The following is a 144,179-nucleotide window of genomic DNA, read 5'->3' on the forward strand; positions in this document are numbered from 1 at the left end:
TGCTGCATTGCTTCTATTGTTAATCAGGATATAAATGATAATATCCCTGCTTGAAAAAGTAATCGTGATTCCAAATCCTTTGCAATTAAAGTGAAAGGAGAAATAGTAAACACCTTTTCACAAGCACTTTTAGTAACCCCTTTTCAAAATGATGCATAGCCTCAATATGTACAGTGCCTTCGGAAGTATTCAGACCCCTAGTTTACAGCCTTATTATTAAACTGATTAAATGTTTTTTCCCGCTCTTCAATATACACACAATACCCCATAATGACGAAGCAAAAACAGGTTTTTAGAAATGTTTTGCTAATTTATAAAAAGCACCTTTGGCAGCAATTAGAGCCTCAAACCTTCTTGGGTATGACTCTACAAGCTTGGCACATCTGTATTTGGAGAATTTCTCCCATTGTTCTCTGCAGATCCTCTCAAGCTCTGTCAGGTTGGACAGGGAATGTTGCTGCACAGCTATTTTCAGGTCTCTCCAGAGATGTTCGATCGGGTTCAAGTCCGGGCTCTGGCTGAGCCACTCAAGGACATTGAGACTTGTCCCGAAGCCACTCATGAATTGTCTAGGCTATGTGCTCAGTTGTTGTCCTGTTGGAAGGTGAACCTTCACCCCAGTCTGAGCGCTCTGGAGCAGGTTTTCATCAAGGATATCTCTGTACTTTGTTCCATTCATCTTTGCCTCAATCCTGACTAGTCTCCCACTCCCTGCCGCTGAAAAATACCCCCACAGCATGATGCTGCCGCCACCATGTTTCACCGTAGGGATGGTGCCAGGTTTCCTCCAGACATGACACTTGGCATTCAGGCCAAAGAGTTCAATCTTGGTTTCATCAGACCAGAGAATCTTGTTTCTCATGGTCGGAGAGTCTTTAGGTGCCTTTTGGCAAACTGCAAGCTGGCTGTCATGTGCCTTTTACTGAGGAGTGGCTTCCGTCTGGCCACTCTACCATAAAGGCCTGATTGGTGGAGTGCTGCAGAGAGATGGTTGTCCTTCTGGAAGGTTCTCCCATCTTGGTCACCTCCCAGACCAATGCCCTTCTCCCCCGATTGCTCAGTTTGTCCGGGCGGCCAGCTCTAGGAAGAGTCTTAAGAATGATGGAGGTCAATGTGTTCTTGGGGATTTTCAATGCTGTAGACATTTTTTGGTACCCTTCCCCAGATCTTTGCCTCGACACAATCCTGTCTCGGAGCTCTATGGACAATTTCTTCAACCTCATAAATATTTTTGCTCTAACATACACTGGTCAACTCTGGGACCTTATATAGACAGGTGTGTGCCTTTCCAAATCATGTGCAATCAATTGAACTTAGCACAGGTGGACTCCAATCAAGTTGTAGAAACATCTCAAGGATGATCAATGGAAACAGGATGAACCTGAGGTCAATTTCAAGTCTCACAGCAAAGGGTCTGAATACTTATATAAATAAGGTATCTGTTTTTACATTTTAATACATTTGCAAAACATTTTAAAACCTGTTTTGGCTTTGTCATTATGGGGTAGTGTGTGTAGATTGCTGAAGATAATTTAAAAAAATCTATTTTAGAATTAGGCCGCAACGTAACAAAATGTGTACTTTACAAAGGCACTGTACATTAGGCCTAACAAAGGGTTACAGAGTTTTTGTGGAATCACACGGATGGTAAATTGAAATATAAAAGTATGGCTATCTATATGAATAGTTACAATTTCAAATCAAATCTATTTGAGTAACAGTGAAAATAGTCACCAGTACCCCAAAAATATATTGTTTAAAACGGTTGCATTTTGAACGTAGTGCTGTCTAACACCATTTATCCAAACACACCGTTTACAAAGTGAATCAAGCTTGGCTGAAAGTACCTGTAAAACAACCACTCACAATGTGTATGGCCTTAGTCACTATAAAGGAATTGTTTTAATTCTTAATAATGTTGGATGAATAAAGATGACAAATCTTTATCAGCTAAGCAAACAAGAGAGCAAATACAGTGCAGATAATCAGATTTCTAATTAGTGTCACTCACATCATCCAATATACTTTCTCTGAATTAAAGCGATCATGCAATTATACAGCCAATGCTTTGAGTTTAACAGAGGCTTTAATGGGAACGTAATGCCTGAATAATGACTGGATCTACCAACCAGAGGGCTAAATACTCATCAGCAGACAGATACACTCCTTTCTATGTCTCGATCTAGTAACCCAGGATTGCTCAATCTCTTTTATTCCAGAAACCTGCAAACCAGCTTTACAAAATGGTACCATATTCACATTATAGTGAACTACTAAAAAGGGTTCCAAAAGGTAGAACCCTCTCTTCTACCTGGAACCAAACGTTTTTTCAAAAGGGTTCTCTTATGGGGACAGCCGAAGAATCCTTTTAGGTTCTAGATAGCACCTTTTTTCTTCTTCTAAGTGTGTACTTTTGACTTGGGCTCTGGTCAAAAGTTGTGCTTTTTAAGGGGAATATGGTGACATTTGGGACAGCCCTCATCATTCCTTAATTATATTAACACTAGCAATGCAAGACGGACTAAATCTGTGTCAGCTAACCAACTGAGGGACTGGTCAGCAACATCCCAGGGACCGGTGCCAGCCTGAGGACCGGAGGTTGAAGGACGCTGCATGCAGTAAGGTGCAACAACTAGCCTAGTGGTTAGAGCGTTGGGCCAGTAACCAAAAGGTGGCTGGATCGAACCCCTGAACTGACAAGGTACAAATCTGTCATTCTGCCCCTGAGCAAGACAGTTAACCCACTGTTCCCCGAGCGCCGAAGACATGGATGTCCATTAAGGCAGCCCCGTGCACCTCTCTGATTCAGAAGGGTTGGGTTAAATGCGGAAGACACATTTCAGTTGAAGGAATTCAGTTATACAACTGACTAGGTATTCCCCTAACCAACTCACTCTCTATTCCTCTCCTCCTTATATCAAAACTTACTACGCATTCAAATCAACTGCATACTGTTCTATGCAACATGTTAAATTATTTCAGTTATAAGACAGTTGTTTGTTTAGCATCCTATACAAATGATGAATAATATTGTAATCTTCCAATTATTTTTCCACAGGAGGAGACCAACCTTGGCTCATCCCTAAGTAAATAATAAGTTCAGGCATATTTGGCTACATTAGTTCTTGTTTGGAAAAGAAAATGTCATTTTTCCTTCACATACTGTATTAGACTGCTTGTTTCGCGTAATTGATGAACTGAATAATTAAAATCAATATGGAATCTGACATTATACACTACCGTTCAAAAGTTTGGGGTCACTTAGAAATGTCCTTGTTTTTGAAAGAAAAGCCTTTTTTTTGTCCATTAAAATAACATAAAATTGATCAGAAATACAGTGTAGACATTGTTAATGTTGTAATGTTGTGATTTTTTATGGAATATCTACATAGGCGTACATTGTCCCATTATCAGCAACCATAACTCCTGTGTTCCAATGTCACATTGTGTTAGCTAATCAAAGTTTATCATTTTAAAAAGGCTAATTGAACATTAGAAAACCCTTTTGCAATTATGTTAGCACAGCTGAGAACTGTTGTTCTGATAAAATAAGCAATACAATTGGCCTTCTATAGACTAGTTGAGTACCTGGAGCATCAGCATTTGTGGGTTCGATTACAGGCTCAAAATGGCCAGAAACAAATAACTTTCTTCTGAAACTCAATCTATTCTTGTTCTGAGAAATTAAGGCTATTCAATTCGAGAAATTATCAAGAAACTGAAGATCTCGTACAATGCTGTGTACTACTCCCTTCACAGAACAGCGTAAACTGGCTCTAACCAGAATAGAAAGATGATTGGGAGGCCCCGGTGCACAACTGAGCAAGAGGACAAGTACATTAACAGTTTCTAGTTGGAGAAACAGACGCCTCAAAAGTCCTCAACTGGCTGCGTCATTAAATTGTACAGGCAAAACACCAGTCTCGACGTCAACAGTGAAGAGGCAACTCCGGGATGCTGGCCTTCTAGGCAGAGTTGCCAAGAAAAAGCTCTCTCTCAGACTGGCCAATAAAAAGAAAAGATTAAGATGGGCAAAAGAACACAGACACTGGACAGAGGAACTGCCTAGAAGGCCAGCATCTCGGAGTCGCCTCTTCACTGTTGACGTTGAGACTGGTATTTGATTCTGAGTTCGGAACGCCGATTAAAGGTGTTTACGTGTTCTAATAATTCGAAAGGTTGTTCAGAAAACCAGGTGTTTAATTGGTGTATGCTTACTTCGATTTTGACCTTACGCCTATTAAGATAGTAATTTAAACCCCTTACTCTGCTTATTGCATAATCTGCCTACTGACATGAGTTTAATATCTAATTATTAGTGTGTGTAAACCTACTCAGTAAGTATGTTTACATGCACTGATTTCAGATTTCAGTCCATGTAAACTTGACTATTAGGGAAAATGTTATTGCAAAGCATGTAAAAGTTTTAGTCAAACTATTATATTAATCTGATTATCCACAATAATCACATTATTGTGCGCATGTAACCGTACACAGTCTTCTTTATGTAACCGTTAGGCTACTCAGTAGTGAAGGACAGTCAGCAGCACCCTAATTGAACATCATTTTGGACTATACAAATTTTAGCCTAACTCATCTGCTTTTAGGCCCAGAATCCATTAGGTACTACATTTCAATGTGAGGATTCAATGTGTACACACACGCATGCAATTATTATTTTAGTGTTAAGGAGGACTCTATACTGGGGTGTTGTTTTTTGCTGAGAAAATCCCTCTACTAACATGCTTTTAAACATTAACGTTTGCTATGCGCTAAGACTGAATCCAAAATGAAGCGCTTCGCAAAGGATGAGCGATGCTCTGGCATCGGCCTGTCCTTTAGAACAACCAGCAGGAGACAAGTTGCCCAGCTCTAGAGTCAACACACAGTCTTCATCCCAAACGGCACCCTATTTAGTGCACTACTTTTGACCAGGGACCATAGGGTAGTCCATTATGTAGGGAATAGGGTGCCATTTGGGACGCTCACCTCAAACATTCCAGGCTTCTATCCAAAGGAAAAACGTTTCAGTGACTAAGATGCCTTGCTATAAATTGTAGCTAATAAGTGTGAAGGAGATTTAGGGAGATGGGTTAAGGTTTACGAACATTTTCAAAGTTGTATGGATTTGAAGACATTAAATAACCTGCCTTGCAGAACCATTGTTCTTTGCAGGGCTCCTCTGGGGGGGGGGGGGGGGGTGAACGTGTCTGAGGGCTAGGGCAGTTGTTTCAACCTTTTTCGGTTACCATACCAACTGAATTTTGCTCTGCCAGTAGTACCCCCTTATGTATTTTACCAGTAGGCCTATGGTATCATGAGTGTTCTCAAGTACCCCCTATGGATTGGCCAAGTACCCCCAGGGGTCCCTAGAACCACTGGGGTAGGGGGTGATCACATCTAGCACAACCAACCAATCCCTCCTGGGTTCAAATAATATTGGTTTAACTTCAAATTGCTTGATTGAGCTAGCCTGGCAGAATGGAATAGTCCCAAAATGTGTAAACACATTCATTCTGGTACTCCAGACAAGCTTAATCAACTACAGTAAGTATGTGAAAGAAAACCAATACTATTTGAACCCAGGTCCGACAGCAACAGCATAACCAAGTGGTCCTCATTAGCACTTGATGTTTGAGCATGGGCCACAGCAGTGACCATTTTAATTGCTCCCCTGTTCAAACAGTTCTCAAAGCATCTGTGGTTCAGTGCATGGCCAGCCCTGTTTGTTTTGCTCGATGGTTCATAGGCTGTGATCGGGTGTATCGCCAGAAACACCAACCCAGGGTTGCTGGCGGTTGACTTGCAATGCAGAATTTGCACAATACTGCTGCAATGTTATTGAGAGACCCAGTAGGGACTAAACAATAGGCCACTTGCTTGATGAATTTCTTCCAACTCCCTCACAGGGCATTGGGCTGGCAAGAGAGAGCGAGAGACTGTGTGTTGCGGTCTCTCCCAGATCAGAATAATCACCCCAGTCACCGTTTTAACAGTGCCCACCCTGTGTCTATTCCCTAAACCAACACAGGGAGACAAAGAGGGACAGAGGCTAAGGAATCCCTGTGCCTGTATGCATGCCTACTGCTCAGAGTGAGACCACCCACTTAGGGAGTGGGATGGACTGTTAGGCCACACCACACTCAATTCCAAGGATTTCAGGACTTCAATCAGACCCACATGGAAGCCCAAAAGTGCTGATAGCCTGCCTCTTGTCCCTGTGAAGTGCCCCGGTGGAGCGGGGGAATTAGTGAGAGGCTGGCTGGGTGTTGGAGGGACCTCGCAGAGAGTCAGGAGTGATGGGGGAAGACTAGAACCCATGTTTCTTCTGTTAGTATCACTGACACTACATTTCTTGGGAGACTGATGCTAAGAGGGAGGGAGTAAGGTTTAGGGCAAAGGTCAATCCACCTGCTAAGAACAAAGCTCTCTGGGACTAGCTTTTCTCTCCCTGTTCAATTCAACTCCCTAGGAAACATTACATTGTTTGTTATTTGGCCCGTTCTTGAAGGTACTTTGAATTCTCTGTTGGGGAATGTTTTTTTAAGTCAGCAGACAGATACCCAGGAATTAAACATACCAGACCATACCAGAGTTCTAAAAGCTGTCTTTTGGATACTGTGTGTTAAAGACACAATCTACTACAATTTCAGCCCAATGCAACAGTAACCCTGACACTTTATTTGGAAATGAACCACTCAAATGAATAGACAACGCTATGATTTCATATTGAACATCCACTTTTTAGTGGTCAAGGCAAACAAATATTAAATCAATTTCCATATAATAATAAATAGGTCTAGCCTAAGCAGCATACATATCTTTAAGTCACAATTCTTTTGATCTCTGATAAACCATATGACTTCTATTGCAGTATTTATGCAGCAGATTCTCACCATTTGCAAAACAGAACATGTCAAGTTACACGTTTTACACGTAGGAACCAGTCTTCATTATTTCTGACTGTTGCTTAACTATGGATGGACACAATCATTTGAATAGAACACAGGATAATCCTCAAAGCATATTCATGTCCCAACATTCAGACAAGTTAGACAAATATTTGACACCTATTCTACCACCTGCGTGAGTCAGCCTCATTAAAGCGAGTCAGCCTCATTAAAGTGTGTCAGATAAATGCAGACACCACGCCGCAAAGCACTTCTTGTTTTTTTTAAAGAGAATTGGGGATTTGTTCGTAGGCTTACTGATGACCAACTAGGACCAGTAGGATCTGACTGAGAGCTCATCACGGCTTGCAGACACAGACTCTGTAGAAAAGGTTACTAACTAAAGATGAAATGAACCCAAAGCCAGATTGGACTTGATTGAGACAGTGCGATGTTTCAGAGGTTGAAGAGGCTGGGACCTAGGAGCAAATCTTCCTGTCTGCCGTGTGTGTTCACTCCATGTCCACCAGGGTCTGGGGGGTGTGACTGGATACCCGCAGGGGCTCAGGACTGACTGACAGCTGAAAATATGAGCTATGATGCCTCCATGTGTACTCTAGACAAGGTGCCTGTTACAGACAAGCTGACACCGTCCTCTTTATATGAGCTAATATAAGGATATGTGAGCCGCTACATCCTGCTCCAGTCATTGGGCTCCACCCTCCTACACTAGGATGTGGTAGGACAAGCAGAGTTGGAGCAGGATACATCAGCATGTCGCTAACACAACAAACACGCTGGTAGACTGAGGCAACTCAAATTAACAGAGGGGATACTGTTGGGAATTGCCATATTCTGCTGTAGCCTCGACTGTCACAAGGTAAACGCATACCTGGTCACAGTTCTTGATTGCTGCAATATCTAATACCTGTTTTAGTCACCATCTGCCATGGAAAATATTCAAATCAAGTCAAATAAATGGTAATAAATTCAAGTTTTTGGCAAACCTATTTGTTAAGAAGTTCAAAGTAACTGCCTATGAACCAATGGGCTCCCAGTTTCAATTACATTTATTTTAAAGATTAGCAGCAAATCGAGGACTGTTTGTAGAGGGAGTTTATATAATTGTTGATGAATGCAATAGGCCAGTTCAAAAACCTGTCAGTCACACACTCAGTGATGATAGAAAACATGTTCTATTTATTCTTTTGAAATGGCAAGTGCGCCCTCTTGAGGGGAGCTTTAGGCCTAACATTTCAAATACATGCGTTTCTTCCTCTAACACTGCTTTTTAGTCCTTCCTTCCAACCCCATCACACTCTCTTCTGAATGAATTACACCAAACAAGATACAATTCTTACTCAAATTGGTCTCTAGTGTAAAAAGGAAAGTATGGTATCGTCAGGAGTCTTTGAAACTCAGTGGTGAAATACAAAATGCACATTGGCTGAGTTGAGGTCTTACAACAGCTGTCATTAGGCTACACTTCCGAATGTGTTCTTGACTCCCTTATGGAGTGGACTCACTATAAACACTCTGGTTGTCTTACACCTCATCTTAACAACAATTTAATATGCATAGATCAACATATTGCATAGTTTCTAGCCTGGTTTAACCTACTTGAACATTCTGATACAACTGCTACACATCCACTCTCACAAAAAAATCAACAATAACTACAGCGGAAATATTATCCGATGTGGAACAGCAGCTTAATAACCAGAACACAGAGTAGACTGGTTTTATTTACCTTTGTACATATCAACGAGAGTCTGAATTCCTTGCTGTGTGTCCATGACAGACTGAGTTCCTCTTCACTCTCAGAGCAGCAACTCTCCCTCGGAATTAATTAGAATTAACAAATTACAATGTTAGAATCTCCTCTGGGTTCCATGCATTCTGTTCTAAGAAAAGCACCCCAGACCAGTTCAGCTCAACTGTTTGAGACTTCACTAACTTCCTCTCAAGGGTTTTATGGGACAAATGAAGCTTCCCAGATTACTGTGTTTGACTAATCTCTCTCACAACTTGCCCTGACTAAGCTGGGGTGCCTCGGATTTACACTACATGTCCAAAAGCATGTGGACACCTACTCGAACATCTCATTCCAAAATTATGGCCATTAATATTGAGTTGGTGCCCCCTATGCTGCTATAACAGCCTCCACTCTTCTGGGAAGGCTTTTCACTAGATGTTGGAACATTGCTGCAGGGAATTTCTTCCATTCAGCCACAAGAGCATTAGTGAGGTTGGGCACTGATGTTGGGCGATTTGCCTGGCTCGCAGTCGGCCTTCCAATTAATCCAAAAGGGGTTCGATGGGGTTGAGGTCAGAGCTCTGTGCAGGCCAGTCAAGTTCTTCCATACCAATGTCAACAAACCATTTCTGTATGGACCTCGCTTTGTGCACAAGGGCATTGTCATGCTGAAACAGGAAAGGGCCTTCCCCATACTGTTGCCAAAGTTGGAAGCACAGAATCGTCTAGTATCATTGTATGCTGAAGAGTTAAGACTTCCCTTCACTGGAACTAAGAGGCCTAGCCTGAACCATGAAAACAGCCAGAGACCAGTATTCCTCCTCCACCAAACTTTATAGTTGGCACTATGCATTGGGGCAGGTAACGTTCTCCGGGCATCCGCCAAAAACCCAGATTTGTCTGATGAACTGCCAGATGGTGAAATGTGATTCATAACTCCAGAGGACACGTTTCCACTGCTCCAGACTCCAACGGCAGCGAGCTTTACACCACTCCAGCCGACACAATAAGCATGCCCCTTTCAAAAAAATTTAGAACTAAGAACAGATATAGCCCTTGGTTCACTCCAGACCTGACTGCCCTCGACCAGCACAAAAACATCCTGTGGCGGACTGCATTAGCATCGAATAGTTCCCGTGATATGCAACTTTTCAGGGAAGTCAGGAACCATTACACGCAGTCAGTCAGGAAAGCAAAGGTGAGCTATTTCAAACAGAAATTAGCATCCTGTAACTCCAAAACGTTTGGGACATTGTAAAGTCAATGGAGAATAAGATCACCTCTTCCCATCTGCCCACTGCACTGAGGCTAGGTAACACTGTCACCACCGATAAATCCACGATAATCGTGAATTTCAAAAAGCATTTCTCTACGGCTGGCCATGCTTTCCTCCTGGTTACCCAAACCCCGGCAGCTACTTGCCCAAGCCTCCCCAGCTTCTCCTTCACCCAAATCCAGAGAGCAGATGTTCTGAAAGAGCTGCAAAATCTGGACCGCTACAAATCAGCTGGGCTAGACAACCTGGACACTCTCTAAAATTATCAGCCGCCAATGTTGCAACCCCTATTACGAGTCTGTTCAACCTCTTTCTTATCGTTATACACATATACATACAAGGAAAAAGCCACTGCTCTATAACCACTATAAAAAAAAGCCAGACTACGGTTTGAAACTGCACATGGGGACAAAGATCATACTTTTTGGAGAAATGTCCTCTGGTCTGATAGAACTGTTCGGTCATAATGACCATTGTTATGTTTGGAGGAAAAAGGGGGAGGCTTGCAAGCCGAAGAACACCATCCCAATCGTGAAGCACGGGGGTAGCAGCATCATGTTGCTTTGCTGCAGTGCTTTGCTGCAGGAGGGACTGGTGCACTTCACAAAATAGACAGCATCATGAGGGAGGAAAATTACATGGATATATTGAAGTAACATCTCAAGACATCAGTCAGGAAGTTAAAGCTTGGTCGTAAATGGGTCTACCGAATGGACAATGACCCCAAGCATACTTCCAAAGTTGTGGCAAAATAGCTTAAGGACAACAAAGGTATTGGAGTGGCCATCACAAAGCCCTGACCTCAATCCCATAGAAAATTTGTGGGCAGAATTGAAAAAGCATGCGCGAACAAGGAGGCCGACAAACCTGACTCAGTTACACCAGCTCTGTCAGGAGGAACGGGTCAAAACTCACCCAACTTATTGTGGGAAGCTTGTGGAAGGCAACCTGAAATGTTTGACCCAAGTTAAACAATTTAAAAGGCAATGCCACCAAATACTAATTGAATGTATGTAAACTTCTGACCCACTGGGAATGTGATGAAATAAATAAAAGCTGATAATAAATGACTCTACTATTATTCTGACATTTCACATTCTTAAAACAAAGTTCTGATCCTAACTGACCGAAGACAGGGAATTTCTACTAGGAATAAATGTCAGGAATTGTGAAAAACTGAGTTTAAATGTATGTAAACATCCGACTTCAACTGTATACATATACATTTGAAGTCGGAAGATGACGTACACCTTGCACTCAATTAATGTTTGGTAGCATTGCCTTTAAATTGTTTAACTTGGGTCAAATGTTTTGGGTATCCTTCCAAAAGCTTCCCACGATAAGTTGGGTGAATTTTTGCCCATTCCTCCTGACAGAGCTGGCACGCTTTTTCAGTTCTGCCCACAACTTTTCTATAGGATTGAGGACTCGTTTTACTGTGGACATAGATACTTTTGTACCTGTTTCCTCCAGCATCTTCACACGGTCCTTTGCTGTTGTTCTGGGATTGATTTGCACTTTTCGCACAAAAGTACGTTCATCTCTAGGAGACAGAACGCATCTCCTTCCTGAGCGGTATGACGGCTGCGTGGTCCCATGGTGTTTATACTTGCGTACTATTGTTTGTACAGATGAACGTGGTACCTTCAGGCATTTGGAAATTGCTCCCAAGGATGAACCAGACTTCTGGAGGTCTACAATTTATTTTCTGAGGTTTTGGCTATTTTCTTTTGGATGTCCCCTTGATGTCAAGCACAGAGGCACTGAGTTTGAAGGTAGGTCTTGAAATACATCCACAGGTACACCTCAAATTGACTCAAATTATGTCAATTAGCCTATCAGAAGCTTCTAAAGCCATGACATCATTTTCCGAAATTTCCAAGCTGTTTAAACTTAATGTACATTTCTGACCCACTGGAATTGTGATACAGTGAATTATAAGTGAAATAATCTGTCTGTAAACAATTGTTGGAAAAATGACTTGCGTCATGCACAAAGTAGATGTCCTAACCGACTTGCCAACACTATAGTTTGTTAACAAGAAATTTGTGGAGTGGTTGAAAAACTAGGTTTAATGACTCCAATGTAAGTGTATGTAAACTTCCGACTTCACCTGTGTGTGTGTGTGTGATATGTGTATATATATATATATATATATACACAGTGCCTTGCGAAAGTATTCGGCCCCCTTGAACTTTGCAACCTTTTGCCACGTTTCAGGTTTCAAACATAAAGATATAAAACTGTATTTTTTTTGTGAAGAATCAACAACAAGTGGGACACAATCATGAAGTGGAACGACATTTATTGGATATTTCAAACTTTTTTAACAAATCAAAAACTGAAAAATTGGGCGTGCAAAATTATACCATGTTCAATTCGCTGGCTACAGCTATACCCCTCAACCAATCCAGCTCCTTCAACAAAGGCCAGAAGAGTATGAACAAGGGTAAATGGAGCTCCAGGGTCAAGCTGAGGCCTACCCCTATATCACCACAATTCAAGAGCTAACCACTGCAAAAGCCAACATGTAGAAGGAAATGGAGCAACTAAAACAAACTGTTTATGCAATAGAGATGCACTGGCTGAGCAAGGGTTCTAATACTATCATTCTGAAAGTGGTCTTTTCCACTGCAGTAGCCACCTTTCACTCATTGGTGCAGCAACTAACTCTGGAGCTTCAGCAGTGGCCAACCAGGGAGAGGCTGCTCTCTCTATAGGTCAGGAGCTATGTGATCGTATGGAGGAGTGGAGAAATAGCCAGATTGAAAGTTCACCATTGCCATAACAACCCCAACAGTGTAGACAGGAGTCTCTTCCCCTCCCTACAGGTTCCATGTTACCAACCCCTCAGCCTGAACAATCAGCATCCTCACAAGCGCCATCACTACCAGTTCCTCTCAAGCCATTCATTCAGCAAAACCACAGCCGCAATGTACACATTCTCCACTCTCAATACCACCAAGACAACTGTCTGTGCCTTAAGTCTAAAGCACATTTTCAGACTAAACCTCCTGTCCAGTCTGCTGTGAGTACCCAGTCATGTGCGCATCCAGCCTCCTGTACAGCAGCCTCACATGCACCAGGCTCATGTGCACTCTGAGCCTCCCAACCTGCAAACTCAGCATCAAGGACACAACCAATTTCAGCCTCCTGATGTGTACCGGCTTTCCGTGCCCTATCGACTTCCTATGCACTCTAAATCGCTCATGAACTCAGAACCTGCTGTGCAGTTTCACCAACAACCACAGTCCTACCCAGAGTCTCCCTCAAGTCTATTCCAACCAATACCAGCCTCCTCCACCCAACACCCAGAGGTTTACTCTACCCTGTACTACGCAACTCCTGCACCAAGTCAGCCTCGTTACCCAGAACACCAGACTCTATACGTCACCACCTCTCAAACCCAGAACATTCTGAACCCAGAAAGACCTCCGGTGCACCCACCAGTGTGCTCCCCTCCAGCTTCTACAGCACCCTATCAGGTCCTTCAGAGGTATAGTAGGCACCAACAAGCGCAACCACTTTCACAAAACTTTGACGTGCCTACTGCTCACTACAACCAACTGTCTGACCAATGGCTATTCCCAGTAGTCCCAACTTACAACCCTTAAGTGGCTCCAATGAGACACAGGTATTCATCCCGGATAGATCCTGAAGAGTTTGCGATGTTAAGAATGGCCCTCACAAACCTACCGCCAGAGGAGGAAACAGAAATACAAGTACCACATCCCCCTGGATCACCTACACTTGGTCTCTGCCTGCCGCATGGCCCTGGTTTATGCTAATGGCCCAAAGCTCCAGGCATTCCAGCAGGCGAGGGAGCTGCTGAGCAGGCCTGCGCATCCCATGTTCAGCAGCTCCTCAGTAAGTTACCAGCAGAACAAGTTGCCAGTCATGCCCACAGAAACAGGCCAGGTGTCCAGTACAATCTAAAGGACTTCTTTTTGAGGCTGCAAGATAAAGCAGAGTGTCAGGCAGTCGTTGCCCAGGTTCGTGAGCTCCACCAAGCACCATCATGGCCACAGATGAGAGACAGACAGATAGTCCTCATCCAGTACAGCTACAATTCTGCATGTTTCCGGTTCTACCTCAACCCTCACTCACCAAACAATCTTCCACATCCCCAGCTACCGGTAAGACCCCTGGTGGACCCAGGCTCCTGTGTCTCTACTGTGACTCAAGGGATCATACCCTCACACACTGAGAAGATCAAGGTGCTCAGTGCAGAGAAAGTTGAGTGGTTTAAAGACAAAATGCGATGTTGGAGATGTGCCTAGCCAGAGTGTAACTTGAAGAAACCCTGCCCCAAGTGCCATGGCATCCTGCATACATTCAACAAGAGAAAACCAGATTTGAGTATTCTATGTCAACCCACAAAGTCACTACTACTCTTGAAGGTTGTTAAAGTCATCCTGAGTAACAAAGATCACTATCGTGAGACTTATGCCATTCTTGACAATGGTTCAGAATGCACACTGCTACTGTCAACTGCTACCAAGCACTTAGGGCTTGATGGGGCAGCAAAGACCTATTGCTGTGGACAATCCTACAAGAGACAGACACCTAGATGGGGCCACAGTCCACTTTGAAATCTCTCCCCAATCAGAAATTCACCATCCAGGTTGCATTCACCTCCAACAAGCTGGCCCTAGTAAAACAAAGCTACCCAGTAGATAAACTGCAGAGATGCCACCATTACCTCAGACGCCTCCCTTTGCATACCTTCTCCAAAGTTCAACCTCTCCCCTTCATTGGAGCTGATAACCCCCATCTCATCACTCCAATTGAGCATGTTCGCCAAGGTCCAACAGGGGCACCAGAAGCCTTGAAGACTAGGCTTGGATGGACACTCCAAGGCCCTACCCATCTCTTAGACCAGTCCACTCCACAGCAGTGCCTGCTCCCAACCTCCCCTGCTCCCAAAGCTGACCTACTCTAGAACATATAGAAACTATGGCAAGTTGATTTGCTCCCTTTCCGGGATGATAAGTTGTTCACTCGATCCAAGCAAGATACCGAAGACATGTCCTTACTAGACTTCCAAACCAATCGAGTGACCATTAATGGAGTGGACCACTATTCAACACCCCTCCTTCGCACTAAATGGCACCCCAACTCCATGCCCCCAAGGAAGCAGTCATGCTCATCCTCCAACATACAGAGAGGCAACTAGAGCACAAACCTGAGTTAGCTACCATCTACAACCAAGAGGTAATAAAGTTGGTCAATGATGGCTACATTACCAAACTCAACACAGATCAAGTAGATGAGCCCACCAAAGAATCCTGGTATAGCCCGCATCATCTCCAACACAATGGCAAGCACCGAATGGTGTTCAATTGCTACTTCCTGCATCAAGGAGAATCCCTGAAAGAACACCTACCTGGACCCACCCTGGGACCATCCTTGATCTGTGTGCTCCTCCAATTCCGCCAGAATGGCATCACCATCAGTGGTGACATCAAGTCTGTTTCACCAGATACGACTGCTTCTGCTGAGATTCCTGTGGAGAGGAATGAGAAAGGAAGACCCCTCAGATGTATATGAATGGCAAGTCTTACTTTTTGGCACAACCTGCAGTCCATGTTGTGCCACATATGCATTGCAGAAACATGTGCATGACAACCAAGAGAACAACGAAGACATCCATAACTCAGTGCTGCACTCCTATGTAGATAACCGTCCACAGCGCCTACCCACCATCCAGGAAGCCAAACAACTGCTGGTCAGAATTCGACAACCGCTAGCTTCAGGGAGCTTCGAAATATGGAAGCCACCTGCCATTTATAGTTTAACCGTTTTCTCCAGAAGCACAATCTGAAAGCGCTAAACTGTGGTTGAGTCATGACGGCGCCGACAGAGATGGCCGCCTCGCTTCGCGTTCCTAGGAAACTATGCAGTTTTTTGTTTTTTTACGTGTTATTTCTTACATTGGCACCCCAGGTCATATTACATACAGTCGAGAAGAACTACTGAATATAAGAGCAGCGTCAACTCACCATCAGTACGACCAAGAATATGACTTTCCCGGAGCGGATCCTGTGTTCTGCCTTTCACCCAGGACAACGGAATGGATCCCAGCCTGCGACCCAAAACAACGACGTCGTAAAAGAGGCAAACGAAGGGTTCTTCTGGTCAGGCTCCGGAGACGGGCACATCGCGGCGCCACTCCCTAGCATACTACTCGCCAATGTCCAGTCTGTTGACAACAAGGTTGATGAAATCCGAGCAAGGGTAGCATTCCAGAGGGACATCAGGGACTGTAACGTTCTTTGCTTCACGGAAACATGGCTCACTCGAGAGACGCTATCGGAGTCGGTGCAGCCAGCTGGTTTCTCCACGCATCGCGCCGACAGAAACAAACATCTTTCTGGTAAGAAGAGGGGAGGGGGCGTATGCTTTATGGTTAACGAGACGTGGTGTGGTCACAACAACATACAGGAACTCAAGTCCTTCTGTTCACCTGATTTAGAATTCCTCACAATCAAATGGTCGACCGCATTATCTACCAAGGGACTTCTCTTCGATTATAATCACAGCCGTATATATTCCCCCCCAAGCAGACACATCGATGGCTCTGAACGAACTTTATTTGACTCTTTGCAAACTGGAATCCATATATCCCGAGGCTGCATTCATTGTAGCTGGGTATTTTAACAAGGCTAATCTGAAAACAAGACTCCCTAAATTGTATCAGCATATCGATTGCGCAACCAGGGCTGGTAAAACCTTGGATCATTGCTATTCTAACTTCCGCGATGCATATAAGGCCCTCCCCCGCCCTCCTTTCGGAAAAGCTGACCACGACTCCATTTTGTTGCTCCCTGACGTTCCATAGAACGTGCGTTGAAGATGTCGTTCCCATAGCAACGATTAAAACATTCCCAAACCAGAAACCGTGGATTGATGGCAGCATTCGCGTGAAACTGAAAGCGCGAACCACTGCTTTTAATCAGGGCAAGGTGACCGGAAACATGACCGAATACAAACAGTGTAGCTATTCCCTCCGCAAGGCAATCAAACAAGCTAAGCGTCAGTATAGAGACAAAGTAGAATCGCAATTCAACGGCTCAGACACAAGAAGTATGTGGCAGGGTCTACAGTCAATCACGGATTACAAAAAGAAAACCAGCCCAGTCACGGACCAGGATGCCTTGCTCCCAGGCAGACTAAATAACTTTTTTGCCCGCTTTGAGGACAATACAGTGCCACTGACACGGCCCGCAACCAAAACATGCGGACTCTCCTTCACTGCAGCCGAGGTGAGTAAAACATTTAAATGTGTTAACCCTCGCAAGGCTGCAGGCCCAGACTGCATCCGCAGCCACGCCCTCAGAGAATGCGCAGACCAGCTGGCTGGTGTGTTTACGGACATATTCAATCAATCCTTATCCCAGTCTGCTGTTCCCACATGCTTCAAGGAGGGCCACCATTGTTCTTGTTCCCAAGAAAGCTAAGGTAACTGAGATAAACGACTACCGCCCCGTAGCACTCACTTCCGTCATCATGAAGTGCTTTGAGAGACTAGTCAAGGACCATATCACCTCCACCCTACCTGACACCCTAGACCCACTCCAATTTGCTTACCTCCCAAATAGGTCCACAGACGATGCAATCTAAACCACAAAGCACACTGCCCTAACCCATCTGGACAAGAGGAATACCTATGTGAGAATGCTGTTCATCGACTACAGCTCAGCATTTAACACCATAGTACCCTCCAAACTCATCATCAAGCTCGAGACCCTGGGTCTCGACCCCGCCCTGTGCAACTGGGTACTGGACTTCCTGACGGGCCGCCCCCAGGTGGTGAGGGTAGGTAACATCTCCACCCCGCTGATCCTCAACACTGGGGCCCCACAAGGGTGCGTTCTGAGCCCTTTCCTGTACTCCCTGTTCACCCACGACTGTGTGGCCACGCACGCCTCCAACTCAATCATCAAGTTTGCGGACGACACAACAGTGGTAGGCTTGATTACCAACAACGACGAGACGGCCTACCTTCTAATAACAATTTATAGTTGCGAGTTGAACTTTAATTAAATGAGTTGACTCTTCACTTGGGATGATTTCACTGAACAACAAAAGGGAATATTTGAATGATACCCAACAATCCATCGCACCAAAAACATTTTCAACATACATCTGTAAAATGATAGTCTAGAAATGAAAGCTTTGGTTGTCTTGCGCTCAGGATTCCATGCCTTCTCCCTGGACCTCCTCAATGTCCACCTCTTGAACATCAGACTCTGATGCCCTATCTTCACTGTCACTTTCCAACCTTGTTGAGGATGGCTCGTTGTCAGGCTCAAAAAGCCTCAAATTTGCCTGGATGCCCACCAATTTTTCAACCCTTGTATTGGTCAGCCTGTTGCGTGCTTTGGTGTGTGTGTTCCCAAACAAGGACCAGTTGCGTTCTGAGGTGGCCGATTTTGGTGGGATTTGAAGGATGATGGAGGCAACAGTGGAAAGTCCCTTCCACCAGGTGGCTGATGAGATATGTTGGCACGACTGCCATATTGCATCTCCATCCCAAAGCCCTTGCTTGGAAGTGTACTTCGCCAGACTGCCAAGAACCTTGCCCTCATCCAGGCCAAGGTGGCAAGACACGGTAGTGATGACACCATAGGCCTTGTTGATCTCTGCACCAGACAGGATGCTCTTGCCAGCATACTTGGGGTCCAACATGTACGCTGCGGCGTGTATGGGCTTCAGGCAGAAGTCTTCACACTTTTTGATGTATTTCAGAACTGCAGTTTCATCTGCTTGGAGCAACAAGTGAAGTGGGCAGGGCAGTACGAATGTCTTCTCTAACATCTGCAAGTAGAGTCTGAACATCAGACAGGATGGAATTGTCTCCCTCAATATGTGCAATGGCTACTGATATAGGTTTCAGGAGTTTCAGGCTGCTTACCACTCTCCCAAAATACATCCAGAAGGATCCTCTTGATGGGTCTGTCCATATCGGCAGACTGTGATATGGCCATTTCTTGGAGAGTCCTTCCCCTCCAAGGAGACTGTCAAACATGATGACAACACCACCCCAACAGGTGTTGCTGGGCAGCTTCAATGTGGTGTTCTTATTCTTCTCACTTTGCTAGGTGAGGTAGATTTCTGCTATAACTTGATGACCCTTCACATACCTAACCATTTCCTTGGCTCTCTTGTAGAATGTATCCATTGTTTTCAGTTCCTTGACGTCCTTTAGGAGCAGATTCAATGCATGAGCAGCACAGCCAATGGGTGGGATGTGAGGGTAGGACTACACTTTATACCAAGCAGCCTTCAAGTTCACAGCGTTGTCTGTCACCAGTGCAAATACCTTGTGTGGTCCAAGGTCAATGATGACTGCTTTCAACTCATCTGCAATGTAGAGACGGGTGTGTCTGTTGTCCCTTGTGTCTGTGCTCTTGTAGAATACTGGTTGAGGGGTGGAGATGTAGTTAATTATTCCTTGCCCACGAACATTCGACCACCCATCAGAGATGATTGCAATACAGTCCGCTTTCTCTATGATTTGCTTGACCTTCACTTGAACTCTGCATCCAGCAAATTAGTAGATAAAGCATGTCTGGTTGGAGGGGTGTATGCTGGGCAAAGAACATTCAGAAATCTCTTCCAATACACATTGCCTGTGAGCATCAGAGGTGAACCAGTTACATACACAGCTCGAGCAAGACATTCATCGGCATTTCTCTGAATACGTTCCTCCATTTGAGTCAAAAACAACTTCTGAATCCAGGAGGACCATGAGCTGTTGCTATTGATAAGGTGTCTGATTCATCATTTTCACCTAAAATAGAAGTAGAGGGACTTTTGTCAGAGGTTGTGAGCGCTGAGGGAACTTTATGCACTTGGCCAAATATTATGTATCTTTGTTGCATTCTTCACATATGATTTGGCACAGTATTTGCAAATGTACACAGCTTTTCCTTGTACATTATCTGCAGTGAAATGTCTCCACACATCAGACAGTGTCCGTGGCATTTTCCTGTAAAGATGAGAAAAGATTAAAAAAAGAAATACAATTCAATGTACAGAAATAGTTACAGTTAGATTAAACAAATCCTTTGTAAGGTAAATGTTTTAAAATGAAACATGTATGGAAACAGGTGAATTAACACTCCTCCGTTAGCAGGCTCAAGCAAGCTAAAACCTACATAGTAGCAAAAACTAACTAGCAGAAATTGTTAACAAGTTAGAAATTATTTAAACACTTTGCTGTAGGCTACTATTTACTAGTTAACAAAAAATCATGTCATAAAATATATTCACCCCATCCAGTACTGTAATCAAAACTTACCAGAAAGCATGTAGTCCTTGGCTCAGACAGTATAGTAGTGTGGGCTCAATAGCATCTCATTAGTGTGCAATATCGATGGAAGAGTGCAATGGACGTGACGGAATAATGCACTGTGCATGCAGAGGGTTGTAATTCCATTGAATTGGGGATAGTTTAACCAAAATATGCCACAAGACCTAGAATTGCCTTGTGTGCAATCCACAAAAAATGTTCACCGTTATAAGCTAACTGTTTTTGATGAATTTCAGCAAAATTCCCAGGCTTAATTTACCATGGAAAATGTTCTGAAAAATTCCGGAAATTTACTGGAAAGTTTCTGACCCTTTGCAACCCTAGTCAGCACTGTCCATCGGATACACTGGGCTACAAGCACCGACCAGTTGAGTACAAGAGCCTTAACCTGAGAAACTTGTACAAAGTCTTGGCAAGTCAAGTCAGTATGACCCGCTGGGTTTCATGTCACTCTTCACCACACGAGGTAAAGTCCTGCTACAGCAACTGTGGGTTAATAACAGAGTGTGGGATAACCCAATTCCAACCCCCAGAGAGCACTCTCCATCAGGCCTGGACTGAGAGGGAAGGTGAGCTCCCTGAATTGGTCAAGATCCAGATTCCCAGATGCTATAGCCCCAGTGAACATCCCAGTCACTTTCAAGCCATCGGACTGCTAAACATAGATTAGGAATCACTGGCAACTTTCAGAAATGGATCACTAGCCACTTTAATAATGTTCCATATCTAGGATTACCCATCTCATATGTACAGTTGAAGTCGGAAGTTTACATACACCTTAGCCAAATAGATTTAAACTCTGTTTTTCACAATTCCTGACATTTAATCATATTTAAAATACCCTGTTTTAGGTCAGTTAGGATCACCACTTTATTTTAAGAATGTGAAATGTCAGAATAGTAGAGAACAATTTATTTCAGCTTTTATTTCTTTCATCACATTCCCAGTGGGTCAGAAGTTTACATACACTCAATTAGTATTTGGTAGCATTGCCATTAAATTGTTTAACTTGGGTCAAACATCTTTTCTCTTGTAACCCTTTCCTTTGCGTATTTTGGATGCATTTATGACCAACCTTTTTGAACTGCAAACCAGCATCTCTGTGTTTTAATGCAGGGGTTCCCAAACTTTTTCACTTGGGGCCCCCCTTCCAGCATTGGAACGTCCCATGGTGTCAGCTTCTGCTACCATTACTGTCAAGCCATCTACGCATACAATTTGATGCATATGTTCAATAAATCCAACGTATGCACCAGAGAACGTACTGCGACTGCCTCTGCAACACAATGCTGCAAGGCAATCGCAGCATTCCATAGGAAATTAACGTACTTCTGGTGTACCAAAATGCAATGTCGTTATGATCGAGGCGTCAAGCAGACTAGGCTAGAGCAGGGGTTGTCCTTCTGGAGGGTTCTCCTATCTCCACAAAGGAACTCTGGAGCTCTGTCAGAGTGACCATCAGGTTCTTGGTCACCTCCCTGACCAAGGCCCTACTCCTCCGATGGCTCAGTTTGGCAGGGCGGCCAGCTCGAGAAAGAGTCTTGGTGGTTCCAAATTAATTCCATTTAAGAATGATTGAGGCCACTGTATTCTTGAGGACCATCAATGCTGCAGACATTTTTTGGTACCCTTTCCCAGATCTGTGCCTCGACACAATCCTGTCTCTGAGCTCTACTGACAATTCCTTCAACCTCGTGGCTTGGTTTTTGCTCTGACGTGCACTGTCAACTGTGGGACTTCATATAGACAGGTGTGTGCCTTTCCAAATCATGTCCAATCAATTTACCACAAGTGGACTCCAATCCCTCAAACCGAGATGGCGTAGCAGTGGGATGTCTGTTTTGATTGTCTTGTCCCATCCCTTGTATATATTGTTTTTCTTCATATATATTTTTTACATTTTGCATTTCATTTTCCATCTACAGACTGAACATACTCTCCTGCAACCCGCCTCACCCAATGTGGTATGGATCTGCTATTTTTTTACACTTTAGAACCGGGAACCCCCTTCAGAAGCTAGACAGCTAACTAGCTACTAGTCAGTTAGCCACTGCTAGTGGTCATCACCATTAGCCACTGCTAGTGGTCAAGCACCAGTTAGCTTGAAGCTAGCCTCGAACTAGGCCCATCTCCCGGCAAGCCGAAGAGATCCATCAAGCAAATCCCGGGCTTCAATTACCTCTTCTGCCAATTGGCCTGCCGACACGGAGCCCCGCCGATCCACGACTGGTCTGCTGACGTAACCGTCCGAGGGGGTTTCAACAGGCTCTCCCGTTGCGACGTCCCCCTGAGGCCCATCTGCTAGCCTGCTACTAGTCCCGGCCTGCTAGCTGTCTGAATCGTCATGCCTCCAGCTCGCCTAGCTACTCACTGGACCCTATGATCACTCGGCTACACATGCCTCTCCTTAACGTCAATATGCCTTGTCTATTGCGGTTTTGGTTAGTAATTTTTGTCTTATTGCACTGTAGAGCCTCCAGCCCTGGTCAATATGCCTTAGCTAGCCCTTATGTTCCACCCCCCACACATGCGGTGACCGCACCTGGCTTAAATGGTGCCTCTAGAGATAAAACCTCTCTCAATGCCTAGGCTTACCTCCACTGTACTCACATTCTACCATACCCTTGTCTGTACATTATGCCTTGAATCTAATCTTCCGCGCCCAGAAACCTGCTCCTTTTACTCTCTATTCCGAACGCACTAGATGACCAGTTCCTTTAGCCATACTCTTATCCTACTCATCCTCTGTTCCTCTGGTTATGTAGAGGTTAACCCAGGCCCTGCAGCCCCCAGGATCACTCCCATTCCCCAGGTGCTCTCATTTGTTGACTTCTGAACCGTAAAAACCTTGGTTTCATTTATGTTAACATTAGAAGCCTCCCTCCTAAGTTTGTTTTATTCACTGCTTTAGCACACTCCCCCAACCTGGATGTCCTAGCTGTGTCTGAATCCTGGCTTAGGAAGGCCACCAAAAATCCTGAAATGTCCATGAAATTTCTATAACATATTCCGACAAGATAGAACTGCCAAAGGGGGCGGAGTTGAAATCCACTGCAGAGGGAGCCTGCATAATATTCTATCCAGGTCTGTGCCTAAACAATTGGAGCTTCTACTTTTAAAAATCCACCTTTCCAGAAACAAGTCTCTCACCGTTGCCGCTTGATATAGACCCCCCTCAGGCTCCAGTTGTGCCCTGGACACCATATGTGAATTGACCCCCCCCCCATCTATCTTCAGAGTTCGTACTGTTAGGTGACCTAAACTGGGACATGCTTAACACCCCGGCCATTCTACAAGCTAAACTAGATGCCCTCAATCTCACAGAAATTATCAAGGAACCTACCAGGTATAACCCTAAATCCGTAACCATGGGCACCGTCTTAGATATCATCCTGACCAACTTGCCCTCTAAATATACCTCTGCTGTCTTCAACCAGGATCTCAGTGATCATTGCCTGCGTGCGTAATGTGTAAACGACCACCCCTCATCACTGTCATACGCTCGCTAAAACACTTCAGCGAGCAGACCTTTCTAATCGACCTGGCCCAGGTATCCTGGAAGGATATTGACCTTATCCCGTCAGTAGAGGATGCCTGTTTGCTCTTCAAAAATGCTTTCCTCACCATCTTAAATAAGCATGCCCCATTCAAAAAAAAATGTAGAACTAAGAACAGATATAGCCCTTAGTTCACCCCAGACTTGACTGCTCTTGACCAGCACAAAAACATGCTTTAGCATCGAATAGACCCCGCGATATGCAACTTTTCAGGGAAGTCAGGAACCAATATAGTCAGTCCGTTTGAAAAAGCTAGCCTTAACTTTCCTAACAGAAATGTGCTTCCTGTAGCACCAATTCCAAAAAGTTTTGGGACACTCTAAAGTCCAGCTGCCCACTGCACTGTGGATAGGAAAAACTGTCAACACCGATTAAATCAACGATAATCGATCATTTCAATATGCATTTTTCCACGGCTGTCCATGCTTTCCACCTGGCAACCTCTACCCCGGCTAACATCTCAGCACCCCCTGCAGGAACTTGTCCAACCCCCCGCTTCTCCTTCACCCAAATCTAGACATCTGATGTTCTGAAAGAACTATAAAACCTGCATCCTTACAAATCAGCTGGGCTAGACAATCTGGACCCTCTAAAATTAACAGCTGAAATTGTTTCAACCCCCATTACTAGCCTGTTTAACCTCTCTTTCGTATCGTCTGAGATCCTCAAAGATTAGAAAGCTGCCGCGGTCATCCCCCTCTTCAAAGGGGGAGACACTCTAGACCCAAACTGTAGACCTATATCCATCCTGCCATGCCTTTCTAAAATATTTGAAAGCCAAGTTAATAAACAGATCACCGACCATTTCAAATCCCACCGCACCTTCTCCACTATGCAATCTGGTTTCCGAGCTGGTCATGAGTGCATCTCAGCCATGCTCAAGGTCCTAAACGATATCATAACCGCCATTGATAAAAGACAGTACTGTGCAGTCGTCTTCATCGACCTGGTCAAGGCCTTCGTATATCACCGCATTGTTATTGGCAGACACAATAGTATTGGCTTCTCAAATGACTGCCTCACCTGGTTCACCAACTACTTCTCAGATAGAGTTCAGTGTCTCAAATCGGAGGGCCTGTTGTCCGGACCTCTGGCAGTCTCCATGGGGGTGCCACAGGGTTCAATTCACAGGCCGACTCTCTTCTCTGTATACATCAAGGATGTCGCTCTTGCTGCTGGCGATTCTCTGATCCACCTCTATGCAGACAACACTATTCTGTATACATCTGGCCCTTCTTTGGACACTGTGCTAACAAACCTACAAATGAGCTTCAACGCCATACAACACTCCTTCCCGTGGCCTCCAACTGCTTTTAAATGCTAGTAAAACTAAGTGCATGCTCTTCAACCGATTGCTGCCCGCCCAACTAGCATCACTACTCTGGACGGTTCTGACCTAGAATATGTGGACAACTACAAATACCTAGGTGTCTGGTTAGACTGTAAACTCTCCTTCCAGACTCACATTAAGCATCTCCAATCCAAAATTAAATCTAGAATCGGCTTCCTATTTCACAACAAAGCATCCTTTACTTATGCCGCCAAACATAACCTCGTAAAACTACTATCCTACTGATCCTTGACTTCGGCGATGTAATTTACAAAATAGCCCCCAACACTCTACTCAGCAAATTGGATGTAGTCTATCACAATACCATCCCTTTTGTCACTAAAGCCCCATATACTACCCACCACTGTGACCTGTATGCTCTCGTTTGCTGGCCCTCACTACATATTCGCCACCAAACCCACTGGCTCCAGGTCATCTATAAGTCTTTGCTCGATAAAGCTCCGCCTTATCTCAGCTCACTGGTCACCATAGCAACACCCACCCGTAGCACACGCTCCAGCAGGTATATTGCTCTGGTCATCCCTTAAGCCAACACTTCCTTTAGCCGCCTTTCCTTCTAGTTTTCTGCTGCCAATGGCTGGAACGAATTGCAAAAGTCACCAAAACTGGAGACATATCTCCCTCTCTAACTTTAAGCATCAGCTGTGAGAGCAGCTTACTGATCACTGTACCTGTACACAGCCAATCTGTAAATAGCACACCCGATTACCTCATCCCCATATTATTACTTACCCTCTTACTCTTTTGAAAGTATCTCTACTTGCACATCTATCACTCCAGTATTAATGCTAAATTGTAATTATTTTCACCTCTAGGGCCTATTTATTGCCTACCTCCCTACATTTGCACACACTGTATATATATTTTTCTATTTTTCTTATATTTTGTGTTATTGACTGTACATTTGTTTATGTGTAACTCTGTGGTGTTGTTTTTGTCACACTGCTTTATCTTGGCCAGGTCGCAGTTGTAAATGAGAACTTGTTCTCAACTGGCCTAACTGGTTAAATAAAGGTGAAATAAATTAAATAAATAAAGTTGTAGATACATCTCAAGGATGATCCATGGAAACAGGATGCACCTGAGCTCAATTTCGAGTCTCATACCAAATGGTCTGAATACTTATGTAAATAAGGTATGTTTTTAACTTTTAATACATTTGAAAACATTTCTAAATCTGTTTTTGCTTTGTCATTATGGGGTATTGTGTTTGGATTGATTCAATTTTTTAAAAGTCCATTTTAGAATAAGGCTGTAACGTAACAAAATGTGGAAAAAAGTAAAAGGGGTCTCAATACTTTGCGAATGAACTGTTAATATTGTTATGGCATGTTACTGGCATACCTAAAATACACTATATATACACAAAAGTATGTGGACACCCCTAGTGGATTCAGTTGCAACACTCACTACCAAGTTCCAAACTGCCTCTGGAAGCAACTTCAGCACAATAACTGTTTGTCGGGAACTTCGTGAAATGGGTTTCCATGGCTGAGAAATCGGACACATGCCTAAGATCACCATGCACAATACCAAGCGTCGGCTGGAGTGGTGCAAAACTCGCCGCCATTGGACTCTGGAGCAGTGGAAACGCGTTCTCTGGAGTGATGAATCTTTGGCGAATGGCAGGAGAACACTACCTACCCCAATGCATAGTGCCAAATGTAAAGTTTGGTGGAGGAGGAATAATGGTATGGGCTATTTTCCATGGTTCGGGCTAGGCCCCTTAGTTCCAGTGAAGGGAAATCTTAACGCTACAGCATACACTGGCATTCTAGATGATTATGTGCTTCTAACTTTGTGGCAACAGTTTGGGGAAGGCCCTCTCCTGTTTCATCATGACAATGCCTCTGCACAAAGTGTGGTCCATATAGAAAGGGTTTGTCCAGATCGGTGTGGAAGAACTTGACTGGCCTGCACAAAGCCCTGACCTCAACCCCATCGAACACCTTTGAGCTAAATTTGAATGTCGACTGTGAGCCAGGCCTAATTGCCCAAAATCAGTGCCCGAACTCACTAATGCTTTTGTGACTGGATGGAAGCAAGTCCTTGCAGTAATGTTCCAACATCTAGTGGAAAGCCTTCCCAGAAGAGTGGGGGCTGTTATAGGGGCAAAGGGGGGACCAACTAGATATTAATGCCCCTGGTTGTGGAATGAGATTTGATTAGCAGGTGTCCACATACACTACATTACCAAAAGTATGTCTAACAGTTAACGTGGAAGCTATAGCTAAACCCTAACATGTAGTTAGTGTGGCTTTCGAATCCAAAAACATTTTCCCATGTGCACAAATATCGTAAAATGAATCCGCTGCTTTCTCAGCTGAGTGTCAACCTTGCTAACGTTAGGTATATAATGTTAGCGAGCAAAGCTAAAGTAGCGTAGCCATTTAACCGTATACCGTTTATTTTCACATGACAATATAGCGTTACCTTTTTGAAGCACTTACCACAGAATCATAAATGTAACCAGAGACAGGGTTATCTCGTGAATTCTTCAAGCAACTAATAAGCACACCCCTATAATAACAGTCCTTTCTGTGGAATTGAGGAAGTTCTGATTCCATTTGGAATTATGTTGTTGATCACCTTTTGTCCACCAGGGAGCAGTCGATGATTAGCTAAACTAAATCGTTCACAAACCTCAATCCAGATACTTCTGAGAAAAGAGGACTTTAATAATTAAATACATACATATTTAGGTAAAGTCACAAAAGGTAGGGGGAAACGTTCTAGTGCTGATGTTATTAATTACGGCAATTTGCAGATGTAAATGTAGCCAGGATTGATAGTAAATTGCTGAACTGTTTACCAGCATATTTTTTTTTTATTAGTACGCCTGACATTCTTCCTGTAGATATTAAATACTTAAGATTCAGTTTCTGACGAGTGTGCAGTGCACTTTATTTAAATATTTACCGTTATGATATTACACTCCACCACAGTAGGTGGCGATATTGAAGCATGTTCAATGCGGCTGCTGTTGTGTTGAACATAAAGCCATTTTCTTGTTGGTTGGAGAGTGACTGGGATGTGCTGAAACACATCAGACAGAGTTGTTATAAAGGATTTTTTTGAAGAGTTTTTACCACAATGAGTTCAATTGGAACTGGGGTAAGTTTGATAAGATACTTTTTCTTCATATTTTTTTTTAATGCTAACAAATAAAATGTTTGGTAACTTGTTAGCCCTGGCTCATCTTAGCCAGGCTAGCAACAAAGTTAGCCAACTTGCTAACTAGCTAGCTGTGACTGCCCCGTGCTAGTTGTAGGTTTCAGTAGATAACTAGCTAATAATATATTTAATCACGTCATTCGTGTAAGATCTATAATCGTATATCGTGGTGAAGTATATTTTACACTAGGTACTGTTACCTAGCTGTTCTTGCCTTGCAGTACTACTGTTAGTTTGATACTAAGCCATGTTGTCATGCCTGCTGTGCTGAGTCACTTGCACTACAGGCTAGTTAGCTACAGTAGCAATGCTGGCTAAGCTAAATCGAAATTGAAACCAATTCAACTGATTGGATATCGGTAGCTCTCCTACACCAAATCTATCAACAAATGTTTGATATCACAATATATTTACAAGTTAGACAATGTTGGAATCGTTTAATTAGCTAGATTGACACTCACACCTGCACTTTCAAATGGCTCGGTGATATCCGGTATCTTTGGGACGTCCCTAACCTTAATCTTTTTACATTTCAATGTATGGATGTCCCAAGGAGCCTAGATTGCACGGAGCCTTTCAAAGGGGATTCCTCTATTGTGAATCTAACAATTACTTCCATGATTTTGCTAGTCATTACTATGGAAAGTGGCACCAATGAGTATTGGTGAGATTGATGTAAAAGTTTGAAGACTGACAGTTCCTGTCAATGAAACATGCATGTTATATCAACAGCAGTGGTCATCAAAGTATAACACCCAAATCTCCCTCTCTAGTATGACTTGTCTGCCTCCACCTTTTCCCCTGATGGAAGGGTGTTCCAGGTGGAATATGCCATGAAGGCAGTAGAAAACAGCAGGTATGTGATCTTTCCATCTTTTAATGTGTTTTTGAATGCAGTACTACCCACATGATGGAAAGTGACAAATTATTTTTTGTTGTACTCAAGGGAATCAATTTGTTGGTTTTTGTTCTTTCTCCTTACAGCACAGCAATTGGGATCCGGTGCAAGGATGGGGTTGTGTTCGGTGTCGAGAAATTGGTTCTCTCCAAACTTTACGAACAAGGCTCAAACAAGCGTATCTTCAATGTCGACCGTCACGTAGGGATGGTATGTATTCATCCACAGACCACATGCCCAGTATATACATGTGTTGTGTTTACCAAAAAAAACTGATGTGCACGCAACCACGTGGAGAAAACCCAAATCTTACAATCAAAGGATTAAAATGTAAGCTATTTCGTCTGCAAATGTTTATTAAACATCAAGAGATTTACCCATTGTAATTTATATGCTGTTTATTTCAAATACATAGTTACAGTTGCTGGTTAGCTAGCTAGCTCACTATAGCTTCCAGACTCTATTGGATTGGCTGTTGATACCTAACATGCTGTTGGCTTGCTAGCACCAACATGGCGAGGCACTCTGGACGAAGCTAGCGTGGCTGGGCAAATCATCGCTAGTTAGTGTATCTTGGCCGTAACACTCAGAGTATTTGCAATGTCGCCCCTTCTCTGCTGTTTACTTTGTGCATAGCTGAATCTACCTTTTTTTTACCGATAGGCAGTTGCTGGGCTACTGGCTGATGCTCGATCCCTGTCTGAGGTGGCCAGAGAGGAGGCCTCCAACTTCAGATCCAACTATGGACACAACATCCCACTGAAGGTAAAAATAACTTGGATGCTCTTGATCAGTGTTTTCTCTCAAACTCCTCCTTGTGTACCCTGTCAGTTCCACATATTTGGTATGTTCCGTTACAGTACTACCACTCCTGATTCAACTGGTTGCGTTGCCTTTTCCCTAAGTCCTATGGACAATTGACATATTCCTTGATTTGAGATAAGATGCATACAGGATAAGTCAGAAGTTTACATACACTTAGGTTGGAGTCATTAAAACACGTTTTTCAACCACTCCACAAATTTCTTGTTAACAAACTATAGTTTTGGCAAGTCGGTTAGGACATCTACTTTGTGCGTGACACAAGTCATGTTTTCCAACAATTGTTTACAGACAGATTATTTAACTTATAATTCACTGTATCACAATTCCAGTGGGTCAGAAGTTTACATATACAAGTTGACTGTGCATTTAAACAGCTTGTAAAATTCCAGAAAATTATGTCATGGCTTTAGAAGCTTCTGATAGGCTAATTAACATTATTTGAGTCAATTGGAGGTGTACCTGTGGATGTATTTCAAGGCCTACCTTAAAACTCAGTGCCTCTTTGCTTGACATCATTGGAAATCAAAAGAAATCAGCGAAGAACTCAGATTTGTTTTTGTAGACCTCCAAGTCTGGTTCATCCTTGGGAGAAATTTCCAAATGCCTGAAGGTACCACGTTCATCTGAACAAACAATAGTACACAAGTATAAGCACCATGGGACCATGTAGCCGTCATACCGCTCAGGAAGGAGTCAAATTCTACATCCTAGAGATGAACGTACTTTGGTGTGAAAAGTGCAAATCAATCCAAGAACAACAGCAAACGACCTTGTGAGTGAAACGAGTCCTATGTTGACATAACCTGAAAAGCCAGGTCTTCCAAATGGACAGTGACCCCAAGCATACTTCCAAAGTTGTGGCAAAATAGCTTAAGGACAAAGAAGTCGTGGTATTGGAGTGGCCATCACAAAGCCCTGACCTCAATCTTATAGAAAATGTGTGGGCAGAACTGAAAAAGCATGTGTGAGCAAGGAGGCTGACAAACCTGACTCCGTTACACCAGCTCTGTCAGGAGGAACGGGTCAAAGCTCACCTAACTTATTGTGGGAAGGCTACCTGAAACGTTTGACCCAAGTTAAACAATTTAAAGACAATGTTACCAAATACTAATTGAGTATGTACACTATTATTCTGACATTTCACATTCTTATAATAAAGTGCTGATATTATTTTACTAGGATTAAATGTCAAGAATTGTGAAAAACTTAGTTTAAATGTAACTTTTTATTTATTTACATTTTATTTTTACCCCTTTTTCTCCCCAATTACGTGGTATCCAATTGTTTTAGTAGCTACAACTCCTGTACGGACACGGGAGAGACGAAGGTCATGTGTCCTCCGATACACAACCCAACCAAGCCGCACCGCTTCTTAATTAACACAGCGCGCATCCAACCCGGAAGCCAGCCACACCAATGTGTGCACCTGGCAACACTGCGCCCGGCCCGCCACAGGAGTCGCTGGTGCGCGATGAGACAAGGATATCCCTAACCCGGACGACGCTAGGCCAATTTTGCGTCGCTCCACAGACCTCCCGGTTACGACAGAGCCTGGGCGCGAACCCAGGGTCTCTGGTGGCACAGCTGGTGCTGCAGTACAGCGCCCTTAACCACTGCGCCAACCGGGAGGTTAACTTTTGACTTTAACTGTATAATCTCTCTTTACAGCATCTCTCAGAGAGAGTGGCCATGTACGTCCATGCCTACACGCTATACAGTGCGGTGCGGCCGTTTGGATGTAGCTTCATTTTGGGCTCTTACGATCAAGATGATGGTCCTCAGCTGTACATGGTTGACCCCTCTGGAATCTCATATGTGAGTTATCTTTAGGGGGTTTATCCCCAAACAGGCGCTGTCTGTCATTCATTTACTGATTTCACACTACACGTTTAGGGACGGTTTCTCAGACCCAGATTAAGACTCATCCAGTAATGAGGCATTCTCTGTGGGGATTTTAACTTGAGCATGTGGTTTAGTCCTGGACTAGTTTTAATCTGGGTCATGGAAAATGGCCCTTTTTTTTAAGGTGTTTGAACCTGTGCAATGTTTGATTGGGAATGTTGATTGATTGTCAAAATATATGTTGTAATCTTGTCATTCAACCTTAAATTATGACCTGAAATTTGTAACATTAGGCAATGCTGTTAAAATATTAGATTTATTCTTATTCATTATTTTGTTTTATCAAGGGTTACTGGGGATGTGCTATTGGAAAAGCCAAGCAAGCCGCCAAGACAGAAATTGAAAAGCTTCAGGTAAGAATATTACTTGAGCCAAGTTTAAGACAAGGGAAGATCTTGCTTAATTGTTTGATTTGTGTATGCTATTGCTATCAACAGATGAAAGACATGACCTGCAGGGAGTTGGTAAAAGAGGTGGCCAAAATGTAAGTGTTTTTGTTTGTTGTATTAAAGGAACACAAACCAATCAAGGCACTGCATATTAAGTTGCTACTAACATGTACTGTTGGATGTTTTGTAGAATCTACATTGTACATGATGAAGTGAAAGACAAATCGTTTGAGTTGGAACTAAGCTGGGTTGGAGAAGGTAATGCCACTTTCCCTTATACACATGTATTTTTAAGTGTGGTATTGTCTCCCTTTGTACATCTGTATATGACAAATGTAACAAAGGCAGAGTTTTGTACCCTGGTCTAAGCTACCACTAGTGTACCGGGTTAGCAGTCATAGCGTTTTTGTAACAAACTTGTCTCTGGTTGTGAGCAGTGTCACACATTTTAAATCTGACAGTTAACCCAGCTCATAACTAGGCAAGTCCGTTAAGAACAAATTCTTATTTACAATGACGGTCTACCCCGGTCAAATCCTAACGACGCTGGGCCAATTGTGTGCCACCGTATGGGGCTCCCGAGTGGCGCGGCGGTCTAAGGCACTGCATCTCCGTGCTAGAGGCATCACTACAGACCCTAGTTCGGTTCCAGGCTGTATCACAACTGTCCGTGATTGGGAGTCCCATAGGGCATTGTTAGGGTTTGGTCGGGGTAGGCCGTCATTGTAAATAAAAAATTGTTCTTAACCGACTTGCCTAGTTAAATAAAATAACAAAGTGATGTATGGCAAGCATGTGCAATAAGGGGTTATGATTCTGTTAGATACTCAACCCTCACCAGTTTTGACTAGCTATCACCTGGTCTAGTCAAATTGATCGCAGCTGATGTTCTGCTTGAACTGAGCAGTGGAATTTATGAACTTCATGTCCCTTCACCAGTGACAAATGGAAAACATGAGCTGGTTCCAAAAGACGTCAGGGAGGAGGCAGAGAAGTACGCTAAGGTATGTACCACGACTTCCAGTCATTCATTTTTATTTTCCATGGCATTTCTGTGACCTACTGTATTCTAACCAAAAATACGTCTGTGATTTGAACTCGAGTGTCCTGTGCGCCACACGACTGAGTTGGCTTGCTGAGCTAAAGCCCAAGCTTTAGCCCAGGGAGCCAACTCAAGTCTTCAGGTCCCAGGTAAGGTTACCCATCACGTGAGAATGGTTCACTGAACCACTTCCATTATCTGTCTTGCTGGTGTCTGATTCACAATGCCTTATGCTTCTACCATAGGATTCCTTGGAGGAGGAAGATGACTCTGATGAAGACAACATGTAAACTAATTTCTGTGGTTTCTCCAACCGTCACACACCTACTGACAGGACGGCTCTCCAAGAGACACAAATTGTTTTGTAATTAATGGACCATTCATGTAATTTCTTTCCATTTTAGGGTTTGATGGATTTCAGCCTTAAAATAAAAGTTGAAGATAAGCACTGTTTATACTAAAAGCATCTTTGGCCTTTTTTTTGTGAGACTCTAAATGCTGTCGAGGGTTTGCCTCTGTCATTTGATTTTGTAATTGTGTGTATTTAGCACATAATATCTCAAGGATGGTCACTTGATCCTTCTGGTGGTGCCAGTTGTGGAAGAAGACTTAGACTCTATTTCAGTGCACAGTGTGATATGTTTCAGGTATGACATGAGTCAGTGACCCGAAGGGCAAAAGTCTCCACATTGACCTTACAGATGGACGTCCAACTCCGTGCCTTTCCTCCTCACATTGCCACTCCATGCCAGCCTCATCTGGTTCTCTCCCTGCTTGGATACAATTTAAAATCCAATTGTATTCATCACATAAACCCACAAAAACATCTGCTAAATATGTGTAACTAAATACTTGTGCAGTAGTATCTAACAATACACATCTAAATGTAAAAGAATGCAATTAAGAAATATCAATATTAGATTGAGCCTTTCACTTGAATCTGAGGGATTGATTAGCTCCTCAGCTGTACATTTGATAAATACGTCCTTCTGCCTGCCTGGGACAGATTATTTTGTAGTAGCGCTGATGTCAACCTAGTAGATTTAAGCTTGGAATTTCACATGTCAGGATACTCAGCCAGAAGAGTCGCCAGTGTTCAGTTACACGGATATAGACGTTCATTGTCTGGCCTTAGGTAAGCAAGATTTGACAGCAATCATTTCACTGGTTTTTACCTGCACATGCTTCCTTCCGGTTACGTAACCAATTTGCCTGCTCTGACGTCCTACAAACGAACAAGGCGCAATTGGCCTCAACTTAAAGCAAATCGATACTTTATATTTAACTCGCATCCTCTCCCCAGCAAATTACTACATTGCTAGTAACTCAAATTCAAATACGAGTTACCGCTAGCACCATCTAAAGAGTGAGTAGCAATTACTTGTGTTTTCAGTTCACATATAGTATATTTCCCACCTTGGAGTGACAAGGAAGCCAGTGTCGAAAATAGGCGGTCCATTGTGAAATATTTCTAACCAGTGAAAGGCTTGGATTGAGATAATAAAAGCCAATCATATGTCCATGTTGGGGTGTTATTCTAGTAAAAGAAGCAAAGTATGAGAGGACCAATAGCACATTTTCTCTCAAAGCGCCGATTTCCATCTCGACCAACCATAAATACAGAGAAGGTATGTCCTATAGAATTTGAAGAAAGTGTTGACCAATCATATTTCTAGGATTCGACCACCTCTGTCAGGCCAGCCAATCGGATTTCGAGAGACCCAGCTTCAGCTCAACAGCTTGTTATTCGTGTATTGCTTTGCAAATCTGGCTAGCAAGTCGTGTCGTTGCATGTAAGTATAAAAAAATATAATATCCCTCTCTAATCAATTACAAACGTTTAACAGTTCACGCCATTTAGATCAACGTGACAACCGTTTCGTTAGTTATCGGACGAGACTTCGCTAAATTTCGTATTTTTTCCTGTAAGATTAGACTGGTAAAGAATTGAATGCCAGTGACCAGTCGGCTTGTTTTTGCAGTGAAGAAATGTATGCGCCTTTTGTGAAACTGGATAATAAATAATGATTGTTCTGATACTTCTCTGTTTTATCGTCGAACAAACCTACCTGACTGCCTCTCGTTTATCCAAATGAGAACCACCGTTTGAAATGTTCTGCCTGAACTAGCTGGCCAACTCAATGACGAGCAAGGCGCTTTAAATCGCCATATCGAGAAACTGTTAACGTTGGCTAGCTAGCATGTTTAAGTTAGCTAACTAGCTAAATTTAGCTCTTGAGTTGAGGGAAATCTTCTGTCGTTACTTACTTTAACCACAATATTTATAATCTCTGTTTCTACTAAAACATATTGTCTAAGAGACTGGTACACCTTTTGTAGCCAGCTCCTCTGTATTTCACAAGCAGTTAGGAATGAGCTCCCAGCCTGACATGGTGCAGCACGGCGAGCTATGATGGCGACGTGACACAGTCAGATTGCGAGCAAAGCGGGAAGGAACACGCACTATTCTGTCTGTTGTCTATGTGCAACGTCCTTGTAGTATGCCAACGCTGAGCTGTTGATAATATTCTTTTTAAATGCTTTTGACGTTTTTTTTGTCTGTTAACAATCAGCATGAGCATACAGTTAAACTAGATAGCTAGTAGCCACACATTTTTGTGAGTCTGGAGGGAGGGGGCTGCATCGAGCTTGAAAAGAATGCGTTAGAAGTAGCAGGCTAGTTCGTCGTTAGCCGGTTAGCATATTTACTATTTTTCGACTAAAAATGATTTAGTCCGAATCACGGCTGTTTTGACACCTTTATTCATCTGCAATTCCTATCTTGTTTTACAGCAATCAAAACAAATCGAGCTGGACTCCCTCAAATAGCCTCTACGATGAAGGTAAGTCACTTGGCTAACCTCAGTTGAAAACAGCAGTGAAGCCGACGCCTCTTTCACTTGGCTTGCAAAGAGTCTGGGGGACAACTGTCTATATGGTTGGCAACAATTAATGACAGTTTGTAGGTGTCAATGTCACATACAGTACCAGTCAAAAGTTTGGACACACCAACTCATTCAAGGGTTTTTCTTTATTTTTTTACTATTTTCTACATTGTAGAATAATAGTGAAGACATCAAACTATGAAATAACACATGGAATCATGTAGTAACCGATAAGGTGTTATATTTTAGATCTTCCAAGTAGCCACCCTTTGCCTTGATGACAGCTTTGCACACTCTCTGCATTTGCTCAAAGCTTCACCTGGAATGCTTTTCCAACAGTCTTGAAGGAGTTCCCACATGCTGTGCACTCGTTGGCTGCTTTTCCTTCACTCTGCAGTCCAACTCATCCCAAACCATTCTCAATTGGGTTGAGGCCAGGTCATCTGAAGCAGCACTCCATCACTCTCTATCTTGATCAAATACCTCTTACACTGCCTGGACGTGTGTTGGGTCATTGTCCTGTTGAAAAACAAATGATAGTCCCACTAAGCGCAAACCAGATGGGATGGCGTATCGCTGCAGAATGCTGTGGTAGCCATGCTGGTTAAATGTGCCTTGAATTCTAAATAAATCAGTGTCACCAGCAAAGCACCATCACACCACCTCCTCCATACTTCACGGTGGGAACCACACATGCAGAGATCATCTGTTAACCTACTCTGCATCTCACAAAGACACGGCGGTTGGAACCAAAAATCTCAAATTTGGACTCATCAGACCAAAGGACAGATTTCCACCGGTCTAATGTCCATTGCTTGTGTTTCTTGGCCCAAGCGAGTCTTCTTATTGGTGATCTTTAGTAGTGGTTTCTTTTCAGCATTTCGACCATGAAGGCCTGATTCACGCAGTCTCCTCTGAACAGTTGATGTTGAGATGTCTGTTATTTGAACTCATTATGTGAAGTATTTATTTGGGCTGCAATCTGAGGTGCAGCGGTCCTCATGAGAGGCAGTTTCATCATAGCGTTTGATGGTTTTTGCGACTGCACTTGAAGAAACTTTCAAAGTTTTGGAAATGTTCTGGATTGACTGACCTAAATGATGGACTATCATTTCTTTTTGCTTATTTGAACTGTTCTTGCCATAAGCCCTATGTGGTAAAAGCCCAAATCCATATATCTTCTGTATACCACCCCTACCATGTCACACCACAACTGGCTCAAACGCATTGAGGAAAGAAATTCCACAAATTAACTTTTAACAAGGCACACCTGTTCATTGAAATGCATTCCAGGTGACTTCCTCATGAAGCTGGTTGAGAGTGCCAAGATTGTGCAAAGCATGGCTACTTTGAAGAATCTCAAATATAAAATACATTTTGACTAACACTTTTTTGATTACAACAGGATTCCATATGTGTTAATAGTTTCTCTTATCTATTCTACAGTGTTGAACATAGTAAAAAAACCTTGAATTAGTGTGTCAACTTTTGACTGGTGCTGTATATTTAATTTCAATGTTAAAGTTTTCATGTAGGCTTCACTGTATATGACAATTTTCAGACTGCATTGCCCACCTCTTCCTGAGCAAGACAACAAATGTTATTGAGTTGAAAAACCTCTAATGCAATGTTTGTGGCATCATGCTTCCTGGACATCTCTTTCAATAGTGGCCAAACATGGTCTGTGTTTACTTTCTAAGAAAGTACAATGATAAATGTTACCGGGGTGTCTGTTTTTCTCATAGGCAGCCGACGAGCCTGCCTACCTGACCGTGGGGACAGAGGTCAGCGCGAAATACAGAGGTGCCTTCTGTGAGGCAAAAATCAAGACTGTTAAACGGACGGTGAAGGTTAAGGTAAGAGCACGGCACAACAATGGCTCCTTCTCAAATGACACCCCATTCTCCTAATAGTGCACTACTATAAACGGAATGGGGCTGTGGTCAAAATAATTGCACTATATAGGGAAGAGGGTGCCATTTGGGACACAGACAACATTCTAATCAAACAAGGGAGTAATGTGAAAGGGTGCAAATGTTGATGTCCAAATCTGACAAGGATTTGTTGTGTGTGTGTATATATATTATATATATATCTATATATATATATATATATGTGTGTGTGTGTGTGTGTGTGTGTGTGTGTGGACAAGCTGATTGTCCAGTTTCAGTCACATTTTTGCTGCTAAAGGACCCCCCCCCCCCATCTAAATGTTAGTGTATGCCAGTGACATCTTTCACGTAGACCTTGTTCTATGAACAGTTGCTTAGTTTGTTTCAGAAAGCATTATGCTAATCCAGGGGTCTTCAACCTTTTCTAGCATACTTTTAATTTTTTTTAATATATATATAGCTTTCAAATAGGTATGTCCTTCTCCTCTACCCTGTGACTCTTCCCCAGATCCTGGTGTACAAGAGATGTTTTCTCTGTCAATATTACTGGTAAAATAATGGTTAGTAAACAACTAAGGGGGCCCCATAAAACCATATTTAGTATTTTCCTGAATCCTATTTTTTTTTTTACTTAATTTTTTCAATATTATATTTATTCATAGAGCAATAACAACAAATTATGTTCTGAGTCATGTCAATGCTTAAATCACATGGAAATACCATTTAAAAATTATTTTTTTAGGTATGGAAAAAAGACAACGCATTTGTGATTTGAGTGTAATTCCCCTTCATCTGTGCATCGGGCAAGAAAGGAATGTGTTGGTTTAGCCTACTGCTGCACCATATGTCATGGCAGAGTTTGCAACACAATTGCCACACAAATTATACAAATAATCATGATCTAGTAATGTCAGGTAAGCCTAATTTTCATTTGAGAGTTTTTTGGGAAAGTCTATCTACCCACAAGACTGTTATCATTAGCATCGCTAACTGGCTATACATACAGAGTGATAGACAAATGCGGACGGCAATTTTGCTGGCAATTAATTGGCATATATTGTCTTTTTAAGCAAACAGTGGCTAACCAGGGGTGGGATAATGTCGATGTGTCTTTGATTGGACAGTGGCTGGGAGCTTTATGGTTGACTGTTTGCGATGGAACACATGAAAAAAAGAATGCATGCATCACCCTTTATTTGGATAGTCCGGATTTTCCATCTGTAGATGCTCTAGAGATGATCATACTATCTGTTGCTAATCAACTGCTTGCTAAGTTTAGGGTTAGTAGATTAGTTGAAATGTTACAGATAGTAGGTAAAGCATCTACCAATGCATGTACTTACAGAATTGATTAGCGAGCTACTCATAGTTGGGATGCGAGCTACTGATAGTTCGCAATCTACTTGTTGGATGGAGACCCCTAGGCTAATCTGTGACCTACGCAGTCCCAACTAGACACTCTGAAAATAGTTAATTTAGTCATATCATAACAAACGCTGGTGATAGTCTGTCATCATGACTGCATTGGTTACAGCGTGTTGGCTTTAACGTTGGGTAAAACACATGTTTCACATTAAATACACTGAACAGTGTTGGTCCCTTGTTTCTTGAGCTGCAATTAAAAATCCCTGAAATCTGTGCTGGGGACAATAAAAGGCCACTTTAAAATTAGCAGTTGTTACAACACAATGCTTCAGATGTGAAGTTTTGTGGGAGCGTGCAATCGGCATCCTGACTGCAGGTATATCCACCAGAGCGTTTGCCAGAGAATTGAAAGTGTTCATTTCTCTACCATAAGCTGCCCCCAAAGTCATTTTAGATAATTTTGTAGTATGTCCAACCGGTCTCACAACCGCAGACCATGTGTAACCATGCCAGCGCAGGACCTACACATCCAGCTTCTTCTTCACCTGCGGGATCATCTTAGGAGGGGTGCTGAGGAGTATTTGTCTTTAATATAGCCCTTTTGTGGGGGGGAACTCATTCTGATTGGATGGGCCTATGCCATCCAAGGCCCACCCATGGCTACACCCCTGCCCAATCATGTTAAATCCATAGACTAGGGCCTAATGAATCTGGTATTGTATTTTTTCCAACAACCGATAGGCCGAGGAATTTTGGTTCATATGTGCTTTTTTAATTATTCCTTAAAACACCATTGTGAAAATGTGGGTGCCACTGAACTGGTGAACCTGCCTATAGGTCAGGGCTGATGATGGTTATTGTTTTAAGGTCAAGTGATCCCACACCAATCACCAGGTAGCAGCATTGTGACTTGACCACCTGTATTCTCCGCTGTTCTCCTTTGCTTCTGCTCTTCCATTATGATTGTCACAACAAGGTCAGAGTACCCTTGATTGATTATTTAATTGGTCTAGTGTTCATGGGATGAGGTAGGAAGCCCCATTTGAACTTTCTCCACATAGAAAGATGGGTGAAGGCTGTTATGCACCATTCCTTGGTAGTACTAGAAGCACATGCCTACTATTGTATCAGATCTTAAACCATCTGTAGCTGGAACCGCCTGTTTGTACAACTGCCTTCCAGCGTTGGCATGTGAGGTTCGTCTATAGGCTCCTTGGTAAACTGACTTGTCAAATATAATGTAATTTGTCATATATTTCGTGGCTAGTCAGGAAGAGGAACGTTTTCTGTTACTCAACTAGATTATTCCACCTTGACTTAATTCCTTTTGTTTCCCTCCTCTCTCCCTAGGTGATGCTCAAAGGAGACACTACCTCACAAGTTGTTCAAGATGACCAAGTGAAAGGACAGTTGAGGGTAAGTTTGGAACTAACTGGCATTGCATCACCGTACTCCCCACAGCATGATATGCAATAAATTAATTAGGCCCTCATTGTTCTTTTGATTCTCAGAATCATCTGTTTGTCACATGATTCTGAGATTCCGATCTGTTGGATATAACAATGGTTCTGTACTTATGACAGCATAATGTCCTACAGGGTACAGGCATATAGAACCGGTACAGACAAGTTATTGTCGACGTGAAGTTCATGTATATTGCCTAACTGCAATGTTCATGTGACTAATGCCCTGGCAATTTACACTGATCACCTGTTTTTCCAACAACTGTAAGCATCAATGGTAGTGCAGTTTTTTTTTGTGTGTGTGGGTGCGCTGATTTTTAATGCCAGAGTGTTTAACATTCAAAGTTGCCTTAAGATTTAAAATGGCCTCAGTTTTTCTGTCATGATCTATTGTACACCGTGTGTGGTTCCCTTTTTTACTGTTCGAACACGTGTCATGGGCTTTCACTTTACCCAGTCACGTTTCTTTCTTTAGAGAAGAATTGATTTGAGATGCAATATTCAGAAATTGCTCCACCATTTCCTGGTTGCTAAAATTCAAATCATTTGCCTTATGTAGAGAATCATTGTACCAATAGGTGCCGGAGGGGGTGGCTGCCGTTTTACGGGCTCCTAACCAACTGTGCTAATTAAAATGTAAAAAAATATATACATTTAGCATTGTCTGTCACTCATTCTGTACATAATGTTGCTGCTACCGTCTCTTATGACTGAAAAGAGCTTCTGGACATCAGAACAGCGATTTGCTCACCTCGAACTGGACAAAGATTTTTCTTTAATGTCTGACAAGAAGGATGTACTGCTTTGTCGAGACAAGGACCACATCTCAATCATCCTCATGAAGATAAGATGGAGAAAAGGGGGGAGGAGGGTGGGGTGCCTTCTAAGAATTTTCAGACGAATAGGTAAACCACCACTACCCTCCGTATTATTGACCAACATGCAATCATTGGAAAACAAACTGGACAATCTAAGACTATACAACCAACGGGACATTAATTGTAATATCTTGTTTCACTGAGACGTAGTTAAACGACGACAAGGATAATATAGAGCTGGCTGGCTTCTCCATGCATCGGCACGAAAGTGTAGCTACGTCTGGTAAAGCGAGGGGCGTGTTTGTCTATTTGTCTAGTTTGTCAACTGCTGGTGCGCAATGTCTAATATTAAGTCTGGAGGTTTTGCTCGCCTGATGTAGAATACCTCCAAAGCTGTAGATCGCACCAAGAGTTCTCGTTCTCGCAGTCTTTACCGCCACAAAGCGATGCTGGCACTAATACAGCTCGTTGATTGCGGTCTATGCCATAAGCAAACCAATAAAATGCTCATCCAGCATTAGCGCTCCTAGTGGCCGGGGACTTTAATGCAGGCAAACTTAAATCTGTTCTACCTCATTTCTACCAGCATATCACATGTGCAACCAGAGGCACAAAAAAACAACTCTAGACCACCTTTACTCCACACACAGAGACGCTTACAGAGCTCTCCCTTGCCCTCCATTTGGGAAATCTGACCATAATTCTATCCTCCTGATTCCTGATTACAAGCAAAAACTGAAGCAGGACGTATCAGTGACTCGCTCAATACGGAATTGGTCAGATGATGTTGATGCTACGCTACAGGACTGTCTTGCTAGCACAGACTGGAATACGTTCCGGGATTCATCCAATGGCATTGAGTACACCACCTCAGTCACCGGCTTCTTCAATAAGTGCATCAACGATGTTGTCCAAACAGGGACTGTACATATATATCCCAACCAGAATCCATGGATTACAGACATCCCCAACGAGCTACAGGCTAGAGCTGCCGCTTTCAAGCAGCGGGAGACTAATCCGGACGCTTATAAGAAATCCTGCTGTTCCTTCAGATGAACCATCAAACAAGCAAAGCGCCAATACAGGACTAAGATTGAATCTTACTACACCGGCTCTGACACTCGCCAGATGTGGCAGGGCTTAAACTATTACCCACAACAAAGGGAAACCCAGCCGCGAGTTGCTCAGTGATGCGAGCCAAATAGGCGAGCGAAATTCCTTTCATGCTCGCTTTGAGGCAAACAACACTGAAGCATACATGAGAGCACCAGCTGTTCCAGGTGACTGTGTGATCAAGCGCTCTATAGCCGACGTGAGCATGACCTTTTAAAAAAAGGTCTACATTCACAAAGCCGCGGAGCCAGACGGATTACCAGGACGTGTACTCAAAGCATGCGTGGACCAACTGGCAAATGTCTTCACTGCCATTTTCAACTTTTTCCTGACCGAATCTGAAATGCCTACATGTTACAAACACCACCATAGTAACCTGTGCCCAAGAAAGCGAAGGTAACCTGCCTGAATGATTACCGCCCGTAGCACTCACGTCGGTAGCCATGAAGTGCTTTGAAAGAATGGTCATGGCTCACATCAACATCATCATGCTGTAAACACTAGACCCATTCCAATCACACTCCACACTGCCCTTTCCCACCTGTGAGAATACTGTTCATTGACCATAAGCTCAGCGTTCAACACCATAGTGCCCACGAAGCTCATCTGTAAGCTAAGGACCCTGGAACTAAACACCTACCTCTGCAACTGGATCTTGGACTTTCTGATGGGCCATCCCCAGGTGGTAAGGGTATGCAACAACACATCTGACATGCTGATCCTCAACACGGGCCCCTCGGCGTGCGTGCTTAGTCCAGTTCTGTACTTCCACGACTGTGTTGCCAAGCACGACTCCAATACCATCAAGTTTGCTGTAGACACAACAGTAGTAGGCCTGATCACCGACAACGATGAGACAGCCTATAGGGAGGAGGTCCGAGACCTGGCAATGTGGTGCTGGGACAACTTATCCCTCAATGTGATAAAGACAAAGGAGCTGATCATGGACTATAGGAAATGGAGGGCTGAACAGGGCCCCATTAAACTTGACGGACTGTAGTGGAGTGGGCCTGTAGACTTAACCAGTACTTCACTGGGGCCAAGCTTCCTGCCATAGAGGACCTAATATACTACGCGGTGTCTGAGGAAAGCCCATAAAACTGTCAGACTCCAGTCACCCGTCATAGACTTCTCTCTGCTATCGCACGGCAAGCGGTACCGGAACGCCAAGTCTAAGACCAGGCTTAACAGCTTCTACCCCAAGCCATAAGACTGCTGAACAATTAATCAAATGGCCACCCGTACTATTTACATTGACCCCCCCCCCTGTTTTTATGCTGCTGCTACTCGCTGTTTTATATCTATGCATAGTCACTTTACAAATGACCTCTACTAACCTGTAACCCACACAGACTCGGTACCGGTACCCCCTGTAATTCTTTTTTTTTACTTGAGTTTATTTGGGAAATTATTTCTTGTACTGCATTGTTGGTTAAGAGCTTCTAAGCAAGCATTTCACGTTAAGGTTGTATTCAGTGCATGTGACGTATATCATTTGATCATCTTAAACCACTGTGAAATATATTTTCCATAACCAAAAATATTGTGTTTTGAGCTGGTGTATAAAACTGAAAGTAAAAGACACAAACTAACTTAAGAACGGGAAGCATATAAATACCGCACATAGAACAGATCTACCGCTTCTTAGACTTGCTTTCAATGACAATAACAGATCAGTTAGTTCCAAACTCTAATTTCTATGTGAATTTGGTCGGGTTGCCCAAAAAGTTACATATTGCAGATTTTACGGTTGCCATTTTGAGTTATTTTTAAAATGGGAGTGTAAGAGCAGCTCATATGAGGGGTCTGTCTCATCTCCCTGGCATCTTTTTGCAGGTGGGCTCCACAGTGGAGGTGAAGAGTGCAGAGGGGATCTGCAGTGAGGCAACCATCAACAAACTTACAGACGCCAGTTGGTACACAGTGGGTAGGTTCATTTAACAACACTTAAACTAGTTTACAAGAAGTCCTGCTCCTGTTATCACCTGATAATGGTAGACTACATAGGTCTTTGTCGTTTGGTTGCGTTTTGACTATTCTCAAAATCACAAGTAACAGTCAGTATCTGGTGTGGCCACCAGCTGTGTTAAGTACTGCAGTGCATCTCCTCACGGACTGCACCAGATTTGCCCGTTCTTGCTGTGAGATGTTACCCCACTCTTCTACCAAGGCACCTGCAAGTTCCCTGACTTTTCTGGGGGGAATGTCCCAAGCCCTCATCCTCCGATCCAACAGATCCCAGACGTGCTCAATGGGATTGAGATCCTGGCTCTTCGCTGGCCAAGGCAGAACACTGACATTCCTGTCTTGCAGGAAAATCACGCACAGAACGAGCAGTATGGCTGGTGGCATTGTCATGCTGGGGTCATGTCAGGATGAGCCTGCAGGAAGGGTACCACATGAGGGGGGAGGATGTCTTCCCTGTAACGCACAGCTTTGAGATTGCCTGCAATGCCAACAAGCTCAGTCCGATGAGGCTATGACACACCGCCCCAGACCATGACCGACCCTCCACCTCCAAATCGATCCCACTCCAGAGTACAGGCCTCGGTGTAACGCTCATTCCTTCGACGATAAGCGCGAATCCGACCATCACCTCATGTGAGACAAAACCGCAACTCGTCAGTGAAGAGCACTTTTTGCCAGTCCTGTCTGGTCCAGCAACGGTGGGTTTGTGCCCATAGGCAACGTTGTTTCCTGGCGATGTCTTGTGAGGACCTGCCTTACGACAGGCCTACAAGCCCCCAGTCCAGCTTCTCTCAGCCTATTGCGGACAGTCTGAGCACTGATGGAGGGATTGTGCGTTCCTGGTGTAACTCGGGCAGTTGTTGTTGCCATCCGGTACCTGTCACGCACGTGTGATGTTCGGATGTACCAATCCTGTGCAGGTGTTACACGTGGTCTGCCACTACGAGGACGATCAGCTGTCTGTTCGGTCTCCCTGTCGTGCTGTCTTAGACGTCTCACAGTACGGACATTGCTATTTATTGCCTGCGGTCCTCATGCCTCCTTGCTGCATGCCACGTTCACACAGATGAACAGGGACCCTGGGCATCTTTCTTTTGGTGTTTTTCAGAGTCAGTAGACTGGACTCTCTTAGTGTCCTAAGTTTTAATAACTGTGACCTTAATTGCCTACCGTCTGTAAGCTGTTAGTGTCTTAACCACTGTTCCACAGGTGCATGTTCATTAATAGTTTATGGTTCATTAAACAAGCATGGGAAACAGTGAAGATCTGTTTGGATATTTGGATTTTTACGAGTTATCTTTGAAAGACTCGCTGAGTTTTATTTGTCTATTATCCTTGGGAGCAGTATACTTTGGTGTTACTGTTTTAAAATATCTTGGTGGCAGGTAGCCTACTGGTTAAGAGTGTTGGGCCAGTAACCGAAAGGTTGCCGGTTCAAATCCCCGAGCCAAGTAGGTGAAAACGCTTTCAAAGTGCCCTTGAACATGGCACTTAACCCTAATTGCTCCTGTAAGTTGTTCTGGGTAAATATCAAATGTAAACATTACAAAGGAACTGCTTCCCACTGTATTCCAGTGTTTGACGATGGAGATGAGAAGACACTCCGCAGGACGTCTCTGTGTCTTAAGGGCGAGAGACATTTTGCTGAGAGCGAGGTAAGAGGACTGGTATTCTGACCTGACTGTCTTCTTGGACATTTGATTTGGTGTTATGTTGCTCTTTGATACGTTGATTAAAATTCCTCCTCTCGCTCCCTCTTCTTACTCCTCTCTATCTCTCTATCTCTCTCTGTTGTTATCTAGACGTTGGACCAACTGCCCCTGACCAACCCGGAGCACTTTGGCACCCCCGTCATCGGGAAGAAGGGAAACCGCGGAGGAAGGAGGTCATCTCAGGCTCAGTAAATTGACCCTTCTTTCACTTTACCTCTTATTTTAATCGTCACCTTTACCCCAATCCCACCCTTCTAAGTTAACCTTTTAAAGCAAAATTCCACTCAAAAACAACCTTTAGATTATTTTATGTCAAGTTTTCAAGTTATTTGACTTTCAAGAAGCAACATGTCACTTTCCACATCATGTGATGTGTTTTGCTTCTTGCACGTCCAATATCTTAAACTTGACTGCTGACATGCAAAACATTTTAGAACTGTATCAACAGTGGACTAATGGGAAAATGACCCCAAAAGTTTGAGTGGAGTTTTTTTTAAAGTGCTACCACTGTGTTATTTCTCTTGATACGGTTTGATGACCTAACCTGCACTACCGCTTACATTTCCCAGTAAGATTTTAATCTGCAAACATGCTTCTGTAGATGCTCTGCTGTGTCCATTCAAAAATGGTCATTATACACATTTTCAGACCCCTTCCCTTTATCCACATTTTGTTACATTACAGACTTTTTCTGGGATAGATTAAAATAAAAATCTCAGCAATCTACACACAATACCCCATAATGACAAAGCAAACAATGACAAAATATACTGCAATACCTTATTTACATAAGTATTCAGACCCTTTGTAATGAGACTTGAAATTGGACCCAGGTACATCCTGTTTCCCTTGATGTTTCAACTTCATTGGAGTCCACCTGTGGTAAATTCAGTTGATTGGACATGATTTGAAAAGACACAAACCTGTCTGTAAGGTCCCACAGTTGACAGTGCATGTCAGAGCAAAAACCAAGCCATGAGGTCAAAGGAGTTGTCCGTAGAGCTCAGAGACAGGATGGTGTCGGGCCACCTATCTGGGTATGGGTACCAAAAACATTTCTGCAGCATTGAAGGTTGCCTAGAACATAGTGGACCTCATCCTTAAATAGAGGAACTTTGGGACCACCAAGACTCTTCCAAGAGCTTGCTGCTCGGCAAAACTGAGCAATTGAGGGACATCCATTGACATTCTTGGTCAGGGAGGTGACCAAGAACCGGATGGTCACTCTGACTGAGCTCCAGAGTTCCTCTGTGGAGATGGGAGAACCTTCCAGAAGGACAACCATCTCTGCAGCACTCCACCAATCAGGCCTTTATGGTAGAGTGGCCAGACGGAAGCCACTCCTCAGGAAAAGGCTCATGGCAGTCCACTTGGAGTTTGCCAAAAGGTACCTAAAGGACTCTCAGACCATGAGAAACCAGATTATCTGGTCTGATGAAACCAAGATCAAACTCTTTGGCCTGAATGCCAAGCATCACGTCTGGTAAAAACCTGGCACTGTCTCTACGGTGAAGCATAGTGGTGGCAGCAGCATGCTATGGTGGTGTTTTTCAGCGGCATAGACTGGGAGACTAGTCAGCATTTAGGTAAAGACGAACGGCGCAAAGTACAGATCTTTGATGAAAACCTGCTCCAGAGTGCTCAGGACCTCAGACTGGGGTAAAGGTTCACTTTACAACACGACAATGACCCTAATGACCCACACAGGAGTGGCTTCGGGACAAGTCTATGAATGTTATTGAGTGGTCCAGCCAGAGCCCGGACTTGGACCCTATTGAACATCTCTTGAGAGACCTGAAAATAGCTGTGCAATGATGCTCCCCATCCAACTTGACAGAGATTGAGATGTTCTGCAGGGAAGAATAGTTGTGACTCCCCAAGTAAGGTGTCAAGCTTGTAGGGTCATACCCAAGAAGACTCGAGGCTATAATTGCTGCCAAAGGTGCTTTAACAAAGGTAAAGGGTCTAAATACTTATGTTAATGTGTTATTTCAGTTTATTTTTAATAAACTTGCAAAATTTCTAAAACCCTGTCTTTGCTTTGTTTTTATGGGATATTTTTGATTGAGAATGTTTTTAAATCAATTTTAGAATGAGGCTGTAACGTAACAATGTGGAAAAGGTCTCTGAATCCTTTTCTCATGCACGGGGCGGCAGCGTAGCCTAGTGGTTAGAGCGTTGGACTAGTAACCGGAAGGTTGCAAATTCAAATCCCCGAGCTGACAAGATACAAATCTGTCGTTCTGCCCCTGAACAGGCAGTTAACCCACTGTTCCTAGGCCGTCATTGAAAATAAGAATTTGTTCTTAACTGACTTGCCTAGTTAAATAAAGGTAAAAAAAAAAAAAAAAAATACAACGACATAGTTCGATACCTGGGCATGTTCCAATTACCAATTATGATCAAGTTAAATGACATTTGTAACTGGCTCCAATATAGGCCTTTGTGTTTGATAGCTGCTATAGAGCTCTGTAGATAGAAGCTGAAAGATTCTGTTCCGACGTAGTCCCCTTGTTCAACCCCTCAGTGCGAACGATGACAAGGAGTCGTCGTCCAGTGATGACGACAGTGAGGATAGGAGGAGGCTAAATGATGACCTGCTGGGTAAGGTGGCCAGTATTCAATCTGGGACAGACCGGACATCCTGGTACCTGGCCCTGGTAAGTCACATCATGCACAGACCCCAACCCTACACACACTCTGGAGTCTCTCTCTCTGCCTGTGGGGGTCTCTCTCTCTCTGCCTGTGGGGGTCTCTCTCTCTCTGCCTGTCGGGGTCTCTCGCTCTCTCTCTCGTATGGTGAATATGTTGTAAGTACGATAACTTGGTAAGAAGTACATTTCACATTCGTTCCTCGCTGAGGAAATGTATGAGTCTGCAAAGGATTTTCCCGAGGTTGCTGTTGACGCAGATCCTAGTTGTTGGGGTCAAATTTGTCTCCACTTTTGTAGATTGTAAATTCTTGGTTCCAAATATTGGGGAAGATGCCAGAGCCAAGGATGATCAAGTATAGCCAATTGCAATTTGTGGTCTGTATATTTTATCATTTCATTTAGGATACCATCAACACCACAGGCCTTTTTGGGTTGTAGGGTTTGTATTTTGTCCTGAAGTTCATTCAATGTAATTGGAGAATCCAGTGAGTTCTAGTAGTCTTTAATAGTTGATTCTAAGATTTGTATATGATCATATGCCATACAACTCTCCGTCCGTGGCCTCCAATTGCTCTTAAATACAAGTAAAACTAAATGCATGCTCTTCAACTGATCGCTACCTGCACCTACCCGCCTGTCCAACATTACTACTCTGGACGGCTCTGACTTAGAATACGTGGACAACTACAAATACTTAGGTGTCTGGTTAGACTGTAAACTCTCCTTCCAGACCCATATCAAACATCTCCAATCCAAAGTTAAATCTAGAATTGTCTTCCTATTTCGCAACAAAGCATCCTTCACTCATGCTGCCAAACATACCCTTGTAAAACTGACCATCCTACCAATCCTCGACTTTGGCGATGTCATTTACAAAATAGCCTCCAATACCCTACTCAACAAATTGGATGCAGTCTATCACAGTGCAATCCGTTTTGTCACCAAAGCCCCATATACTACCCACCATTGCGACCTGTACGCTCTCGTTGGCTGGCCCTCGCTTCATACTCGTTGCCAAACCCACTGGCTCCATGTCATCTACAAGACCCTGCTAGGTAAAGTCCCCCCTTATCTCAGCTCGCTGGTCACCATTGCATCTCCCACCTGTAGCACACGCTCCAGCAGGTATATCTCTCTAGTCACCCCCAAAACCAATTCTTTCTTTGGCCGCCTCTCCTTCCAGTTCTCTGCTGCCAATGACTGGAACGAACTACAAAAATCTCTGAAACTGGAAACACTTATCTCCCTCACTAGCTTTAAGCACCAACTGTCAGAGCAGCTCACAGATTACGGCACCTGTACATAGCCCACCTATAATTTAGCCCAAACAACTACCTCTTTCCCTACTGTATTTTATTTATTTATTTATTTTGCTCCTTTGCACCCCATTATTTTTATTTCTACTTTGCACATTCTCCCATTGCAAATCTACCATTCCAGTGTTTTACTTGCTATATTGTATTTACTTTGCCACCATGGCCTTTTTGCCTTTACCTCCCTTATCTCACCTCATTTGCTCACATCGTATATAGACTTGTTTCTACTGTATTATTGACTGTATGTTTGTTTTACTCCATGTGTAACTCTGTCGTTGTATGTGTCGAACTGCTTTGCTTTATCTTGGCCAGGTCGCAATTGTAAATGAGAACTTGTTCTCAACTTGCCTACCTGGTTAAATAAAGGTGAAATAAATATGTTTTTGCTCTTTTTATAGAGCCAAAAATATCGGTGGTTTATCCATCTTCGTTTTGGATAGATAACTCTTCGTGTTTGTTTAGAGTTTTCCTATTAGTGGTTAGATTCCATGGATTCTTCAATTACGTTTCTGATGTGCTGTTTCTTTTTCCGTTGTGTGTGTCTATTGTTTTAGTGATTCACCATAGTGAAGGCGAGGCTCAGGGTCTCTGTTTTTGGTTGGATAGGTTTCTGTTTTGTTCCTAGGTTTTTGCAGTCTTCATCAAACCATTTGCCGTTGTTGTTCACTGGGGTTGTCTGCTTGTGATTTTTAGATTTGACAGGCAAGCTGAGTGGTCAAACGTTTCACAGTGAAACATTTTGTCTAGAAGGGATTGAGTTTGTTGCCAAATTGTTTTTTGGTACTTTTCCACACCACTTTCCTTCCATCTATAACATTTATTAACATTATTCCGGTCCTTTTGAGATCAGTGATAAGGTAGTCTACCGTACTACTGCCAAGAGATGAGCTATAGGTGTACCTACCATAGGAGTCCCCTCGACGCCTACCATTGACTATGTCCATGCTCAACATCCGACAGAGCAACAGGAGTTGTGACCCATTTTTGTTGGTTATGTTGTTGTAGTTGTGTCTAGGGGAGCATGTGGGGGAGGGAATGCTGTCAACTCCAGGTAGGTATTTGTCCCCTTGTGTGCTGAGGGTGTCAGGTACTTGTCCAGTTCTGGTATTTAGGTTGGCACAGACTAGTACATGTCCTTGGGCCTGGAAATGGTTGATCTCCCCCACTAGGATGGAGAAGCTGTCATCGTTAAAGTATGGGGATTCTATTGGGGGGATATAGGTAGCACGTATGAGGACAGTTCTCTGTTTCCTTATTCATTTCTAGCCAGGTGTAAAATGTTCCTGTTTTGACTAATTTAGTAGAGTGAGTTAGGTCTGCTCTATACCAAATTAGCATACCCCCTGAGTCTCTTCCCTGTGTCACACCTAGTAGTTTGGTGGATGGGACTACCAGCTCTCTGTAACCTGGAGGGAGTCCATCTCCTTTATACCTTGTTTCTTGTAGGATGACGATGTCTGTATTTCCAATTTCTCTGAAGCCTGGGTTCCTGCTCTTTAGCCCGAGGGCAGATGACCCCAGACCTTGTATATTCCAGGATGAGATGGTAAAAGCTTTGTGTTCCAAAGTGTCTGGTGTTTTTGTTTTTTAGGCCCAGACCATCACAGTAGGTGAGAGCAGAGCATTTTGAGCGCTTTCGATTCAAGGGGCTTTATCGGCATGGGAAACATGTTAACATTGCCAAAGCAAGTGAGGTAGATAATATACAAAAGTGAAACAATAAAAATTAAGTCAACATTACACATACAAAAGTTTCAAAAGAATAAAGACATTACAAATGTTGTGTGTGTGTGTGTATATATACAGTGTTGTAACGATGTACAAATGGTTAAAGTACACAAGAGAACATAAATAAGCATTAATATGGGCTCTCGCTCTCTCTGGCTCTCGCGCTCTCTCTGCCCGTCGCGCTCTCTCGCTCTCTCTGCCTGTCGCTCTCTCTGCCTGTCGCTCTCTCTGCCTGTCGCTCTCTCTCGCTCTCTCTGCCTGTCGCTCTCTCTCGCTCTCTCTGCCTGTCGCTCTCTCTCGCTCTCTCTGCCTGTCGCTCTCTCTCGCTCTCTCTGCCTGTCGCTCTCTCTCGCTCTCTCTGCCTGTCGCTCTCTCTCGCTCTCTCTGCCTGTCGCTCTCTCTCGCTCTCTCTGCCTGTCGCTCTCTCTCGCTCTCTCTGCCTGTCGCTCTCTCTCGCTCTCTCTGCCTGTCGCTCTCTCTCGCTCTCTCTGCCTGTCGCTCTCTCTCGCTCTCTCTGCCTGTCGCTCGCTCTCTCTGCCTGTCGCTCTCTCTCGCTCTCTCTCGCTCTCTCTCGCTCTCTCTCGCTCTCTCTCGCTCTCTCTCGCTCTCTCTGCCTGTCGCTCTCTCTGCCTGTCGCTCTCTCTGCCTGTCGCTCTCTCTGCCTGTCGCTCTCTCTCGCTCTCTCTCGCTCTCTCTCGCTCTCTCTCGCTCTCTCTCGCTCTCTCTGCCTGTCGCTCTCTCTCGCTCTCTCTCGCTCTCTCTGCCTGTCGCTCTCTCTCGCTCTCTCTGCCTGTCGCTCTCTCTGCCTGTCGCTCTCTCTCGCTCTCTCTGCCTGTCGCTCTCTCTCGCTCTCTCTGCCTGTCGCTCTCTCGCTCTGCCTGTCGCGCTCTCTCGCTCTGCCTGTCGCTCTCTCTCGCTCGCTCTGCCTGTCGCGCTCTCTCTGCCTGTCGCGCTCTCTCTGCCTGTCGCGCTCTCTCTGCCTGTCGCGCTCTCTCTGCCTGTCGCGCTCTCTCTGCCTGTCGCGCTCTCTCTGCCTGTCGCGCTCTCTCTGCCTGTCGCGCTCTCTCTGCCTGTCGCGCTCTCTCTGCCTGTCGCGCTCTCTCTGCCTGTCGCGCTCTCTCTGCCTGTCGCGCTCTCTCTGCCTGTCGCGCTCTCTCTGCCTGTCGCGCTCTCTCTGCCTGTCGCGCTCTCTCTGCCTGTCGCGCTCTCTCTGCCTGTCTGTCGCGCTCTCTCTCTGCCTGTCGCGCTCTCTCTCTGCCTGTCTGTCGCGCTCTCTCTCTGCCTGTCTGTCGGGCTCTCTCTCTGCCTGTCTGTCGGGCTCTCTCTCTGCCTGTCTGTCGGGCTCTCTCTCTGCCTGTCTGTCGCGCTCTCTCTCTGCCTGTCTGTCGCGCTCTCTCTCTGCCTGTCTGTCGCGCTCTCTCTCTGCCTGTCTGTCGCGCTCTCTCTCTGCCTGTCTGTCGCGCTCTCTGTCTGCCTGTCTGTCGCGCTCTCTCTCTGCCTGCCTGTCTGTCGCGCTCTCTCTCTGCCTGTCTGTCTGTCGCGCTCTCTCTCTGCCTGTCTGTCTGTCGCGCTCTCTCTCTGCCTGTCTGTCTGTCGCGCTCTCTCTCTGCCTGTCTGTCGGGCTCTCTCTCTGCCTGTCTGTCGGGCTCTCTCTCTGCCTGTCTGTCGGGCTCTCTCTCTGCCTGTCTGTCGCGCTCTCTCTCTGCCTGTCTGTCGCGCTCTCTCTCTGCCTGTCTGTCTGTCGCGCTCTCTCTCTGCCTGTCTGTCTGTCGCGCTCTCTCTCTGCCTGTCTGTCTGTCGCGCTCTCTCTCTCTGCCTGTCTGTCTGTCGCGCTCTCTCTCTCTGCCTGTCTGTCTGTCGCGCTCTCTCTCTCTCTGCCTGTCTGTCTGTCGCGCTCTCTCTCTCTCTGCCTGTCTGTCTGTCGCGCTCTCTCTCTCTCTGCCTGTCTGTCTGTCGCGCTCTCTCTCTCTCTGCCTGTCTGTCTGTCGCGCTCTCTCTCTCTCTGCCTGTCTGTCTGTCGCGCTCTCTCTCTCTCTGCCTGTCTGTCTGTCGCGCTCTCTCTCTCTCTGCCTGTCTGTCTGTCGCGCTCTCTCTCTGCCTGTCTGTCTGTCGCGCTCTCTCTCTCTCTCTCATATATATATGGTGAACTATGGAATTTTGACTTGGGAGCACCAGTGCTCAGATAATACATTGAATAGCACATGGTTACATCTGTATCATTGTTTCAAGTCAGGTGTGCTCAGGCTGTTACATTTGTATCATTTGAGGAGAGCAAGTCATGAGTAATTTGTATAATATTACTTTATTTGTGACAACCATTACCACAGGCATGTCTGACTAGGCTATGCTGTTCCACAAAAGACACAAACATGGCTTTGTGTCTGTGGTTGTCCCTTTACAAAGCAGAAAACCGCTCATCTCCAAACTATTCAAAACTAAATACTTATTTTACCGGCGCACACTTTTTTACATTTCCAGCACAGATTCGCAGAACACTCTTAAAGATGTACACACAAATTAACTATCATGGGGTGCCGATGAACCCCATTTTAATCTTTAAAATATATATATTTTTGATCCCATTAAGGTGTGCCACGGTTCAAAAAAGGTTGGAAACTACTGGTTTATACAACCACTTGAAAAATGGAACCCATTATGAAACTGAAAGCAAATGGATTATAACCCTCCTTGGCCTTTGGTTCTTCTAGCACAATTCCTCTTTTGATATTAGGACTGGGTGATAAAGACAATTTATTTTTCTCATATTTGACTTTGTTTTCTGTTCTAAATACGACTTATGAGTAGTGCATGACTCTAGAATGGTGGCAACATGAATTCTAAGTGATTTTAATGATTCTCTATTCTGATGGTTTTGTTCTCATCCAAACTACGAAGAAACTGACAGTGACGTTGTCCAACTTGTTGAACTTTTGATTTATTGAGCACTGTATAAAAATACCTTCATAGATGATATGTGGATCCATACCGGTATTCACAATATATTGCCCAGCACTATTTGCAATTGCGCCTGAATTTCCCTTTATTGGTTCTGTCTAGGTGATATCACCCAGCTGCAATGATGACCTGACAGTCAAGAAAGACCAATGTTTAGTGAGATCATTTGCAGACTCCAAATTGTAAGCATTGTTCATCCTACTCTTGTGTCGTAGAGTTAAGGAAATTCTGGTTAGTTTACAAACATTGTCTTGTTTGATATTTGCCCCGTCATACATTTTCTAGCCAAGGGCAATGTAAATATGCATGTCTTTTTACTATTGTAGTATTCTCAGAATTTGTAACATTGTAGCTGAGTGCACGTGCATTTAGATGTTGTTGTTTTTTCAGTCGCACTGTGGCAAGAAAGGAGATCCATGAAGTGAACATGGACAGCCTCTCTAAAGCGGAGTTCTCATCGAGGAACGGTAAGGATGGCTCATCTAGGGAGCTCAACTCCAGTTAGTTCAAGAACTGAATGGGCATTCCTATGGAGGAATGTGTTGTCCAAGTCAACTGAATTGACCTAAAAATGTACCTGTAACTCTTGACTTCCTCTGGCTATTCCCAGGGTTGGACGAGGCAGTGCATTTCCTCAAAACCAAGGTGGTCCCTGACAGTTGGAAGATGGACATGAGCGAGATCTTAGAATCCTCCAGCAGTGACGAGGAGGAGGACAAGGAAGGAAAAGATAGTGAGGAGGAGGAGGAGGAGGAGAAGGAGGATGACGAGGTAAGAAGAACACGCTTCTGTTTCCTACAAGTAAATCACTTTCCTTTGAGGTGCTAACTAGACCAGTACCTTGCCACATTCAGAAATGAGAATTTTCGATTGATTTTGACAAAGCATTAGTTCAACTGTTTGACTGTATACTGAAGTGTAATGTTCTAACAGTGGCCATCATAACCTGCTTGTGACGTTTGGGCTTGGAGATTATAATAGGTACTACTTCATGGAGAGAGAAAAAAGGAAGTTCTTATCTTATTTTGCAGTGATAAGGTTCAAAGCGAGATCCGTCTCATTGAGTAGTGTAAACCCAGCTGTTGTATTGCACACTGCAGTGACCTCACCTACCTGGTCTGTCAATGAAGTTGGCTTGTACCATGCCTTCATTGCATTCCCACCCTGACATCTTGTGGCTACTGAATCACCTTGATTGAGCCAGACTCCCAATAGACCCTGGATACATCCCGAATTGCACCATATTCCCTTTTAGTATAACTACTTTTGACCAGGGCCCATAGTGAATAGGGTCACATCTGGGATACACTCCTAGTGTGTGGGATAGCCCCTGCCTCAGGAACAACAATGGTTCATTCTTCCTGCTCCCAGAGCTTTGGACAAATGACCATTTGTATGGTTTCCTACACTGTTCCCATAGCAACCGGCAGCTACTTCCTATCGTTTAGAGGTCCTGTGGGGATTGGCTGAGGTCCAGTGGAGGCGTGCCAGCTAGGCTGTCCTATTCGTGGGAAGGCCCTCTTCCTCCTCAAGGTTTCTTTCTACCTCGGCTGGTTTTGACAAATGGTTTGCTTCTCATGAGTGAAATAGGTTCACTTCACTGTGTATTTACTTGTCTGGAGCAGTTTGTCGATCATGTTATAGTTTACACAGTACAACCTACATTGATTACAATGGCATGGACATAGTTGATCGATCTTTCTAATTCCTCCATTTGACTTCAGTGTACTGTGACCGTGTCTGTTCGCTAGTAATAATGTACATAGGGAGCCATATCTATGGCCCTGGTTACTGTGAATAGGTTACACACCAACACTAGGACTGTACCTGACAAAAACATTTTTTAAAATAAATAAAACATCTTGATCAACTGAGTTGTCTTTAGACTAATCGATTGGTAGAAATTTTAAAACGTGTATTTTTCCATATAGATACATCCTACGTATTTTAATCAAATCAAATTTAGTTTGTTGCTTTGATGAAATTATTAAGACACAAATTCTAGAGTCCGACTGCAATTCATTTGATTGTGCTGGGCCATGCTAAGACTTGCTGTGCTGTTTAAAAAAAATAATAACGGCAATTGTCTGTGTGAACGTTTACTGATTGCTCAGGAGGTAAAGGGTAAGTGGGATGTGTGCAATAAATTTGACTTAGTTGTGAAAAATACTGGATATCAAGAAAAATAAGGTAAAGAGTTATGTATACCAAACAGTTGCTGTTTAAAATAAATAAATATATATGACCTTTATTTAACAGGTAGACCAGTTGAGAACAAGTTCTCATTTACAACTGCGACCTGGCCAAGATAAAGCAAAGCAGCGCGACAAAACAACAGTTAAACATAGTCAATAACACAATAGCAAAATCTATGTACAGTGTGTGAAAATGTAGAAGAGTAGGGAGGTAAGGCAATAAATAGGCCATGGAGGTAAAAAAAAATACAATTTAGCATTAACGCTGGAATGATAGATGTGCAGTTGATGATGTACAAGTAGAGAATAGAGATACTGGGGTGCAAAAGAGCAAGAGGATAAGTAACAATATTGGGATGAGGTAGTCGGGTGTGCTATTTACAGATTGTTTGTGTACAGGTTAGGGGTCGACCGATTTAATCGGAATGGCCTATTAATTATTGCCGATTTCAAGTTTTCATAACAATCGGAAATCTGTATTTTTGTGCGCCAATTTATTTAACTAGGCAAGTCAGTTAAGAACACAGTCTTATTTTCAATGACGGTGGGTTAACTTCCTCGTTCAGGGGCAGAACGACAGATTTTCACCTTGTCAGCTCGGGGGATCCAATCTTGCAACCTTACAGTTAACTAGTCCAAAGCTATAACCACCTGCCTCTCGTTACAATCCACAAGGAGACTGACTGCCTGTTACGCGAGGTAAGTTGCTAGCTAGCGTTAAACTCATCTTTTAAAAAAAACAATCAATCACTAGTTAACTACACATGGTTGATGATATTACTAGTTTATCTAGCATGTCCTGCATTGCATACAAGTATCTAAGTATCTGACTGAGTGGTGGTAGGCAGAAGTAGGCTCGTAAACATTCATTCAAACAGCACTTTTGTGAGTTTTGCCAGCAGCTCTTCGTTGTGCGTCAAGCATTGCGCTGTTTATGAGTTCAAGCCTATCAACTCCCGAGATGAGGCTGGTGTAACCGAAGTGAAATGGCTAGCCAGTTAGCGCGCGCTAATAGCGTTTCAAACGTCACTCGCTCTGAGCCTTGCAGTGGTTGTTTCCCTTGCTCTGCATGGGTAACACTGCTTCGAGGGTGGCTGTTGTCGTTGTGTTCCTGGTTCGAGCCCAGGGAGGAGCGAGGAGAGGGACGGAAGCTATACTGTTACACTGGCAATACTAAAGTGCCTATAAGAACATCCAATAGTCAAATGTTAACGAAATACAAATGGTAGAGAGGGAAATAGTCCTATAATTCCTATAATAACTTCAACCTAAAACTTCTTACCTGGGAATATTGAAGACTCATGTTAAAAGGAACCACCAGCTTTCATATGTTCTCATGCTCTGAGCAAGGAACTGAAACGTTAGCACATATTGCACTTTTACTTTCTTGTCCAACACTTTGTTTTAGCATTATTTAAACCAAATTGAACATGTTTCATTATTTATTTGGGGCTAAATTGATTTGATTGATGTATTAAGTTAAAATAAGTGTTCATTCAGTATTGTAATTGTCATTATTATAAAATATATATTTTTTTAAATCAGCCGATTTAATCGGTATCGGCTCTTTTGGTCCTCCAATAATCGGTATTGGCGTTGAAAAATCATAATCGGTCGACCTCAAGTACAGGTACAGTGATTGGTAAGCTGCTCTTACAGCTGATGCTTAAAGTTAGAGGGAGATATAAGTCTCCAGTTTCAGTGACTTTTGCAATTCGTTCCAGTCACTGGCAGCAGAGACCTGGAAGGAAAGGCTTTGGGGATGACCAGTGCAATATACCTGCTGGAGCGCGTACTATGGGTGGATGTTGCTATGGTGACCAGTGAGCTGAGATAAGGTGGAGCTTTACCTAGCATAGACTTATAGATGACCTGGAGCCAGTGGGTTTGGCGACGAATATGTAGTGAGGTCCAGCCAACGAGAGCATACAGGTCGCAGTGGTGGGTAGTATATGGGGCTTTGGTGACAAAACGGATGGCACTGTGATAGATTACATCCAATTTGCTGGATGTAGGGGGCAATTTTGTAAATGACATCGCCGAAGTCAAGGATCAGTAGGGTAGTCAGTTTTACGAGGGTATGTTTGGCAGCATGAGTGAAGGATGCTTTGTTGCGAAATAGGAAGCAGATTCTAGATTGAATTTTGGATTGGAGATGCTTAATGCGAGTCTGGAAGGAGAGTTTACAGTCTAACGAGACACCTATGTATTTGTAGTTGTCCACATATACAGTGAGGCAAAAAGTATTTAGTCAGCCACCAATTGTGCAAGTTCTCCCACTTAAAAAGATGAGGCCTGTAATTTTCATCATAGGTACACTTCATCTATGACACAAAATGAGAAAATAAAATCCAGAAAATCACATTGTAGGATTTTTAATGAATTTATTTGCAAATTATGGAGGCAAATAAGTATTTGGTCACCTACAAACAAGCAAGATTTCTAGCTCACAGACCTGTAACTTCTTCTTTAAGAGGCTCCTCTGTCCTCCACTTGTTACCTGTATTAATGGCACCTGTTTGAACTTGTTATCAGTATAAAAGACACCTGTCCACAACCTCAAACAGGCACACTCCAAACTCCACTATGGCCAAGACCAAAGAGCTGTCAAAGGACACCAGAAACAAAATTGTAGACCTGCACCAGGCTGGGAAGACTGAATCTGCAATAGGGAAGCAGCTTGGTTTGAAGAAATCAACTGTGGGAGCAATTATTAGGAAATGGAAGACATACAAAACCACTGATAATCTCCCTCGATCTGGGGCTCCACGCAAGATCTCACCCCGTGGGGTCAAAATGATCTGAAGAACGGTGAGCAAAAATCCCAGAACCACACGGGGGGACCTAGTGAATGACCTGCAGAGAGCTGGGACCAAAGTAACAAAGCCTACCATCAGTAACACACTACGCCGCCAGGGACTCAAATCCTGCAGTGCCAAACGTGTCCCCCTGCTTAAGCCAGTACATGTCCAGGCCCGACTGAAGTTTGCTAGAGAGCATTTGGATGATCCAGAAGAAGATTGGGAGAATGTCATATGGTCAGATGAAACCAAAATGGAACTTTTTGGTAAAAACTCAACTCGTCGTGTTTGGAGGACAAAGAATGCTGAGTTGCATCCAAAGAACACCATACCTACTGTGAAGCATGGGGGTGGAAACATCATGCTTTGGGGCTGTTTTTCTGCAAAGGGACCAGGACGACTGATCCGTGTAAAGGAAAGAATGAATGGGACCATGTATCGTGAATTTTTGTGTGAAAACCTTCCATCAGCAAGGGCATTGAAGATGAAACGTGGCTGAGTCTTTCAGCCTGACAATGAACCCAAACACACCGCCCAGCAACGAAGGAGTGACTTCGTAAGAAGCATTTCAAGGTTCTGGAGTGGCCTAGCCAGTCTCTAGATCTCAAACCCATAGAAAATCTTTGGAGGGAGTTGAAAGTCGGTGTTGCCCAGCAACAGCCCCAAAACATCACTGCTCTAGAGGAGATCTGCATGGAGGAATGGGCCAAAATACCAGCAACAGTGTGTGTGTGAACCTTGTGAAGACTTACAGAAAACATTTGACCTCTGTCATTGCCAACAAAGGGTATATAACAAAGTATTGAGAAACTTTTGTTATTGACCAAATACTTAATTTTCCACCATAGTTTTCAAATAAATTCATTAAAAATCCTACAATGTGATTTTCTGGATTTTTTTCTTCTCTATTTGTCTGTCAGTTAGTGTACCTATGATAATTACAGGCCTCATCTTTTTAAGTGGGAGAACTTGCACAATTGGTGGCTGACTAAATACTTTTTTGCCCCACTGTGTTCTAGGTCAGACCTGTCCAGAGTAGTGATGCTAGTCGGGCGGGAGGGTGCGGGCAGCAATCAGTTGAAGAGCATGCACTTAAAAGCAGTTGGAGAACTCGGAATGAGTGTTGAATGGCATTGAAGCTCGTTTGGAGGTTTGTTAGTGCAGTGTCCAAAGAAGGGCCGTTAGATTAGCATATAATTTTCTGACCATTTGGAACTGTGTAAACCACTAAATTATAAGCCTTTACAGGGTTGCACATTTTGGGGAATTTTGAGAGGTGAAAACTTTCCGTGGGAATTAACGGAAATACAGTTGAAGTTTACATACACCTTAGCTAAATACATTTAAACTCAGTTTTCACAATTCCTGACATTTAATCATAGTAAAAATTCACTGTCTTAGGTCAGTTAGGATCATCACTTTATTTTAAGAATGTGAAATGTGAGAATAATAGTAGAGAATTATTTTTTTCAGCTTTTATTTCTTTTGTCACATTCCCAATGTGTCAAAGTTTTCATACACTCAATTAGTATTTGGTAGCATTGCCTTTTAAATTGTTTAACTTGGGTGAAACGTTTCGGGTAGCGTCCCACAATAAGTTGGGTGAATTTTGGCCCATTCCTCCTGACAGAGCTGATGTAACTGAGTCAGGTTTGTGGGCCTCCTTGCTCGCACGCGCTTTTTCAGTTCTGCCCACATATTTTCTATAGGATTGAGGTCAGGGCTTGTGATGGCCACTCCAATACCTTGACTTTGTTGCCTTTAAGCCATTTTGCCACAACTTTGGAAGTATGCTTGAGGTCATTGTCTATTTGGAAGACCCATTTGCGACCAAGCTTTAACTTCCTGACTGATGTCTTGAGATGTTGCTTCAATATATCCACATAATTTTCCTATCTCATAATGCCATCTATTTTGTTAAGTGCACCAGTCTCTCCTACAGCAAAGCACCCCCACAACATGATGCTGCCACCCCTGTGCTTTCAAGGTAGGCCTTGAAATACATCCACAGGTACACCTCCAATTGACTCAAATGATGTCAATTAGCCTATCAGAAGCTTCTAAAGCCATGACATAATTTTCTGGAATTTTCCAAGCTGTTTAAATGCACAGTCAACTTAGTGCATGTAAACCTCTGACCCACTGGAATTGTGATACAGGGAAATAATCTGTCTGTAAACAATTGTTGTAAAAATGACTTGCCATTCACAAAGTAATGTCCTAACCGACTTGCCAAAACGATATGTTGTTAACAAGACATTTTGAGTGGTTGGAAAACTTGTTTTAATTACTCCTCCAAAGTTTGTGTAAACTTCTGACTTCAATTGTATATGCAAATGAATATTAATACCATTTAAATGTAGATGGTTTTTGCATTTGATCTATTTACCATATCATATGGAGACGAACATAATTGCCAATCACTAAATCCTTCCAATAGAAACAAATGAAGTAATTAGTTACGAATTGAACTTGAATTAAATGAGTTGACCCTTAACTACAAAAGAGAATATCGAATGGTCCCCAATAATCCATCGCATCTCTCAAAAAAGCGTTTTCAACATACATCTGTAAAATGATGGTCTAGAAATGAAAGCTTTGGTTGTCTTCCTCTCAGGATTCCATGTCTTCTCCCTGGACCTCCTCAATGTCCACATCTTGAGCATCAGACTCTGATGCCCTATCTTCACTGTCACTTTTTAACCTTGTTGAGGACGGCTCAGTCCCTTCCACCAGGTGGCCGATGAAATATGTTGGCACGACTGCCATATTGCATCTCCATCCCCAAGCCCTTTCTTGGAAGTGTACTTCGCCGGACTGCCAAGAACGTTGCCCTCATCCAGGCCAAGGTGGCAAGACACTGTAGTGATGACACCATAGGCCTGGTTGATCTCTGCATCAGAAAGGATGCTCTTGCCAGCATACTTGGGGTCCAACATGTACGCTGTGGCGTGTATGGGCTTCAGGCAGAAGTCTTCACACTTTTTGATGTATTTCAGAACTGCAGTTTCATCTGCTCATGCTTGGTGACGTAGATTGCTGCTATAACTTGATGACCCTTCACATACCTAACCAGTTCCTTGGCTCTCTTGTAGAGTGTATCCATGATGTCCTTGGGGAGCAGATTCAATGCATGAGCAGCACATCAATGGGTGTGATGTGAGGGTAGGACTCTACTTTAGACCAAGCAGCCTTCAAGTTCTCAGCATTGTCTTTCACCAGTGCAAATACCTTGAGTGGTCCAAGGTCATTTGACTGCTTTCAACTCATCTGCAATGTAGAGACTGGTGTCTGTTGTCCCTTGTGTCTGTGCTCTTGTAGAATACTGGTTGAGGGGTGGAGATGATGTAGATGATTATTCTTTGCCCACAAACATTTGACCACCCATCAGATGTTTGCAATACAGTCTGCTTTCTCTGATTTGCTTGACCTTCACTTGAACTCTGTGTCCAGCAAATTAGTACATAAAGCATGCCTGGTTGGAGGGGTGTATGCTGGGCAAAGAACATTCAGAAATCTCTTCCAATACACATTGCCTGTGAGCATCAGAGGTGAACCAGTTGCATACACAGCTCGAGCAAGACATTCATCGGCATTTCTCTGAATAGGTTCCTCCATTGAGTCAAAAAATACTTCTGATTCCAGGAGGACCATGAGCTGTCAGATTCATCATTTTCACCTAAAATAGAAGTAGAGGGACTTTTGTCAGAGGTTGTGAGCGCTGAGGGAACTTTATGCACTTGGCTGAATGATTTGGCATCTTTGTTGCGTTCTTCACGTGATTTGGCACAGTATTTGCAAATGTACATAGCTTTTCCTTCTACATTAGCTGCAGTGAAATGTCACCACACGTCAGATAGTGCCTGTGGCATTTTCCTGTAAAGATTAGAATAAAATGAGTAATAAAACCAAATACAATTCCATGTACAGAAATAGTTGTCATTAGATTAAACAACTCCTTTGTAAGGTAAATGTTTTAAAATGAAACATGTATGGAAACAGGTGAATTAACACTCCTCCGTATGCAGGCTCAAGCAAGCGAAAACCCACATCGGAATCAAAAACTAACTAGCATAAATTGTTAACAAGTTAGAAATGATTTACACACACTTTGCTGTAGCCTACTATTTACTACTTAACAAAAAATAATGTATGTCATAAAATATATTCACCCCACCCAGTATTGTAATCAAAACTTACCAGAAAGCATGTAGTCCTTGGCTCAGACAGTGTAGTAGTGTGGGCTCTATAGTGTCTCATTAGTGTGCAATATCTTGATGATCAGCTGCACATGTGATGGAAGAGTGCACTGCACGTGAAGGAGTAATGCACTGTTCATGCAGAGGGTTGCAATTCCATTGAATTGGGGATAGTTTAACCAAAATATCCCACAAGAACTAGAATTGCCTTGTGTATCCCACAAAAAAGGTTCACTGTTATAAGCTAACATTTTCAATTAATTTAAGGAAAATTCCCCAAATGTCCGGGGTTAATTCCCATGGCATATGTTAGGAAAAATTCTGGAAATTTACCGGAAAGTTTCCAACCCTTTGCAACCCTAAGCCTTTATTATAGCAAGGACTAAGAACAGTTGTATGTGTTTGTGAATGCAATTGACGAAATGAACGGTTTACGTAAACTATTGTTTAGTCCAATTATTCATGGGTCGATTTGTTTTATTTTAAAACTAAAATGCTTGATTGCATTTCAAGTCATGAATTACTCTTACTGTGTGAAGACATGAACGATAGAATGACTAATTGATACAGTAGCCTGTAAGTACTGTAGGCTATTGAAATATAGGCCTAAGTAATGATACTAATGATAATGACAGGACTTATTATTAATAATAGCAATAAGGAGATCAAGAAAAAGGAGGGTTATTATAAATAAAACTTGGAAGAGTGTAAACACTAAATAAATTACCTTTTTTTGTTCTCACAAAAAAGTGTTAAGCCTTTAATACAGTATAGCAAAGATTTAAAAACAGACTGATTTTGTTTATCCGATGTGTTTGCATGAGGCTTGGTGCTCATGGAATCAGTAGGCTATTAAACACTCAAACAGGCAACAGAAGCAGGATCTGTTTTATTTCTGTAGATGTACAGTGCATTTGGAAATTATTCAGACGCCTTGACTTTCCACATTTTGTTACATTACAACCTTATTCGAAAATTGATTGAATATTTTTTTCGTCATCAATCTACACACACTACCCCATAATGACAAAGCCAAAACATGTTTTTAGAGATGTTTGTACATGTTTTAAAAATAAACTGAAATCACATTTTGCATAAGTATATAGACCCTTTACTCAGTACTTTAACTTGTTATGGCTGCAATCCCGCTAACGGGATCGATATGACAACTACCCGTGAAAATGGAGGGCGCCAAATTCAAACCACAGAAACCTCATAATTACAATTCCTAAAACATGCATGTCTTTTTTCATTTTAAAGTTCATCTTGTTGTTAATCCCACCAAAGTGTCCGATTTCAAATATGCTTTTCAGCAAAAGCACAACAAACCATTATGTTAGGTCTCCACCAAACCACAATAAGCACAGCCATTTTCCAGCGAAATGTAGCATTCACAAAAAGCAGAGATAGAGAAAATTAATCACTAACCTTGCATTATCTTCATCAGATGACACTCATAGGACTTCATGTTACACAATACATGCATGTTTTGTTTGATAAAGTTCATATTTATATCAGAAAATCTAGTTTACATTGGAGCATTCCATTCACTAGTTCCAAAAACATCAAGTGATTTTGCATAGCCACATCGTTTCAACAGAAATACTCATCATAAATGTAGATGATAATAGAAGTTATACACATGGAATTATAGATATACCTCTCCTTAATGCAACCGCTGTGTCAGATTTCAAAAAAACTTTACGGAAAAAGAAACCCATGCAATAATCTGAGACGGCGCTCAGAACAATAGAAAAATTAGCCTCCATGTTGGAATCAACAGAAACCAGAAAATACATAAATATTTCCTTACCTTTGATGAACTTCATCAGAATGCAGTCCTAGGAATCCCAGGTCCACAATAAATGCTTGATTTGTTCGAAAATGTCTTATTTATGTCCAATTAGGTACTTTGGTTATCGCGTTTGGTAAACAATTCCAAAGTCAAAGTGCGTCCACTATAACATGACAATGTCCAAAAGTTCTGTAACAGTCAGTAGAAACATGTCAAACGATGTACTGAATCAATCTTTAGAATGTTGTTTACATATCTTGAATAACGTTCCAGAATTAGAATGACTTCAGATGACCGGTGGAACGCAGGTCCTTCCCCTGTGAACGCGCATGGTGAAAGCATGGTCAACTCGTGGCAGTGGTGACTATTTCCTGTCTCATTCGACCCCCCTTCACATTAGTCATCAGACAAAGTTCTATTGACTGTTGACATCTAGTGGAAGTGAGAACTCATCCATATCTCGCTGTAATTTCAATAAGAGCTTGGTTGAAAATCTGCCACCCCCAGAAAAAATACAAACAGGAAGTGGAATTTCTCAAGTTTTTGCCTGCAATATGAGTTCTGTTATACTCAGACATAATTCAAACAGTTTTAGAAACTTCAGATGTTTTCTATCCAATACTAATAATAATATGCATATATTAGCAACTGAGACTGAGGAGCTGGCCGTTTACAATGGGCACCTTTTCATCCAAGCTACTCAATACTGCCCCTGCAGCCATAAAAAGTTAAAGCACCTTTTGGCCGCAATTACATCCTCTAGTCTTCTTGGGTATGATGCTACAAGCTTGGCACCTGTATTTGGTGAGTTTCTCCCATTCTTCTCTGCAGATCCTCTCAAGGTCTTCTCAGGTGGATGGGGAGCATCGCTTCACAGCTATTTTCAGGTCTCTCCAGAGATGTTCGTTAGGGTTCAAGTCTGACCTCTGGCTGGGCCACTCAAGGACATTCAGAGACTTGTCCCGAAGCCACTCCTGCGTTGTCTTGGCTGTTTGCTTAGGGTCATTGTCCTGTTGGAAGGTTAGCCTCTGCTCCAGTCTGAGCTCCTGTGTGCTCTGGTGCATGTTTTCATCAAGGATCTCTCTGTACTTTGCTCCGTTCATCTTTGCCTCGATCCTCACTAGTCTTTCAGTCCCAGCCGATAAAAAAAATGTCCCCACAGCATGATGCTGCACCACCATGCTTAACCTGGCACCATCCCTACGGTGTTCTCCAGACGTGACGCTTGGTATTCAGTCGAAGTAGTTTGTTTCGATCTTTGTTTCATCAGCCCAGAGACTCTTGTTTCTCATGGTCTGAGTCCTTTAGGTACATTTTGGCAGACTCCAAGCGAGCTGTTATCTGCCTTTTTTACTGAGGCGTGGCTTCCATCTGGCCACTCTACCATAAAAGCCTGATTGGTGGAGTGCTGCGGAGATGGTTGTCCTTCTGGAAGGTTTTTAGATCTCCACAAAGGAACTCTAGAGCTCTGTCAGAGTGACCATCGGATTCTTGGTCATCTCCCTGACCAAGACTCTTCTCCCTCGATTGCTCAGTTTGTCCGGGCGGCAAGCTCTAAGGAATACTCTTGGGGGTCCATAACTTCTTCCATTTAACAATGATGAAGGCCACTGTTCTTGGACCTTCAATCCTGCATAAATGTTTTGCAACCCTTCACTGGATCCGTACCTCGGCATATTCCTGTCTCGGCGCTCTACGGACAATTCCTTCGACCTCATGGCTTGGTTTTTGCTCTGACATGTACTGTCAACTGAGGGACCTTATATAGACAGGTGTGTGCCCTTTCCAAATCATGTCCAATCAATTGAATTTACCTCAGGTGGACTCCAATCAAGTTGTAGAAACATCTCAAGGATGATCAATGGAAACAGAGTGCACCTGAGCTCAATACAAATGCTTATGTAAATAATAGCATTGCTAACTCTACAGGAATGTAGCTATGTCAGGACTGATTGGTTTTTACTTCCATGCCTTGTCTACTCACAGCTTTTCATGTCTTCTGTCTCTTTAAAAACTTTACCTTTTTTATTTTATCAAATTATTTGTATTTAGGACTAAAATATGTTTGTCGAGAGACCTTGTCAGAATAACAGCACAGTCGCTGACAGTTAATGACTAACACAAGATATCGTCGGTTGATGCCTCATTTGCCTATTTTAACCAAGGAGTGTTTTACTTTTACCTTCCCAGCAGCCTGAGGATGAGGCGGACCCAGAGGAGAGGGATCACTTCCTGCAGCAGTTGTATAAGTTCATGGAGGATCGAGGTGAGCCTTCAGCCCTGTCCCATTTATCTTCCTGTGTTTTCCCTGTCTGTCTCAAATAGCACCATATTTCCTATATAGTGCCCTACTTTTGACCAGGGCCCTTTGGTGATCTTTCATGACTTTTACAGCGCACAGCACTTTACTGCAAGCGCACACACACGACCTTACCGGCTCTGGCTCTTAATGCCCCATCCTTCATTTGATTTCACTGCAGTTTTTTTTTTATCACACAATGCATCCTTCCTTATCAGTCATTCAACGACAACATATGAAATAAGAACGATGTTCCTGTGATTTAGAATGCCCTAGAATGTGCTACTTTTCTTCTCACTGCTCTTCTCCACATCTCCTCCTCAGGGACACCAATTAACAAGCCTCCTGTGCTCGGCTACAAGGATCTGAACCTCTTCAAGCTCTTCAGGCTAGTCTACCAGCAGGGGGGCTGTGACAAAGTGAGTGCATATCATCTGTACAGCTAACACCCCCCTGCCTCTTTCATCCGAGTTTTCCTCACTGCAGTGGCAGGCAGGCAGACTGTCTGGTCTCATCATCTAATGTGAACAGCCCGTTCTCTCAAGCTTTGTCTCTCCTCTGCCTCTATAAGCAGAATTGCAGCATGTAGCTTTTTAGTGGACTATGAAGGTCATGGATGGGGCTGTCTGGCTGGTGTTCTGCACGTCAGCTGTTATGAGGGCATAGAAAACAATAGGCCTGAAATGACTTAACAATTTGGACTGCTTCTCGATCAAGTGATGTTGGTAGCGTTTTGTCTCACTACCCTCCCTGTTTGTTTTGTTGAAGATATTCTTGATATAGCGTGGCCAACATGAATGATTATTCATATGTTACGTTGATGGTTGTTATTTGCAGATTGAAAGTGGATCTGTGTGGAAACAAATCTACATGGACCTGGGCATTCCCATCCTAAACTCTGCTGCCTCCTACAATGTGAAGACTGCCTACAGAAAGTAGGTGCTGATTCACTTCACTCAGACTGACAAGCACTCTTTACCAGACACGTCTTTCTTTTGAAGCTGAGTCATTTGCGTTGATGTTGAGAAATGCACTCAACGTCTTGGCATGATAAATTGAAACTGTCTTCTAGGACGGATTACTATACGGCTATATAAATACATTTGATTGATGGATATTTCAGTTTTTTGCACCAAGATTATTTAGAAGTGTGTGGTGAGTGACATTTACTGTGTGTGTGTAGGTACCTGTATGGCTTTGAGGAGTACTGCCGCTCAGCCTGCATCGTGTTCAGGACCATCCACCACAACGAGGCTCGTCCAGCGCCCCAGTCCTCTCAGTCCCAGACAGAGCAGAAGGCTGCCCAGGTCCCTGAGGTGAAGGTGAAGGACAAAGACAAGGTTGGCAAGGGCCCAACACCACCCGTACAGAATGAGTCTGCTGCAGCCACAGAGGACAAGCCTTCCCAGGAGGAGGCTGAGTCGGGGAGTGAGAGTGACAAAGAGAGCCACAAAGATATCGCCTCTCCCAGGGTTAGGAGTTCTCAAAAGCAACTTTTGTCCTTTGTGCTGATTTACTTTTTCGAACTCTTAGATTTCCTCCCAATTCGCCTTCTCAAAATGAATTGAACTGGGGTTCATCCCCCCTGATCTTTTCATCCAATGCGTTTTGAGGAAGATGCTACGAGAAAGTGTGAAAGCGCTGTACTATATAGTTTTTTCCCCCTGAGTTCCAGACACTAATCTCTTCTCTATCCTTTCCCTCAGGGGAGGAGACGGTGCACTGTGACCCCAGTCAAAGCTGAGGTGAAGGAGCCTGTCAAGCTGGAGAAGATCAAAGAGCAGGAGCCGAGTGATCTGGGTGTGGGCGAGACCAGCGGAGAGGAGACGGGTGGTCAAAAAGAGAGCAGCAGGTCAGACGGAGGGGACACCCAGGGGAATGGATGCAGCCGACGTCTGGAGGAGTCCGATAAAGAGTCTGAGGACGAAGTGGAGGATGAGGACAGCGAGAGGAGAGTTGGAGAAGGGTACAGTTAAATGTTAATGAAACATATAACAGTGTAATATTAAAAACTTCTTAGGGATAGGCGTCCCGCTAGCGGGACACCAGTCGACAACATCTGGTGAAATTGGAGGGCGTGCAATTCAAATAAATAATATTAAACATTTATGAACATAAGTATCTTATATCATTTAAAAGCTTACATTATTGTTAATCTAACTGAATTGTCCGATTTACAATAGGCTTTACAGGGAAAGCATACCATGCGATTGTCTGATGACGGCGCCCCACATCAACATATTTTTCAACCAGCACAGGCTTCACAAAATCACAAATGGCGATTTAAATAAATCACTTAGTTTTGAAAATCTTCTTCTGTTTGCAATCCCAAGGCTTCCAGCTACAACATGAATGGTCGTTTTGTTAGATAAAATCCTTCTTTATCTTCCAAAAAGTCAGTTTAGTTGGCACCATCGATTTCAGTAATCCACTCGTTCAACATGCAGACAAAGGAGTCGAAAAAACTACCGCTAAACTTCGTCCAAACAAGTCAAACAACGTTTTTATACAATCCTCAGGTACCCTAAAATGTAAATGAACTATAATATTTCATACGGAAAGTAGTATGTTCAATAGAAAAGTACAATTAGTAAGCGCACGCCCTCTTCCTCACGTGCCGAAAGACTGATATTGTTCCGGTGCTCTCTTCACAAAAACTCAAAATTCTTGCTTGTTTTTCAATAAACAAGCCTGAAACCTTGAATGAAGACTGTTGACATCTAGTGGTAGCCATAGGAATTGAAATCTGGGAGCTGGAATTACATAGGACCTTTTGCTTTCCATTGTAAGAGCCTTGGACCTTACACCAACCAGAACTTTTTTTTTTTCCTTATGATTTTCGTCTGCCATATCAATGCTGTTATAGTCTCAGACATTATTTTAATATTTTTAGAAACAGCTAATTTCTTTTGCTGTAGCGTGCAGAGCTCACTGTATTCAATAAGATGCAAACTGACCAAAACAGGGAGAGAAGACCTAGCTTAACTTACCCAATAAGAAACTCACATTTTTGTTGCAAAACATTTTGCTACGGTGTGAACTAATGAATGAGTCCCATTTCTATCATGTGAAATTGGAGTAGTGCCAGTAGTACTGGCTGAAAGCTTCTTCACTGCGTTTGAGAGCCTCGTTGTGATGGCTCTACATGGGGCCCAAGGTTCTTTTGTGACGTTACTGCAGGATGCTTTTGTTTGATCACAAAAAAGGAGTCTGTAGAGAACCTTTGAGTAGCCTGGCCTACCAGGGTAAAGCCAATGTGTCCTGCCCAGAGTTTTGATGAAAATTAGCGTTTGCGTCTTTATGAACAGAGTTCTGTCAAGCTGTCAGCTGCTCCAACTACAGTGCCTTCAAAAAGTATTCACACCCCTTGACATTTTCAAAATGTTGTTGTGTTACAACCATAATTTTAAAAAGGATTCATTGTAGATGCTGATGTTTTTTAAACTTTAAACAATCTGAGCAGCTAACCGATCGCTGCAGCTGTACATAGTCCATCTGTAAATAGCCCACCCAATCTACCTACCTCGTCCCCATATTGTTTGTATTTACTTTGCTGCTCTTTTGCACACCAGTATCACTACTTACACACCATCTGCTCATCTATCACTCCAGTGTTTTAATCTGCTAAATTGTAATTACTTTGCTACTATGGGCTATTTATTGCCATACCTCCTGATGTCATTTGCACACACTGTTTTATAGACTTTATTTTTCTTCTATTGTGTTATTGACAGTACGCTTGTTTAGTCCATGTGTAACTCTGTTGTTTCTGTCACACTGCTTTGCTTTATCTTGGCCAGGTCGCAGTTGTAAATAAGAACTTGTTCTCAACTAGCCTACCTGGTTAAATAAAGGTGAAATAAAATGAAAAAACTGAGGATGGATCAACAACATTGTAGGTACTCCACAATACGAACCTAATTGACAGGTAAAAGCAGGAAGCCTGTGCAGATGTTCCAAAACATGCATACTGTTTGCAATAAGTAATACTGCAAACCAATTAACTTTTTGTCCTGAATACAGTGTTATGTTTGGGGCAAATCTAATACAACACATTACTGAGTACCACTCTCTATATTTTCAAGCAGAGTGTTGGCTGCATCATGTTATTTGGTATGCTTGAAATTGTTAACAACTGGGGAGTTTTTCAGGATAAAAATATAAACCGTATGGCTCTAAGCACAGGTCAAATCCTAGAGGAAAACCTGGTTCAGTCAGCTTTCTTCTAGACACTGGTAGATAAATTCCCCTTTCAGCAGAACAATAACTTAAAACACAAGGTCAAATTTACACTAGAGCTGCTTACCAAGAAGACTGAATGTTCCTGAGTGGCCAAGTAACAGTTTTGATTTAAATCTACTTAAAATCTATGACAAGACCTGAAATGGTTGTCTAGCAAAGATCAACAACTAATTTGAGAGAGCTTGATGCATTTTGACAAGAAAAATGGGCAAATGTTGGAAGCGCTTAGACTTACCCACACACTCACAGCTGTGCTTTTACTAAGTAATGACTCGGGTGTGAATACTTCTGTAAATTAGATATTTTATTTCCAATAAATTTGCAAACATTTAAACAATGTTTTCACTTTTATGGGGTATTTTGTGTCGACGGGTGATAAATACATTTAATACATGTTGGATTCAGGCTGTAACACTGGAATCAGTCAAGGGGTATGAATATTTTCTGAAACTTTGAACCAGTGTTAATGGTGATAGTAACCTGCTTTTGGAGGCTAGCTAGCAACGGCTTCTTTTTTTATCTGCTTTTGGAGGCTAGCTAGCAACGGCTACTTTTTTTATCTGCTTTTGGAGGCTAGCTAGCAACGGCTACTTTTTTTACCTGCTTTTGGAGGCTAGCTAGCAACGGCTTCTTTTTTTATCTGCTTTTGGAGGCTAGCTAGCAACGGCTACTTTTTTTACCTGCTTTTGGAGGCTAGCTAGCAAAGGCTTCTTTTTTTACCTGCTTTTGGAGGCTAGCTAGCAAAGGCTTCTTTTTTTACCTGCTTTTGGAGGCTAGCTAGCAAAGGCTTCTTTTTTTACCTGCTTTTGGAGGCTAGCTAGCAACGGCTTCTTTTTTTACCTGCTTTTGGAGGCTAGCTAGCAACGGCTTCTTTTTTTATCTGCTTTTGGAGGCTAGCTAGCAACGGCTACTTTTTTTACCTGCTTTTGGAGGCTAGCTAGCAAAGGCTTCTTTTTTTACCTGCTTTTGGAGGCTAGCTAGCAAAGGCTTCTTTTTTTACCTGCTTTTGGAGGCTAGCTAGCAACGGCTACTTTTTTTACTTGCTTTTGGAGGCTAGCTAGCAAAGGCTTCTTTTTTTACCTGCTTTTGGAGGCTAGCTAGCAAAGGCTTCTTTTTTTACCTGCTTTTGGAGGCTAGCTAGCAAAGGCTTCTTTTTTTACCTGCTTTTGGAGGCTAGCTAGCAACGGCTTCTTTTTTTACCTGCTTTTGGAGGCTAGCTAACAACAGCTTTTTTTTACACAATTTACACAATCACCTTTTTGATTCAAGTCATGATTAGGGATATTTTAGGCAAGGGTGAGCAGCTAAAGATAAGCAGCTAGCTTTATTTTTGTGAATGTGCACCGTAAGTAAGCATGGGTTGGGTTACTAAAATATTTAAAAGGGTATTTGGGACAACTTTTCTGTTGCCTGGCTACCCATCCACATTGCTCAGGACCAAACGCCTGGCCCACTAATGTTCTTTCTCTACAGTGAGTCTGGGGAGTGTTTAGCAGGACGGAACATTTTAGATCAAACATGCCTCTGACATGCAGAATAAGGAATCACATTGGCTCTATTCATGGCATTTCTATATGCAACATTCGAGATTGTTGGTCAACTAAACAAGGCCCTGGATTTTCCTCCCTCCCTGACGTCTTCTCGAAAGCGAACACATTCTGACCGTTTTGATTGGTCCTAGAAACTGATCGGTTTGGCCAGAGCCGTCCTACAAAATGATGTCATCAACGTTGATACTCTGTTTGGTTAATCCCTGTTGAATTTGTTTTGTTCGTCACTTATTTTGACGTCACACAAACAAATTCTAGGATGTCAGTTTCAGACAAGGAACAGACCGTGATCGTCGATAGAGCAGCGGAACTAAATTCAGGATCATGAGTCGTCAGGCAAAGCTTTTCTGTGCATAGGTTTGTCCTTTGGCCCTGTTTTGATCTATGTCTCTCTACAGGGCTGAGGATGAGGACTCAGAAGACTCTGTGACCGGGACTAAGGTGAAGGTAAAGTACGGCCGAGGGAAGACCCAGAAGATATACGAGGCCAATATCAAGAAAACTGAGAACGATGATGCCGGAGATGTCCTCTACCTGGTACACTACTACGGCTGGAACGTCAGGTAACCCATGGACACATACTTCCGTTCTCACCCACCTGAAAGAGATGATGGGGATTTGTGTTTTTATGATTTGTTGTCTTGATCATGGCAGTGTTTTCGGTATTAGTTTTCCACCTTTCTCTATTTCTCTGTTTTTGAAGTTACTTTGACATTCAATGTCGTGCAAGGATTTTCCAGCCATAGCAACCCTTGGGCGGGCTGCTTAAGCGCTTTTTGTGACGCTTTAAATCTTTTAAATCTAGCTCTAATGTTTATGGGTTCATTTCCCCTCTATAGGTATGAGTGGGTCTAGCTCTAATGTTTATGGGTTCATTTCCCCTCTATAGGTATGAGTGAGTCAAGCTCTAATGTTTATGGGTTCATTTCCCCTCTATAGGTATGAGTGAGTCTAGCTCTAATGTTTATGGGTTCATTTCCCCTCTATAGGTATGAGTGAGTCTAGCTCTAATGTTTATGGGTTCATTTCCCCTCTATAGGTATGAGTGAGTCTAGCTCTAATGTTTATGGGTTCATTTCCCCTCTATAGGTATGAGTGAGTCTAGCTCTAATGTTTATGGGTTCATTTCCCCTCTATAGGTATGAGTGAGTCTAGCTCTAATGTTTATGGGTTCATTTCCCCTCTATAGGTATGAGTGAGTCTAGCTCTAATGTTTATGGGTTCATTTCCCCTCTATAGGTATGAGTGAGTCTAGCTCTAATGTTTATGGGTTAATTTCCCCTCTATAGGTATGAGTGAGTCTAGCTCTAATGTTTATGGGTTCATTTCCCCTCTATAGGTATGAGTGAGTCTAGCTCTAATGTTTATGGGTTCATTTCCCCTCTATAGGTATGATGAGTGGGTCAAAGCAGATCGGATCATCTGGCCTGTCGACAAGGGCGGAACAAAAAATAAACAGAAAAAGAAAGTCATGAACAAAGAGGATGGAGAGAAGGACAAGCAGGGGAAGCTGGGTGGGTTGAGAGGTCGCCCTCTTCTCAGAACCACTCCCCCCAGTGCCAACCGCAGCGTCTCCAAGACCCCCAGCCGTGAGGGGCGCTCCAGCAGCAAGAGCAAATCTGACACATCACCCCTGCCCAATGGAGAGGGTACGAGATCTGTACCTAAACCAGCATGTAACGTGACTCCACGGGTGCATCTCGATACTGAACCATGGCTTTCTTTTCTCCTCACCTTAATCTGAACCTATTATCAATCATTACAACTTTATTCATTAAATTTGTCTGTGAACAGGTACCCCTCGCCGACGCACAAGAAGAACCTCTGGGATGTATGACTCGGACAGGGATGCCAACTCCAATGGTAGGTACATACCTCTAAATGCAGAGGCAGTATAGTGTAGTCACTACTTTAATTATGAGAACTATGATAGTTGACATTTAAGGAAGATTAGAGGGTTTTTCTGGCCAAGTGAGGTGGGTTTTACCAGACACAGATTAAACCTAGTCCTGGACTAAAGTAGCCCTTTCAGTAGATATTCTGCATTGGGCTTGATTTTGAGTCCAGGACTACACTTAATCTGTGTCTGGGGAAACTGCGCCTTGGTGTTGGAAGTAATGGTTATTTTATCGATTCAAGCCAGGACTTTTGAAGCTAACCATTTATGTGCCCCTTCTACTTCTTTTAGATGAGTCGGGGAATTCGTCAGAGGACAGTGAGTCAGAGGATTCGCCGGAGAAGAAGCCTGCATGGGCGGAGAGAACGGACCCCGCCACGGCCCGTAAACAGGAAGAGGAGGAGGACCTGAGGGTGGAGAGAGGAAGAGCAGAGGCAGTGGCCGCCGCAGCAGCCCAGGCAGCAGCAGCAGCACAGCTCCAGCCCCCCAGCAGCCCTAAGGAGAAGGAGCAGCAGCAGCAGGAGGACAAACTCCCTGAGAGGGAGCCTGAGAAAGTGGAAGCTGAGGAGCAGCCCCAGACGCCTCCCATGACCCCTGAACCCGACAGACCCAAGGAGGAAGACCCCCCTAACCTGAAATCCCCCAGGCCTAAAGCATCACGTAGAAGTAACGTTAGAGAGCCAGAGAGGAACACCAACAACACTGGCTCTGAGATACCCACCACTCCCAACCACATTGAGACTGAGTCATTCCCCAGCCCATGCCCCCTAAAGAGGCAGGATGAGCCCATGGTGGTCCTTCACTGTCTCCCTGCTGAGCACCTCCCCAGCATGCCCGACCTCCCCATCATGGACTCCGACACAGACTCCGCCCCGGAGGAGGAGATCTGCAGGGAGGAGCGAGGCGTGGCCAAGCGTAAAGCCACCGACCACAGGACGCCGGACAAGAAGGTGCGTCTAGACTGGAGGGAGGATACTGCCAGAATGGCATCGCCGGGCGGGATGCCCCATGACTCGCCGGGCGGGATGCCCCATGACTCGCCGGGCGGGATGCCCCATGACTCGCCGGGCGGGAGGCCCCATGACTCGCCGGGCGGGAGGCCCCATGACTCGCCGGGCGGGAGGCCCCATGACTCGCCGGGCGGGAGGCCCCATGACTCGCCGGGCGGGAGGCCCACGACTCCAGAGCGGAGGCTGGAGTCGGGGGGACTAAAAGAAGAGGAGTGTCTAAAGCCAGCGAAGGGTAAAACAGAGCCGGAGGTTAAAACAGAGATGCCTGCCCTCACTCCGGAGGTGCGGTGTCGAGGTCCAGGAGAGGGAGGTGTTGCAGGAGGTCAGCCCAGGTCAGAGCAGCCAGACTATGGAGCAGAGGAGGAGCTGATGCCCCAGATAGGGCCTGAGGCGCTGGTCTGCCACGAGGTGGATTTGGATGACCTGGATGAGAAGGACAAGACCTCAGCAGAAGACCTCCTAATGATGATGAGCCAAGGGAAGGTCCATGCTCCCCCTCCATCCAATGCCTCCTCCCACCACCCCCAGACCCACAACAACCCTCCTCCATCCTCCGGTGGAGCTGCTCCTCCACAAGTCTTTTCCCCCACCTCGTCCCCTAGCCCTGATGAGTCTATAAGCACCAAGAGTGAGAGCGACGTCACCATCGAGGTTGACAGCGTAGCTGGGGAGTCTCAGGAGGGGCTCGGTGATAATGAGTCGGCCAACTCCAACTGCTTTGAAGCCAACACCAGCTCTAGCAACTCCAGCATGTCACTACAGGAGAGAGACACCAAGGACAGAGGTGGGTCACACACGGACTGGCATAGAATAGGCTATATCCATTTAGCCTTGCGTTGGGCCAGTAACCGAAAGGTCGCTGGTTCGAATTCCTAAGCCAACTAGGCAAAATCTCTGTACCCTTGAGCAAAGGCATTTAACCATTTAACTGGTCCTGTAAGCCGCTCTGGATAAGAACGTCTGCTAAATGACTCAAATGTACACTACCGTTCAAAGGTTTGGGGTCACTTAGAAATGTCCTTGTTTTTGAAAGAAAAGCACATTTTTTGTCCATTTAAAATAACATCGAATTGATCAGAAATACAGTGTAGACATCGTTAATGTTGTAAATGACTATTGTAGCTGGAAACGGCAGATTTTTAATGGAATATCTATATAGGCCTATTATCAGCAACCATCACTCCTGTGTTCCAGTGGCACGTTGTGTTAGCTAATCCAAGTTTATAATTTTAAAAGGTAAATTGATCATTAGAAAACCCTTTAGCAATTATGTTAGCACAGCTGAAAACTGTTCTGATTTAAAGAAGCAATAAAACTGGCCTTCTTTAGATGAGTTGAGTATCTGGAGCATCAGCATTTGTGGGTTCGATTACAGGCTCAAAATGGCCAGAAACAAAGCTCTTTCTTCTGAAACTTATCAGTCTATTCTTGTTCTGAGAAATGAAGGTTATTCCATGCGGAGAATTGCCAAGAAACTGAAGATCTCGTACAACGCTGTGTACTACTCAATTTACAGAACAGCGCAAACTGGCTCTAACCAGAATAGAAAGAGTGGGAGGCCCCGGTGCACAACTGAGCAAGAGGACAAGTACATTAGTGTGTAGTTTGAGAAACAGACGCCTCACAAGTCCTCAACTGGCAGCTTCATTATGTAGTGCCCGCAAAACACCAGTCTCAATGTCAACGGTGAAGAGGCGATTCCGGGATGCTGGCCTTCTAGGCAGAGTTCCTCTGTCCAGTGTCTGTTCTTTCGCCCATCTTAATATTTTATTTTATTTTTAATCAAACATACAAATGCTGATGCTCCAGATACTCAACTAGTCTAAAGAAGGCCAGTTTTATTGTTTCTTTAATCAGAACAACAATTTTCAGATGTGCTAACATAATTGCAAAATGGTTTTTTTAATGCTCAATTAGCCTTTTTAAACTGATAAACTTGGATTAGCTGACACAACATGCCATTGGAACACAGGAGTGATGGTTGCTGATAATGGGCCTCTCTACACCGATGTAGATATTCCATAAATATGCCTTTTCCAGCTACAATAGTCATTAACAACATTAATGATGTTTACACTGTATTTCTGATCAATTTGATGTTATTTTAATGGACAAAAATGTGCTTCCCTTTCAAAAACAAGGACATTTCTAAGTGACCCTAAACTTTTGAATGGTAGTGTAAATGTAAAAATGTGTCTTGCGAACAGTTCCCTCACACGTTTCTTTTTATACATATTTTGTTCATTGCAAATAAGGTTTTAGTTGTACACTCATGGGGAAACATCTCTGTCCTCTGAAATGAAAATACTCAATATTCTCCCTTTTATGATTAGGTCAGAAAAGGTTGATGGACTGCAATATGAGTTGTTCTGCAAAGAAGCAGAAGCGCAACCAGAAACGGCCAAGCACAACGTCCAAAATGGAGAAGAATGGAGCAGGTAAGTCGCATGGTTTGATATAGCAGTCCTTTTACATAGCATCAAGCATGGTGGCGACACTGTAAAGAGAGTGCCACCGAATCGCTTGTTCACAGCCTGTGTTGCCAGTTTTGTTGAGCAGGTGTTTCAATGCCATGACAGAGGGTATCACATCTGCTGCAGACGAAGTTGATGAACTTATTTCTCCAGTCAGTTGTTCGAATGAAGCTAGGAATGTGTTAATGTTTCCAAGTATCAAACTTGTTCTCAAATGCCATTGAAATGGCAGCAGTGGTATGACAACTAGCACATTCATGAGCATGAAATACGACTTTCCTCAGTACGAAATCCTCGACGACCCACTGTGCTGTCAGACTCTGCATGCTTATGGGGCTGATATCGCTGGTCCAAACGTCAGTCGTGAAGCTAATAGCAGTGACGCTATTACTGTGTAACTCCAGTAGGGCAATATCTGAAAAATAGCGCACTTGGTAACGCTAGTGTGTACCGGTGCTCGAAAAGTCATGAAAGCGAACATCAGCCACGACAGAGAACGGTTGATTGTCAAGGGCAATGAATCCCATTATCTTGCCGTTAATTGATTTCGCCTTTGCGTTGTCTCGCTGAAATGTTCTTACTCTTTCAAATGACTGTTCGACTTGTTGACTGCTCGATCTACACAGCAGACGTTGTGGGCTAGGTTAGGAATGCTGTGTTGCATGTGTTGTCATTACTTTATGTACCTACGTAGTGTAGGTATGCACGTCAGCTTTGACATCGGTTTTGCACATCGGGGTTTAACTAGACATCGAGCCAATGTTGACATTTTTGGCTAATATCGTCCGATTCTGATATTTTCACCAATATATATCCCTAGTTTGATTCCATTAATGACAGGCCGTCGTTTGGCATCCATCCTGCCCTACTTCGACTCACCTAAAAAAAAATGTTAATGGTTGAATCATTCTTGACTGTGTAAGGTGATTTATGGGTTCAATTAAATGATTTAAAATGTGTGTCCAGAGTACAGCAGTGACAGTGAGGACCTGGCTGTTATGGACCCCGCCTGTAAGATGACTCCAGTGAAACACTCAATGTCTAAAGGAAGCCTGAAGTTGGTCTCTCCTAACAGTAAGGAGTTAGAGAAGGACAAGCACAAACACAAGCAGTCCTCCTTCCCCTCCCCTCGCACATACAAGTGGACCTTCCAGCTCAGTAAGTAGAACTTACCACTTATCACTAATCAGGGGTGTACTCACTATACAACCAAACACGGAGGGACCTACCTGAATTTATCCAATAGAAACTGTTTGTATTAATGATTACATCCCTGTTTATCACACTGAGCTCAGGTGTTGAAGATTAGCAATAGCCTCCGGTTTCCCAGACAGACTAAGCCTAGTCCTGGACAAAAAAATCCCCTTCAATGTAGACTCTCCATCGTTTTTATAACTAGGCTTAATCTGTGTCCGGGAAACCGTCCCTGGGGTTTGGATTTTAGCTTACATTCTGTGAATATTCTTAAACGTAATATTATATTTACTTTGGTAAATGAAATGGCTTCGAAAGCACGCATAACTTTATAGCTGAATGGTCAAAGTATGTACAGTTGAAGTCTGAAGTTTACATATACTTCGGTTGTAGTCATTAACTTGTTTCTTAACAAATTTCTTAACAACTATAGTTTTGGCAGTTGGTAAGGACATCTACTTTGTGCATGACGCAAGTAATTTTTCCAACAATTGTTTACAGGCAGATTATTTCACTGATAGTTCACTGTATCACAATTCCAGTGGGTCACAAGTTGACTGTGCCTTTAAACAGCTTGGAAAATTCCAGAAAATGTCATAGCCTATCAGAAGCTTCTAAAGCCAATTGACATAATTTGAGTCAAATGGAGGTGTACCTGTGGATGTATTTCAAGGCCTACCTTCAAACTCGCTGCCCCTTTGCTTAACATCATGGAAAAAAGACCTCTGAAAAAAAATAGTAGACCTCCACAAGTCTGGTTCATCCTTGGGAGCAATTTCCATATCACGTTCATCTGTGCAAACAATAGTACGCAAGTATAAACACCATGGGACCACGCAGCTGTCATACCGCTCAGGAAGGAGACGCGTTCTGTCTCCTAGAGGTGAATGTACTTTGGTGCGAAAAGTGCAAATCAATCCCAGAACAACAGCAAAGGACCTTGTGAAGATTCTGGAGGAAACAGGTACAAAAGTATCTATATCCACAGTAAAACGAGTCCTATATCAAAACCTGAAAGGCCGCTCAGCAAGGAAGAAGCCACTGCTCCAAAGCTGCCATAAAAAGCCACTACGGTTTGTAACTGCACATGGAGACAAAGATCGTACTTTCTGGAGCAATGTCCTCTGGTCTGATGAAACAAAAATAGAACTGTTTGGCCATAATGACCATCGTTATGTTTGGATGAAAAGGGGGAGGCTTGCAAGCCAAAGAACACCATCCCAACCGTGAAGCATGGGGGTGGCAATATCATGTTGTGGGGGTGCTTTGCTGCAGGAGGGACTGGTGCACTTCAAAAAATAGATGGCATCATCAGGCAGGAAAATTATGTGGATATATTGAAGCAACATCTCAAAGCTTGGTTGCAAATGGGTCTTCCAAATGGACAATGACCCCAAGCATACTTCCAAAGTTGTGGCAAAATGGCTTAAGGACAAAGTCCAGGTATTGGAGTGGCCATCACAAAGCCCTGACTTCAATCCCATAGAAAATGTGTGGATTTGTGGGCAGAACTGAAAAAGTGTGTGCGAACAAGGAGGCCTACAAACCTGACTCAGTTCCACCAGCTCTGTCAGGAGGAATGGTCCAAAATTCACCCAACTTATTGTGGGAAGCTTGTGGAAGGCTACCCAAAACTGTTGACCCAAGTTAAACAATTTCAAGGCAATGCTACCAAATACACTCAGTATATAAACTTCTTACCCACTGGGAATGTGAAGAAAGAAATAAAAGCTGAAATAAATCATTCTCTCTCCTATTATTCTGACATTTCACATTCTTAAAACAAAGTGGTTTACTAAGACACTTTCACCTTTTCAATTTTTACTAGGATTAAATGTCAGGAATTGTGTAAAACTGAGTTTAAATATATTTGGCTAAGGTGTATGTAAACCTTCCGACTTCAACTGTATTTGTTCAGATGGTCTCAGACGATTACAATAAGAACCTTTGTCTCTCTCTGAGCAGATGAACTGGACAGCATGACAAGTGCTGAGAGGATTTCCTTCTTACAAGACAAACTACAGGATATAAGGAAGTATTACATGTCACTCAAGTCTGAAGTGGCCTCCATAGACAGGAGGCGGAAGAGGTTAAAGAAGAAGGAAAGAGAAGGTAGGATGGCTTCTCCTGTTCCATCCCAACTCAGACCCAATGTTACTCTTGTCCTCAGTCATGTTCCAGAGCGCAAACTGCTTGAATAGCTTTGTATTGAAATGCTTTTGTTTTTGAATGATTCCTTAATCAAATTTTGACACGCACTTCAAAGTATTAGTGTGCTTACAGCGGTCTAACCTGCTCTCTTCCCCTCCATTGTAATGGTATGCTTTGTTTCCATAGTCTCTTTGCTCACCACAATATTGTGCAGAGTATGAAAGATGGATACGGCTGTCTAACCTGCTCTCTCCCTCTCGCTCCCAGTGTCCCACACCACAGCTTCAACATCGTCTGGCTCGTCAGACACTGGGATGAGCCCCTCCTCCGCCTCACCGACTCAGAACACTGTGGCTGTCGAGTGCAGGTGATGACACGCCTTCTCCCCCACGGTTCCCATTACGACTACCCTTTCCCACCATCCCGCTGCCTCCCTGGAGACACGGTTGTGTCTGAAATGGCACCCTATTCCCTTTAAAGTACAAATCTTTTGACCAGAAGCCAGTGTTAAATGACCAGAGGCCCTGGTCAAAAGTAGTCCACTATAGAGGGCATAGAGGTGCCATTTCAGACATACCCACGTACTGACACACCAGAGCCAGCAGCCAAAAGCACTCGACTGCACCCCCTCTGTCTCCTTTCACCCCCCCCATCCCTCCTACCGCATCCCATCCACCACTTGGCCACTCCCACTTCTTGCACTTCCCTGCCTTGTAGATATTGTGGTCCACCTACTGTAGTGTTGTCAGGAAATGGATTCTACGTGAGTTGAATGTAAAGGAAACCACAAACCCCAGATACTCCTAGCCAAACCCCTTCACTCTCCATCCTTGAACAGTCCATGGCACTTTTCTTCTTCTTACTCTGTCAGAAACAGATATAACCTCCTCTGGTTCCTCAAACGGGAGCAATCTAGATTCAGTAATGAATCAATGATGTCTATCAGCAGAACCAGACATACACAATGTATGTAATCTACAATGTAAAGGGTCCCTACCCATGTTAATAATGGTCACTTAACCACCATGTTAATAATGGTCACTTAACCACCTTGGACATTGTTTGCAAAAAGGTCAATTATGTTCGCTTGCTCCATCAGAACTGCCAAAGTACACGTGTTACAGCAGATTGCCCTATTTTGGAAAAGTGGGACAAATTCAATTGCAAAAGGGAATGTAGTTTACTGAAAACTGCAGCCATTGTCTTCCATTTATTGCAGTGTGTCATCACAGATTAATTATGAAAACTATTTTTGGGTCTCTTTTTAAGAAAAGTAATAAAAAAATTATTAGAAAAAGGTTTATTACAGTGGAACACAGGAGAATGTTTTCAGTGGACTAATTTCCTTTGCGAGTGTATTGTCTTTTTATATGTAATTGCAGAGTTTTTATTTTAGTATGGAAAATTTCAAAAAGTATATATCACAACAGTGAAGTTATTTAATGAAAGATTTCTAGCCCTGAAATTTTGTGTAAAAAAGGTTTCTTGCATTGTTAAATATATTTATTCTGTCAGTGGACACATTTTAGTATTTTTTACATATAGAGACACGAACCTTCCACAGTTTGGACAATGGGAAATTCTGATATTGAAAGAATGTTGTGCTCATCTAAAAGCAGACTTTGACTGTGATGTTTCAATTGGGTAGCTACTGTGCAGTACATGTTTCCCCTATTTTCAACAGGGCCCTCAACTTTCTCAACATTTTTTTTCTTCCCTAGATGGTTTTTGGGGAACACCATAATTTGGTGGCCTTCACTTTGTTTCTTGGTACTTGTATTTGTTATAATTTAAAACATCTATTCTTATTTCGACATGAGTTCTGATCAATAAATAAAAGTTGCTTAAGGAATATGTATGTGAAGCCCAGAGGTTTCTTATGATTGTTTTTGTATATAGAGCTTCCAAAACCATGAATTTGAAAAATACATTTGACAAACTGTAAAGAATGACATATTATTTTTTTATACCTCATCTTTGTACTGGTATATTAAAACCTTTTTTTTATGTAAAGTTGGTAGAAACATTCACGCGCACAGACTGACTATATACTGACCCAGTGGGTTTCAGCATTAGTCTGAAACTAACCCTACAGAAGAGTCATCGAAGCATTCAGAACATTGACATTTTTTATGCCTTATAGACTTGTGAAAAACACACAGTACTTCCTTAAAAGCTAAGTTTATCTACAGATTCCTGGATGAAGGAAAGAAGGTATTAAGATTACCTGAGCAAAGTCTTTGTATCTTAATGTAAAATAAGCAGAGCTCTTCATTTCTAATAAAGTTTTTAAATATTTCCCTTGTGAATTACTGATCATTTTAGAGGCTGACATGTGGACGGACACTCCGAGGGACCTTCTGCGTCCACCTCTGTCCTAACGCTTACTGTTATTTCCCCCAGCCGAAATTAACACCTAGTCATTCTAGGGTTTTGCTTTTTTATTTTTATTAAAACTATTTTCTACATTGTAGAAGTAAGTTTTTAGACAAAACTATGAAATCAAAATATAGTTTGAGATTCAAAGTAGCCACCCTTTGCCTTGACAGCTTTGCACACTCAACCAGCTGTGGTCAACTGGAATGCATTTCAATTAACAGGTTGAGTTAATTTGTGGAATGTCTTTCCTTGTGTTTGAGCTTATCAGTTGTGTTGTGACAAGGTAGGGGTGGTATATGGAAGAACAGAAAGCGAAATGACAGTCCATTACTTTAAGACTGTCCGTCAATGAGGAAAGTTTCTTCAAGTGCAGTTACAAAAACCATCAAGCGCTCTGAGGACTGCCACTTTGTGCGTATGGATCATTTCAGCTCGTGGGACCAACACTTTTCGTGTTGCGTTTTATAGTTTTGTTCTGTACAGTCAAACAAAATAGGACATTATACAATGGGAAAATTACCAGTATACCCAGGTCATTTTATTTAATGACTGTTGCACAAGAGGGGACAGCTGGTCAATGTTACAAGACATTTAGTAACATATGGATTTTTATGGGAGTGTTAATTGTTCCCAGTATGTTATTCTTAATTCACATCAGACAAAGAATACCTTACATACACTATAATAAACAATTCACATTCTGCCTGGATCAAAACTCAGCATGATCTCATACATCATGATCAGGCTTTTCCTTGTGAGGGCTCAGCCCTCTGGTTAGAAGTGTCTAAGCAGTCAGCCTGAGAAGTAGATGATGTAGGTTAGCCATCTGCTGATTCACAAATAACAGCTTCATGGTGGTGTGTAGATCATGTGATCAGACTGGATGGGGGACTACTAGCGTTATGTCCATGTTTAAAGGGCGGTAGTTCTCTGCCGTGGTCCCATTAAACCTGCTTTCTGTGCGATGTGGTACTCCTGGAAGCGCATGGAGATGCGCTGGGTCATTCAGGCAGCTCTCTGAGCAGGTGGACTGAGGGGGAAACCAAGACAGTTCTATAACATCACATATTACACCTCTTCAAATATTGGTGTCCACTGCAAAGGCTTCTACTCCAACTAAAGAAGCTAACCTGGTAGAATGTTACTTTTAACATACAGGAACATTCAGTGATAACATTTTGTTGAGGAATGGTACCACATTGTGTCCTATTTTACCCAATACCTAACCTCATCCCCAGGCTCGATTGCTACAGAAAGAGAACCTTCTGGTGGATGAGATTATGCACTTCCTAGCCTCCAATGACGAGACAGGATTTGGAAGGATGGCCACAACAACTTACTTATCAGACATGAGTATGGGAAAAGGAAATGTAATGGTGATGAACTTCGCCTCATTCTCAAAGCCCATTGGAGAAGGTCAGAGGGAAGTGAACTTTGACTTTCTCATTCAATGGGTTTTGAGAAGGAACTCTAGAAATCATCAAGAAAGTCAACCTACCTCTGGCTTTACTTCTCTAGTGGTAAAATCCCTCACACAGTCCATGAAGCAGTTCTCTGAGTTTATTGTAGGGGCCAAGAAATTATTTGAACTGTGAACAGAAACAATATTTTATGAATGTGTTCATTTAACACTCAGATTAAACCAGATTGAATTGTGTATGAGAAGTATCCTCACGGTATACCTGTGTAATCTGGTCTGCCTCTGTAACCTGGGCAGCCATGGTGGTCAAATTCGAGTTCTGTTGGATTGAAGTTACACACATGATGTAACTGATTTAATGACAGCCCTATCCATGTAATGTATGATGTACGTTCACTATAACTATCTTAGCATAGGGAGTATTGAATTACCAAGATAGCTAGCTATATATGAACTTGCCCATGCATTCATAGCAGCTGCATAGTTGAAGGCTTTTTGTAGTGTTAGCAAGCAAGCTCAGTATGCAGCTAAAAGCTCCCAAGCTGATTTGGTAAGGTTCACAGGCTAACTATATAGCCCAGCAGATCCAGTTAAGCCTTTGAAAACACGACATACATTTAGATATCAAATTGTGTGCACAAAATGCATGAACACTCACCTTTTCTTCAACGAAGTCATTCACCCACCCAGGTTCCCGAAGTACATGTTGTGAAAAGGGGACTGCAGTGGATGAGGCTTGAAAGGTAACGTTACAGAAAATTCTATAATCACTAGACATTGTTGTAAAAACTTTTCTAGAATAATGTTACATTTTATACGTTCGTGTGGATATGTATGACATTCAAAATCGAAAAATAATGTGTCGAAAATAACTGACATTTCTAATTGTGGATATAGTGTTACTGCATAAAAACTCCGGTGTGACACAAAGTAGTGTCCCAGTACCTCATTTGTGTTTATCGCTTTTCAAAATCGAAAAATAATTTGTCGAAAATAACTGACATTTCTAATTGTGGATGTAGTGTTACTGCATAAAAACTCCGGTGTGACACGAAGTAGTGTTTCAGTACCTAATTTGTGTTTATCGCTGGATTAACTTTCTCACCCGAGGTTGTTTATTATTTTGTTGTTTAATGCTTATTTGTTTTTTGTTGTTGTTAAAGTTCTGACCCGTGGAGTCCCTATCATGCACAGCAGATTGAGATATTTCACGAACGAGATCATGTCCTTGACCGGAAGTTACTGTTGTAAGCAACAGCTGCTGTGTTTTCATATTGGCTCATAGTAGCTAACAGTAGAAGCTATGTTATATTTCTCGATTCTGACTAAAGGTTGTATTAATTTCCCAACGATTGTTTAAAATAGCACAGGTCTAGCAACTTCTTACTTGGTTTGCTGTGCTGTTCTTTCAACCTTTTAGAGGTGCCTACTAGCTAGCAACCTAACGTCAACCAACAATTATGTTTCGTGAAGTAAAACATGTTAGGATAAAATCAAATGTTACTTGTCACGTGCCGAATACAACTGTTACGGACTAAAATGGGAACCCAGACGCGAGCCTACCGGACTAGCTAAATGGAGCACCAGCTGTTCTGGAAGACTGTGATAACGCTCTCTGCAGTTGATGGTGGTGTATTCCTCAGTGCCATTGGATGAATCCCGGAATAAATTCCAGTCCTGTAGTGTATCATCTGACCACTTCCGTTTTGAGCGAGTCACTGGTATCTCCTGCTTTAGTTTTTGCCTGTAAACAAGAATCATGGTAGAATTATTGTCAGATTGGCGAGGGAGAGCTCTGTGTGGAGTAAAGGTGGTCTGGAGATTTGTTCGCTTCTGGTTGCACATGTGACATGCTGGTAGAAATGAGGTAAAACTGATGTAAATTTGCCTGCATTAAAGTCCCCGGCCACTAGGAGCGCCGCTTCTGGATGAGCATTTTCTGGTTTGATTTTGGCCTTATACAGCTCTTTGAGTGCGGTCTTAGTACCAGCAAGTTGCAGAGAACGACTGCATTGTTTGTTTATCTAGCTATCTAACAACTTACAAGGCAAGTATCACGGTCACGTTCATATTACCCACCTTGATGCTGCAGACTCTCCCACTGTGGTTCCAGCAACAGGTAGGCTACCCAGTTTACCTTAGTCATTTGCTTTATTTAAACAAATTATGAGAATAGCCTTGACATCTGTCATTATTAAATAAAAAGTTTATCCTCATTGCTTAGTTACGATAAGATACTTTATTGTCAATTTTTGTGGAAACTACTTTTATAAGTTAGTTGTGGAAAAATGTATATTTGTCTGTCTCCCCTACGTTAGCTTTTCCAGAACCTTCTAGCCAGTGGAGGAATGGAGGGAGTATGAGACCCCAGCTCCTCGCAGGTTAAACCCAAAGCCCACACTCTGGAACACCACTAAACTCCGGAACACCCAGAACACTACACAGCTGCACGGCTCCAGGACACAGAATACATCTCACACAGCGCAAGGTTAGTCATCAAAGTGTCTTTGCATCTGATAAATTGTCATGGTCTGGGTTTGAAATGGCACCCTTTTCCCCATATAGTGCACTATTTTTGTGCAGAGCCCTATGGGCCTTGGTCAAAAGGAGTGTACTATATTGACCCTATAGGGAATATGATGCCATTTCGGATGTCGCCATGGATTTCCAACAGATGTAAGAGTCCTTTTCACCACTCGGGGGCAGTAGTGTCACTCCAACCTACTGGTTCTGTAGGAAGCACAGGATTTTGCAGAAGGCTGGAGATTCTAAAAAGGAAGTGTTTATTCACACATCTGAAAACACTTTTTAATAGGCTACAATGTCATTGTTTTTTCCTGTCCTTGTTGATTTTGGTGATTGCTATTTCCATTTGTCACTCTCTTGATGAGATGGAATACAAGACAAGCATGTTACTTTCAACCTCAGTTCTTTGAACTAATAACCATTTGCCTTCTATACTCCTCTGTTTGGCAACCTCTCATTATCATTAGTCGCTTTATGTTGATGCAAACACGACAGATTTACACTGGGCCATTTTCACCACATTATTGCAGTCAGGTCAACACACACCTGTCAGCATCTGCATTACAGAAAATATCTTCAAATGTTACCCACCAAATTGAAAAGCTGCGTTGTACAATGAGCCAGACTGCGTTGCATGCTAAGTCAAATGCATGTTTGGAATTATAGTCTGACAATATATATAATTGGATTCATTACAAGTAGGCCTATGGCTGGCTTATTAACATGTTGTGTGATACAACGATAAACACATGCAATACATATAGCTCATGTTTTGGCGGCCAGTCAATTCTCCGTTTTGGTTTTGTCATAAACATACATAATGTCCCTGTGTTTGGCTCCGTTGGCCGAGCACCAAGACTACTCTGAATTGTTACAATGGCTGCCGGGCCTCGCTCGGTCTCCCTCTCGTCTCCCTAGCCACAAGCTTCGGAAGGCAGCCTCCTCCTGAACATTGGAGATCCATACAAAGCACCACTGACTATTTTAAAGCCCACATTTACTGTAAAGTAGGAAAATTGTGGTAAAAGCTCACAACGCACGACATGAATATATCAACTCTATACCGCTATTATATTATGCTGGCTGCTAATATCCATCCAGTTACATGGGAGAATTAGGTATGCTCCTTTCTTCTGGTGTAAAACTCAATTAAAGGTCCAAATGCAGCTGTTTTAAAAAATATATATATTTTAATTTTACCCCTTTTCTCCCCAATTTTGTGGTATCCAATTGTTTTAGTAGCTACTATCTTGTCTCGTCTTGTCTCATCGCTACAACTCCCGTATGGGCTCGGGAGAGACGAAGGTTGAAAGTCATGCGTCCTCCGATACACAACCCAACCAAGCGCGCTTCTTAACGCAGTGCGCATCCAACCCGGAAGCCAGCCGCACCAATGTGTCGGAGGAAACACTGTGCACCTGGCAACCTTGGTTAGCGCGCACTGCGCCCGGCCCACCACAGGAGTCGCTACCGGCCAAACCCTCCCTAACCCGGACGACGCTAGGCCAAGTGTGCGTCGCCCCACGAACCTTCCGGTCGCGGCCGGTTACGACAGAGCCTGAGCGCGAACCCAGAGTCTCTGATGGCGCAGCTGGCGCTGCACTGCGCCACCCGGGAGGCCCAAATGCAGCTGTTTTTATCTCAAAATCAAATAATTTCTGGGTATTAATTAAGTACCTTACTGTGATTGTTTCAATTAAAATGGTCAAAAATAAACAAAAATAGCTTCTTAGCAAATAGCAATTTCTAGCAAGAATTTTGCTAGGACTGTCTGGGAGTGGTTTGAGTGGGAGAGGGGAAAAATGGAAAATTAGCTGTTATTAGCAGAGAGGTTTGGAACTCTCTTATTGGTCTAACTCATTTGCTGCCCGGTGATGTCACCAGGCAGTCAAAGTCTATCCCACCAAAACAGGCTGAAATTTCAGGCGATCTTTAAAATAGCTCTTACACTAAATGGGCATTATCATCATTTTTCCCATTATTAATCCAACCTAATAGTTTGGAAATATATATATAAAGCACAGGAACATCTATTTTGTTTACTGTACTGGGCCTTTAAGCATGAAAGCATTCAGGTGAAAACAAATCTCACTGGCTGGTGCACAGCTGTGCAAATAGACAGACAGACAGTGCCCTTCAGTGTTCAATAGAAGAACAATGGAGTTTAGTTTATTGATAACCCCACCCTCTTGAAATACTTTGAAATAATGGTTGGCTTTTTAAAAATATAGAAATTATTGTTTTTACTGATGTGGAGGTGATCCTTTATAAGAAACCTATTTGAAAAGCACCAGGTTTGAAGAAATGAGCTGTTATTGTTGATGTCTGACAACAACAGAAAGGCTGTATAAGTACTACTATTCTATCCATTGTCATTCAACCACAGGCCTAGGCTATTACTGGCTTGTCCTCCTCCTCCTTTGTCCTCGGTTGAACTGTAATTTGTGTGCAGGCTACATGTTTGGTAGGAAATGTCAGTGCCTGGTTCTCTGTTACACCCGTGTGAGAGCCTTGGACAATCTTCCCCTTGAATCTAATCGGCCTCCCTCTAGAATGGTGCTGCTCGCCAATCTCTCTCACACAAACATGCACACACTCACCAATGTGGAATTGCTTTCTCATGAGTGGAGCTGTGCTGCTTAGTGACCATGGTGATGGATGTGTGGGCGAGAATGGAGTTAATTATGGCCCAGAAAGCATCAGTTTGTGTGTCTGTGTATGGATCACTGAGTGTGTGTGTGGGGGGGTGGGGGCGCGCGTGTCGGTGTGTAAGAGAGAATTGGGAAATGCATTAGTCTTGTAAGATTGACTCGATACCCTTGCTTTGTTTGCCCAACTGACCAGTGTTACTAGATCAGCCTCCCTAAGCAATACAGCCAGCAATGCAGCCAGAGGGACACAACAGTGTTGATAAGGGAATGCACTGAATCAGTTACAGGCATTTGACATTTGTATCGAATAACTGTCTGTCCAATGTGTCCATATATTATTTAAGGACTTGGTCAGGTCACACAATATGTTCATATAGTCCTTTTCTTGAAGATCACAATTGATCATTACTTGGTTGCAATTACTGTCGATTTAGTTTGTTCAAGATGGACTTAAATGTTTATGAACTGTGAATGGCCGGGTACAACAGTGATGTACTGTACATATGTGGTGTGACTCTCTGGTTATTGTAATGATTATTGCATGTTTAAAGGAGAAGGAGTACGTTATGCTATAAGATGTCTGAAGGGGCACCATTTTGTATCTGGTAGTACCTCTAAGCCAGTTGTCATGGCAACCATGCTATTTCTATTCCTCCTTGCACCTCTCCTTCTCTTTTTTTAGTTTTAACTCTACAGCTGCCAGACTGCGCTCACTTTGGGGATTGGCTATTTTTAGTCCTTGCCTTTGTTTCTCAACACATCATCAAACCATATGTGAAACAACCCATGCCCTGAATGATTCAGGCCACTTAATTATATGATTCAGGTCACTTGGTCGCTGTCACTCACATTGTCTGTACAAAACAGAACACAATTTTTTACATTATGTAAACCCTTTTGGCATAATGACACTAGAAGATAATTGTAGATTGAGAAGACCAGAATTGTGTGAAGCCTTGTTTTTAGAATCTATTTATTTTCAATATTTGGTCAATCTCACTATCGACAAACACAAGTGGGGACAGTTCCTTCGTCAATCATGATGACCATGGAATCTGATTTGGTACCCAGAGACCCATGGTATCTGATTTCTGTACATAAATGTAGAGGGACTAGCTAGATGTAGCTGAACTCTTTCTCATGAATGCCTCATATTACCTGTCTCACGTTGTAGTTGCCATAGTCTTATTTTCATTATTGATTTAACGTTAAGGAATCTGACTGGAACACACTGCATTACATCTCCAAGTGTCCTCAAGAAACAGTCGGGTGGTAATCTCCTATTTTTAAAATGTGATGTCATCAAGTATTTCATCATCAGTCATGACACACACAGAATCAGTCCCAGCCATAACAACACGCACAGTTGGAGCATTCATCTGTCAGCCTGGACCTAATTCAGATGAATTACACGGCCTAATCGTCTCCTCTGAGGGGTCTTTCCTCTAAGCCTGTTACAGCGCCAGATCAAAGGAGGTAATTGCCTCCCAAACGGCACCCCATCCCCTATATAATGCACTACTTTTGACGAGGGCCCATAGTGCACTACTTTTCACCACAGCTCTATGTAGTGAATCGGCTGCCAATTGGGACGCAGTCCAGGTAATTGCTTTTCTTGTCTGTATAAGAACACAACAGCCTAACGGTGACTTCACCGGTGTCTGAATTTTGAATAGCTTTTGTAGACTCATTGAACCAGTGGAAAACACATTTATGATAAGCAAAGGAATTTTGTTAATGTATTTGGTAACATATACTTTCTTCCCAGTGACCCATTAATAAATGTAGTTTAGTTAGTTACCATCAGCCAAATCCACCGTTAGGTTTGAACACTTATCATTGATTGGATTCAGAGCTTCCATTACATCCCCTGAGAGAGAGAGGATTTAGAGTCATGCCTGGCCCCTGTATTATGAGGAAGTGTCTGTTGAACAGATGACCAGGTACTTTTGAACTAAAATAAAAGGACTGTGTGGGAGCAATATATAGACCTATGCTCAATGTTGCCTTGTTTGAGATGAGTTGGCAGAATTCTTCCAGAGGTTTACCAAGTATATTGCTTTGTTTATTTGTGTATTTGCTCACATAGGGTTGAAAAGTACCGTGAACTTTCAATAAATTCCCTGGTTTTCCCAAAATCTCAGTTGGAGAATTCACGGAATTAGGAGGGCATAAGCAGGAAACCTGGATCCTCCAACCAGGATTTCTGGAAAACCAGGTAATTTTCACAACATCCCGCCATAATGACATTGTAATAGGCACTTGACTCTACTCAGTCATTATATTTATTGTGGTGGTGAATACAGTTTGTTTCCACAGCAACAATACATGTGATATTTTCCAGCTGTAAACAATGCATCTGTCTGACGTCATTGGGCTAAGCAGCTGTAAAAGTGGTTTGGGAATTTGTTTGGAAATATCAGCAGACGTTGGACTTGGAAAAGACTACACAGGGCTGTAAAAACTGGGATGCAGGAGCGTGTTAACCAATTGAATGGTATTGTATTCTTTTCTTCCTACTTGTCCAACGTTGATTCAACATACCAGTAGTATATTGTAGTCATTGTTTTAGTGGGAAGAGACTGTTCTCCTATGACCCATTTGCCCTTTGACCAGAGGAAATGTTTATGCTGGGCATCCTGCAGACTGACCTATTGACTGTTGTTGGAGTGCACCATCCATCTGTTTATTTAACTATTTTCACTTGTTGTATTGTACATTTTATATTGTAAATGTGTAATTGGAGTACTGTCTTGTATTATATTTGATGTAGGCTGTTTTGTTCTGATGTAATTGTTTTAATTATGTTTGGACCCCAGGAAGAGTAGCTGATGCTAAACATTCCAGTACATTGATGACAATGACTAAATACAACCAGTATCATCCATCTGACTAGCTGGCTTAGAGAAAAGCCATTTGGATCCAACAATAAATATTGATACATTTGCTATGTGACACATCTTCAAGCTAGAACATGACCACACGATGTAGCATAGCAAAGTCTCTACAGAAGAGATTGTGATGAAAATGTAATAAGAAACCCAGGAGGCTCTGTGAAGCAATCAGCTCATTGTGTGATCTGAATGACTGTGTCCATGTGTGGAATACTGAGAGAGAGGGAGATATAAAGTGCTGATCTGAGCTGAGGCAGGTGGCTGATTGCTGGTTTCTCTCTCTGTCTGTGCAGGAACCTTCTGGAGATCATCCCTAACAACAGCAGCAGCTTGGCAGCCAGAGGTGTGCAGCAGCAGTTTTCTTTGGGTTGCCATAGCAACACCCACCGATGGCAACCTGCAAACAGTGCAGTCCAGGTAAGAGGGGGAAAAAATATTGTTTGTCATGTTTTCACAATTTGAAGACATAATTGGCTATCTTTAGTCTATTTGACTATTTCCTCCTCCCAAACAAAAACATGCATCTGTGCCATACCTGGGGCATTGTGCACTTTAAAAAGAACTGTATGATACTTCATAATGTTTAGCCAGTAAATATTTGACTTATTTTATACATTGTAAAGTTTGCACATCCCTTGACTTTTTTATTGATCAAATAGAGATGTATTGTCACTGGCCTACACACAATACCCCCTAATGTCAAAGTGGAATGATGTTTTTTGAAAAATGTTGAAATGAATTAAAACTGAAAAGCTGAAATGTCTTGAGTCAATAAGTATTGAAGCCCTTTGTTCTGGCAAGCCTAAAAGTTGCATGGACTCTGTGTGCCATTATAGTGTTTTAACATGGTTTTTGAATGACCCCCTCATCTCTGTACTCCACACATGCAATTATCTGTAAGGTCTCTCAGTTCAGCAGTGAATTTCAAACACAGATTCAACCACAAAGACCAGGGAGGTTTTCAAATGTCTCACAAAGTACGCCACCTGTTGGTAGATGAAGAATAACTCAGACATTGAATATCCCTTTGTGCATGTTGAAGTTATTAATTACATGTTTGATGTTGTATCAATACAGCCAGTCACTACAAAGATACAGATGTCCTTCCTAACTCAGTTAAAGGAAGGACACCGCTCAGAGATTTCACCATGAGGCCAATGGTGACTATAAAACAGTTAGTTAAATGGCTGTGATAGGAGAAAACTGATGATGGGTCAACAACATTGTAGTTACTCCACAATACCAACGTAATTGACAGAGTGAAATGAAGGAAGCCTGTACAGAATACAAATATTCCAAATCATGCATCCTGTTATCAACAATGCACTAAAGTACACTGCAAATGTGGCAAAGCAATAAACCTTTTGTCCTGAATACACTGTGTTATGTTTGGGACAAATCCAATACTCTTCCTGGGGTCCAGCAAAATTAAGGCAGTTATAAAAGTGTTTTTTAACATTACAATACATTCATAACAGATTTAACAAGTGTGTGCCCATGGGACTCTACAGTCGTGGCCAAAAGTTTTGAGAATGACAAATATTATTTTCAAAGTTTGCTGCTTCAGTGTCTTTAGATATTTTTGTCAGATGTTACTATGGAATACTAAAATATAATTACAAGCATTTCATAAGTGTCAAAGGCTTTTATTGACAATTACATGAAGTTGATGCAAAGAGTCAATATTTGCAGTGTTGAACCTTCTTTTAAGACCTCTGTAATCCACCCTGGCATGCTAACTTCAATTAACTTCTGGGCCACATCCTGACTGATGGCAGCCCATTCTTGCATAATCAATGCTTGAAGTTTGTCAGAATTTGTGGGGTTTTGTTTGTCCACCCACCTCTTGAGGATTGACCACAAATTCTCAATGGGATTAAGGTCTGGAGAGTTTCCTGGCCATGGACCCAAAATATCTATGTTTTGTTCCCAGAGCCAATTAATTATCACTTATGCCTTATGGAAAGGTGCTCCATCATCCTGGAAAAGGCATTGTTCGTCACCAAACTGTTTCTGGATGGTTGGGAGAAGTTGCTCTCGGAGGATGTGTTGGTACAATTCTTTATTCATGGCTGTGTTCTTAGGCAAAATTGTGATCATTTTAATCAGCCCTTGGCTGAGAAGCAACCCCACACATGAATGGTCTCAGGATGCTTTACTGTTGGCATGACACAGGACTGATGGTAGCGCTCATCTTGTCTTCTTCTTTCCGGATGCCCCAACCAATCGGAAAGGGGATTCAGAGAAAATGACTTTACCCCAGTCCTCAGCAGTCCAATCCCTGTACCTTTTACACAATATCAGTATGTCCCTGATGTTGTTCCTGGAGAGAGGTGGCTTCTTTTCAGCCCTTCTTGACACCAGGCCATCCTCAAAGTCTTCGCCCCACTGTGCGTGCAGATGCACTCACACCTGCCTGCTGCCATTCCTGAGCAAGCTCTGTACTGGTGGTGCCCTGATCCCGCAGCTGAATCAAGCGCCAGGACCTTCTTGGGCGCCCTGAAGCCTTCTTCACAACAATTGAACCGCTCTCCTTGAAGTTCTTGATGATCTGATAAATGGTTGATTTAAGTGCAATCTTACTGACAGCAATATCCTTGCCTGTGAAGCCCTTTTTGTGCAAAGCAATGATGACGGCACGTGTTTCCTTGCAGGTAACCAAGTTTGTCAGAGGAAGAACAATGATTCCAAGCACCACCCTCCTTTTGAGGCTTTCAGTCTGTTATTTGAACTCAATCAGCATGACAGAGTGATCTCCAGCCTTGTCCTCGTCAACACTCACACCTGTGTTAACGAGAGAATCACTGACATGATGTCAGCTGGTCCTTTTGTGGCAGGGCTGAAATGCAGTGGAAATGTTTTTGGGGGTTTCAGTTCATTTGCGTGGCAAAGAGGGACTTTGCAATTAATTGCAATTCATCTGATCACTCTTCATAACATTATGGAGTATATGCAAATTGCCATCATACAAACAGGCAGCAGACTTTGAAAATTAATATTTGTCATTCTTAACTTTTGGACACGACTGTACTCTACTACCACATATCTTTAACACAAAATCCATCTGTATATGTGTGTTTGTATGCATGTGTCTGTTTGTGTTGCTTCAGTAGGTGCCGCTAATTTGTTTTGTTTTAAACAACGACGGTGATATATTCAGGTGTCCGCATTGAAAAGTGGTGCTGAATGGTCTCTAACACCAGCAGATGATATTGTTCAAACAGAGTGTTTCTGCAGGTGATAGATTGATAGTAGTTTGGTGTGTGTGCAGGCCCATATAATGTTACAGTAACGGATGAATGGGAAGATCATTGTGTAGTAGAGACTGAGAGCAGTGCCTCTGTTTAGGAGATATCTCATTTTGCCAAGTATCCCCGTATTCTTGGCAATCTTAAAGGTTATTGTCTTTGTGTGGTTTCCATGACAATTCATCATCAATCAGAACACCAAGAAAGCGTGTTGTACAGCCCTGATCAATAGGTATATTATCAATATGGACCACTATATAATCTGTATTTTATTTCCTTTGGACCAAATAATAAAAAATAAAACAAAATGTTTTTATTCAGTGACAATTTGTTCATTTTAAACCACTTTTGAGATATTACATAGTTCATCATTAACAACATCAATAAGATACTTACATTTTTTTTGTGTGTAAATCACAAATAATAGGGGTCCAAGAATTGATCCCTGAGGCAAGCTGTAGACCAAAGCAGTCACACCCATAGTTTCAAGTTTTTGTAATAAAATATGAGGATCAACAGTATCAACTGCTTTTGAGAGATCCCAAAAAATACCTAATGTATGATGTTTGCGGTTATTTGCCTAATGTATTTTGTCAATTAAGTAAGTAACCGCCAGTTAGGCAGTGAGATTTTCTGAAGCCATACTGATGTTTGTATAACAACCTTTCCTTGTTAAGCTATTTGATGAATATGTTATATGCGAGCTTCTCTAACATGTTTGAGCTAGCTGGAAAAATTGAAATTGGTCTGTAATGTGTAAAGTATGCTGGATCTTTAGCTTTATAAATTGGAACAATTTTGGCAATTTTCAGTTCAGAAGGCTTAATGCCCTTAACAATGTATATATTTAAAATGTGGGGAAGAGGTGTGATAATGAAATCAACCACGTCTTTAGCTAGCTTAGCATCCAATCTGTTGTGACCAGAGGCAGTGTTTTTCAGTGTTTTCTCTACCTTATGTTGTTTTTAGTATTAAATTGTTATTGATTACTACATTGTTGGGTTTAGAGCTTGCGAGAAGGGTATTTCACTGTACTTGTGCACTTGAATTCACAGGACCGCTTTGCTCTGTCTCCTAGCTCAGAAGGATCTCCATGGCAACGGCAGCAGCATTTGTCAGCTTCATCAGAGAATGAGAAGAGAGTAAGTAAAGGGCAATTCCACAATAATGTAATTACGCTGAGACTCAGGTTTTTCACTTTAAAACATATACCAAACAAAAAACATTTATTTCATAGTTAAACAAACCATAGGACTACTTTTAACAATTTCCACTGAACATTTTAGAATAGCACCTTTTACAGGAAGAATTGTGCAGATACAAAGTTTGATAACAGAATAAAACTGAGGGAGATTTTACCATAATTCTGTTATCAAACTTTGCATCTACACTGTTTTTCCAGTAAATTATTCATTTTATTTTACTTTGTAAATTCTTCAAAGTAGTCATTGTGCATAGAGTTGTATGGTTTGTTTTAAAGTGAAAAGTAAGTCTCGGTGTAATTCCGTTAGCATGGAATTGCCCTAACGTAAATCTGCATGCTGCTGGCAGTCTGCCAGCGTCTCAAATAAAAGAGCACTTTGAACTGCTGCCCAGTTTGGAGGAGAGGAGCTGTCAGGCCTGCTTAATGTTGGCAGTTTGTCATTGGCAAGCCTTTCCCAGAATTCATCTGTCTGGCAACGTGCCAGGCACTTAGCTGAAGCTAAAAAAAATTAACCCCTGCGCTTGCAAAATGTTCCACGGAGCGAGATGGGGAGAGAGACATCAGCACAGTTGGTATGTGAGCGGCTCAGTGTATGCATGAGGGGCCGTGGGGATATCACAGGATCCTTTCAGGATGGAGGCAGGCGGGAACTATTAACCTCCTCTGCTTTGTTTTGTGTAAAGCTATGTATTTGGTTGTTTTAAAGTCTTCTGAGGTCTGAGGCAGAATTTGTAAATCGTTTTAATTGTTGCGATGTTGAGTTCTGCCTGTGATATTTATAGTACTGACCTTCCACTTACATGGATGGATGTACGTTATTGGGTAGTTTGGCTAGTTGATGTGGCATTGTTTTGTAATAAGCTTATGTTTGAATTGTATCCATATGTGTAAACCTAAGAGAGAAGGCACTGTTTTGCCATTTGCTTTTAGGATCATTCAGACCTTTATTTTAATGAGATTGCGCTCCACACTTAAATCAAGCAAAACTATTGGTGTTGGAATTGTATTGAGCCTCGCCTGGCACGCAGGCCCAGTGTTGGAATAAATGGCACAAACCCTTTTTCTTCCCATGCCACACCTTTTTCTGCCTTTTTCTGTTGACTGATGATGGCTGCTCTTTCATTTGGCTGTCTGTCACAATAACTGGTGCACAAATAGAGTGAGAATTGTCCACATACAGCCCACATAACAACGTTGACTGCTGCCTGCTGCTGGTAGTCATTCAGCCTGCTGTGTATTGCACAGACTCTGAATAAAAACCAGACTCCATCTTCTCGTCTCTTTTTGTGGCGTTTCTAGCTTCCCCTGCCACTGATGGGCTGGTCTATGAAACTAAATGATGTTTTCTTGGTTATTTGTTTAGGTGCATTTATTTCATGTGGTTAGACTCTGCATTATACATCATATACTGTCACCTCAGAGACATCAGTGCTTGTAATTTAAAGTGAGTCTGTAATGTATCAAAACACAGTATTTACAAATACACACATGTGCAACCAGTACCCATGTAGCCTAACAGCATGGCACATGTTTGGTGCAGTGAAAGCAACATTGTTTTGGAAAAGCAGCGGCATGGTGCAGACTCTTTCTTGGCCAAGGATGGAGGACCACACCACCACCATACAGTACCGTGCCAGGCCAGCGGTATGTGGAGACTGCAATAAACTACTTTCCTCCCTCCCTCTGCTGCCATTGTTTTTCTTTCTTCACTCTCCTTCTCTCCCAGTTGTATAACAGGGGAAAATGATTTTCTGCCTGCCTACTGGGTGTTGTTAATCAGGAAGGGAGACTTGGGGGGGGAAAGGGGAAGGAAGGGGCGGAGGGTGCGCAGAGCAGGCTACTCTTGCAGTAGGTAAACAATCGAAATGTAGGGAAAATATCTCTAGTTCAACTAGCCCAGTGTTATTTTTATTGCAGAGGAATCGACTCCCTATTTATTTTAGCCATCACACTGTGCGTATATTTTCTTTTGGGGAATATATTAAACGTTATTGTAATCACACATGCCTATTGCAATGAATGTTGCCAAATTAAATCAGATTATCAACATATTTTAATCAGAAATTAAAAAGATAAAGGTATATTAAAAGCTTTCGCTCCATTACCTAATGGTAGGCTATAGCCAGGCGTTTTCCTTTTAACCAGTTTTTTTGCTCGATAGTGGTTTGATTAAGATAATGCTTTTTGATGCTCCTGCACTGCGAAAAACCACTGCGTTGTGCATAACAAATTAAATTGTTTCGTAATCGTAAATTGCTTTATGCTATTGAAGGTTTCGTTTTGCTGACATAAGCAAAAGTAACCTATTTGAAACATAATACATTTGTATTTAATAATAATGTATATTAATGACATCTAATATGACATATAATATTGACACAATTTCGCAGTAGTAAAATACATTCAAATGCCAGAGTTGTAGAAACCCATATTCTGCTTTATGTAATTTGGTCAGGATTGTGCGTTCGTGTTCGCTCCCAGTCCATTCAAAAGATTAGAAGGGAGTGGTTTGAGCTTTGCGTGTTAGGAAAGCAACAAGTGGCATGTCTTTTTTTTTTTCTTTTTTTATGAACTGCGGAACGTGGTGCTTACGTCACTGCTCTAGCCAGGTGGCATTCCAAACTGGGGAGAGGAGACGTGGAGGCACAATCAAAATTTCAAATCACAAACCAAGTCAGGATGTGAGACGCGTGTAAAGCACATTTCAGTCCTACAACCGATCACTGCTCGTCACTGGCATCGGAAGAGGAGTAGGGAAGGAAGAGGGTTCCTTTTTGGGGGCAAATTCACGGACTGAAAAGAAAAATTGCAATCATAATCTGGGGGGAAAAGGACCAGGGCAAGGGACATTCAACATGTCTTCTGCACATGTATCCTCATCTCGGAGACAGTCATGTTACCTGTGCGATTTACCCCGTATGCCTTGGGCTATGATTTGGGATTTTACGGAGGCAGTGTGCAGGGGTTGTGTGAATTATGAAGGTGCAGATCGGATCGAGTTTGTTATCGAAACTGCACGCCACCTCAAACGTGCTCATGGTTTCCAAGAGGGGAGATCCCCCGGTCCACCGCCGCCGCCCACAGTTAAAACCCAGGCGGCAATATCAGCCAAGGAGACGGTGCAAATCAACCATGTGGACGGACCATCTAAACAACAACAACAACAGTCGGGGATGGACCGCTACTCTCTGAACGCAGAGAGACCTCGCTTTGACTACTCCAGTATTGGCGCCCATGCCAGCAGACTTCCGAATGGAATGAGCGGTCCAAATGGGTTCCCAAAACCGGACGATGGTCCCCCAGAGTTGAACCGACAGAGCCCGAACTCCCGTCGGAGCCATGGTCTAGTTGCGGTCCCAGGACAAATGAATGTCCCCCCCAACCTTCTCCCACAGACCATGTTGAATGGACCCTCCTCGGCAACAGCCATAGCCTCGCATAGCCTGTCTAGCCGCCCCCCACCATCCATTGTGGGACCCTCTTTGTCCACGTCCTCTCAGTCCATGTCAGAACAAGGTAAACGACCAGGTTCTGTGTCAAGCACTGACCAAGAGAGAGATCTGAAAGAGAAACAGCGTAATGCGGAGGCTTTGGCTGAGCTTAGTGAAAGTTTAAGAAATAGAAACGAAGACTGGGTAAACAAACCGAAAATAGTAAGGGACACTTTGCTTACTCTTTCAAACAGCTCCCCATTTGATGTGCGATTTAAAAAGGATCATTCACTCGTGGGCAGGGTGTTTGCTTTCGATGCAGTGTCAAAGCCTGGCATGGACTATGAATTGAAAATATTTATCGAGTACCCAAGTGGATCTGGTAATGTATTTTCCAGCGCATCGGGGGTGGCCAAACAAATGTATCAGGACTGCATGAAGGACTTTGGCAGAGGGCTCTCCTCGGGTTTTAAATATTTGGAGTATGAGAAAAAGCATGGTTCTGGGGACTGGCGACTCCTGGGTGATTTGTTGCCCGAGTCGGTCCGATTCTTTAAAGAGGGGCTGGGGGTTGAAATGTTGCCACAGCCCTACATTGATGCCAGCTGTCCATTGCTGCCCACTGCTTTGGTCAACATCCCTCGTGGCTTGCCATCTGCGAGTGCCCCGAGGATTGGCGTGCGTAAGCGTAAAGCCTCCCCAGAACCTGACTCCGCAGAGAGCGCGCTGAAACTATCTGAACAAGAACAACAGAGGCAGCAGTGGATGGCCAGCCAGAGCGAGGCGTTAAAACTGACGATGGCATCCGGATCATTCGGTACCTCACACGGGGCACCCCCACCGCTCGGCCCTGGTCATTCTGTTCACTCAAGCCGCGCTACGCCCCCTGAATCAACGCCCCAGAATGGACAGTCTCCAATGGCCGCGCTCATGTCTGTCGCGGACACGTTGGGCAATGCGCACTCCCCGAAGGACAACAACTCAGTTCACTCCACCACATCCACCAGGCATAACAGCAGCAGCCCGGTCTCGCCCGCCTCTGTTTCGGGGCAGAGGCGTTTGGCTTCCCGAAACGGAGAGCTCAATCTATCTGGGGGTCCCTCCCAGTCCAATGCACATTCTGGCATGGATCAGGTCCACGCGCAAAACATTCCAGATTCGCCCATGGCTAACAACGGACCTCTGTGTTGTACCATTTGCCACGAACGTTTAGAGGATACCCATTTCGTTCAGTGTCCGTCAGTTCCCAACCATAAATTCTGTTTCCCTTGTTCCCGAGAGAGCATCAAAGCGCAGGGAGCAACTGGCGAGGTGTATTGTCCTAGCGGAGAAAAATGCCCCCTGGTAGGTTCTAATGTGCCTTGGGCGTTCATGCAAGGTGAGATAGCAACAATATTAGCTGGGGACGTTAAGGTAAAAAAGGAGAGGGACCCATAGATATGTCCTATGGCTTCCCATAGAAACGTGCATTTTAGTCCAATATATACAGTATACACATGTGAATACTCAAAACGTACAAAAAATAGTTGATGTACAAAGACGTCCCCTCCTTCTCATATTTCTGTTTTTTGAAACAACGGAATAGTACAGTATGTGATGTCACCTAATTTTATGGGGGGTGTTTTGACGGGTACTAGTGTTGTATTTGGATGACAGTGACGAGTCAAAGCACTTTCACTTTGTCACTGCTGCCGTTTTCCCCTCCAACTCATGCACTTATCTCATTATAAAAAGGCCAGTTTAAACTCCCAATGAATACATGTCTGTAAAATGAAACTACGCATAGTAAATATCCAATAACAGTGATGACAATTTGCCCTAACTCCTATATTGGGTACAAATCATTCTGATTACTTTTTTTCGTTTATTTAATATATTCATTTTTTTTATTTTTTTATAGCAAGTATCTCTTTTCTTCTTGTGATCGAAAATATTTTACTACGTGTTATTCATTTCTCTTCCCGTTTGCTTTGATGATGCACGGATGCTTAAAAAGGTAGAGCAAAATGCTGTACATTAATGTAAACTGTTTGTTTATACATTTCTGTAGTAACAGAAGACTTGTAATGTGCCTTGGAGCTGAGTAAATTGTAATAAATTCCATTGATATTAACCCTTGGTGAAATGTCAGTTTATTTAACAAGTTTAGACTGTTACAATAGCTGGTTCACTGAGGTATAACAAATTATTTATTTATTTTTGTGTCCATATATATAGCTCAACCATAGCATTATATCAATTTACAATGTTATCTAACATGAGATATGCTGTAATTGGAGATGACAACCTTGACATTAAGATCTGGCTCAAAAGACCTTTATTTCATATTTAAATGTGTTTATTACACACAGACCTTACTGCAAAGCCAAATTAACGTTGGACTCATAGAGATCAGATGGTGCTATGCTTATTCATCATAACCTCTTTCAATATGTAAAAGTAACATTACCTTACATTCTAATAGTTCTGCAAGCTCATTACTCCAGAGTGATTTTAAATACATGTGAACAAGTGTTTATTTCTCCTGTATCTGTCTGTTGGTTAGGCTGCTTTAGTTGCAGCTATCTGATTGGCACATGGTTTACTTGCATTGGATGGGCCCACAATTTGAACAGCTGTGCTTCTCAGCAAGACAACAAAAAGAGTCCTCAACAAGTTGGCATTGGAATGTCAAGTTGCTCTCCTCTCCTCATTGTGCTTGTAATAGTCAGCTCGTATGGCATGCTTCTCACTGAGGACGCCTCATCTTGCTGATGGTTATAGTATCGGTGCATGCTCAAACAGTTCCACGATTTCACCATGTTTATGCTGTGGGTGGGTGTGTGTCTGTGTGAAAATACTTGCACAAGCCCGAGTATACCTCCTCGTTTACAATGCAGCAGGCAGGCTGTTCATGTGACACGGTTCCTCATTGTCCCATTAGCCAGTGGGGGGGAAAAATATATATATATATGCGAGAGAGAGCACAGTTGCATGCCTGTTATTTAGCTGTGAGTTAAGCCTAATAGTCTAGCTCTGCTCTGGGTTACCGAGACAAATGGTCATATGTACACACTGACACACTGTCTGCAGCAGGCAGGCAGCGTGGTTTCCAGTCCCACATGGCTCAGATAACCCATAAATACCAACTGGAGCCTTCCATATGTGAGCTTGAGGAAGAGACCGAGACAATGCCTGCTATGTATGTCCTGGAAACATGACACAAACCAGTATTCTTTTCGCAAGAGCAACAGCAGATGTACATTAAAGGCTTACTGGTAGTAGAGTAGAGGAGCTTTTAGATGCCCGTTGATAAGTATTTGACTGGCGCTATGTTTTAGATTGTGTCTCTCCTCCAGCCTGTGATTGTTGGAGGTGGCGTTCATTATCATGGACCATCGCTGCTCCTAGGTGGGTTATGAAATGGTTATTTTATGTTCTGTAGAGAGGGGGGAGAAATACTTTTCCACAGAGACTCCTGTCTTCTAAGCATAGCTCCTGCTCCAACCAACTGCCAGTTATTTATAGATACTCTGTATCCTGGTTTCTGTCCCTGTTTCAAAGTAGGGTTTTACCTCCTGGGGAATAGTACTATATGGTCAAAATAATTGGTTGAATGCCAGAGAAAGACGGGGTTGGTAAAATGTTGAGTTTCTGAAATGTTGTTCACACGAATTGGCTCATCAGTTCTAACTGCGATAGGAAAAGCAGCTGTCTGAGTAAGCGACAACCCCACACTCCCCCACCCCTTTCTTCAAGTGTCATTTAGAAACAGATATCACAATCTCACACTCATTTTGTCACTCAATCTTTTCTTTTTGATCTCCCGTATTATATTATCTGACTATAGTATATCCAAAACGATCTCTCTGTTTACCAACATGCTCATACCCCCGAAACAGGACTATAGAAACCGTAGGCTAGGGTTGAGCCGTTTAATCGTGGCTACCCATCTAATGGTGCATTGCAGTGCTTCAGTCTTCGATGGCCTATCTATCCCAGGTGCTGTGAGGCAACGAAGCACCTGGTTTGGGACAGAGTTTGTCTCTATTGTCATGCTAAAACAGAACAGCCCTGCCATGGTTAAGGTGCCCTTGGCTGTCTCATCAGTCGTTTGGGTTTCAGGTTGCAGTGTGCATGCTATAGAGAGCAGGGAGGGCTCTCCCTCTCTGTTTCTTCACCTGTTCAGAATTCACCAGACTCCTCACCCGTTACAAACAAATGCAGCCTCACACACACGTCTCACCACCACTGCCTTCATTCTGGCTGTAAAACAAACTTTTCTCTCTATTAGACCTCTTTATTACCTGAGGTAACGAACGAGATGCTAGATTGTGTATAGAATAGCTGATATGTTGCGTGAAATCAAGAAATCTGTCGCAGGATGATTTTTAAAATAATAGTTTATACACTGCAAGTTGTCTACAACTAAGCCCAAAAATAGATATTGTATTTGAAATTAACAACAATTTCATACCTTAATTGAATTTAGATGATTTTAGAGTATTTTGTTGTCCAAGAACAAAAATCCTAAACTTTAGGGCGGCCAAATAAAACAACTCGCCTGTTGCCAACCAATGCTATAGGTTGTCTGTTGAAAAGATGTGAAAGGAAAAGGGACCACATTTTCGTTGTGCATTTTAATGAGTGTTTTGTATATACTCTCCCTTGTAACGTATAAGAATTGCACTGATCACATATCTAATCAGCTCAAATACAATATTGAAAATATGAGCGTTGTAAATGTCCGTCTGTGGCTGTTAGTGCGAGCAGAGCGATTGCAGTGTCATGGGGAGTGGCTGGCAGGCATGCTGGTGTCGGTGGGGTCTGCAGTGCGAGGGATGGATGGAATGGCAGGGAGTTTCTGCTCCATTACATAGGCTAAGACTAGAGGGGAGGCCGAGCGAGCGGTCCTGCTGGTACCACAGACAAACCCCATTGTTCCACATTCACCCAATGGTCTATGTAGCCTAAGCTTAAGCGCTTGACTGATATCTCTGATGCCTTGACCAAGGTATGTTTTAGGCGCCATCTTTTATGAATTTTAACATTTCTTTAGGTATTGTAGAATGTAAGTTTTGTAAACCAAAAAAAATATGTAGGTTTTTTGAATGAGGTAATGGGGATTTTGTGTTAAAACCCTACATTACCAGTTAATCAGTCCATTCCAGCACCTCTTGTGACACATTTACCTCCAGAGAACAAAAATATAACTGCTCATAACAGTAAATCACTAAATAGGCCTTAGGAAACTCACTGGGTTCGATTGATAATGGATATTTCCTTCCATCACCTTGTAGAAATATCATTCAAACCCCATTCCTCTCCTCAAACAAACCCAGTCTGGAGTGGCCTGGCTTTTAGAGTTGACTGTTTCAGTTTACACTCCCAAATCACTGCAGTCTGTTTTCCTTCTGTTGGCCAGCCAGGGAAGCCAGCCCCCTCCCTCCTTTCCCCATCCTACCCAGTCAGGAGAAGTTTCCAGAGAATAAAAAACTCCCTTCCCAAAGGTTGCTCAGACTCTGCAGTGCCACCGTGCTGCTCTACTGTTGCCATGGGTTACCTGCCTTGTTCAAAACATCATTTATTCAGGAATGTGCTACGGACACAGAGGGAGGGAGAGAGACGGCAGACTGGAGGTTAACCCTGCGTGTGCTGGACTGATAATGTTTTCTCCTTACAGATTCTCTCTATTTTTTGTTAATTTGCGTTGTGCCTCTATTCAGTACTTTTTCTTTGCGTCGAATATAATCTTGCATGCTTTTGTAACCTCACATTAGTGGAGGAAATTCTACATTACCCGAATAGCAACAAAACAATGCCCAAGTCATGTATGTATGTATGTAATCGGTGCATATGATCAAAGTATATGTAACATATTGCAGAAGTTCCCCTTTGAAATCCCATCTCCCTTTATTCTCCTAGAAACAAGCAAAATACTTTCATCTGGTCAAGGCTCGAGCATGTTGTTTTTAGAGGGAGGGGAGTGTGTGTGTGTGCGTGAGGAAAGGGTTATTCCCATTTTGTTTTCCCTCCGTGTCTTTCAAAGCCCAGCTCTTTATAGATGGTGATGTCAGCACTATCTTCCACAGCCCTGGGCCCCCTTAACAGATAATAATGTATGCAATCTCAAACATTCCTCTCTGGCGAATGAGCTGCTGGTAGCTGCAGGCGTGTGCCTCCCTCCCGCCTTCCACTCCTTTCTGCAGAAGCACAGCCTCAAGCCGCAGCGCGGTGAGGAATTGATTTGCCCTTTGCCCTTTTTCATTCCCACTTTTTTTCCCTTCGTCCTCCCTCTTTATTTCTCAGAAAAGAAAATAGAGCAGGAAAGGAAAGGCTGAGGATGTTTTATTGTGATCTCGTTTCAGGGTGTCTTGTCTCTTCACTCACTTGTTTTGATAGTTAGCTGGACAAAAATCCAATGTTGAATGTAGATTATCTTTGTGTTTATCACCTTTTGAAGGCTGATCTGGAACATATTTTATGCAGTCAATAACATATGTATTGTTTGCACTAGTGTCATCATTTTATTTGAATATAATGTGTGTGTGTGTGTGTGTGTGTGTGTGTGTGTGTGTGTGTGTGTGTGTGTGTATAAATGTCTGTCAAAATGCTGCTCTTATCAAATTCATGTTTTAAATTGGTTGGCCGAAATAGTTTCTTGTACTCTTAACAATAAATGCCTCTGGTTTCCAGGGCTGATACACTTTGTGTGCAAGAAGTTTCGGTTTCTCACAGAATTCCAAAACATTAGCATTCCAAGGCCCCCCCCCCCTGGAGAAGAAGCCTAGTGCAGCCTTTATGAAGTTTCCCGCCAAAGCGTAGAGGGGTCCCCCTGTTAAGTGGGGCACAAATAGAGAGGTGTTGTTTTTGGAGAGCTAGACACTGACAATAAGGTCAGCTGCTTTCTCCTCTGTAGTAGCAGATGCTAGCCCTTTCAGATTTGATATTTTTCTCTCCACCCGGGCTGAATTTAGTCATATTATACCCTTTATAGCTCAGTGCAGCATTTCCTCCTCATAGTTTTAGATCTGTCGGTTACTTTTCTGTCATGTTGAATGTGAGGAAACTGGAGAAGGGAAGGGGTTAACTTCCTCCTCAACACTCTGGGCTGGTACAGCCCCTGCAGTCCCTGGCATGCAGGCTGGAGAAATTTAGCTCTTTCATTCCCTGGCTTGTTTACACCAGGATGTGGCAGCCATCTTAGGCTGCTGCCACAAGCAAGGGAAGGGGCGCTGCGCCACGTGCGGCTCGGGTTTCTCCCCGGCCCTCCAAGAGCACAGAGTTCAGACGGCAGACTGCCATGAACATTAGCTTCTACTGAGGCCCACTGTTCCTACAACATTCTTCCCACAGATGAGAATGCTCTGTACGTTCATCGCTCATGGATACAACGCTATGCCTGCCTTCTTCCTGCACGCTCCCTTTCTCTCTAACCTTTTGTATGACATTTTTTGTTTGCATTATTTTTCTCTGCACAGATTTCTTCTCCCTTTGTCTTTTGTTTAGACATATTTAGAAAGGCTTGCATGTGACTGAAAGCACATGCTCCAAGCCGGGGGAGTCAGTCGACTGTTTCAAGGCATCCTTTGTCTGGCCTTGACTGATCTAACATTGTGATAACAACCACAGATTGAAAATGGTTAACACGATGAACACAGTATTCCCCTTGTTTAAGATAACTTTACTCTCATTGGGAATGAAAGACACAGTGAGTCATGTATTTGAAGTCGGATATCTGCAACATGGGGCAGGATAAGTAGGATGGAGCCTAGGCCGAGTTTTTACATTAAGCAGGTCGGTAGGCCTAAATGTCACCACAATTATCTTTAGCATTGACAACAACAGCTGAGGAGAGGAAGCTAACAGCTCTGTGCCTCCTCTCTGGCATAGCAGCATTTCCATATCTAAGGCCAGGCCTCAGTGGCTTTTTGTTGACATTTAGAATTGTCTCTCTTGAGGAGTTTCCTCTGGCACCCTCCTGATCTTTCCCTCTCCCTGTTTGCTGTGAATTATCAATGGGGGACGGCTCCCTGTGAAAACAGCCTTCTAAGGGCAACAACAACCCCCAACACAATCCACACTGACTCACAGACCGCCTTTTCTTCAGCGCTGTCTAGTTCAGTGCTTTTGTTTTGTATATTGCAACAGTCCTAGGAATGTATTGAGCCATGCTACCAATACAGTGCGAGACCCCTTTCCCTAGCCCAAACAAACAGCATATCATCATAGAAAGTGTTTATGTAGTGTTTGCAAAACATTACATGTAGATAAGGGATTGGAGATTGAATGGGATCATACCTGCATCCAACCCATAACAGCCAGCCTGGGCCTAATGTGATAAGTATGGGGGGATGGGAGCCTGTGTAGGGGATGGGAGCCTGTGTACTGTGTTGCCAGATTCTATTGACACTTTCCTGTCTCCTCAGATCCAATAGGCTATGGAACCCCCCCCCCCCCCCCCCCACACACACACACTGTGAGAGTGTGTTGCTCTCCTGCATATGTGTGCACTGTAGCAAAGCTGCAGTCACCTCCCTCGAGTCCCTCGTTAGTCATCACCTGTGTAAAGTGTGGATCGTTCACTCTCTCTCCCAGCTTTTAGTCCTCCACCCGTCTGTTGTGTGAATGGGACTGTGATGGCTGATCCTAATTAAGAGGTGCTGTAGCTAGCTGCCGGTCTTGTTTCGCTACTGTCAAACAGCAATGGCAGACTTCCTCTCAGACTTCCTCATACAGCTGACAAAAGTCTTTGGAAAGGAACGTTTCAGTGATCCCTGTGGGGTTACTGTCATCTACTAATAAGTACAGCAATGAGCTACTTTACATATCATTTAGTTCAGATAGATGCTGTTGCTCCTCTTCACAAATATTTGTTTTATTCAGACCCTTGTTGGATTATTTCTTGGTTTCATATAAATGTGTATTAAAGAATGGTGTAGTTTGGGGCTTGTTACTATGGGGATAACAGGATTGGGGCTGACAGTGGAACATCATGTATTCAAAGAGTCTCCATGTGTTCAAGCAGCAATAGTCTTGGACAGCCTGGACTGCCCCCTCAGTGCCAAAAACATATGGCCTTTTATATGATAGACAAAAAGCCATACCTTCCCTGTCCAGTTAATAAAGACTGTAGCCTGCTCTGTTCTGCAGCAGTCAGCAGTATAGTCTAGTAGTGCCTGAGCCCCTCTCCTTCCCCCTTCACAGGTGCACTACTCCGCCACTAAGGAAATTAGATGCTTGTTGGTTTCGTATGAGTGAGCTGCAACTTTCCCTAGAGGTCAACATACAGCATGCCGTTATATGCTGATATGGCTCTGTACAGATCTGCTAACAAATTAAATATGTACTTAGTAAATAGTAATTTCATGCATGGTGATGTGTCTTAGTAAATAGTAATTTCATGCATGGTGATTTTCTGTATTTCTGACATGATGTTGGAATACTCTACCAATTTGGACAGAACTGTATTATGTAATCATAATGATAATTTATGACTGATGGAAGTGCCAGTTGACGTCTATCACCAAGAGTACTTGGTAGTTAGGTAACTTGTTATATACCCGGTACATAACTAGTTACCTAACTGCCAGGTATTACCACCTATATACAGCATGTGGTTATTTTGATTGCAATGGGTATTACTTTTCAAGGAACATGCCATTATTGAATTCCATTTTCTGAATGAAAGCATTAACATATTACTTCTAAAAAATGTTATACTCATGCATGTGCACACACACCCCCGCGCACAAACACACTTACTATTATAAATCAAGACAAAGGGTATATCTAGCCTCCTCCCTTCCTCCTGCAGTAACCCCCAGCTACCTGCAGTAAACAGAATGTCGTCTCTGTCATGAACTGTTGCACGCTAACCTAACCAAGCCATTGTACCGCTGCCACCAGATGCATGTTACCATGACGACGGAGCCATCGGTTGACACTGATTGGATGGCATGGATATGTTTCCTTCCCCCTTCCCGCCTGAATACTCTCCAAAGGATTGTATTTTTCTACTGCCCTCCAGAATATATTTGATTGACAAGTTGAATGATAGTCTGCACCTGTGAGCCCTGCTATCTTTCAGAGTCGTTTAAAAACCTGATTACCACAGCACCTGATTATAATGGCGGTTTTGTGATTGATTCTGAATATGAAACATGAATAGTTTAGTGTGCTGCTCTAGCCTGATAGGAGAGGAATGACAATGGAGCCTAGTGGTAGGTCTATTTATGTTATGTGACTGCATAAGTCATAACCCACAGCAATTAGAGCCTCTGTTTTAATTAACATCTGACCTGATCATTTCTCTAGATACTTCAGTTGAGAAAGTATCTATGTTTTCCAGCTGTACCCAGATGTAAAAGACATTACAGAAATACGTTTTAAATGAACACGGTGCTTCCCTAGTTTACAACAGGAAACAAGGGCTGTTTCCCAAATGGCACCATAGTCTCAATATAGTGCTCATGGGCCCTTCTCAAACTAGTGCACTATACCGTATATGTATTTACAGTTTTTAAACGTAACCTTTATTAAACTAGGAAAGTCAGTTAAGAATAAATTCTTATTTACAATGATGTCCTACCCTAGAGTTGGCAGGTAGCCTAGTGGATAGAGTGTTGGGCCAGTAACCGAAAGGTTGCTGTTTCGAATCCCCGAGCTGACAAGGTGAAAATCTGTCGTTCTGCTCCTGAGCAAGGCAGGGGTTGGGTTAAATGCGGAAGACACATTTCAGTTGAAGGTATTCAGTGGTACAACTGACTAGGTATTCCCTTTTTCCCTATAGAAGGGAGAAGGGGTAGTGTGCCATTTGTGTCTTATTTAGTCCTTTCCTGAATTAAAATAGTCATTGCTCATCTGAGGTCATGTTTCAGATTTATGAGGCTCATTCATTCATGTCTAAAATGCTGCCAGCCAGCGTATTGAGTGTTCATCATTTCACTGACGCTGTAAACACAGCCTGTGTATACTGCCACGAGGACTCTTACTGGCCATTCTATGGTAGTGCGTCCAGCCACTTGACGCATCCAGCGAGTCTGCTGCCTTCAGCCTGTCTGTCGTCTGTGCTGCCTCCCCCTCAGTGTGATTTAATGGAGCTCCATTCTCCCCGTTTGCCTTTCCCTCTGTGGACCACTGCTCAACCCCCACAGGATGCAGTCTGTTTACCTGAAGACAGTGCACACGCTTACTCTCAGGTATTAAAAGGCAATAGACATGTCCCTCAGTGAACTTTCAAAGTTTCTGTGGTGTACCTGCTGTATTCTCTCCATCCAGCTTTGTCCGTTGTACGTCATAACCCATGTGTCTTGAATGCCGTTGTAGAAAACTGATTGACAGTTTTAAAAGTAAATAGTGGCTAGTCATAAAGCACTACTGCCTGGAATTTCTGAGTCTCTGTGGGTGTGTCTGGTCTGTCCTGTCTGTGTACACGTCACAGGAGCCTGCTGAGGGAAGCACAGCTCATAATAATGTCTGGAACGGAGCGAATGGAATGGCATCAAATGCATGGAAACCATGTGTTGGATGTATCTGATACCATTCCTACTGATAGCGCTCCAGCCATTACCACAAGCCCATCCTCCTCAATTAAGGTGCCAACAACCTCCTGTGGTACACATCATCATCTTTCCCCAGTGTGTTGGTGGGTGTGCAGAGGAACACTGTGACTGACATAAACACTGGTACATTCCAAATCCCTGACCCGGCCCTGTCCGTTCTGCTAGTCATGTTGACAGAGCTGTGGTTCATGATAATGTTGGCCCAGTTCTGCAGGAGAGACCGAAGCAGAGCGCCAAACAGGACTGGTCTGTTTGAGTTTGTTTGGTTAACAGACTCCAAGTGGAGAGAGGACTGGCTTGAGTTTCTAAAAGATATTAGGTGTGTTGTGAGGTTGTGGAGGAAATGGTGTCGTATGGTGCATTAAGTTTGTTGGAACCTCTCCAGCTTGCTGATAATAATAATAAATTGAAGTTTGACTTTGAGTCCCTGGTGGTAATTTCCACGACAACTGTATGGCTCAGAAATAATTTGTAGCCTTATTGCCTGGATCAGAAGAGAAAGAGCAAACAAAAGGATAGATAGATGGATGTCTGGTTGCTGCTGGTGCTACTGCTGCGTCTTGTTCTGGGCTGCTGCCCCCCCAGCCTCATGTCTGTCAATGTGAGTGGTCTGCGCTGCGCGTCTCCTCTGGTCTGCACTGCTCTGTTCTCTGTGTGGGGGAGGAGGAGCCAGCCAATGTCATTTTGATGTGGCGAGCAGGGATGACATGGGCAGAAATAGCCCCCCGCTTCCTCATTTAGCCGCTTGGTCCCAGTCTGCCCCAAACCCACTTTGCTGTTTACGTCTCCTCAGCCAATCACAGCCAGCTCTGTTGCTAGGTAATGGCTCCATGGCCTCGCCATCGAGCTATGCTAATATGCTGTTGCTGCCACTGCTGAATCCCCTCTGTGATGCTGAAGACTAGGAGATGCCTCTTACATGGAAAATAGTGTTTGTCTCTCTGAGAGGAGAGGAGAGGAAATTGAAATGCAGGAGAGAGGATGACATGTCGAGATGGAGAAAAACAAGGAGGGACTGACAGACAGACGGAATGAAACATACCTTTATATCCCCACGTCCATCGACTGAACCACAGCACTAGATCATAGGACGAACACCTTTGGATAGATGGATGGGTGTATTTTTACCAGTCTGGTAGTGCAGGCCAGGGCACAGGGCTGTAAAGACAGAGACTCACTGTGGTATGAAGACATTCATTGAGGAGTGTGCTTTCCAGTTTGCAGTAGATATGATGTATTTTAGAGCGTATCTGGCTCTGCAGCGTTCAGGTCTGTGTTCAGTTCCACTCCCTGTAATGTGTGATATAACTTTGCCTGCCATACTCGGCCAGTCACATTCCCAGACAGCCTGTTAAATACTGCACGTCCTTTTACAAGCAGGCAGCCCTCTCCTTCACTATTTTAGGCAGTTAGAAATGCAAATAGACAATTCTCATTTTGTCTAGCTAACTCTATCTGTACCATAATATTGTAGGTAAATTAGAAACATGGCCTAGCACAGAACTCAAATCAAAGTTTATTGGTCATGGGCCTCCCGAGTGGCGCAGCTGTCTAAGGCACTGCATCGCAATGCTTGAGGCGTCACTACAGACCTGGGTTCGATCCCAGGCTGTGTCACAGCCGGCCGTGACCGGGAGACCCATGAGGCAGCACACAATTGGCCCAGCGTTGTCCGGGTTAGGGGAGAGTTTGGCCGGCCGGGATATCCTTGTCCCATCGCGCTCTAGTGACTCCAAGCTGATTTCGGTCACCAGCTGGGCGGTGTTTCCTCCGACACATTGGTGTGTCTGGCTTCCGGGTTAAGCGAGCAGTGTGTCAAGAAGCAGTGCGGCCTCTCCTCATGCCTCACCTCTCCTGAGTCCGTAGGGGAGTTGTAGCGATGGAACAAGACTATAACTACATCATAAAAAAGTAAAGAAAAACACAAAAAATACATCGTTTTATTGGTCACGTTCACAGAATACAGGTGAAACGCTTACTTGTTAACTTTCCTCAACAATTCGGCTCAATATCAATCATGAATCAAATGCCAAGAATACAAAAAAATAACTAGTATCATTGGTTGTTGTAACACATGGATTTACTTGTACTTCTAAGAGATACTCCTCAGTATTATTAGCTATCAGGCATTGAGAAGGATGCACTTACAATATTCATAAATTCAATTGGAAACATATGACTTGGAGAGGGATGGGGGTTGATACTCTGTCAGGAGTCCATTTTCTCATTTTCTATCTTTTGTAACTTTCTGCACAAGGCACCTAAGGACCTAGCTGCACAATGTGGACGGATGGAATGGGTTCAGATTCAAAGATGTGGCATGTGATAAGAATTCTCATTTTGATGCCTTCCGTGAGTGTGTTTATATTTAGGAAGAGGAAGGAGCACATTAGGCCCGCTGCATAATTCAAGCCTCTTTATCCAGCAGCACAGCAGAATGCTTAGTTGGGACTTTCAGCCTCGGGAGAGATGAACTAAATCAAAATGTTCTATGAATAAGTAGCATTATGCCAGGAGGGCAGGCAGGCAGAGGGAGGGAGGCTGGGGAAATGACAGGCACCATGTCCAAATGACTGACTGACTGGCTGCCTGCCTGCTTGCCATCCACCAGAATAAATAAGCCCTCGAAAAACATAAATATGTATGGCCAGCCAGCATCCATTCGTCCACAGCCCCCATTGTTATTAGAAAAGGACCTTTACATTAATCAAAAAATACATGAGCTTTGTATTAACACAGATAAATATTAATGAGGACGCATCCATTGGGCGGATGGACGGATGCGCTTTAGTAACAAATGTGTGTGTGGTGCTGTGAGCGTCTGAGCGCTGGGCTAGGATGAGGGGAGGAGTGTGTGGTCAGAACACACTAGTGAGTAGAATCTTAACGCACCCAAATACCTTTTTCTTCTCTGCTTTTCTCTTCCTGCCTCCTCGGACCCACATCCTCTCTCTCTCTTCCTGTTTCAGGCTTGATTCTATATCAAACCACCAAGGCAAGGTAGATATTTAGGGCATTGAATGTGTCATTGCACTAGATTATTGGATGAGTGACTACTGCACAACACCGATTTTATCAGGAATTACTGAGAAGAAAGGCAGAATTATGATTGCTGCACCGATTGAACAGGGTTTCTGTGGGTTGTTATTATTGGTGTGTGTGTGTGTGTGTGTGTGAGAGAGAGAGAGAGTCCTCAGTATGAGGCAACAGCCTAGAGATCCCACATGCTGCGTTGTTCCCCTGGGATACTGTTGCTATGTTGAGCGTCATGAATTTATACAGTGACCTTGACAACAACATTGATTTGACTTCCTTCCTTTTGCATCGTTATCACAAAAATACTAACTGTGTGTGTGTATAGGATGGAACACTATGGTCATATGACTTTATATGACTTACTCAAAACACCTAGACAGTTTCCAATACTAAGTGTGGTGGTATTTTAGTCAGCCTTCTGTGTGTGTAACATATATACTTTCTGGTTTTCATTGTTTAAAGGAGGGAAATAAATCACCTTCCAACCACCCTAGTGGTTGTTCTTACTAGGTTTATACATAGTGCCATTGTGAACATGTTGGATTTAGGTTTGAGGGCGATGATTGAAAGACGTGTTTTCGTGGTTATTGGATTCAGTCAATTCTGCCTTGTTCAGGACTGTCAAGCTCCAACACAGCACAGACAAATCCAGGGAAATTGCTTTTAAATTACATTGAGAGGGGGCTTCTAAGAAACCCCTACTTTTATCAGTGCATGGAAAGAAATGAATATAACCATTCATGGTATCCAATTTCACTTTGCCCTGAGATCTAGTGGGTGAAGGAAATGTGGTCAAGGTACTTCTTATTCCAGACTCAACCAGAATAATTTTTCGAAACCAAATCCAGGTTTTTTTTATGTCATAATGAAACAGAAATGTTGAATGGTTTTGACTACAAAGCCAGGGTGACATCAGGCTGAGCTAGCCTAGGCTACACCACCAATGAGTGTGAATGGGCTTTTCTCGCCCCCGACCAGGGATCAACACTGATCTGGAGGAGTGTCTGGCACTCCCAGACAGACCTTGGTTCAAATGCTATTTCATTTCAAATACTTTATCTGTGTCTGGCACAATAGAACCAATAGAATAGTCACAAACCTCGCCCATCTGGCATTAGAGGCTGACTAGAGCAAATGCTAAAAGTATGTGAACGATTTCAAATAGTTTTTGAACCCAGGTCTGCTCCCATTATAACTACTGGGGCATCAGGTGGTCAATGTAAACTATGGCTATGAGGTCACATCTGGTAGACTGGGTATATTTGCACATAGAGGGGCTGGAATTCAAACATGCTGTGGCAGCCAGAGCAGGGGATGATAAGGTTTGGGATGGGGTAGGGACGGCCCAGGGTGACAGATGGTACAGCTTGAATCAACAGAGCAGAGAGGGTGGAGGGTGAGGCCACCACCAGCAGGCGTCCTAATATGACTCTTGTATTGATTAGATAATAGCAGCTATTCTGGTGGTGATGGCAGAATTGACCGCGTGTTGAAGGAATGGGAGGCAGGATGAAGAAGAGGCCAAAATAATAACAATGTTTGAGGGGGAGGGGGAGCGGTGTAGGATCACATTTGTAGCCGGCAAAGACCGATGTTTCAAAAGCTAGCCTACCGTGGGTATTATGTTCAGAGTCATTTGTGGTTCATTATTTGTTGAAGTCCTGTCACTGCTTTGTCATGGACATCCCTCTCACCTCACCCCCTTTCAACATGGGTCATAATTATATCTATACATTTCTGTCTAATGCACTCACAAAGAGAGAGACGTTTGAAACTATCTGTTCACCATGGCGACGGAAGGGAAAGTGGTTGGAATTCTCTCCTCTACATCTTGCACCGTCCTCCATCCATCATCATCCCTACTTTTTCATCCCTTTTAGCTGAAGGTATTTCCCCCTCTTTTGTCCAGCAGATACCACCGTAGCAATGTGTTTGTGTGTGTGCGTTTCCCTCTGCAGGAGAGAAGGACGAGCTAGAGAAATAGACTGTGTTCGGTACAATGCAAGGAAGGTCTTACCTCCTTACCAGAGAGAAAAACTGTCATGTACTGTCATGTTGTCTTGTCTCTGTCCTTTCCCTTCACCCTGTCTCCCTCTGCTGGTCGTTGTTATGTTACCTTTTCTCCCCCTCTTTTCCCCAGCTGTGCCCTGTCTCCTCCTAACTACCTCGTCACCCCGTTCCCCACCTGTTCCCTTTTTCCCTCTGATTAGGTCCCTATATCTGTCTCTGTTTCTGCTCCTGTCCTTGTCGGATTCTTGTTTGTTTGTTTGTGTGTCTCATGCCTGAACCAGACTATCATCGTGTGTGCTGCAACCTTGTCCTGTCCTGTCGGAATCTACCTGTCCATCTGAGCCCACGTATGTTCGTCATTAAAGTACTCTGTTTGTTAATTCGCTTTTGGGTCCTCATTCACGCACCATAACAGAAGAATCCGACCAAGAATGGACCCAGCGACTTCGGATCCTCTCCACTCAGCCGTCGAGATCCAGGGAGCGATGCTAGGCAGACACAAGCAGGAATTGTCTGCTGCTCGACATGCCGTTGAGACCCTGGCCACCCAAGTCTCCAACCTCACAGAACAGGTTCACCATCTCCGCCTCGATCCACCGGCCACTTCCAGGGCTTTCGAATCTCCGGAGCCCAGAATCAATAACCCGCCGTGTTACTCTGGGGAGCCCACTGAATGCCGCTCGTTCCTCACCCAGTGTGATATTGTGTTTTCTCTCCAGCCCAACACTTACTCCAGGAGCACTGCTCGTGTCGCCTACGTCATATCTCTCCTTATTGGACGGGCTCGTGAGTGGGGCACGGCAATCTGGGAGGCAAGGGCTGAGTGTATTAACCAGTATCAAGACTTTAAGGAAGAGATGATACGGGTTTTTGATCGATCTGTTTTTGGGGAGGAGGCTTCCAGGGCCCTGTCTTCCCTATGTCAAGGCAATCGATCCATAACAGACTACTCTATTGAGTTTCGCACTCTTGCTGTCTCCAGTGGCTGGAACGAGCCGGCCTTGCTCGCTCGTCTTCTGGAGGGTTTCCGCGCAGAGGTAAAGGATGAGATTCTCTCCCGGGAGGTTCCTTCCAGCGTGGATTCCTTGATTGAACTCGCTATTCGCATTGAGCGACGGGTTGATCTTCGTCACCGAGCTCGTGGAAAGGAGCTCGCGCTCTCCGTCGCCTCCCTCTCCGCATCACTACCATCTTCCTCTGCCGGCTCGGGTGCTGAGCCCATGCGGCTGGGAGGTATCCGCATCTCGACTAAGGAGAGGGAACGGAGAATCACCAACCGCCTCTGTCTCTATTGCGGTTCCGCTGGTCATTTTGCCACTTCATGTCCAGTAAAAGGCCAGAGCTCGTCAGTAAGCGGAGGGCTACTGGTGAGCGCTACTACTCCTGTCTCTCCTTCAAGATCCTGCACTACCTTGTCGGTCCATCTACGCTGGACCGGTTCGTCAGCTTCCTGCAGTGCCTTAATAGACTCTGGGGCGGAGGGCTGTTTTATGGACGAGACCTGGGCTCGGGAACATGACATTCCTCTCAGACAGTTAAAGGAGCCCACGGCCTTGTTCGCCCTGGATGGTAGTCCTCTCCCCAGGATTCAGCGTGAGACGCTACCTTTAACCCTCACTGTTTCTGGTAATCATAGTGAAACCATTTCTTTTTTAATTTTTCGTTCACCTTTTACACCTGTTGTTTTGGGCCATCCCTGGCTAGTTTGTCATAATCCTTCCATTAATTGGTCTAGTAATTCTATCCTCTCCTGGAACGTCTCTTGTCATGTGAAATGTTTAATGTCTGCTATCCCTCCTGTTTCCTCTGTCTCTTCTTCACAGGAGGAGCCTGGTGATTTGACAGGGGTGCCGGAGGAATATCACGATCTGCGCACGGTGTTCAGTCGGTCCAGGGCCACCTCTCTTCCTCCACACCGGTCGTATGATTGTAGTATTGATCTCCTTCCGGGAACCACCCCCCCCCGGGGTAGACTATACTCTCTGTCGGCTCCCGAACGTAAGGCTCTCGAAGATTATTTGTCTGTAGCTCTTGACGCCGGTACCATAGTCCCCTCCTCCTCTCCCGCCGGAGCGGGGTTTTTTTTTGTCAAGAAGAAGGACGGGTCTCTGCGCCCCTGCATAGATTATCGAGGGCTGAATGACATAACAGTGAAGAATCGTTATCCGCTTCCTCTTATGTCTTCAGCCTTCGAGATCCTGCAGGGAGCCAGGTTTTTCACTAAGTTGGACCTTCGTAACGCTTACCATCTCGTGCGCATCAGGGAGGGGGACGAGTGGAAGACGGCGTTTAACACTCCGTTAGGGCACTTTGAATACCGGGTTCTTCCTTTCGGCCTCGCTAACGCTCCAGCTGTCTTTCAGGCATTAGTCAATGATGTCCTGAGAGACATGCTGAACATCTTTGTTTTCGTTTACCTTGACGATATCCTGATTTTTTCACCGTCACTCCAGGTTCATGTTCAGCACGTTCGACGTGTCCTCCAGCGCCTTTTAGAGAATTGTCTTTTCGTGAAGGCTGAGAAGTGCACTTTTCATGCCTCCTCCGTCACATTTCTCGGTTCTGTTATTTCCGCTGAAGGCATTAAGATGGATCCCGCTAAGGTCCAAGCTGTCATTGATTGGCCCGTCCCTAAGTCACGCGTCGAGCTGCAGCGCTTTCTCGGCTTCGCGAACTTCTATCGTCGTTTCATCCGTAATTTCGGTCAGGTGGCAGCTCCTCTCACAGCCCTTACTTCTGTCAAGACGTGCTTTAAGTGGTCCGTTTCCGCCCAGGGAGCTTTTGATCTCCTCAAGAATCGTTTTACATCCGCTCCTATCCTTGTTACACCTGACGTCTCTAGACAGTTCGTTGTCGAGGTTGACGCGTCAGAGGTGGGAGTGGGAGCCATCCTTTCTCAGCGCTCCCTCTCTGACGACAAGGTCCACCCATGCGCGTATTTTTCTCATCGCCTGTCGCCGTCGGAACGTAACTATGATGTGGGTAACCGCGAACTGCTCGCCATCCGGTTAGCCCTAGGCGAATGGCGACAGTGGTTGGAGGGGGCGACCGTTCCTTTTGTCGTTTGGACTGACCATAGGAACCTTGAGTACATCCGTTCTGCCAAACGACTTAATGCGCGTCAGGCGCGTTGGGCGCTGTTTTTCGCTCGTTTCGAGTTCGTGATTTCTTATCGTCCGGGCTCTAAGAACACCAAGCCTGATGCTTTGTCTCGTCTCTTCAGTTCTTCAGTAGCCTCCACTGATCCCGAGGGGATTCTCCCTGAGGGGCGTGTTGTCGGGTTGACTGTCTGGGGAATTGAGAGGCAGGTAAAGCAAGCACTCACTCAAACTCCGTCGCCGCGCGCTTGTCCTAGGAACCTTCTTTTCGTTCCCGTTCCTACTCGTCTGGCCGTTCTTCAGTGGGCTCACTCTGCCAAGTTAGCCGGCCACCCTGGCGTTCGGGGTACGCTTGCTTCCATTCGCCAGCGTTTCTGGTGGCCCACCCGGGAGCATGACACGCGTCGTTTCGTGGCTGCTTGTTCGGTCTGCGCGCAGACTAAGTCCGGTAACTCTCCTCCTGCCGGCCGTCTCAGGCCGCTTCCTATTCCCTCTCGACCGTGGTCTCACATCGCCTTAGATTTTGTCACCGGACTGCCTTTGTCAGCGGGGAAGACTGTTATTCTTACGGTTGTCGATAGGTTCTCTAAGGCGGCTCATTTCATTCCCCTTGCTAAGCTTCCTTCTGCTAAAGAGACGGCACAAATCATCATCGAGAATGTTTTCAGAATTCATGGCCTTCCGTCAGACGTCGTTTCGGACAGAGGTCCGCAATTCACGTCTCAATTTTGGAGGGAGTTTTGCCGTTTGATTGGGGCTTCCGTCAGTCTCTCTTCCGGCTTTCACCCCCAGTCTAACGGTCAAGCAGAACGGGCCAATCAGACTATTGGTCGCATCTTACGCAGTCTTTCTTTTCGCAACCCTGCGTCTTGGTCAGAACAGCTCCCCTGGGCAGAATACGCCCACAACTCGCTTCCTTCGTCTGCGACCGGGCTATCTCCTTTTCAGAGTAGCCTCGGGTACCAGCCTCCGTTGTTCTCATCTCAGTTCGCCGAGTCCAGCGTCCCCTCCGCTCAGGCTTTTGTCCAACGTTGCGAGCGCACCTGGAAGAGGGTCAGGTCTGCACTTTGCCGTTATAGGGCGCAGACTGTGAGAGCTGCTAATAAGCGTAGAACGAAGAGCCCTAGATATTGTCGCGGTCAGAGAGTTTGGCTCTCCACTCAGAACCTTCCCCTTAAGACGGCTTCTCGCAAGTTGACCCCGCGGTTCATTGGTCCATTCCGTATCTCTCAGGTCATTAATCCTGTCGCAGTGCGACTTCTTCTTCCGCGATATCTTCGTCGCGTCCACCCGGTCTTCCATGTCTCCTGTGTTAAGCCCGCTCTTCGCGCCCCCGCTCGTCTTCCCCCCCCCCCCCCCATCCTTGTCGAGGGCGCACCTATCTACAGGGTCCGTAAAATCTTGGACATGCGTCCTCGGGGCCGTGGTCATCAGTACCTAGTTGACTGGGAGGGGTACGGTCCTGAGGAGAGGAGTTGGGTTCCCTCTCGGGACGTGCTGGACCGTGCGCTGATTGATGATTTCCTCCGTTGCCGCCAGGTTTCCTCCTCGAGTGCGCCAGGAGGCGCTCGGTGAGTGGGGGGGTACTGTCATGTACTGTCATGTTGTCTTGTCTCTGTCCTTTCCCTTCACCCTGTCTCCCTCTGCTGGTCGTTGTTATGTTACCTTTTCTCCCCCTCTTTTCCCCAGCTGTGCCCTGTCTCCTCCTAACTACCTCGTCACCCCGTTCCCCACCTGTTCCCTTTTTCCCTCTGATTAGGTCCCTATATCTGTCTCTGTTTCTGCTCCTGTCCTTGTCGGATTCTTGTTTGTTTGTTTGTGTGTCTCATGCCTGAACCAGACTATCATCGTGTGTGCTGCAACCTTGTCCTGTCCTGTCGGAATCTACCTGTCCATCTGAGCCCACGTATGTTCGTCATTAAAGTACTCTGTTTGTTAATTCGCTTTTGGGTCCTCATTCACGCACCATAACAAAAACAGTGTATAACAATGAGATGAATATAAGGTGCCGTTTACTAAGCTGCTGATAATAGTTATAAAGTGGATCAGTTTGTATGAGTATCACTGAAACATGAAGTATTAATGAGGATCTCAGGCACTCCAACCCGTCCATGATGTGTTCTATTATAAGACCTATATGTAATATTGCTCTGGTTTCTCGTGCTTCTACACCTGCATTTCTTTGCTGTTTGGGGTTTTATGCTGGGTTTCTGTACAGCACTTTGAGATATCAGCTGATGTACGAAGGGCTATATAAATACATTTGATTTAATTTGATTTGATATAGATTTCCCATCACCTTATCAACGTTGCATCATTTCTCTACCTCCGTAATGATTTTATGATAAGTGTTTTACACACGGGCATGGCTGCACACAGACATGTCAACAACATCTTGTAGGAAAAGATGTCCTCTCAAATGGCACCCTATTCAAAAGTAGTGCACTAGCCTATATATGGCATAGGGTGCCACTTCAGATGTAGTCAGCCATCAAAAACAGTGCGCTATAGGGAATAAGGTGCTATTTCAGACAGCCTGAGTGAATTGAACAATCTGTTCTATTTGAACCCATTTCCTATGGAAGGAAGGAGGAGACATTTGCATGTGGTGACCTCTAACGGGACGTTTTGTCTCTGCCTCCCTGTATCTCCACCCTAATCAATTTGAGCAAGATCAAAAAGGCTGGCATCAACAAGGCACACTCCCGCTCTTCAAATGGATTAGCTCCATTTGATACATCTTAAGGCTGATTGAAGACGTCTCACTGTGTGGAATACATCAGCACTACCGGAGACACAGCATGACATTCTGCCTTCATGTTTATTTATTGGAACTGAACAGAACACCCCCAAAAGGGGAACCAACGCTTCTTCCTCCTAACTGTGTTTCCCTCAGAGGGCAGAACAGACACGAGGACCAAACATTATTGTGTGATTGACATTTAGAACATGTTCCATGTTGGTCCATGGATCTAATAGGCTGATGGTGGTCTGAGGTTAATGTTTACATTCTCGTTCTCTTTGAAGATTATACTGTATCATTTATGCATACATCTTCCTCAGTTGCTTACATAAATGTCAATGTGTATCATATTCCCACCCCACACTAAAAATCTGAATGCCAAATGATTCATTATTGTAAATCCCACACACTTGATCTGACTTGTATGGTTCAACCTCCGTAGAGGACTGCCGTCCTAGCAGTACATCTCTGTTTTTACCTGGACCCTAGAATTACATTCTCTTCCAGTGGAATGTCAAGTACACAATACCTGCCACTGCCATGCATCCCCAGTACACCCTGTCCTTTGTCAGTTTGAGTCAGAATCTTCCTGTTCTGTAAGGTTCTTTGAGATGCGTCAAAGTAAGCCGTCCCCCCTACAGAATGACAGTTTGAGTGCAGGGGCAGTGGCCTCGGTATTGTATAAGACAGCACTGTGAATGTGTGGGGGGCTTAACAGTGAATAGTCCATGGTTGCTATATGTTGCGTGGTGCAACGCCTTTTTCTCCTCTGACAGTTGGCCGGATGATTGGCACCCCCCACGGCAGCCCTGTGCTCTGTTAGTACACACACACACACACACACACACACACACACACACACACACACACACACACACACACACACACACACACACACACACACTGCCAAGAGGATGGATGCTGCCTCTGCATTGTGGGTGTGACCTTTGCCTTGTGATCACGGCTCAGTGGGAACCACACAGGTCAGCTAGCGTCTCTTCTTTTCTCACTTCCTCCTATCCCTCTGTGAGATTCACTACATTAAAATGTATATGTGTTCTCTATCCCTCTGTGAGATTCACTACATTAAAATGTGTATGTGTTCTCTATCCCTCTGTGAGATTCACTACATTAAAATGTGTATGTGTTCTCTATCCCTCTCTTTCTCTCCATCTCTCTCTGCACCATGTTCTCTGATTGTTCAGACTAGTCTTCCTCCCTGTTGGTCCTTCTGATGTAGTGATGAAGAGGGATTCATTGTGTAAATGTACAGTAAAAACATCCTCATCCTCTGTGCCAATATTGATACCTTCCTGTCTCTGGCTGTATCTGAGCCACAATGAAGGGACTATTTGGATACGTCCCAAATCACACCCTACTCCCTATATAGGAAAAGGCTCTGATCTCACCAAAAGTAGGGTGCCATTTGGTACTTCACCTTTAAGTCTGTATTAAGCCAGAAGCAGTAAGAATATATCCATTGCCCCCTGTGAAACCATAGAGATGAAGGAGATTATATTTTTGCAACTTGACAAGATAAAAACAATCCAGGGCTCATTGTGCTTTCAATGGCGGTGCTTTTGAGTGACAGTTTTGTCAATTAACGATATGTGGGTCTTTGCCTGCCTGTAGCACCCGACAGGGAAGAATAATAAGTGTATCTACTGTGGAAAGAGTCACTTTTGTATCATATTAAAATATGTTACTATGATGGTGTTACTATGGAAACTCTGTGTGTGTGTGTGTGTGTGTGTGTGTGTGTGTGTGTGTGTGTGTGTGTGTGTGTGTGTGTGTGTCAAAAGTGGGCAAGTCCAGCAATGTCGGAGCCATTGAGTTCATAGTTGGTAACACACGATGGATTGGAATACTATGAAAACAGTTCATTAGAACACACACACACGGAGTGGGAATGAGCGGACTCTCTCAGATCCTCGCAGTCTGCTCATTATCGGCTCCATCCATGCCTGTGTAAATACAGCTCTCATCTCCAATACTAGACAGGTTTGATTTTATCCCTATTACCGCTCACACGAAACTGAAATGTAAACAATGAGACTCACTGTACAGAAAAAGATCAGAAAGTTAATATTACATTTTTTTTTATACACTAACAGCCTAATATTATTGAGTACAGTAACCAGAGTCTCAGCCATGCATGGCCTAAAATAGGACAGCGAGCCTCATTGACCTCTGAATGACCCTATGGGCTTTCCCCTCCTTCCAAAGCAGAACTCACTCTCCTCAACCAGTCAATACATTTGAAGTCTTTGATAGTTATGTGGCAATAACATTACGTAGGCTGCTTGGATGCTGTCCTATGTGGGAGTCATGTTATTGGTGCTGTGCCACCACACTGGCCCTCTTCTCCAAACACTTCTCCAGGCCGGAAGGAAGGAAGGAGAAAAGCTGTCTCTCCTCTCCCACTCCTATTGGAGGAGCTGATCAAGCTCAGCGGGTATTTTCTGATTATAACAACATTGCAATCATTAACATAAAAAATAAAATACAAAAGACAGGTAAGGCCAACATCAGCAAGAAGTCTCTGGTGTTCCCTCTGGGGTTAGAGAGCTGGTCACTGCAGCATTAGCGAAGCACAGCAACACGAAGCACCAAGGTATAAAAGGGGGTGGTCACCAGCCAGGCCTCCCATTATACTCTGGGGTTACTGAGTGACCCAGCTCAGCTGTGAAATGAGCCAATGATATGCTTTAGGACCTTGGATGACTCAAGACAGAGATGCAGACCCTGCTGCAGGTGAGATGGACTCACTGAGAGGAACAATCAACAAATATCAATCTTATCAATAATACTGTATAAAGTGATTGTCCCTCCACTTTTTATAGCCTCCTTGAATAACCTCCACTGGTAGCAATATAATGAGAACAGAAGTTGTCCGAGAACAGAGCCTTGAGGAACTCTGAACTACTGTCTAACTGTTTTCCTTTCCCCTAGAAGATAATTAAGGTCAAGAGAAAAACTGTCAACTGCCGTAGGGCCTCACAATGACTTTCCCATTACACCACTTCTGTGTGGCCTTTTCCATTTACTTTCCTTTTGTATTGTAATGCACCAAGTCTATAAGCTGCTATTGCTGGCGCTGCTCAGTTCCCCCTAAATCTATTATTGGCATATTGGAGACATTCAGACTGGAGAATGAGATTATCCCTCTACCCACATATTGCTCTGAACGACGGGAGACACACACACACACACACACACACACACACACACACACACACATACACACACACACACACACACACACACACACACACACACACACACACACACACACACACACACACACACACACACACACACACACACACACACACACACACACACACACACACACACAGAGAGCCATGAGGACGTTTCCTGTTTCCCTAAGTGGGCCAATGTCATCCTCTCGACAGTGTTTAGCTTTGGGAATGTGCTAATCTAATTGATGCCTTTACCACTGATGAAATCAAGCCAAGACACGAGTGTGTCTGGTATTTCAATGACCAAGACTGCAATTTGAGATTGTTTCTACCCCCTCTCCTCTCCTCTCCCCTTAATAAATTATAACACTTCTTCATCCTTACCCAACGAACACTTTGCCACGGCCGCCTGAAGCCTGTACCCATCTATAATACTCTGAGACCCGTTGCCGCGCCAACCAGGCATTGAGTTTCCAAGCACGCCTTTTCCGCCGTTGAAAAATTCCATCAGCTTAGAATAATGTAGCACACGGCAGATAACACATTAGCATATAATTGAAGATGCAGGGTGTGAATGCTCTGGTTTGCCGCTGTCGTGTCTGTGTGTTTGCGGGAATAGGAAGGTGTCCGTCTCTTTCTCTCTATCTCTCTCCTCAGAGTGGGCAGTGACACACAGGTCCCCTCACTGTGTGTCTGGATTACGTTGAATGCCTCTCATTATCACACTGTGAGACTATGGCAGTTTTAGTGCTGCAATTCATAATAGTGGGGTTTAGTGGCAGGCATGATAATTGAATGGTCGTCATGCTATGTTGTCACATGGCCAGATGGTCATACTATATAACGTGCTTCATGTGTATGATGTGTAAATGCTTAGTGATGATTGAAATGTATGAGTCCAGCATTTCTGTGTCCCACAAATTATCGAATTTGGCCTCTTACAACCAGATCCGATCCTCTAATATGATTTTGAGTAGGAAAAGCATGTCCACATGGCACTCAAATGGAGAGCCTGTGTTGTGTTCCTCTGTCCTTGTCGTCCAGCCTCGCGCTGCCTTTCCTGCTGCAGAGAGCACAGAGACAGTCAGAGAGACGGCATCCGCCAGGACCAGCAAAACCACAAGCAGCAGCAGAAAGCACCCCCCTCCTCTTCCTCCCTGCGTCTCCATGGTAGGTTTCCATAGCAACCCCTGCCTGCCTCTGCAGTGCCAGCTTTACGAGGTAGATTCTGTGTTGTACGGTCTGTGTTGCTATCCATCCATCCATAGCAAGCCACTGCCAAGCAGCAGACAGACACAATGCCACCATTGTATCCCTGCAATTTCAGCTGTGCTCCCACTTTATGGACAGAAACCAATAAATCAGGGCTTTTGTTATCTCTTTTACAAATGGACCAAAGGAGAAAGCACAGTGGCTACAGAGAGAAAGAGTAATGATGACCATTGTCACATTGGTTGGTTGGTGTCCGACCATTCTGTGCTAGCCTATTGGTGTGCTGTATACTCTACTCAATTCGATGAAGCTCATTGACATGCATTCTGATTAACGCTAGAATCCTTACTTGCTACATCCATTTCCGGACTTACACATGCATGATGTATACTCATGGTTTCTTGAAGAATATAGCTTGTTGTACCCCATCAGAACCCAAAATATAAGCTTGTTTTACTACAATGTTTGTAAAAAATGTAAATGTTAACAAACACTGTTTAATATACTATAGCCTCAAAACATGCTTAAAACTATAATGTTTATAGCATGGATGAATTAATCAGTCCTTGCATCCATAGCTCTGTCTATGCATTTTAGAGTGGTTACATTTCTCCAGGTCCATCCCTCAGCTTTTTACCAAAACAGAGTCTGGTTGTCGCTTTGTTCTTTTTTCAATTTAGGATTCTAGCTTTAAGAGTTTGGTATTACTGTCACAATGCCTGTTCTGTAAAGGTTCTGGGATTGACTTGGCATCAAGGAACTGACTACTTCCATACTGTAACTTGCCAGACTATTTCAGTTGCCACATGAAGTTCAAGACAGAATGACTGAGTTGCTATCAGCAGCACAGATGTGAAAAGCAAGGACGAACCTCATCCCATTACTGCAGTGCACGGCTGCTGTGAAAATGCAATATCCACAGAAATGAATGAGACAAATACCTCCCTCACACACAAAAGGAGTTTATTGGTGTCTGATAAGTGTAAATTGTTTTGAAATGTCATTATTTGCGACAGCAACTTCAGAAAGCGTCAGGGACTGCACGACTCTGAAACAAACGACCCTCGGCTAGCTAACGACGGCAGGCAGGCTGTCGTCTGTTCCTCCCCACGCAGCCAGACAGGGCAGCCAGGCGCACTGATAGATTTATATAATATATATATATACGAGATGAGAAGGAAATGAGGGGAGGATGAAAGAAACAGGCAAGGTCTCTCAGCTGTACCAGCTATGCCTGCCTGCCTGGGAAGGGAAAGAAAGAAATGTTTCCTGATGGGTGGAGAGTGAGAGAGAAGAGATCTTCTATTCTATGGAATAGAATGCAACAGAACAGAATATTCTCTCCTGCTGCCGTCAGTCATTCTATAGTGACAGTTATTAAAGCCAGAATCAAACTTGAGTATAATGGTTTCTTTCAAACAGTTCTAGATCTTGTGACACCCAATATTTTACACCTCTTATGAATCTGATGAGTTTGATTATAACTTAGCCCAGAGCGGAAAATTATGAAATGGAACTAACCAAAGCAATATATTTGGATTTCTGTATATTTAGAATGTAATCTAGATATTTATTTAAATGTAGATATTTATTTCTAAATATGTGTCTTTGTGTGGCACAGTGTACGTATCATCTAAAGCTTTTATTTTCCCCCACAACAGTCTCAGGAAGCAGTGGCCATGGTCCTCCCTCCAGCCAGGCTGACCCCCACCCTGCTCCAGCCATGCCACTCCATATTTGAGGATGCTCAGAGGGTCCTCCGGAAGGTCTAATGACATAAGAATGTTTAACCCTCTCCTGCAACAGGTAACACACACATACGCTGTCTGGAGCCATGATCTAACGTACCTCTCACTCACGCAGACTTATGTGTTGGCACAGGATAAAAAATCTATGTTAAGGTCATATCTCCACTTTATCAACATATGTCACGATAATAAGGATTACTACTTTAATTAATGGCACCTTTCTCTCACTCAAAGTAGTTTAAATGTAACTCCCTTCCAGCACCAGAATGTAACACCACCATGTGAAGATAGCAATTCAAAAAGAATATCAACAATTCTACAGCACTACAGCATGTTCATTTCAGCAAATCTATTCCTGGAGAAACTTGCTCAATTTAATAAATAGCCTTGCAACATTTTGGGTTGTTGTTGTGAAGTGGAAAATGTGCAGAGGGCAAATTGGGAGAATTGAAGGCAGTGACTGCCTGCGCTGAGCTCCATTGTGAAGAGCTGAGAGCTGCGTCTCTCCTGTTGATTGACAGCTGGCCTCGGAGCACACTGGAGGCAGCAGAGGGCTAAGCCAAATGGAACAATCACTGTGACAGGCAGCTGTCAGTGGGGAGGAGACGACGGGTGCGTCCCAAATGACACCCCATCCCCTATATAGTGCATGGGTCCTGATCAAAAATAGTGCACTCTTTAAGGAATAGGGTGCCATTTGGGACTCAGACGACTGCTGCCCTGCCAGCTCTCAGCCTCTCAGCACAACCCAATAAATTCAATGTGAGATGTTCTGAAGTGACTGACTGGGAACTATGAGGCCTCTTCTGTGGCCCAGCCTCTGGAACTCAACTGCACCTTTCATAAATAGACACACAGAGTTGTGGACAGCAGTGAGCATCTACACCGCAGCAGATGTGGAACCTGTAGGGACAGCTCAGGGCTTCCAGTCCACTTCTATCCCTCTTCTCAGGAAGTCTACTTGAGAGACGGTGAGCACCCTGGAGTTTTCACCCAGAGAAATAGTACATCGTTAACCGGAAGGAAATGGCACACAGATCAATGTTATTCTTTCTCTGTCCCTTGTATGTCTGCAGTTACATTTACATTTCAGTAATTTAGCAGACACTCTTTTAAAAATGTTACCAGGTAAGTTGCCTGAGAACACATTTTTTATTTACAGCAACAACCTGGTGAATAGTTACAGGGGAGAGGAGGGGGGATGAATGCTGGGGATGATTAGGTGGCCATGATGGTATGAGGGCCAGATTGGGAATTTAGCCAGGACATCGGGTTAACACCCCTACTCTTACGATAAGTCAGGACCCCCGTTTAACGTCCCATCTGAAAGACGGCCCTGACTCTTTGAAGATACTCTACAGAGAGTCATTACATTGACTCTTCCTTATCAACGTTAGTATCCAGTTGGCCGACATGCCACTTTGTTTCTATCTGGAGAATTGACCAGAGAGAGCCTATGTGAAAGCATGGAGAGACCGTTGATTAATCCTGTCATTGTAAAACTCAGGAGATGTCCTGCTTGGTTGTTTGTGTTTGTTTACTGCCCTTCAAACAAGCATAACAATGGTCAAATCACTTCCTCAGATAAAATAGTTTTTTTTTTAAAGTAAATACTCACTATCTGAAGTGTTGCATTCATCTTATGGAGTGGCGGTGGAGCAGGGCGATGCCTTTTCCCGCCTGGAGATTCAGTGTGACATTAAGAAGGTTCCAACTGGGTGAGATTGCCTAATGGCTTGTGATGCAGCACCCGGAGTTGAGCTCTCGCTTGCTCCCACTCTCCAATTCTCCTCTCACTCCTTCTTTTGCACTCTCTCTCTCTCTCTCTCGCTCCCTCTCTAGCTCTCTCTCTCTCTCTCTCTCTCTCTAGCTCTCTCACTCTCTCTCTAGCTCTCTCTCTCTCTCTCTCTCTCTAGCTCTCTCTCTCTCTCTCTAGCTCTCTCTCTCTAGCTCTCTCTCTCGCACGCTCTCTGGGTGCTTCAAAAGAGTAGTCTGCAGCATAACAATACAAATTCTCTCTCTGGATGAAAGGTTAACTCTTTAGAGCCCCTCATAACGAGTTTTAAAATAGGACTTAATTCCCTCCCGTACTGAAGAAACTACATTACACCAGAGAAATATCCTTACTAGAGGGGACAAAGCTCCTCAGACCACAGCATTTGACTTGACTGAGCCGCATGGGTTCATTCAATATGACCTGACATGGTATTCTAATTCTATGGGTTATACATGGTGTGAAAGATAAGTCTGTCTAGAGAACAGGCAAAGAAAGCAACCATAGAATTCCAACATAAAGCAAAGCACAGTGAACAGGTTATTAAGATGGTATCATCACATTCCAATCACACAACACACTTTACGGTATGATGCTTTGCTGGTTTTTATGTCGACTCAGTGGGACACTACTCCCTTCACCTCAAATGTCAGCTTATTTGCTAATTGTCTCCAAAATTGCAGCCGGCCGCAATCAGCTCTGAGCATGAAAACACAAACACACTGATTGATGCAGCTGCCTCCACCCCCCACATCATAATAGCTTTGATATTTTCCTTCATTGAAAAGGTCACGGGACGGGGATGGGGCTGCCAGATGCTCAGGTAAGAAGAAGGGAATGGTAGTGGATTGCTTGACGCTGACATCACCCTCAAATGGGACCCGATGTTTGGTTGGTTGATGGATTCAGTCATTTGTATTGCATGACAATGCAAAACGAGGCAGGGGTGTGATTTAATGTGTGCCGTCCATTTCCACACAACATATAATTACATTTTATTTATTTCACCTTTATTTAACCAGGCAGGCTAGTTGAGAACAAGTTCTCATTTGCAACTGCGACCTGGCCAAGATAAAGCATAGCAATTCGACACATACAACACACAACATACAACACAGAGTTACACATGGAATTAACAAAACATACAGTCAATAATGCAGTACAAAAGAAGAAAACAAAAAAAGTCTATATACAGTGTGTGCAAATGAGGTAAGATAAGGGAGTTAAGGCAATAAATAGGCCATGGTGGTGAAGTAATTACAATATAGCAATTAAACACTGGAATGGTAGATGTGCAGAAGATGAATGTGCAAGTAGAGATACTGGGGTGCAAAGGAGCAAGACAAATAAATAAATACAGTATGGGGATGAGGTAGATAGATGGGCTGTTTACAGATGGGCTATGTACAGGTGCAGTGATCTGTGAGCTGCTCTGACAGCTGGTGCTTAAAGCTAGTGAGGGAGATATGAGTCTCCAGCTTCAGTGATTTTTGCAGTTCGTTCCAGTCATTGGCAGCAGAGAACTGGAAGGAAAGGCGACCAAAGGAGCAATTGGCTTTGGGGGTGACCAGTGAGATATATCTGCATGAGCGCGTGCTACGAGTGGGTGCTCCTATGGTGACCAGTGAGCTGAGATAAGGTGGGGCTTTACCTAGCAAAGACCTATAGATAACCTGGAGCCAGTGGGTTTGGCGACAAGTATGAATCAAGGGCCAACCAACGAGAGCGTACAGGTCGCAGTGGGGGGTAATGTATGGGGCTTTGGTGACAAAACGGATAGACTGCATCCAATTTGTTGAGTAAAGTGTTGGAGGCTATTTTGTATATGACATCGCCAAAGTTGAGGATCGGCAGGATAGTCAGTTTTACGACGGTATGTTTGGCAGCATGAGTGAAGGATGCTTTGTTGTGAAATAGGAAGCCGATTCTAGATTTAATTTTGGATTGGAGATGCTTCATGTGAGTCTGGAAGGAGAGTTTACAGTCTAACCAGACACCTAGGTATTTGTAGTTGTCCACGTATTCTAAGTCAGTGACGTCCAGAGTAGTGATGCTGGACGGGCGGGCAGGTGCGGGCAGTGATCGATTGAATAGCATGCATTTAGTTTTACTTGCATATAAGAGCAGTTGGACGCCACGGAAGGAGAGTTGTATGGCATTGAAGCTCATCTGGAGGTTAGTTAACACAGTGTCTAAAGAAGGGCCAGAAGAATACAAAATGGTGTCGTCTGCGTAGAGGTGGATCAGAGAATCACCAGCAGCAAGAGCGACATCATTGATTTATACAGAGAAGAGAGTCGGCCCGAGAATTGAACCCTGTGGCACCCCCATAGAGACTGCCAGAGGTCCGGACAACAGGCCATCCAATTTGACACACTGAACTCTATCATAGAAGTAGTTGGTAAACCAAGGCGAGGCAATCATTTGAGAAACCAAGGCTGTCGAGTCTGCCAATAAGAATGTGGTGATTGATTGAGTCGAAAGCCTTGGCCAGGTCGATGAATATGGCTGCACAGTAATGTCTCTTATCGATGGTGGTTATGTTGTCATCTAGGACCTTGAGCGTGGCTGAGGTGCACCCATGACCAGCTCTGAAACCAGATTGCATAACAGAGAAGGTACGGTGGGATTCGAAATGGTCGGTAATCTGTTTGTTAACTTGGCTTTCGAAGACCTTAGAAAGACAGGGTAGGATAGCAGTTTGGGTCTAGAGTGTCACCCCCTTTGAAAGGGGTGTCACCCCCTATTACTAGTCTTTTCAATCTCTTTTGTATCGTTTGAGATTCCCAAAGATTGGAAAGCTGTCGATGCCTTCGGAAGCTTTCCAATCTTTGGGAATCTCAGACGATACGAAAGAGGTTGAACAGGCTAGTAATAGGGGTTGCAACAATTTCGGCAGATAATTTTAGAAAGAGAGGGTTGTCTATCCCAGCTTGTCTATCCCAGCTGATTTGTAGGGGTCCAGATTTTGCATCTCTTTCAGAACATCAGCTATCTGGATTTGGGTGAAGGAGAAATGGTGGGGGCTTTTGCGGGTTGCTGTGGAGGGTACCGGGCAGTTGACCGGGGTAGGGGTAGCCAGGTGGGAAGCATGGCCAGCCGTAGAGAAATTCTTATTGAAATTCTCAATTATAGTAGATTTATCGGTGGTAACAGTGTTTCCTAGCCTCAGAGCAGTGGGCAGCTGGGAGGAGGTGCTCTTATTCTCCATGGACTTTACAGTGTCCCAGAACTTTTTTGACTTTGTACTACAGGATACAAATTTCTGTTTGAAAAAGCTAGCCTTAGCTTTCCTAACAGCCTGTATATATTTGTTCCTAACTTCCCTGAAAAGTTGCATATCGCGGTAGCTATTCGATGCTAATGCAGAACGCCACAGGATGTTTTTGTGCTGGTCAATGGCAGACAGGTCTGGAGTGAACCAAGGACTATATCTATTCCTAGTTCTACATTTTTTGAATGGGGCATGCTTATTTAAGATGGTGAGGAAGACACTTTTAAAGAATAACCAGGCATCCTCTACTGACGGGATGAGGTCAATGTCATTCCAGGATACCCCGGCCAGGACGATTAGAAAGGCCTGCTCGCTGAAGTGTTTTAGGGAGTGTTTGACAGTGATGAGCGGTGGTTGTTTGGTCGCCGACCCATTACAGATGCAGGCAATGAGGCAGTGATCGCTGAGATCTTGATGGAAAACAGCAGAGGTGTATTTGGAGGGCGAGTTAGTTAGGATGATATCTATGAGGGTGCCCCATGTTTACAAATTTGGGGTTGTACCTGGTAGGTTCATTGATCATTTTTGTGAGATTGAGGGCATCAAGCTTAGATTGTAGGATGGCCGGGGTGTTAAGCATGTCCCAGTTTAGGTCACCTAGTAGCACGAACTCGGAAGATAGATGGGGGGGGGCAATCAAGTCACATATTGTGTCGAGGGCACAGCTGGGGGCAGAGGGTGGTCTATAGCAAGCGGCAACAATGAGAGGTTTGTTTATTAGTTTAAGCACACTGTGTTTGTCTATTGTTGTGACAAAATTTTACATATTAATATTAAAACATATTAATGAAGCCATTTGCAAACAAAAATGTGCTCAATCCCTGCATGACAGTTTGTACTCTGTTTACTTGTATTACACCTCACCAGATGGGTTCATTGAGAACACACTTGGATGGGCGTCCTGGCCCTGGTCCACACCAGTCTGGGGCTTGTCTGTCTGAGGTCTTGGGCAGCAGGTAGCCTAGTGCTTAAAAGCTTTGGGCCAGTAACCCAAAAGGTCGCCGGTTCGAATCCCTGAGCCAACTAAGTGAAAAATGTCATTGTGCCCTTGAGCAAGTCACTTAACCCTAATTTCTCCTGTAAGTCACTCTGAATAATGACTAAAATGTAAACGTCTGTCTGCAGTATCTCTGTTCCTACAGTTAGCGGTCTACTTTCACCATTCCACAGCTCTTTTGTTCTTCTTCGAAAACAATTTTCTATTCGATTTATTCTCTTCACATTCCTCTGATTTCTTTTGTTTGGCTTCTTCAATATTTTGCTGCTGGACAAATGTTGTCCTGGCTTAAAGATTAATCCTGATTTCCCCTGTCTGTAAATTGGAAGCAGATAGTCAGTTGTCCACAACCCTTGGCAGTTGGCACAGACAGTTGTTTGAATTTTTCAAGGAAATAATGTCCAGGCAGGGGTTCAGGCAGCCTTGTCTGTTTTAGTTTCTGTGTTGAGTTGAATAGTCTGTGCTCTCCCTGTTAGACCTCCATAGGCAGTGACACACGGTTTCTGTTTTTCATATTGCAGAGAATTTCCTGACGCTGTTCCAATGGGGATATGGGGATATTATGCCTGCAGAATAACTATCATTAGCTCTTGAAATTTCCTACGATCTGTAGGAATCATTGCATATTGACTGTATGATTCCCAGGCCTTCACTTTCAGCTATCATTTACATTTGTTTTACATTTCATCTTGTGAAGACGCCTATTATAGCAGCAGTAGATAGGCTTGTCCATGATCGCAAACCTATCACAACAAAACTATTTTCAAGGTGTTGTTATGCCACTATATGGGAGGCTTTCAACATTCTAGAATAATAATACGTGTTTTTTGCAGCAAGTAGTTTATTGAAGGTCACATGCTGCACTGATGACACTGAAGTGTCTGGAAGCAGCACCTGATTAGGCAGATCAATCCCAGATCACAGACTGACACAGAATCAAAGAGACACCAGGGCTTGGAGCTAACACAGTCATAGAGGGTAGCTTCATCTGCAATGAGGTTTGCATCTGTCTGTGTGTGTGATGCTAAGCTCCCCTTCCTCTCCTCTCCCCTCCCTCCCCTCTCCTTTCCTCTACCCTTCCCTCCCCCTCCCTCTCCCCTCCATCTCCTTCCCTCTCCACCTTTACTCTCCTCTACCCTTCCTCTCCTACCCTCTCCTCTAACCTCCCTCTCTCCCTCTCCTTTACACTCCCTCCCTCCCTCCCTCCCTCCCTCCCTCCCCTTTACCCTCCCTCCCTCCCTCCCTCTCCTTTACCCTCCCTCCCTCTCCACCTTTACTCTCCTCTACCCTTCCTCTCCTACCCTCTCCCTCTCCTCTAACCTCCCTCTCTCACTCTCCTTTACCCTCCCTCCCTCCCTCCCTCCCTCCCTCCCTCCCTCCCTCCCTCCCTCCCTCCCTCCCTCCCACTCCTTTACCCTCCATATCCTTTACCCTCCCTCCCTCCCTCCCCCCCTCCCTCCCTCTCCTTTACCCTCCCTATCCTTTACCCTCCCTCCCTTCCTCTACTTTACCCTCCCTATCCTTTACCCTCCCTCCCTTCCTCTCCTTTACCCTCCCTCCCTCCCTCCCTCCCTCCCTCCCCACCTCCCTCCCTCTCTCCCTCTCCTTTACCCTCCCTATCCTTTACCCTCCCTCCCTTCCTCTCCTTTACCCTCCCTATCCTTTACCCTCCCTCCCTTCCTATCCTTTACCCTCCCTATCCTTAAACCTCCCTCCTCCCTTCCTCTCCTTTACTCTCCCTATCCTTTACCCTCCCTCCCTTCCTATCCTTTACCCTCCCTCCCTATCCTTTACCCTCCCTCCCTATCCTTTACCCTCCCTCCCTTCCTATCCTTTACCCTCCCTCCCTTCCTATCCTTTACCCTCCCTCCCTATCCTTTACCCTCCCTCCCTTCCTCTCCTTTACCCTCCCTCCCTATCCTTTACCCTCCCTCCCTTCCTATCCTTTACCCTCCCTCCCTATCCTTTTCCCTCCCTCCCTTTCTCTCCTTTACCCTCCCTATCCTTTACCCTCCCTCCCTCCCTCTCCTTTACCCTCCCTATCCTTTACCCTCCCTCCCTATCCTTTACCCTCCCTCCCTTCCTCTCCTTTACCCTCCCTATCCTTTACCCTCCCTCCCTTTCTCTCCTTTACCCTCCCTATCCTTTACCCTCCCTCCCTATCCTTTACTCTCCCTCCCTTCCTCTCCTTTACCCTCCCTATCCTTTTACCCTCCCTCCCTCCCTCCCTCCCTCCCTCCCTCCCTCCCTCCCTCCCTCCCTCCCTCCCTCCCTCCCTCCCTCCCTCCCTCCCTATCCTTTACCCTCCCTCCCTTCCTCTCCTTTACCCTCCCTATCCGTTACCCTCCCTCCCTTTCTCTCCTTTACCCTCCCTCCCTATCCTTTACCCTCCCTCCATATCCTTTACCCTCCCTCCCTTCCTCTCATTTACTCTCCCTCCCTTCCTCTCCTTTACCCTCCCTATCCTTTACCCTCCCTCTCTATCCTTTACCCTCCCTCCTTATCCTTTACCCTCCCTCTCTTCCTCTCCTTTACCTTCCCTATCCTTTACCCTCCATCCCTTTCTCTCCTTTACCCTCCCTCCCTTCCTCTCCTTTACCTTCCCTATCCTTTACCCTCCATCCCTTCCTCTCCTTTACCCTCCCTCCCTATCCTTTACCCTCCCTCCCTTCCTCTCCTTTACCTTCCCTATCCTTTACCCTCCATCCCTTTCTCTCCTTTACCCTCCCTCTCTATCCTTGACCCTCCCTCCCTATCCTTTACCCTCCCTCCCTTACTCTCCTTTACCTTCCCTTTCCTTTACCCTCCCTACCTTTCTCTCCTTTACCCTCCCTCCCTATCCTTTACCCTCCCTCTCTATCCTTTACCCTCCCTCCATATCCTTTACCCTCCCTCCCTTCCTCTCCTTTACTCTCCCTCCCTATCCTTTACCCTCGCTCCCTTTATCTCCTTTACCCTCCCTCCCTATCCTTTACCCTCCCTCCCTATCCTTTACCCTCCCTCCCTTTCTCTCCTTTACCCTCCCTCCCATTTACCCTTTCTCTCCTTTACCCTCCCTCCCTATCCTTTACCCTCCCTCCCTTTCTCTCCTTTACCCTCCCTCCCTATCCTTTACCCTCCCTCCCTATCCTTTACCCTCCCTCCCTTTCTCTCCTTTACCCTCCCTCCCTATCCTTTACCCTCCCTCCCTATCCTTTACCCTCCCTCCCTTTCTCTCCTTTACCCTCCCTCCCTATCCTTTACCCTCCCTCCCTTCCTCTCCTTTACCTTCCCTCTCCTTTACCCTCCCTCCCTTTCTCTCCTTTACCCTCCCTCCCTTTCTCTCCTTTACCCTCCCTCCCTTTCTCTCCTTTACCCTCCCTCCCTATCCTTTACCCTCCCTCCCTATCCTTTACCCTCCCTCCCTTCCTCTCCTTTACTCTCCCTCCCTATCCTTTACCCTCCCTCCCTTTCTCTCCTTTACCCTCCCTCCCTATCCTTTACCCTCCCTCCCTATCCTTTACCCTCCCTCCCTTTCTCTCCTTTACCCTCCCTCCCATTTACCCTTCCTCTCCTTTACCCTCCCTCCCTATCCTTTACCCTCCCTCCCTTTCTCTCCTTTACCCTCCCTCCCTATCCTTTACCCTCCCTCCCTATCCTTTACCCTCCCTCCCTTTCTCTCCTTTACCCTCCCTCCCTATCCTTTACCCTCCCTCCCTTTCTCTCCTTTACCCTCCCTCCCATTTACCCTTTCTCTCCTTTACCCTCCCTCCCTATCCTTTACCCTCCCTCCCTATCCTTTACCCTCCCTTCCTTTCTCTCCTTTACCCTTCCTCTCCTTTACCCTCCATCCCTATCCTTTACCCTCCCTCCCTATCCTTTACCCTCCCTCCCTATCCTTTACCCTCCCTCCCTTTCTCTCCTTTACCCTCCCTCCCATTTACCCTTCCTCTCCTTTACCCTCCCTTCCTCTCCTTTACCCTCCATCCCTATCCTTTACCCTCCCTCCCTTCCTTTCCTTTACCCTCCCTCCCTTCCTCTCCTTTACCCTTCCTCCCTATCCTTTACCCTCCCTCCCCTGTACCCTTCCTCTCCTCTACCCTCCCTCCGCTCTCTTCCCATCTCCCCTCCTCTACACTCCCACTCCAACCAGCTGCTCACCTCACAGCAGAAACCAGATCTCTCACTCCACAGGATCTGAGAGGGAAATGGAGACAGCATTTTTCTGCCCAGAGACAGAGACTCTCCCATCAGTATCCAAATGAGGAGCTACCTGCCACACACACACACAGCAGCCCTGGTGGACTTTCCTCACTGAGCTGGGACGCATCTGTCAAGCCTCAGTAGCCACTTTCTCTTATTCTGTCTGGATAGCTGGCTGTGCTTTTGACATAGTGCTACAGTTCAGAAAGTCTTCACACCCCTTGACCTTTTTCACATTTTGTTGTGTTACAGCCTGAATTTTTAATTGTCACTGGCCCACACACAATACCCCATAATGTCAAAGTGGAATTATATTTTTTGATATTTCTACAAATTAATAAAACATGAAAAGCTTAAATGTCTTGAGTCAAAAAGTATTCAACCCCTTTTTTCATGGTAAACCTAAATAAGTTCAGGAGTAAAGTCACATAATAAGTTCAGGAGTAAAGTCACATAATAAGTTCAGGAGTAAAGTCACATAATAAGTTCCATGGACTCTGTGTGCAATAAGAGTGCATAACATGATTTTGTTATGACTACCTCATCTCTGTACCCCACACATACAATTATCTGCAAGGTCCCTCAGTCGAGCAGTGAATTTCAAACACAAATTCAACCACAAAGACCAGGGAGGTTTTCCAATACCTCGCAAAGAAAAACACCTATTGGTAGATGGGTAAAAAAATAAAATCAGACATTAAATATCCCTTTGAGCATGGAGAAGTTATTGATTATACTTTGGATGGTGTGCCAATATACACAGTCACTACAAAGTTACAGGCGTCAACCTAACTCAGTTACTGGAGAGGAAGGTAATCACTCAGGGATTTCACCATGAAGCCAATGGTGACTTTAAAACAGTTACAGAGTTTCATGGCTGTGATAAGAGAAAACTGAGGATGGATCAAGCATATTGTAGTTACTCCACAATACTGACCTAATTGACAGAGTGAAAATAACAAAATATTCTAAAACATGAGTCCTGTTTGCAACAAGGCACTAAAAGTAAATCCTAGACGAGAATCTGTTTGTCTGCTTTCCAACAGACAAAACAATAACCTTAAACACAAGACCAAATATGCACTTGCTTACCAAAACGACTTTGAATGTTCCTGAGTGGCCAAGTTACAGACTTGAAAATGGCTGTCTAACTATGATCATCATCAACCAACTTGACAGAGCTTGAAGAATTAAAAAATAATAATTATGTGCAAATATTGTACAACCCAGGTGTGCAACGCCCTTAGACTTACCTAGAAAGACTCACAGCTGTAATCGCTGCCAAAGGTGAATCTAACATGTATTGACACAGGGGGTTGAATACTTATCTAATCAAGATATTCACTTTTTTATACAAATGTTCAAATTTTTCTTCTAGTTTGATATTAAAGTATTTTGTGTAGATCGTTGACAAAAAATGACAATTGAATACACTTTAATCCCGCTTTGTAACAACAAAATGTGGAGAGAGGAGAGAGAGGGATCTGTGTAAGGTAGTATACCCTCTGATTGTATGACTCTGGTGCTTTCATTTCCATAGGTGCTAAAGTCTAGAAAATTGTTGTGTTAATGACTTATTGATGGATTTGTAACAGACAGTATTATTAGGGATATACAGTGGCATGAAAAAGTATGTGAACCTTTTGTAATTACCTGGATTTATGCATAAAAGTTGTCACAACAATAGACAAACACAGTGTGCTTAAACTAATAAACATTATTGTATTTTTCTTGACTCTATTGTGTACATAATTTAAACATTCACGGTGTAGGTTGGAAAAAGTATGTGAATCTCCAGGCTAATGACTTCTCCAAAAGCTCATTGGAGTCAGGAGTCAGCTAACCTGGAGTTCAATCAATGAGACCAGATTGGAGATGTTGGTTAGAGCTGCCCTGCCCTATAAAAAACACTCACACAATTTGAGTTTGCTCAGAAGCAGAAGCATTGCCTGGTTTGAACCATGCCTGGAACAAAAGAGATCTCAGAAGACTCTAAGATTAAGAAGTGTTGACTTGCATAAAGCTGGGGAGGGTTACAGAAGTATCTCTAAAAGCCTTAATGTTCATCAGTCCACAGTAAGGCAAATTGTCTATAAATGGAGAAAATTCAGCACTGTTGCAACTCTCCCTAGGAGTGGCCGTCCTGCAAATATGACTTCAAGAGCACAGAGCAGAATGCCCAATGAGGTTAAGAAGAATCCTAGTGTCAGCTAAAGACTTACAGAAATATTTGGAACATGCTAACATCTCTGTTGACAAGTATACAATATGTAAAACACTAAACAAGAATGGTGTTCATGGGAGGACACCACGGAAGAAGTCACTGCTGTCCAAAAAAAACATTGCTGCACGTCTGAAGTTTACAAAAGAGCACCTGGATGTTCCACAGCTACTGCCAAAATATTCTGTGGACAGATGAAACTAAAGTTGAGTTGTTTAGAAGGAAGGAACACACAACACTATGTGTGGAGAAAAAATGGCACAGCACACTGACATCAAAACCTCACCTCAACTATAAAGTATGGTGGAGGGAGCATCATTGTTTGGTGCTG

General features: G+C 43.7%; 3 protein-coding genes, 2 long non-coding RNA genes and 1 pseudogene across 19 annotated transcripts; 4 read left to right on the forward strand and 2 right to left on the reverse strand.

Annotated features, from left to right (window-relative positions):
• Window positions 1-27,716: 27,716 nt before the first annotated feature.
• On the forward strand, window positions 27,717-33,841 carry LOC110505789 (proteasome subunit alpha type-3). Its single transcript, XM_021585226.3, has 10 exons — window positions 27,717-28,262; window positions 29,096-29,178; window positions 29,307-29,430; window positions 29,884-29,985; window positions 31,714-31,860; window positions 32,235-32,300; window positions 32,385-32,431; window positions 32,527-32,594; window positions 33,276-33,340; window positions 33,624-33,841. Exons 1-10 carry the CDS (start codon window positions 28,242-28,244, stop codon window positions 33,666-33,668), a joined length of 768 nt encoding a protein of 255 aa, XP_021440901.1. The 5' UTR covers window positions 27,717-28,241; the 3' UTR covers window positions 33,669-33,841.
• Window positions 33,842-34,569: 728 nt separating this feature from the next.
• LOC110505790 (AT-rich interactive domain-containing protein 4A) lies at window positions 34,570-85,352 on the forward strand. 13 transcript variants are annotated; one of them, XM_090221130.1, is made up of 24 exons: window positions 34,570-34,744; window positions 36,172-36,221; window positions 38,009-38,119; window positions 40,871-40,936; window positions 44,751-44,841; window positions 46,458-46,537; window positions 46,685-46,782; window positions 49,122-49,254; window positions 55,350-55,429; window positions 55,638-55,714; window positions 55,858-56,018; window positions 68,431-68,503; window positions 68,861-68,955; window positions 69,374-69,471; window positions 69,720-70,008; window positions 70,243-70,502; window positions 74,727-74,891; window positions 75,718-75,977; window positions 76,123-76,191; window positions 76,517-78,019; window positions 79,569-79,673; window positions 80,676-80,867; window positions 82,869-83,015; window positions 83,322-85,352. In XM_090221130.1, exons 2-24 carry the CDS (start codon window positions 36,216-36,218, stop codon window positions 83,423-83,425), a joined length of 4,263 nt encoding a protein of 1,420 aa, XP_090077256.1. In that variant the 5' UTR covers window positions 34,570-34,744; window positions 36,172-36,215; the 3' UTR covers window positions 83,426-85,352. The 13 variants fall into 13 exon arrangements, with proteins under 13 accessions (XP_090077256.1, XP_021440905.3, XP_090077254.1 ...); XM_021585230.3 differs by having other exon boundaries at window positions 34,589-35,171; window positions 68,428-68,503; XM_090221128.1 differs by having other exon boundaries at window positions 34,589-35,171.
• A 586-nt stretch (window positions 85,353-85,938) lies between these two features.
• Window positions 85,939-87,867, reverse strand: LOC110505792 (mitochondrial import inner membrane translocase subunit Tim9-like; annotated as a pseudogene). Its single transcript, XR_016492034.1, has 4 exons — window positions 87,512-87,867; window positions 87,116-87,172; window positions 86,932-87,022; window positions 85,939-86,463 (listed from the first exon to the last, which is right to left on the reverse strand). The product of XR_016492034.1 is annotated as a mitochondrial import inner membrane translocase subunit Tim9-like (transcript).
• A 687-nt stretch (window positions 87,868-88,554) lies between these two features.
• Window positions 88,555-96,296, forward strand: LOC110505794 (uncharacterized). 2 transcript variants are annotated; one of them, XR_016492035.1, is made up of 5 exons: window positions 88,555-88,972; window positions 89,172-89,341; window positions 94,175-94,248; window positions 94,375-94,527; window positions 95,218-96,296. It is a non-coding gene; the product is annotated as an uncharacterized LOC110505794 (long non-coding RNA). The 2 variants fall into 2 exon arrangements; XR_002470871.3 differs by lacking the exons at window positions 94,175-94,248; window positions 94,375-94,527.
• Window positions 96,297-99,591: 3,295 nt separating this feature from the next.
• Window positions 99,592-104,920, forward strand: LOC110505791 (putative E3 ubiquitin-protein ligase IRF2BPL). The gene has a single exon (XM_021585233.3). It carries the CDS (start codon window positions 102,232-102,234, stop codon window positions 104,242-104,244), a length of 2,013 nt encoding a protein of 670 aa, XP_021440908.1. The 5' UTR covers window positions 99,592-102,231; the 3' UTR covers window positions 104,245-104,920.
• Window positions 104,921-113,057: 8,137 nt separating this feature from the next.
• On the reverse strand, window positions 113,058-114,196 carry LOC149972136 (uncharacterized). The gene is made up of 2 exons (XR_016492036.1): window positions 114,045-114,196; window positions 113,058-113,958 (listed from the first exon to the last, which is right to left on the reverse strand). It is a non-coding gene; the product is annotated as an uncharacterized LOC149972136 (long non-coding RNA).
• Window positions 114,197-144,179: the final 29,983 nt, after the last annotated feature.

Source organism: Oncorhynchus mykiss, chromosome 25, assembly GCF_057628025.1.
Source record: "Oncorhynchus mykiss isolate SJ-2025 chromosome 25, ASM5762802v1, whole genome shotgun sequence".
In the NCBI taxonomy this organism is placed as follows: Eukaryota; Metazoa; Chordata; class Actinopteri; order Salmoniformes; family Salmonidae; genus Oncorhynchus; species Oncorhynchus mykiss.

Excerpts from the sequence above, each read along its gene's own strand:
- LOC110505789 (XM_021585226.3), top strand. The coding sequence starts at position 28,242 with ATGAGTTCAATTGGAACTGGG. Across the intron at positions 29,431-29,883 it reads TCGACCGTCACGTAGGGATG|GCAGTTGCTGGGCTACTGGC; the intron begins GTATGTATTCAT and ends TTTTACCGATAG. Across the intron at positions 31,861-32,234 it reads ACCCCTCTGGAATCTCATAT|GGTTACTGGGGATGTGCTAT; the intron begins GTGAGTTATCTT and ends TGTTTTATCAAG.
- LOC110505790 (XM_021585227.3), top strand. The coding sequence starts at position 35,330 with ATGCCAGTGACCAGTCGGCTTGTTTTTGCAGTGAAGAAAT. Across the intron at positions 70,503-74,726 it reads GAGAGGAGAGTTGGAGAAGG|GGCTGAGGATGAGGACTCAG; the intron begins GTACAGTTAAAT and ends GTCTCTCTACAG. Across the intron at positions 74,892-75,717 it reads TACTACGGCTGGAACGTCAG|GTATGATGAGTGGGTCAAAG; the intron begins GTAACCCATGGA and ends TCCCCTCTATAG.
- LOC110505791 (XM_021585233.3), top strand. The coding sequence starts at position 102,232 with ATGTCTTCTGCACATGTATCCTCATCTCGGAGACAGTCATGTTACCTG.